Raw genomic sequence first — 144,179 nt, forward strand, 5'->3', positions numbered from 1 at the left:
AGATATATACACTACTCAAGTATGAACAAGAGATATTATTTACGCAAGTGCAGAAATGAGAACAAAAAGCATGGGATGCTTAAGAAACGAATCTCTACTCTAACGATGCACACAACTTGACTTTACTTTTAGGCTCAACTTGTTCATCAATATTCATGTATATGCATATGACATGGATTCAAACACATAAGCAAGTTCGACGGGATACACGACTCTTCCATATTAACACAATTGAGCATAATTAAAGTATCTAACATACGAAATCACTTCCAACAAGGGAAGATTGCACAAAAATTTTGAAAATTTATCAAAAGCAGAAAAATGAGATAAGTCTCATAACATATATATGGCACATATATAACCCTCCCCCCAACTTAAACGATGCTATGTCCTCATAGCATGAAGACAAAAGTATTAGAGAGGGGAGAACAAAAATTGTACCTCCGGGGGGAATGTCAACCCCCTTATACCTCGACCAAGTTTGAGGCTTTCTTGTCATTGCTTCCCTTCATCATTGGAACCGCTTTCAAGGCTCACTCTTTCGGCTCCTTCATCGGAACCATAGCTAGTCACACAAGGTCATCGCCGGGGCTTTCTTGGTCTTACAACTGCGACACGTAATCGCACTCATGCTTAGGGCTCTTGAATGCCTCACTCACCCTAGCTTTCAGACCTAAACCACCAGCTTTCAGACCTAAACCACCAAGGCTGGTGTGGTAGCATGCTTACCCTGCAAAAGACTTAAGAACCAACTACCTACTAAAAAGCAAATGACATTAGTACCGCCCGACTCGTGTTATTCGGGCGCCAAACAAACATATATACGAAGGAAACATTAAAAACACCACTCGATCTTCACGCAATCTTACGAGTCATACTTTTCTTCCCATGTCGCACCAGAGAGGTAAGACACGAGTGGCTATACTAGACCGTCAAAAGAGAAAAAGAAAAAAAAAAGTTTATGTATGTGCAGCCAAACGCGGGCTCCTAACATTTATTATGCCAACGAGAGCTAATAAAATGAACATAGTACTCCACTCCACATTCTGCTTCAAAAATTGAATCCGACCATGCCACAAAAATAGATACTTTGAGTAGCACATTTGCCGAATTCGTTTAAGACATTTAAGTTCAACCAAGTGCGCATTCCAAACTAGATTGATTTTCAACGAGTTGACAAAATCCACAATGCAAGGATGATAAACTAAATCAAATTCATCAACACCAACAAAATCAATCGATTCGACTTTTAAAAGCTCTTGCACTGGTGGAGACTCGGTACGAATGGTGGCATCATCTAGAGCCGAGAGTATTGGATGATTTAAAATTTCAATGGAAGGTATCTCCTCAAAGGAAGGAGACAAACGCTCAGGTCTAGACACATTCTTTCCATTCTGCTCATTCAGTAGAGCATACAAAAAGTCTACCTCCACATTTGTTTTCTCAACAATGAGAAATTTCTCCCTCGGATCGTCACACAGAAAGGGATCCACAGGGGGAGAACACTGGACATCAGGCTCAACATCTTGCACATCAATCCATTCAGACTCTGAGGAGCTGTCACAATCTAAACTAACATCCTCAACAGAGATAAGCGGGTCAATGTCCTCTTCCATAGCATTTGAATTGGACTCTTGACAATGTTTAACAAAAACCCTAGATTGCAAAATTGTAGCCAAACGATCAAAGAAATCTAAAGCTTGAGCGGGTTCTTTTTCAAAAAGTTTTCCATCACACATCATGTCTAAGAACCGTTGACTTTTTGGAGAAAGTCCATCATAAAAATAGTTAGCAATTTGGAAGTTTTCAAAGCCATGATTCCGGACCGCAATGAGCAAATCTTTGTATCTTCCCCAACATGCATAAAAGGACTCAGGCACTCTCTCGGCAAAAGTTTGAATTTGGTTCTTGAGATCAAACCAATTGGTAATGGTCATATGACTTTTAAAAACATTGGCGTCATGAGGGGCTATGCAAGAAGGCGTGAAAATTTGATTGGGACAAAGATAATCCCGCAAAGTCTTGTGCGGTGTGATGATTTGATTAGGACAAAGGTAATCCCGCAAAGTCTTGTGGGGTGTTTCCCAATTTGCTGCCGCCATTCTAGTAGATAAATAAGACAAAAAGTAAACAGGCTAGAGGGGCTATGCCGCCACCTCTTTTCTCAAAACAGTTCTGTGGGGTTATGCCACCGCCACGGTTATATAGATAAAATGCAGTGAAAAGGCAATTGATGCTCAATCTAGCTTCGTTACACCTTAAGTCGAATTGGTGGCTCGGTTAGAGGTATCCGCTAAATCGAGTTCAAATTACACAAAGAAAAAAATAAAATAAAATAAACGGAATACTTACAGTGGTTTGTCGAACCTCCAAATAAGCTATATTAAGAATTCCCCGGCAACGGCGCCAAAAATGCTTAGCCTCCGAACCTCGCCTTCCAATAAGGTTGAAACACCCCAAGCGTAGGGCTAGGTCATCGATAGCATAATATCCGGAAGTCCGGGATCGTACCCACAGAGAATCGAAATATAGCTAGTTTGGATTGTAGGTTTATATGGTAGAGTGCGGCGTTCAAGACAGCCAACTTGATTTTTCTTATAATCGGTGAAAATCGCCCGGGCAAAAGACTAGGAAAAAGCTTAATTAACTTAAAAGAGGCAAGTCTAGGGATCGTCCATCCCTTGACAAAGGCCGCTACCGGTTCTCGATTATAACTCAAGCAAGAGTCACGACCGCGTGCTCGCGCCCGGAAGATTTAACTTTAATGACTACGTTTATCAAAAGATGTGATTAAACGGAACTAAACAAACCTATTTTTGCTAATGTATCTAACACGTAGGAGGCCACGAGCCCTCGAAATGTCGCTTGCCAAGACCGCTTGACTAAACTTCATACCAAGGAGTTAACACCCCTCGCTTAGACCAAAATGGCTAAGTTAATCCAATTCCGAAAACCATGATTTTAAACCCGAAGTTTCGAGAACCAAATAACCGCCTAAGTCATTAGGAAAGATTAGCCCAAGACTTAGCCAAAAGACTACTCACACATAGCTAAAAGACTAGACATGGTAAGAAAATGGAGCGAAAGATTTAACTGAAGAAAACGAAAATAAACTTGATTTTAGCAAAGATCTAACAAGTAGCTACAATATTAACAAGCGAGAAAATAACATATGACAATTACTTACTTGAGTTCTTGAAGGAAATTACTAGAAAAACTTGAAGAACAACAATGGAGTTCTCTAAGAAAAAAGAAAGACTTAGGCCTAAATCTAACTAAAATGGCCATCCCTTCCATATATGGCATATAAGCCTATTTATAGGGCCCTAAAGTTAAGTTACAAAGGATTAAAAAGTCCCAAAAATATCCCAAAAATATTCCATAAGTGGAAACTTTCCATAAATGGAAGGTTGAAAAAGTAGCAAAAACGTGAATATTTCTCCAGTATGAACCGGTACTGGGATTTGCCCAGTACCGGTACAAGGCCTTCAAACGGGCTGGAAAAATTGAACTCTGGACTCTATGAACCGGTACTGGGCAATCCCCAGTACCGGTACAAGATTGACAGATTTTTTGGGCAACTTCGCAGGCTCGCTCCGGACACTCCCGAACTCGGATTTAGGCGTTCTTTGAACCGTTGGAAAGCTCGTCGAGTCTACTTTCTAACCCAAGTGGTTTGGATCAAAAGTAATTTGTACATCAAAAGTTATGACAATTCTACCCTCAGCACGTCGGAAGATGAGTAGCTTTAGTAAAATCCTCACTTCTTCTTCAATTCCCTTGACCCTTGGGCGACCTGAGCAACTTCTAAACCATCTTTCGAGCACCACAATGGGGTGGCACATACCCTTGAGTACTTGGTTGCACCCGGAGCATTCCTTGACGATCAAACGCACCTTATTTATATAAATTGCCTGAAATACACAAAAACACACCTTATGTGCAATATCGCATAAAAACGACAACATATATGTACAAACACAACATACTAGAGGACTTAAGCACCAATAATATGCATTATTGGGTGCTTATCAGGAAGCAAAATGATGACTTATGACTTGTCTAGTCAAAGTTATATATACATTGGCAAGTCAAATGTCCTATTGTCCAAGGGATAGAAATTTTCCTAGCAAATATTATCCAATGGGTAAAGGAATATTGATGATGACTAAGGTTGAAATGACTAGACATGGAGTATAATGATTACTACTAGAGGTCTAAGGGTTTAATTAAGGGTGGGAAGGGTTCATAAGGCTCAAAGACGATCAAAATGGTCCATCTAGGGTTAGAAAATTGTAACTAGGTGGATTGGTAGTTCAGTTTCTCCAACTAATTGGTTAGAAACTAACCCTACTTGCCGTGTAGGATTTCTAGTCAAGAAATATAATTTTAAAGGACTAAAATCTAATTATAACGGATTATTAGAAATTAAAACGAAATTTTAAAAGTAATACCAAGTATTTAAAATAAAATTCAAATACTTAACGAAATTTTTATTTACCAAAAATCAAGGTCGTTACAGGAAAAGTACGAGCACGACACTAAATTGATGTATCATTTCGATGGAAAATGAGATTGACCAATTAAATTTGATTGCATGGAACTAAAGTTTGTTCTTTCTATTATCATCACAAGTATATGATCGATTCAATATGCACAATTTTAGAATAATACAATAAAAGTACAAAATAATGACGATATATACACAAAATATGGGTACGTCATAGTATATTATACTGGTTCTATACTTCTATGCATTTGACAACTCTTTGTTTTCCATGCTAAAATAAATATTTGGCAGTTTTTGTTGTATTTTTGTATTCGTAGTTTTACGTAGTCCATACAGGCATAGACATGATACAGGTAAGAGATAGACAACACACGGCACATATTATGGCGTGCTTGTGGGTCAGGTTAAGCCTCTAGTATTCTTATATGACAAGATACAATTACTAAATAAGTCAGGCTAGATATGACATAAAACTCCTTAGACCCAAAAATAAATAGAAGGCACGACACACGGTCAATTTGGCACTTGTTAAAGCATTCGCATCAGATTCTTTAAATTTCAGACCAAGTTGGTCCTGAAAAGCTACTTTTTTTACTTTAACTAGTCACCTTTTACAATGTCTACTTCTAACTTTGTCTATTAGTATATTATTTCATTCTTCTTCTAATGTAATACTGAATTTTTTTTTTCAATTGTCAATATTTTTTCTTTATTCTTCTACTTTTATGGAGTATTAAATATTTTTGTACGATTCGTTTAAGCATGGTTATATTGCTTTCGCTTTGTTTCTAAAAGCTTTCTACATGTAATTTTATTCTATTAACATGCTTCATCTTATTCTCTCTCTTTTTACTGAAATACAAATTCTTTTCCATAAAACACAGCATTTTATCAAATAAAGTTAATTGACAACATGAAAAACTTCAAAAAAATGACAGCCTAGCTTTCTATCACACCCGGTAGGAACAGCACAAAAAATAGAAAAATACTCTTTAACTTATGAATAGTGGTTCGTTAAGAAAGACGAGAAACTAATCATTTTCCAAATATTAATTGGAGAGGCACAAATGAGTCTGGTGTTGGGCAATTTTTGGAATTTAGCTTGCCACCTTTGCGAAAAGTGGTGAATAACGAGTTTGGTGTGGATGCTCTCAGACCACCTCTCTAACTTTGTTTACTTTATGGGAGACTAGCGATTCTACTTAGCTTTCTCTTGTACTGGGCTCCGAGCCGCCTCCGGCCCATCTGGTGTTTAACCCATTAGGTGTTTTGGGTTTCAACCCTTTTTCTTGGTTGGCAGCTTGCTAATCTCGGTTTCTTCCCTCTTTTAGGTCTTAGATTGATACATGATTGTTCTTAGGCCTTGTTTATGGATATGATGCCGTTTAAATCCTCGGTCCTTTTAGTCTATATAATATTTCAAAGATTAATAAAATTTTCTTTGCCTTTAAAATAAAGCTTTCTATTGTTTTTGCTTCTGCATCGGTTGAGTTGCAGAAAATATTCCCACTAACAAGGTCAATATTCTTCTATTGTAAGAGCATCCACATTGTAATAAGCAAATTGGTATGGATAAGCAAAGTTACAAGTCTTTTAGCAAATAATCAAATTCCACCCATTCCATAACCAAACTTAACAACTTTTACCAATAACCAAAACTCAATAATCAAACCCAATAACCAAATTCAAAACTAAAAAACTAAAAAACACCCCACATTAGAATCGTCTCATCGAGAAGAATAATTTGGTGTGGTCGGGTGCGTGATTAGAACTTGTATGTAATTGGACATAGGTGCATTGAGTATTGTGGGTTTTTTTTTATAGGGATGCAAAAATAATCAATGTGGAGGTAAATTTTGTTAAGTTTGATTATGAACTAAATGGATAATCAAATGCTGACGTGACACATTTTGGTTATTAATTTTGATTATTCCCATTGCGGATGCTCTAAGCAGGGTTGAAATTGTTTAATTAACTTGCAATTCTCAATTTGTTTTTCAAACTGCATTGATGGCGGCGTTCCCACTTTACCCTTCTCTAGGAAAACTGGAGAATTTTTTATAGAATTAGTTTTTTTTTTCTAATAAAAATCTTGATGTAGGAGTACCATAATAGAGTGTCAGATTTGGCTGTCATCTAACCCATGTAAACTGTTGTCAATGAATTCTTATTTTTCATATTCCAAGATCAAGACAATTGGCAGGTCTTTCCTTTACCTATTATCTGGTCATTCCCCCGTATACGGAATCGGAGATGCTGTAGGGCGCTTCTCTGTAGTGCACCCTTCAAGGCAGTTCAAATCGTCTATGTCCGTAACCAATGATTCAGATATGTTTGTTGAACAAACATCAATAAAAGTTAACTTTGAACAATAAGAGTGTTTCGACGAATCTCAACTTTTGATTGTCGAGATGGACGGTCCGGATCTGCCCTACAAGGTACACTCTATACAGAATACTGTTTAATTTTTCAGTTGGTTTACCAACTATTCGATTTGAACCAAACTACTACCATCAACTACCTAATACCTAATACCGATGGGAAAAACAAAAAAAATTAAAGCTGATGTCTTTAATTTTACTAATCTAATTAATTTATTTTTCATGCAATGGGCTTATTATGGATGTCGAATTTGGATATGTATTTGATCGTCGATGTGTTTTTCTTTTTTCAAGTTATAAATTGCTTTTGTCAGCTACTACCATAGGACCTGTGCAAACACCGTAACGTATTTGTTTAAGGCAAAGGACTAGCTATCTTTTTCTAAGAAAACTTCTTGGGTGGTTGTTTTAGAGTCTAAGAATTGAGCACACAAGGATTTAGTAGACAAGAGGCGAAGGTAGGGAATGGAAGTACAATGCAAATTGGTACCATTGCTCGACGATCTTTTTTAGCTTTTTCAAAGGCCAAATAAGGTTTCTTTTGCTTCCATTTTCTAAATTCTCAATAATTTGCTTTACTATAAAAGTTTAGGTTATGGAGATGTTAGAGCAAGGATTGTACCAAGGCCATTGTCCTATTTTTGTCATTGTTTTGTTATAGGCTTCTTGATCTGATTGGATTCAAAATTAAAATTAGTCATAAGGACGATAAAAAGGTTTTTTTTAGGGGAAGGATGCCAGCAAAATAGTTTTCAGCGGAGATCCTTCAACTTTTTGAGTTTTTTAGTTATAAGGCCAAAACATGTTTAGACACTTTCATAGGATTTTAGTGGTTTAGATACTTTCATAGGGTACCCTAGGACTTTAGACACTTTCATATATAGGGTACCCTAAGATTTTAGGCACATTTGGTAGCACTTCCCCAGATTGGGGAGTCTTGGGGTATGCTCCAAAGTGGAATTTAGTTTTATAGGATTTTAGTGGTTTAGATACTTTCATAGGGTACCCTAGGACTTTAGACACTTTCATATATAGGGTACCCTAAGATTTTAGGCACATTTGGTAGCACTTCCCCAGATTGGGGAGTCTTGGGGTATGCTCCAAAGTGGAATTTAGTTTTATAGGATTTTAGTGGTTTAGATACTTTCATAGGGTACCCTAGGACTTTAGACACTTTCATATATAGGGTACCCTAAGATTTTAGGCACATTTGGTAGCACTTCCCCAGATTGGGGAGTCTTGGGGTATGCTCCAAAGTGGAATTTAGTTTTATAGGATTTTAGTGGTTTAGATACTTTCATAGGGTACCCTAGGACTTTAGACACTTTCATATATAGGGTACCCTAAGATTTTAGGCACATTTGGTAGCACTTCCCCAGATTGGGGAGTCTTGGGGTATGCTCCAAAGTGGAATTTAGTTTTATGTTGGGGCTTTTATTCAAAACTAGAAGCACCTGCAGATGCTGATTTGTGTATATCATGAAGTTGCTGATGGTGGAGATCATAGGCTTTTGATGCTTCCTAAAATTGGGAGTAATTTTGTAGCCACAGAAAAGTGGAAGACTCATTTTGGAGAACGTTGATGCTGCATAGTATAGAGATCAATGCTTTCCTTGGATTGAAGATAGGCCAACTGGTGGTGCTGGCTGATATGATTTATCAATTGATGCTACAACTACTTTTATTTTGAGGACTTCTCTTTTGGCTTAGGTTTGCAACAGAAGAGCAAGGATTGAGGCGATAGGACAAACTTTGGTTGTAAATTGTGTTCTCAGTTTTCAGACAGGCCCTGTTTGATTGGAGGGATTGGAAAATGAGGGATAAGCTAATACCATGGGATTAGCTAATACTAGGGGGTCCATATGTTTTTTTTTTTTTTTATCTCAAGAGGATAAGCTAATACCATGGGATTAGCTATACTGTATTTGGTTGAAAGAGAATAAAAGATGAGATAAAATTTTGAGTAGTAATATCGGCCGTTAGATCGAAGTAGCAAGATTATCCGAAGGTAGGTTAGTCTTGGGATTATTAATCTCCGGGGGGAGGTGAGATACAATAGTGAGCCATATAAGGGATTATTGACCTCATTTAGTCCCAACCATAATTCAATCCCACCCCACTCGTTTATTTACCCACGGGATTAGAGGACAATCTCTTACAAGGTAGGCCCTATGTGTTTTCTACTAATCCAATCACATCCTCAATCCTCCCAATCAAACATGAATGTACATACATGTAAATTATAAAGGTTGTGTTTGGTTGAGAGTTTAGTTTAGTTTAGTTTTGGTAGTGGGTGGAGAGAGAAATAGAGTAATGATTGAAGATAGGGGTAATGATTGGAGAGAGATAGAGAGAGATGGGAAAGTAATAATTGAAAAAATAGGGTAATGATTGGAGAAAGAAATAGGGTAATGATTGAAAACAAAACTAAAACTAAAACTAAACCATGAAACGAACAAAGCAAACCCACTTGTTTTCAAAGGCTTGTTAATTTCAAACTCCACAACGGACATGATCCTTGTGCAGAGCACGAGTCCGCCCACCTAGTAGTTGTATAACTAAATTGAGCATGACTACGACACCACAGATATAAACATTAAATAATGTTTGTTAAAAAAAATCTCACACTCTCATATAGAGTTTTAGAGTATGGTTTGGAGATGCTCTTATTGGACTCCAAGATCATTCTAAATTTTACTATATACATTGTGTGATCGTTTGGTTACCTCTAATTGTCTTATTGCTTTATGTCTAAATTAGGACACATTTGCGTCCAGATTCACGCACAAAATTAATAAAATGCAGGCCCTCAATCTACCATTGAATTTAAAAAATAAGATAATCAAATGGGCCTTACCCAATGCTGGCTCCGATATTTTGGTATCCCAAACCCTACTCAAGCTTGGTTGTATATTCACTATTAAGTCATAAAATATAAAAAGAAATAAAAGTCAAAAGAAAAAAAATCAAGGTTACATTGTACTTTTAGTTTGAATAACATTTAAGTATTGATTTCAATGACGACACCGTTTTATAAGTGTCATCATAAATTAAAAATTATTTAGATACATCCAAGGCCGGTTTTGAGATTTTCGAAGTTTCATGTGAACTTCAAAGCAAGATTTTGTATTTTCGTCTTACATGATGGGTACTAATTTCAAAATTTGGGCTAATATAACGGGTACCAAAAAAGTTTGAGTCAAAATGTTTACACACGGATACCTTTTGATCCTTAGCTCATGGCTAGGTCGAGATACAATTGAATCATTTTTTACAATCTGGATACCTTTTGATCCTTAGCTCTTGGCTAGGTCGGGATACTATTGAATCATTTTTTACAGTCTAGAACGTAAAACCTGGTATTTGTAAATTCTCTGATATTTCTAAGAGAATAAAAGTTGAAAGATTGGTTGGTTACCAAAATAATGGAAAAATGGGTAGTGAATACCTTGCTAACCACTTTCAGCATATAAAAACAAGAAATACTAAAAGCCATGGTTTAGGAGGATCTGGGGGTGTTGTACTGCATCCCCATATAGTGCATGTATAGGGCGGTACATAGCCGTCGATTTCATCAATCAACGGTACACATTAAAAATCAATTATAACCGGTAATAAATGATTCTTACCGGTTATAATTAAAAATCATATCTCAACCATTCATTGCAAGATCGATGGCCCGTGTGCGCCCTACAGGGTGCCTTGCAAGGCTTTGCACTGCAGGATTTCTCAATTCGGTTTGGGATATGTAAAACATGTTGCTTCCTACCAAAACTGTGAATCATTTTTACACTGAGGATGTGATATAAATGAAAGTATCATTTTATATGGTACTCCGCATTAATTTGGATTTTGTTTAGAAATTTGCTAACTCGAGTACTTCTTCTAATAAGTCAATATTGGGTGTAAACTCTGAATATCTCTAGTTTTCCTTGTTGAATCTATAGTTTTTTTATTGCCCCATGATGGGGGTTGCTTGAGCCTGGAGTTTTGTGAGGCTTACCACTCAGTTTGGATAGCAAGAATTTTGAAGAAGAATGAGAATGTGACATTATACTTTTATAATTTTTGGAAGGAACGAGAGTAGAAATGTGATGCCACATTCTCAGAATTTTCATGTTTGGGAGAGTTATTGCCCCATGATGGGGGTTGCTTGAGCCTGGAGTTTTGTGAGGCTTACCGCTCAGTTTGGATAGCAAGAATCTTAAGGAGGAATGAGAATGTAACACCATACTTTTATAATTTTTGAAAGGAACGAGAATAGGAATGTAACGCCACACTCTCAGAATTTTCATGTGTTAGGAGAGACATGAATAAAATTATGGTTCCTGACGACACATCCGACCAGAAATCACATTATCATGTTTGGGAGAGACATGAATTTGATTTATAGTAATCACATTCCTATTTCTGCTGAAGATTTCGGTCATCCAAATTGAGCCGGGGGCTCAGGCCATACCTAGTATTGCCTAGAATATTTATGGGAGTTTTTAAAAAAAATTGGTTCGACAGGGCTCGTTTGGTTTGTCAATTTATCTTGTTTATTTGGCTATACAATTTAAACAAATAGGCAAGTCAAATGATATAAACCAATAAGGTGCCAGGGGATCTTATTAATCTTATCTGAGAGAAAAAAAGAAAAAAAGAAAAAAAGAAAAGTGATCTCAGCCAAACCAATTTTTAAATGCCCTATTGGATTACTATATTTATTTGAATTTCTCTTTCCCACTTGCACCCCACACGCTGTTTCACTCGTCATCAATATCCGTTTCTCCGTTACAAGACAAAACATCCAACGTCGCCGTTCCGACCCCATACGACACCGTCCTGACGCCTAGGAGTCGCCACACGACAAACGTTTTTCCCTCGTCAACATCTCCTTCCCCACCTCCCCAGTCCCCATTCCACAGATACACGGTGACAGATATTAATCCGTCGCCGACCATAAAAAAATCTCGCTTCTCTCTCCTCCGCAGTCCAAACAATCCAAATATCTAGAGAGAGAAAGTTCAACAACAGAATCAAACCGCCTTTGCACGCCTAGTTTGAACGAAACCGCGGCACCTCCAGAGCAAAACCACCGGCGATTCGACGCCTCTCTCTCTCTCTCTCTCTCTCTCTCTCTCTCTTTCTTTAGTTCGCTCGTAGCTTCTAAGGCACGTAGTGATCCGACGCCGCTGTTGTTCCACTGTCTAATGTGATTTGAAGCTTCCAAAATGGAGCGGGCGCCGATCATAGCTGGCCCCGGCGCGGATTTGCCGATCATGCACGACAGCGACCGCTACGACCTGGTCCGGGACATCGGCTCGGGAAACTTCGGCGTGGCTAGACTCATGAGGGATAGACACACCAGAGAGCTCGTCGCCGTCAAGTACATCGAGCGAGGCGACAAGGTCAGTTTTAACGAATTCGATCGAGTTGATTATTATTATTATTATTTGGCTATTCGAGTGTTTGTTTAGTTGCCCTAGGTCAGTTTTGGTTGCAAGTGTTGTGCTTTGGTTAATAAAGCACTTCTTTTTTTCTTTTTCTTTTTTTAATTCTGTGGTGATTTGGATTGTGGTGTTAATTTGTAAAATTTGTTTGTGATTGGGATTCTTTCGAAATACGTCGAGTCTCTTGAGTTTTCTTTTCTTCTGGGGTGTCTTTTCAGTTGTTTCGGTAATTGTTATTTCCACTGAAGAATTCTGATTTATTTACCAAATTATTGAATGAATATTTTGGTAAATATAACACATTAGCCTTTTACTCGTCTTGGTGGTAAGAAATAGTTGAAAGATTCTGCTTTTGTTAGAAGTTATCAGAAAGAATAGGAGGCAGAAAAGAAATAATATAGACGTGTACCTTTATTCCATCGAAATAAGGTGTTCCATGTTGTAGCAATGATTTTGAGTGTTAATGTTGTTGTTTCAATTTTAATTTAGCTCAAATAGATTGTTATGCCTTGTCATTTTAAGGTGTTCTTACCAAGAGTTGTTTTCTAATGACATGACTTTTGTGAAAAGATACACTGAGTTGTATAATTATAGTAATTCCCACTAGTTCACCGCATGAGTTTCATATATCTTGAATGTCTCTTGCCGTCCACATTATTTTCTTTTATCATTCTGGATAATTTGAGAGAGACATGGCACTCTCATCTTTTGCCAATCGTGTAACATGAAAATTTTGTGGGATTTCTGAGTTGTATCTTGGAGTAGTATTCGATTGTCAAGACCTACATGAATGGGGGCAAATATGGCTTTAGGACAACAACTTATTGTGCCTTCAGTCGATCTCAGACTTATGTTCTCCAACTCATATTTGCAATACTATCGATTTTGTTCTCTCTTATTTATTACTACTTCAAGTGTTATGAGATAGTTTGATACTTCGATGTCTACTATATTTGAGGTTTAAATCCCCCACAAATGTTATATCACATCAACTGATGATTGGCATCCATTTTAACTTATGATCAGCTATACCTCATTAATCAATAATCAATAATCAATAATCATTGCATGTATTAGCTTACAAGCAGTTAACTTGACCGAGATAATATGCAATGCGGTGTGGGCTGTGTGGCTTAACTATCCTAGAAAATTTGGTGACCCAGTAGATGTTTTACACGAAATTTCTAGGTAGGAAATTACTATCTTAATTGAAGTGTCACAGGGGAATGTTGGCTGGCAAATAATTACATTATGAGTCTGGAATCATGTCATTTTCAAGGACACCCATCCATTCAAAAAGAAAGAAAGAAAGAAAGGACACCTAGAAATGATCAGATGCGAAATATGGTGGGATCCCGTACTCAATGAGCGAGAGGTTCACGCGTGCACCGTATCCCTAGTACAAGGAGAAAAATGCTGGGATTATGCCATCATGCATTGCATGTAAAGATACTTATGAATAAGTTTCAAGTTCTTTTTTTTTTTTTCTTCTGTGTTTTTTTTTTTTTGAAGAGGCATTAAGTTTCAAGTTTAAACATCAAAAAGTGGTTTTATGGTATGAGAGTTCAACATTATACAATCAGACACTGTACACACTTTTGCAACCACATTTCATCCTCGGAAATCAATTTTCAGAATCAGAGATGCTTGGTCTGCCATTTCTTGCTTCTGAGTCACATTTACTGTGTTACAGATAGATGAAAATGTCCAAAGGGAAATCATAAATCATAGGTCTTTGAGGCACCCCAACATTGTTCGGTTTAAAGAGGTTTGCTCTCCCTCTCTCTCTCTCTCTCTCTCTCTCTCTCTCTCTCTCTCTCTCTCTCTCTCTCTCAAAAGGTGGTCTTGTTTGATTGGTTAGTACTAATATTTGTACTCTAGGTCATACTCACACCAACACATCTGGCTATTGTAATGGAGTATGCAGCTGGAGGAGAGCTTTTTGATCGAATTTCCAATGCAGGGCGCTTCAGTGAGGATGAGGTTATTAATTCGTTATTCATACTTACAATTTTTCTCCAGTTCATCCATTTTCTTATGGTTATCCTGGTGTCTGCTTCAGGCTCGCTTCTTCTTTCAACAACTGATATCTGGAGTCAGCTATTGTCATACAATGGTATCTAAATCTTCTACACTTAGGAAAGTTCCATTTCTAATTACTTTCTATTCTATTTACTTGTCATGGATGAAATGAGATAATTTTTTTGGCTATTTGCACCTTGTTTGTTGATGAAGCAAGTATGTCACCGTGATTTGAAGTTGGAAAACACGTTATTGGATGGCAGCCTTGCTCCTCGTTTGAAGATATGTGACTTTGGGTACTCCAAGGTACTACTGTGTCTCTGAGTCATTTTCCTTTTTGTAGCTCGCGGATGTGATCCTCAATGGGACATACATATTATCTGACACGTATCATTTTTGAGTATCTGAATTTTTTTTACTTTCCCTTTGTCAAGGAATTTGTGTGTGTGGAGCAAAGATACATCTACCAGTCTTGACAGACACAACACGTCACTCTCTGTTCGTACACTGTTATTCATACCAAAATATGTCTGTTGTTTATACCTAAAGTACTACCAATCGGGCACATTTGAGACAGTCTATTACGCATTGGTACACTTAAGGATACATTAGGATGTGAACTGAAAGTTTTAAAAGTTGGCCAAGAGTCAAAATTTTGATGGATGATTAGTTCATGATTACTTATATAATAACTGTTGTATCTTTATCTTATGATGTGAATTCCTAAGTCGCATTATGGAATTAAGAAATTTTATATTCAACGTGTCCCTAACGTGTTTGTTTCCTAGTTATTGGATAAAAGATGTGTCCTCATATCCTTGTCGTCTCTGTGTTATGTGTTCACATCTGTGCTTCTTAGCTCTCTCTCTCTCTCTCTGGTAATCTTCTTCCAGTGGTTTTGATGGATATGTATTTGTTGATATCACATAATCTCAACTCAAAGTCACATTTCTTTTTGTTTGTGCAATTTTATCAGTTAGTATATGTTTTCAGCTGACCATGGACAGTTTTTTCTCAGTCTTCTGTGTTGCATTCACAACCAAAATCAACCGTAGGGACTCCTGCTTACATTGCTCCAGAAGTGTTACTTACTCAAGAATATGATGGCAAGGTAAAACCAATTATCGTTTTTCCATACATACATCCTGTAGATTTTTGTTGCGTTGCTTGATAAGATCCCACAATTAGCTGGTGCAGCTTTAGGTTCTTTGTGCGAAATACGAGAGTGCCTAATATTGGAACAACTCAATACTTAATGTATGCACAAGTTGGTTAACTCTTTTATCTGCTTGTTTCTTGCTCTTCTTGGCGCAAAATATGCATGTCTTTTCGTTGTCCTTCTTCATGGTTTGGGGTTTAGAAATGTCTATGTGTGTATTTCTCATTCATTGTATTTTCTCGCATTTTCATCCAAATGATGAAATATCTTCATTTGTTAAATGCCTTTGTGTTCAAATTGCAACTAATCAAACATATAATACTACATCCTTTCATAAACATTTTTGGCCATGTCTGCTAGCATAAAGGATCTAAGCTGCTAGTTTTGATGATTAGAACTATTGAGGGTTCTCTGGATCTACTACCATGTCAGCTACCAAATTGACACACATGATTCCCCTCATTTAGAGGATGCTCGGTGCATTTCTACGTTGGAAGATCTAGTCGGTCCATTTCTCTAGGCCAATAGCAAGCTTAAACCTTATTTCTTTGATACGCTATAATTTTCCTAATATTTTTGTAAATCTCTCTGCAAATCCATGATTCAAACTCAAGCTTAGCTTCAATGATCAACTTGGAAGAGAGTTTTCTCAAGGCATGTTTTGGAGTAGATAGAAGAAACTTAGCAGTGGGAAGACACTCTAGGTGTCTTATACAGTGAACTTGTTTGGGTCAAAGTAGGAATCATTAATCTTACCGCTTGCATTTTTGTAGAACCTATTCTTTGATCTTGAGAGATCGGATATCTGGAATTTCCATTCATAGTAAGCCTCTGTTTGAAAGATTTTGATGCATTTTTGGGAATGGTGTATCCCTTTTGCTTGTAAGGCTCATAGGTGAGATATGGCCCTCCTTTTCCTTTTCAGACGAAGTTGTTTGACCGCTGCTGTAATTTGTTTTCCATGACACCTATGTTTGTGCAATAGGGTTCAGGGAAGTCTCAACTTTTTATGGACAAAACCTTATCTTGCATCATCCTAGGGCAGTAGGATAGAATGAGCCTTCATGGCCAATATGGTTGAATGCTTTTGATTATGTAATCTTTCATCCCCTCAACGTCGTCAAATAATTTTTTGGGGCCTGGCCCGTTTGGGAGTGTTTGGATTTTGTCCAAACAATTTTTTCTCTTTTCATCCAACCCTTGGTTGGATTTCCCTTCCCCTTCCCCTTCCCCCATCTTGATGTACCCTTTGTCAAGATTTCTGAATAAAATTTTTTGCCTATCCAAAAAAAAAAAAAAAAAAAGGGTCTTCAAATAATTGGGGTGACCAACAGTATTGTTAGGCATCAGGTGATGATTGCATGTTTAAATTAGAGCCTAGGCTCTGCCTCAGTGTTTTGAGCTGTGGATTTCTTCTTTTAAGTTGACTTTGATACATGTCAATTGTTTTTCTGCTTTAGAAATATGTATCTAAGAAATTCAAGATGGTACCCACCTTAACTATCGGTCTCATACACTCTTGCAATTTCAGATTGCAGATGTGTGGTCCTGTGGCGTAACATTGTATGTAATGCTTGTTGGTGCATATCCTTTTGAGGACCCTGATGGACCAAGGGACTTCCGGAAGACAATTCATGTATTTGCTTTTACCTTTATGGCATCATTATCTACTTATGAGTTTTTTTTTTTATCAAGGGTTAGAAATTTTCACTCACTTCTCTGCAGAGAGTTCTTCAAGTCCAGTACTCAATTCCAGAGAATGTTAAAATATCTCCTGAGTGTCGCCACCTAATCTCAAGGATTTTTGTTGGAGACCCTGCTCAGGTTCGAAATTTATTTTGATATTAAACCTGGTTTGTTTTGCTAGTGTTCAATTCAGTCAGGCTAGCAGCTTGGAATATTGGTTACTGTATGACCTTTAAGATTTCAGTAGGTACTTGATGTCCTTGTTAGCTTTTTCTTCAACGTACAATCATTAGGTACTTGTTCTCTTCCTTGAAAATGGGTTTTGGAGCTTGGTGTTTTGGGTACATTTGAATTTTGGTTTTTAGATAACCATTGCTAAGCACAAACTTTACTTCTCTCCGATATACCTGGATTTCTTCATAGCTAGGAAGTAAAATTACTCAGTGGCCTCTAGGATCTCTAAATCAAACCAAAGTAAGCCTTGGGTCACCAATCAGTTGGGTTCTGCTACATGTATCCCAAGTTAATATAGGCCTTCCTTTCCCGGTTGCATTTCCCTTAATTGTCATCTTATCTCTTTTCTTAACTGTTGCATCTATGGGTGTATGTTGTATATGGCCAAACCACCTTTGGATCTCTACAACTTTTTCCCTTTACAAAAAAGGATTGGAAACATTCGAGGCCAAGAGTAGCTTTAGGCTGTATTTAGATTAAAGGATTTGGGTACAGAAAATAAAAATGGAAATGAAAAAGTTGAAGGATCTAATGTGAGACATAAGATCCTTTAACTTTTTTTATTTTCTCTAACCTAAATCCTTGAACTCGAACCAAATACAGCCTCGATGAATACTTCTTAAACTTAAAGGGACTCTTTCCTTAAGCTGGTGCCTGGTGTTATCCATGTGTCATACTTGTTGGTGCTGACATTGAACAGATTTGTTGAACTGGATGATGAGAGAGGAAAAGTGGTCACTAGCTGGGTTTGGATTTTTCTTAGAAGCTCTTCGGAGTTCATCACCTAATTGACTTCCCTATTCACCTCAATGCTATGCTTATTTGCTTCCCTACTCTTCTGCCGTTTGGTTTGCACATGAAACAGAGGATTACCATGGCCGAGATAAGTAACCATGAGTGGTTTCTGAAGAACCTGCCAGCAGACTTCACGGACGAGAAGATGACGAGCAACCAGTATGAAGAACCTGATCAACCGATGCAAAGCATTGATGAAATCATGCATATAATATCTGAAGCCACCATACCGCCGGTTGGTCTGTATGACTTTGACCTAGATGATGACGACATGGACGATCTGGACTCCAATCCTGATTTTGATATTGATGTCGACAGTAGTGGAGAGATCATCTATGCTGTATGATTGCAATTCCTTTCTCGGTTTCCCGCATTCACTTTCCTCAGGTATTGGGAGCACCTTCTCGTCTCATGGCGTGATATAGTTATTAAGCTTTCCTATCCTTTTGGATGGTGAGAAATGACAAGACAAGAAATGAAATGAGAATCCCGTGAAGTTTGTTTGGAAGTATAAAAGAGGTGAGGAATGGTATTGGTGCATTTTTTGGCTTGCTCTTTTGTCACACCCTTTTCTCACCATCCAAAGGGGCCTTTAGTGGGCGTATGAATTTTGGATCATCCTACTAATCAGTGCATAAAAATTGTAATCGGTCAGCTGTTCAAGGTAACTGCCTAACTTGAAGCCCTAGTTAATATGCTTTTGCAGGGAATTAAGTTGAGTTTTCTGCTTCGATCCCCCCTCCTTTCGATGATGCCTTGTTTGTGGAAAATGATGAGCTTGTAGAATTTTTAGACAAAAAAAGAAGAAATTGTCAAGAATGATGTGCCAGTTAGTGATACCTCTGTAGTTATGGAAAACAGTGGTGTCCAGTATATGGACTTTCTATGTACGGCTTCCGATTGTATAGCATTCCTTGTTATATTTATCATTTTTTGCATGACGCGGTGTTCCTTGTTTGTGGATTTTTCGACTTCTGGACGCCAGTGCTATGTGTATTTATTAACCGTTTTAACAGCTCCTGTTTGTTGCTCTCCTCCTTGTGCTGTACAAAAATGTAACGGGTACGTTGTCTGTTTGTTGCTCTCCACCTTGTGCTGTACAAAAATGCTTTGGAGTTTGGCCACATTGTGTCCCTGACAATCTGATGTGGGCTCCACTCTTATTGTGTGGGCTCCATGTGCATCGGATAGTTTCAAACACGTCTGGATGTGTTGACGAATATATGGTCTATAGCGTCTCTCTCTCTCTCGTGCGCGCACACAAACACACGCAAAATGCTCCATTTTCCAACTGCTTCGGGTACTGTCACTTCCTGTCTTTCAAGAACAAAACAAATCATTCTCCTTCACATTCCTGTAAATGGCAGTGATGAATTTGGTTTGTCAAAAAAAAAAAAAAAAAAATCCTTTGCCTCATACTAATGATAGGGAAAATGAGGAAACTAGAGAGAAGCATGGAATTTCGGACACATGGATTCAATAGGCTTGATATTTTTGTGTTGCTTACTGAGCTCCTCCAATCACTATAATTTTGGCACATACCAGGTGAATTTTCTCTGCCAAAGGATGAGAAAACAACAAAATAATAGCCGAGTGCTCACGATCGGATAACTAAGTGCAGTTGAGTACACAAAAATATGAGGTAGGGGGCCAAAAAAAGCAGCATAACTTAAGTGCTCTAGTCAACCTTCCAATCAGGAACTCTCAAGAAGATGATCTCTCAAGGAGATCGAGCAACAGCATCTCTAGTGGGAAAGTAAAAATTTGTTTGTTAAAGCGTACACCTAAGCACATGTGGACCTTATTTTATGTGTTATAAAAACTTTGTTAGCTAGCAAAGAAGAGTGTATTTTTAATCGAAAATCCTATACGTACCGACCAAAATGTAGGGAAATCGTACCGACGGCCGCGCGCGGCTGTCTCCGGCCACCGGACGGCCGATCCGAACCGTCCAAAAAAATTTTAAAAAAAAACCGAGGGGCCCAACGCGGGAATCAACGGCATCCGATGTGTGTAGAGTGCTTGATCTAAACACCCTATTTTTCGTGTATATGCACCACTCATTTTTAATGAGCTACATCTATGTTGGTTAACTTGAAGAGAAATAGTATTTTTTAATGGAATGGGACCCACTAATTTTTGTACCCAACGGCTACTTCTTCTTACAAACATGAATACATTAAAAATATGTCACGGCTAAATAAAAGCGACATTTAGGCCCCCTTTGTACATTCCTTCACTCCTCCTTTGTACGAAAGTTGACTACTGATACATGCATAGTTAACCAAACAGTTAGTTTTGGTTAGAGTTAGCCAAGTGTTTAGCAAACCAACTAGAAAGACAAAAATGACTTTATTAGCCAAGTATAGTCTATGAATAAGTGAAAAGCCAAGGATAGATTAAGCATAAAAGTTGGTTGAGAAACCAAACATACCCCAGCATGTTGCAGAACAGCAGTTGGAGATTACCACGAAACTTTTAATGTTACCAAGAGGCTCGAAGACTTGTCAAATTGAGTTTGTTATTCTACGTCATGACTTTGATGGTAGCGAATCGCCCTATTGAGTAGGCCTGTTATGTTTGGTTATGTACTAGTTTTTGGTACCTACCCGTTTGAACTTTTATGTACTAGTTAAGTCAGTACTTTTCTGACTTAATACACCTCTTAACTCATGCAATAAGCTGCTGCTGGCAAGATTCTATAAGCCATTTTAGCTTTCCTTTTGGTACTAGTCTTCGTCTCTGCGAGGCTATTTGAAAAGGTTCTGCTCCCTAAAACTGACCATCAGAGAGAGAGAAAAAGCATCAGGTTGATTCCCATATAAAAGATTGACGTCGCATCATTGCTTGTACTCAACATCAGACTCAAAACATGTTCACATGCAATCCTGTACAGGATGCCTTGTTGGCCATTCCTCTAGGTGTTGTTGAATTGGAACACATAGGCATGTTCAAATGCTTCTCTGCAGATGTTGAAGCCGTGTGGATGCTATCGCCTATTCCACGGCATGGAATTGGTAACGAACTTGTTCCAGACACCACTTCCGGAGATGCAATCTTAATTAGGCGTGTCGATAAGGAAATTCAGCCAGAAACATAACACCTCAACGACACCAGGTTTGCCCCTATCCCCTCTTGCTGGAACACAGTGAGTGAGCAAGTAATGGAATCAAAACAACTGCTCTTATGCAGCAAGAAGCTATGTGGAGCAAGGCAGTTTATCAGAGATTTGATAAACTGGGTCATGCCAACATGGCATCTTGCTTTGAAAACTATCCCAAGGAGAGGGGCTAGTAAAGGAATCGGGAACCAAGGGGAAGGCAACCACGTACGAGGCCTGCATATTATCATGTTTGATATCTTTTCTCATATGGAAAGGGAGAACACGGTGAACACCAATTAGCGAACAAATTTTGGAAGCTGTCACAAAAGTGATTTCCAATATTGTCCTAATAAAAAGCTCAATTTTACAACTGCTCTTATTATAACATTTGTTAACCCTAAGGACAAACTAGTAAAAATCACTCGAACTCGACCACCCGCTAGTAAAAATAAGTAGTGGAGAGAAAAGCAGTAACAGATCGATGGAGCACATGCAATATCAATTTCAATGACAATCTGGTGGAAGGATTCGCTCTTGTTCCTGGAGTTTGTTTTCTGCGGAAACAAACATCCTGTTTCTTGGCATTTTGGAAAACCACAGGGTAACGGGCTTGATATCATGTGTGCAAGAGCAGTCACAGATCAGATTGAATTCCAACTTCATTATATCCTGGAGGCATATGGGTTTCAGTGCATCCCAAATTCGTGAGAATTGATTCGAGGCGACTGGACTTAGCAGACTTTTTGAAATCCGCATTGGAGCATTCTACCATCTATTTTTTCCCGACAGATTCTGCACCAACACAAACTTCCTTTGAAAGGAAGATGGGGACCTTAATGACATGATAATCTGGAAATTTGGGGCCACATCCCTATTTGGTGCAAAACACAAACCCCAGACAATATTGGAGGAGCATAGTCAGTGAATTGTGCTTATCGCCACAGATCCTCTTTGAAATGTATCTAGGTGGCTGCAATTCCATGAGAAAATTGCAGCAATGAAGATTGTACCTTCGAAACTTAAGTTGTCATATGACAAGCCAACTGAGGGAGACCAAATGAAACTGCTGCTTTTCTGTTGCCTCTAATAGCAACCGTCTCTCTGTTGGACGCATATGACCAGAAGAACCCTTAGAGAGACCAAACCTCGTCCAACCCTAGGAAAAAGGATAATGAAGATCAAAAAGCATACTGAAGGGTTGTCCACCATTTTCCCAAACTATGATTTCTCAAGGCCTAAATATCATGCAACCTGTTGTTTGAGAGAAAGTGATTACGGTGTCAGTTCACCCGAACTCAAATATAGAATTGATATTTAGTGTCAGAGTACAAGATACACAAAGACCAAGATGCCCCCACTCACTAACACATTACATATATCTCTTAATACAGCCAATCTAAGTTGACATCTTCTTTATGCACATGTATCTCTAAATCGTCGAGATAATCCTTAAACTGCTGCCACAGACAGCCAGTTTCTTCATCACATGTCACATTCTTCAGTTTCTCAAGACCCTTTACAGACAATGGCAACTCAGACAATCCCTGACAACCTCTCATGTGGATATTTCTTAGACCACATAAATCACCAATTCGTCCTGGCAATTTGCTCATGCTTATACAGTCAGCTATATCAAGAAAGACCAGTTTCTTGAGGCTTCCAATCGTCTCTGGCACCTCTAACAGTTTTGTACAGGCATGAAGCCTTAGCACTTTTAAATTTTCTAACTTCTCAAATTCTTCAGCAATTGTAACTAGCTCATGGCAGTTAGTGATGCTGAGCTCCTTAAGAGATCGGATTTCACAGAGACAAGCTGGAAATTCAACTAAATCATTACAGTAGTCAATAACAATCTCGGAAAGATATGGCAACATATCTGGGATCTGGATGGTACATTTGCGAAAAGCCTCAGAAATTTCACACATGATAAAGGATATCTTCTGCAAGTTTCTCAGTTTTAGTATGGAATCACTGATGGAAGAGATGAAAACATGCTCAAGTCTGATTCTCTTCAGGCTGGATAAATAACCAAGTAGAGGAATGTTCTGTATCTCAGAAGAGGAAAAACCGTAGTTGGAGATAATTAAAACCTTCAGTTGGTCCATTTTCTCCATGAACTGGGGCAAAGTGTAGTTCCTTGTTTGGATGTTCAGCACTAGAACTTCAGCCTCCGGTAGATGCATGTCATGCCAGTTTGAGGAGAACCTTTCATCTGTAATTAAATGTTATGCAAATAGGGAATTTCAGAAAACGGAGAAGCAAACAGCTAACACTGCAAATTACGTGTAATTTCCAATACACAAGTAAACCTGTGGATATGGACACGAGGCGGGGACAAATGGAATGCTGCCCTTGCTCAATCCACCACCTGGGGAAATCATTGCCTTCTATTTCAATTATCAATCTTTTCCTGTTCTCTATGAGCTCTTGGCTACACTGATGGATAGCTAGCTCTCTAAGTAGATCATGCTGGGTCGCAAAATGCTCATTATAATAGCCACTGATCTCACTTGCATCTTTCCTGTGATCACTTGCATCTTTCCTGTGAGTGAGAACAAAATTAGTTGATCTTGGCGTAATCAGTTCATTTGCCTAGAAGTAAATATCTAATGCCATTGACTAATCCACTGCATTGGAAGGAAAAACAATATGCATTTCAGGCATCCATTCGACAGAGCAACAAGAACATTTACTTGAATAGTTCAAACTTCCCAATTACCCCATACCATTCACTTTTCTTTGGAATTCAACCTCCTCTTTGCAAGTCGACAAAATCCACCAAACAATTGATACGTTGGCTGTCGGAGACTTGGGTGAACTATAGAATATTATAACTTGGAATTAAAAACACATTGAACTATAAAAGGCAACACAATGAGGACCTTGGCAATGACAATGGGCAAAACCTCGGGGTCACCTGAAAAAACCCTATTTTACCATTCATAGCTTAATATGGCCAGATATGAATTAAAAACTGGGTTCGTTTCACGCCATGTAGATTCACAATTTCACGTTCTATTTGCAATCCCTCTCGCCCTTGCGTTCTTAGAATGCTACATTCTTTGATCATAGTAGTCATTTTTGTCATCTTCGTGTTGTAAGTCATCTCTATGATGCCCAGAGGCCTTTGGCCCAACGGCATCAAAAGTGCACTTAGGTATTGAGAGAAAGAAGGTTAGGAGTTCAACTAATCTTTTTCAAGGTGCTAATCAAACTATTTTAACAATACCGACTTTAGCTGATCAGAAAAAAGGTCATCTCTATGATTTTTACTCGTCTTGCCCTCAACAAGAGTGACCTCTGCTTTATCAAATAGGTATCTATCCATTATTCATTTTCTAAGCATTACCGATACCGGATTAAGCTTATTTTTTGTAGGGACCATAAGCAAAGTATTTTAAACAAAATGAGCGACTCCGATCATTTTTTTGAGACCCAAAATGGGACAAAAAAGGGGTTTGTACCCACTGGTACAGATTTTTTGTCTGTACCAGTAGCACAGTTCTACCTTGTAACGACTTGGTCAACCAGACTCCGCAAGGACAGTTCATGGAGAATGGCAATGGCCTCCTCATCATCTTCATCTAGGTTATACAGGCCCACCCACATGTCTATAAGTGCCATGGCAGGGATCCTTCGATCTTCAGGAAATGAAGCCAGGTCCAGGTAACACTCCTTGGACATTTCATCCAAGGAATTTAAGCTGGTTTGGAGACGGATTAAAATTTCATTGTTAGACTCCGAAGAAAAAATAGATTTTTCAGACCACTGCTTCAGCGTCCGCTTCCAGATCTCCTTAGGTTTTCCATAGAGCGACCGACCAACCACTTCAAGAACAAGTGGGAATCCTCCACAGCCTCTCACTATCTGCAATTCGGTGCGACTATATTCAATCAGCTAAGTGTTAACCATAGCAAAGCAAAATACTTCAAAATATGTTAACAAAGGTTCCACTTTTGAATCTTGTCAAAATGTATTTAACATCTGCAGTAGTAGGGCATAGACTTGATAAGAAGGTTAACCATCGCATTGAGATGAATTGGCTCTCAGTACTATGTTAACACAGTTCAGCAAGTCACTATTTAAAAATTCAGCGAATGCAGCTTAATATTTCAAGATCAATTTTGGATGACTATTGGTGAAATTATAGTAAAACAGGCAAAGCATAAATGCATGTGAAGGAAGACATCATTTTAAGTAATGGAGCACGATGACATAAATCCATGGGCTAATAGAGCACGCTGACATGAATGCACGGAATGTAAAGTTGTTTAGTTGACATCATGAGCTTCGATCAAGCAGAATAGCAAAACAAACAATACTCTGGAAGTTGACCACAAGTATTTTAGAGAAGGCTTTGTTAAGTTCAGTTGAGACAAATAAAGATCATGATAATTTTTATAAATACAGGAGTGTGCATGTATATGTTACCTTGTCCACAAGATCATCAGGTATGGATGACCTCCCATCTTTTGGAAATGCTGAATGACGGAAAAGAGCCATGGCATCTTTATCGCCAAGCAGTTTCAGTTTATAAGTAGACTCGAATCTTGGAAAAACAAATCGGGATGTGACCAAAATCTTAATTTCTGGGATTTGAGTCGTCAAATCCTCAATAAGTGATTCCCATCCAGACCATACATCATCCAAGACCAACAATATATGATAAGGTCCAATCTGCTTCAGCATGCGTTCTAATTGATAGCGTTCTAATTGATAGACTGCGTCTTCATCCGTCTGGAACTCAGGCACCTGAACACCACTATGTTCAAACAGGCTCTCAATTACGACCTTGAGGCTTGGTGCCTTCGGAGCAGTGACAAAGAAGATGTTATCCTTGAACATCCCTGTCAGAACATGGTACGGTCAAATGCAGTGTAAATGAACACAACACGTACATTCATTACTAATTTAAAAGCATTCAACACGTACGTTCATTACTAATTTGAGCATTTTTTAATTGAACCGTTCATCAAATCTAAGCTAAAAACTGCACAGATCAAACCCTTCTCAGTCTTTTTTTTTTTGCTCACTTCTCGCGGGTACCCTTAAAATCACATTCTGATCACATTGAGCGGCTCAAATCATTAAAATTTGATCGGAAACTATGAGGTGTTTTTTTAGGTGTCTAATTAGTTGTCTATGGAACCGACCCGTATATATATATACACACACACCTGCGGCAAGTACCCAATTCATTGCTCCTCTTACTCTACTCTCTCCCCCTTTCTCTTATTCTTTACTTTTAATGACTTTCGAAAACAGTACTTATTTGTTTTCTAAGAGATAGGGATGCGGTTAACTTTTGTTTTCTTCGTTTGTATTTTGATACGTAATCTCGGTATTTCAGAGTACCCAACCAATCGAACATGTATTTCCCACCAATTCTCACCTGTCTTTTGTCAGAAACAATCTCATAGTCTGATAACCTGATTCAAGCCGTTGTACAGATAAAGTTATAAGTAAATTCAACAAGCAATCTCATAATTAATTTTTGACTTTACAGCTTTCGTTAATTAGTCCTAAGGAAGTGGTAGAACCAAATATCTTTTAGAGCTAACTAACGAGAGTTCTAGAGCCAAAAATTAAGGGAAAATGATGGTCACGGACATGTTTTGATAATTAATACCCGCTAAGTATATTTTCAGCATTAACAATTGTTCTTAGCATGTCCTTGGAGTGTAGTAATTATCAAAACACGTTATGGGCTGTCATTTTCCCAAAAATTAATTATGATCTTTTTAGGATAAAATGATCAGTGAAATAAGATCTTCGCACTGATTTAAATGAATTGAAAATTAGAGCACTTAATTTTTTTCCTTTTTTTTACAGATCATGTGACATGCACCTGCCCCTTTGACAATTTTTTGGATCCCAGACTACTGGCAGGCCTTATGTGTTAAGAATTGGAAGATAGAGGGGTAGGTTGTAGCGTTCTATATAGTAAGAGGGGGTAAAGTGAAAAACATATATAGATAAAGGGGTTAACAAATAATTAACCCTAAATTCAACAAGCAATCTCATAATCTGATTCAAATTAGCACCACCTAATAAGCATAGATGAGAACACGGACACGAAACACTGTAATTATGAATAAACGGGGAGATGGACTCAGAGGGCGACACGGAAAAAACTGCTAGTGCATATATTAGGATAGATATTTAGTTGTTATTCAGTTGAAATTACATTCGGAATCAGCCATAACTAATATTTACAATTCTCGTTGTTTCAGACTTTCAGCCAAACGAGGGTTCTATTTGCCGAGAAATAAATTTATTCGTACTTTTCTCCTTTTATTATATATTCAGAATATCATAACTCCGAAATAATCTATTAACTAATCCGGTGTACCCTACTTAAAAATAACTACATTTATTGGACATTCCACATGCAATGTTCATACATTCGTGTGACCTCCCAAGTGTCCCAGATGATACGGCAAGCAATTAGGAGTGTTCGTGTTCCTCAAAGAGCACCACTACGTTCACCAATCCGCAAAAACAACAACAAAACGTACCTTTAATTTCCTCGTCGTGACCCACCATCTTCGCCAGCGTAGTCTTCCCACACCCTCCCGGCGCCGAAACCACCACCACCTGCTGCTCTCCACCACTCATCAGCAACGCCTTCACTTCCCTAACCGGCTCCTCAAACCCCACCACAAACCCCCCAACTTTCGGAACCAAACAGCACCCAACAAACCCATTAGTATTACTTTTACAAACCCCTCCGCTTCCCCCCACCCTCGTCTCGATCCTCTCCAACCTCCCATCAATCACATTCACCGTCTCCTGAATCTTCCTACTATCCCTCGAAATCTGCGCCGTCACGTCGATATTAAACAACCTCTCCAGCGACTTGTCGAACGCGATCAGCTTATTGGCGTAGAAGGTCTTGGCGCAGAGGTTCCACCGGCGCACCTTGGCGCACTTTTGCACGAGGCGTTTGCCTTCCTCTAGCTTGTCGGCGAGCATCTTGGTCTCGATCGGGGGCCGGTCGAGGACCCGGTCCAGCTTCTCGATGTCCTCGATGATTGGGGCGATTTGGTTTAGGGTCAATTGGAGTCGTTTCAAGTGGGGCTTGAATTCTATGGATTTGATTGTTACTTCCTCGACGATTTTCAGTACTTGGCCGAATACGGCTCCGAGAAAAGCTCCTCCGACGTCTGCAGGCGTCATGGATGGCATTTTCGGAATGCTTTGTTTGGAACTTGAAGAAAATGGGAGAGAAGAGGAGAAAGGAAAATGGAGAAAAATGAAAGGGAAATTGTACTGTGCACAATCCTAGATTTTTTAATTTTCTCTCATCTTTCTCTCCAAAGTCCAAACCAAACAATTGGAGAGAATTTTTTCAAAATTTTCCTTCCTTTCCACAAGTTGTAGGGTTTTGGTTGTGGAGTGTTGGAAGTGTGGAAATTACTTGGGTGGAGGAGAGAGAGAGACTGAGATCAAAGGAATTCTTTTCACATGTATTTTTTGATCGGCAGATTCTTTTTTATATTATATTATCAAAAGTGAAAGGAACTGGATTGAGACCCATTCCATTCTCAAGGAAACTTCCCCGTTCCCGCGGGCATTAAACTCCTTGTCTTCGTTGGTAAGGAAGAAACAAGACTTCCAAGTCTACGAGCCGACAAATTTTTTCACGGCAGGATGGACACGGTCACGTGGTGGCCGTGCGTGTATCTCTACGGCCCAGATTTGCTTGAAATTTTTTTAGTGCAAAATTATTAAAATACTTCCTCAAATCCAAACAAATTCAGGCAGCCGAGATGCGCTCACGGGTACCATATGGCTGTGTCCACTAGGCACTGAAAAATTTCTTGAGCTGAGCCTGAAACTTGAGCTCAAGGCGAAGCTCGATATGGTCCTGAACGAGCAGAGTCCGATTCATTCATTAAACGAGTCGTGTCTACACAAGCGAGCCGAACTTTTTTGAACTAAGTCGAATTTAGAGTATTGAGCACGGCTCGTTTAGTGCCGCGAGCTTGGAACTTAAGTTCGAGATGGACTCGATTGCAAAATGAGTCGAGACAAGTCGAGCATTAAGCTACTCGCAAGCAGCTTGGTTCTTTTGCAATCATACCCCGGACCAAGCCTATGGATATATGAAGGGAACAACTTGGTATTTGTTGGGCGGTTCAAAAAAAAAAAAAAAACTTGGTATTTGTTGGCAAACGACGACTGAGGATGAGAAAGTTCTCACTCACTTTTCTGCAGAGAGTTGTTCAAGTCCGGTATTCAAGTCCGGAGAATGTTAAAATATCTCCCGAGTGTCGCCACCTAATCCCGAGGATTTTCGTTGGAGACCCTACTCAGGTTCGCAATTTCTCTCGACAATAAACCTGGTTTGTTTGTTTTTGCTAGTGTTCAATCCAGTCAGGCTAGCAGCTTGGAGTATTGGTTACTCTATCACCTTTCATATTTCAGTAGGTTCGGATGGGGATTTGGTTTTGGAACTCTAATTGGAGTATTACCCTACTTCAAAATTCACTCATTATTCTTATTTTCAACTATTACTTTCATTTTTATCTCCATCTATTTTCAATCATTACCCCAATTATTATCATATCTCCCTACTTTATACTTTGTTTGGTTTGTGTTTTAAATTTTTTTTTGAAAAGTAGTAGGGATAATAAATGAGAGAGATAAAGAAAAAAATGTTAGAAGTAGGAAGAATCTAGGGGTTCTTTTTGAAAAAGGAAAAGAACAAGGCATAATCATTGCAAATTTAGATTTAAAATCCAAAATTCCTAAAACGAACAAGCCTTGATGTCTTGGAACCATCCTTATAAACAGGGATGGAGGTAAAGCGGGGGGGGGGGGGGGGGGGGGGGGTGTGTGTTTGTTGTAGCGTAGGCCACCCCTAGTTTAAAAGTAAAAGTAACTTACAATAATTAAATTCAATTTGGCGCTTAATAGTATTCAAACAAATTGATTTTTTTACACTAGTGATTAAAAATAGCGATTTACAAACTCAACAATTTGGATCATGGAAACAATGCCTCCGTGGCTTTCATTTAAGGACCATAATAGGAATAATTTTTTTTCACAAAACCATAATAGAGTTGAATTGAGCCTTTATTAGTTGTTTTATAGAAAATAAAAGACCCGGACAAAAACGGACTTTCACTTGAATACGTATATATTTTAATATTTTGATGTACAATATACAAGTAGACACCCATCAAACAGTGCAACCTCCCCATAAAAAACTTGGCTCTGACGGGGCTTACAAACATCATACAACTCTTCCCAATAGATATCCCAGTAGAACATCTTCTACACCTCCAAACCAGCAAATAACTTCATTGGATAAACCCTAACTTCATTGGCTACTATCCGAAATCCATCTTTTTCTCTTTTGAGAATGAAAGTCATTTCCGAACATTCAAGAGTTATAAATAACCCGAGCAAATAACATTACAATGGTGACTTTGATCTCAAGAGGTTCGAATCCTCCCGTCCCAAAGCATAATCGAACAGAGAGAGAGAGAGAGAGAGAGAGAGAGAGAGAGAGAGAGAGAGATTTTGTACTCTATATGTCTATCCCCTTTTATTTGAGTGATGGAGTTAATAAACAATTAATTTGAACAAAAAAAAGTGCCAAGAAAACAGTGAATTCTTTATATTTATTCGAAGCAAGGCGCAAGGTAGTTTATCAAGGGTTTGAACACCCCACTAATCAGACATTCCAGTGCAAGAAGAATGGTTGATTATTAAATAGGTCATGCCGACATGGCATCTTGCTTAGACAGCTATAGCAAAGCAAGGGGCTGGCAAAGGATCCGGAACCAAGGGGAGGGGAAGCCACATAAAGAGGCTTGCGTATGAACATGTTTGATACGGAGAGAAAAGCAGTACAAGATGGAGAAGATGCAATATCAATTTCAATGAAGCAATCTGTTGGAAGACTTTGCTCTTGTTCCTAGAGTTTGTTTTCTGCAAAAACAAACATCCTGCTTCTTGGCATTGTGGAAAACTATTGGGTAATTCGGGTTTGATATTGTGTGTGCAACTGCAGTCACAGATTAGATTGAATTCTGAAATTCATTATATCTTAGAGGTGTGTTGGGTTTCCAATGTATCCCGAATTCGTGAGAATTCATTGAGGCAAATAGTCTCCGAGGAAAGCAACTTTTTGAAATGTGCATTGAAGCATTCTACCATCTTCTTTTTCCAACATATTCAAAACTCCATTTGAAAAGAAGATGGGGATCTTCATGACATGATACTCCGGAAATTTGAGGCCACGTCCCTCTTTGGTGCAAAACACGACCCTTAGACAACATTGGAGGAGCATAATCAGTTTATTGTGCTTACCGCCAGAGATCCTGCTTTGAAATGTATCCAGGGGGCTGTGATTCCATGGGAAGATTGTGGCCAGGACGAGCATTGAAGATTGTACCTTCAACACCGAAGTTGTCATACACGAAGCAGACGGAAGGAGAACAAACGAAATTGCAGATTTTTGTTGCCTCTAATAGTGACAGCCCCGTCTCTCTGTCGGACGCATATGACCCGAAGAACAGTTAGAGGGAACAAACCTCATCCAATCCTGCGAAAAAGGATAGCGATGATCAAATAGCAATGAAGCACCGATACTCCAAAACTAGTCGCATACGCGTATCGGGTACCAATATGCCCCTATTGGATATGCCAAATAAGTATCATATATTTATTTAAATATTTCTAATTACGAAAACATATTTTTATACGCGCGGATACTTGGGGATACTTTTGGAATACAACGAGGGTTAAATGAAATTCTTTTAAAGGGGCAAACTGTAAATATAATATATGCATATAAAACTCTTCGCAGGATCTCTCTCTCTCTCTCTCTCTCTCTCTCTCTCTCTCTCTCTAAAAAATGCAGTCACACAGTAACACCGAAAAAGACAAGACATATCTCGATTGTCACTACATATAGTATAAACATCATACCTTGTATTTAACTCCTTTTTACTATATTTTACCTATTACATGCATATATATACTGAACCAATGACGAATAAATGTATACAGTACATCTACATATATTTTTGTCTATTTACGCGTAGAAGAGGACTACTAATTATAAAAATAAATAACCTAGACAGATGTATGCCCAACGTATCCATATCCTATTTTTTGAGTTTTGCCGTATCACCGTACCCATATGGTGTCGTATCTGTATCCCGTATCCATATCTATGCTTCATAGTCAAAAAGCATAACAAAGGGATGTCCACCATTTTCCCAAACTATGATTTCTCAAGGCCTAATTATCATGCAGCCAATCTAAGTTGACATCTTCTTTATGCACATGTATCTCCAAATCGTCAAGATAATCCTCAAAATCCTGCCACAGACAGGCAGTTTCTTCATCACACGTGACACTCTTCAATTTCTCAAGACCCTTCACAGACAACGGCAACTCAGACAATCCCCAACAACCAGTCATGTGGATCTTTCTTAGACCACATAAATCACCCATTTGTCCAGGCAATTTACTCATGCCTATACAGTCAGAAATATCAAGGAAGTCCAGTTTCTCAAGGCTTCCAATCGTCTCTGGCAGCTCTAACAGTTTTGTACAGGCATGAAGCCTTAGCACTTTTAAATTTTCTAACTTCTCAAATTCTTCAGCAATTGTAACTAGCTCATGGCAGTTAGTGATGCTGAGCTCCTTAAGAGATCGGATTTCACAGAGACAAGCTGGAAATTCAACTAAATCGTTACAGTAGTCAATAACAATCTCGGAAAGATATGGCAACATATCTGGGATCTGGATGGTACATTTGCGAAAAGCCTCAGAAATTTCGCACATGATAAAGGATATCTTCTGCAAGTTTCTCAGTTTTAGTATGGAATCACTGATGGAAGAGATGAAAACATGCTCAAATCTGATTCTCTTCAGGCTGGATAAATAACGAAGCAGAGGAATGTTCTGTATCTCAGAAGAGGAAAAACCGTAGTTGGTGATAATTAAAACCTTCAGTTGGTCCATTTTCTCCATGAACTGGGGCAAAGTGTAGTTCCTTGTCTTGATGTTCAGCACTAGAACTTCAGCCTCCGGTAGATGCATGTCATGCCAGTTTGAGGAGAACCTTTCATCTGTAATTAAATGTTATGCAAATAGGGAATTTCAGAAAACGGAGAAGCAAACAGCTAACGCTGCAGATTACGTGTAATTTCCAATACACAAGTAAACCTGTTGATATAGACACGAGGCGGGGACAAATGGAATGCTGCCCTTGCTCAATCCACCACCAGGGGAAATCATTGCCTTCTATTTCAATTATCAATCTTTTCCTCTTCTCTACGAGCTCTTGGCTACACTGATGGATAGCTAGCTCTCTAAGTAGATCATGCTGGGTCGCAAAATGCTCATTATAATAGCCACTGATCTCACTTGCATCTTTCCTGTGAGTGAGAACAAAATTAGTTGATCTTGGCGCAATCAGTTCATTTCCCTAAGAATAGTAAATATCTAATGCCATTGACTAATACATTGCAATGGAAGAAACAACAATATAATGCCTACAGGCATCCACCAAACAGAGCAACATGAACAGTAGCTTGAATAGTTCAAACTTCCCAATTACACCATACCATTCACTTTTCTTTGGATTTCAACCTCCTCTATGCAATTTGACCAAATCCACCAAACAGCTGATATGTTGGCTGTTGGAGATTTTGGTGAACTATAGAATATTATAACATGGTATTAGACATGTATGAACTATAAAATGCAACACAAGGAATGGCGATAACAATCGACAAAACCCCAACCCCTCGGGGACTGCTGGAAACCCCCCCTATCTTTCCCTTGATAGCTGAATATGTACAGACCTTAAATTAAAAAATGGTTATATATTCTTTTCACGCTACGAAGATTTACAATTTCACAATTGATTTGCAATCCCTCTCGCCTTGCGTAAGAATACTAGTTTCTTGGATCATAGTAGTCATTTTCATAATCTTCCCGTTGTAAGTCATCTCAATGATTTTCACTCCTCTTTCCCTCAACCAGTGTGACATCTGCTTTATCAAATAAACATCTATCTAGTATGCATCTTCTAAGCAAATGCATAAGATTACATATGAGACAAGCCTTGTTGACAAAGAATTGGTCAGTTTAGAGATCAAGAACCACGAATACCTCGTAAAGACTTCGCCAATCAAACTCCGCATGGACAGTTCTTGGAGAATGGCAATGGCCTCACCATCTTCATCTAGGTTATACAGTCCCACCCACATATCTATAAGTGCTGTGGCAGGGATCCTTTGATCTTCAGGAAATGAAGCCAGGTCCAGGTAACACTCCTTGTACATTTCATCCAATGAATTTACGCTGCTTAGGAGACGGATTAAAATTTCTTTGTTAGAATCTGAAGAAAAAATAGATTTTCCTTCAGACCACTGCTTCAGCGTTCGCTTCCAGATCTCCTTAGGTTGGCCACGGAGGGATCGGCCAACCACTTCAAGGGCTAGTGGGAATCCACCACAGTCTCTCACTATCTGCAATCAGGTGCCACTATATTCAATCAGTCAAGTCTAAACCTCAGCAAAGCAAAATATTTCTAGATATGTCAACAGAGCTCCATTTTTGAATCATGCAAAATGCATTTAAAATGTGCAGTTGTAGGGTGTAGACTTGGTAAGAAAGTTTAACCATCACACATAGATGAATTGACTCTCAGTATTAGGTATAACACAGTTCAGCAAGTCACCATTTCAAAATTCAGAGAATGCAGTTTAATATTTCAAGATTAATTTTTGGACGACTATTGGTGAAATAATTGTAACACAGGCAAGCATAAATGCATATGAAGGAAGACATCGTTTTAAGTAATGGAGCATGATGACATAAATGCATGGGCTAATAGAGCACGATGACATGAATGCATAGAATGTAAAGTCGTTTAGTTGACATCATGAGCTTTGATCAAGCAGAAAAGCAAAACAAGACTCTGGTAGCCGACCACGAGTATTTTAGAGAAGGCTTTGTTAAGTTCCGTTGAGACAAATAAAAATCATGCTAATATTTATATATACAGGAGTGTGTAAACATGTTACCTTATGCACAAGATCATCAGGTACAGAAGATCTTCCATCCTGTGGAAATGCTGAATGACGGAAAAGAGCCATGGCATCTTTATCGCTTAGCAGTTCCAGTCTATAAGTAGACTCGAATCTTCGAAAAACAAATCGGGATGTGACCAAAATCTTAATTTCTGGGATTTGAGTTGTCAAATCCTCAATAAGTGATTCCCACCCAGACCATACATCATCCAAGACCAACAATAGAGGATTAGGTCCAAACTGCTTCAGCGTGCGTTCTAATTGGTAGATTGCTTCTTCATCCGTCTGGAACTCAGGCACCCGAAAACCCCTATGCTCAAATAGGGTCTCAATTACGACCTTGAGGCTGGGTACCTTTGGAGCAGTGACAAAGAAGATGTTATCCTTGAACATCCCTGTCCGAACACGGTCCGGTCAAATAAAGTGCAAAGGAACACGATATAAACGTTCATTACTAATTCAAAAACATTCAATAGGCTAAAATGCAAAACTAAGTGATAAAAGAGCTAGAAGACATTCATCTGTTTGTTGGTTAGTTATCCTCATCAGCATGGGTGATTAGAGTTGGTTACACAGTTTGTTAAGGACTGAGCTTGATAAGGAGAACACACACACACATATGTGTGTATACGTATTGTTGTTAATCCCTCTTGATACACGCAGCAAGTATCCAATTCATTGCTCACCTTACTCTACTCTCTCCCCCTTTCTCTTATTCTATACTTCTAATGACTTTCAGAAATAGTAATTATTAGTTTTCTTCATTTGTATTCTAAGAGATAGGGATGCGGTTAACTTTTGTTTTCTTCATTTGATTTTGATGTGTAATCTCAGTACAAATACCCAACCAATCGAACATGAATTTCTCACCAATTCTCACCTTTCTTTTGGCAGAAACAAACTGGTTAAATAAGAAACTTCTCCTTCTCTCAATCTCTTGCCAACTCTCACATCATTTCTACTCCACACATGAGGGAAAATTCCTTTTTCTAGTTTTTGTCATCTATCTCCGCATTGCTCACTATACGGCTATGATGCACCGACACGGACACGGACACCGAAACCGACACCGGGACACGGGAATTCTAAAAAAATGGCGACACGGACACGGCGGGGGACACGCCACGTGTATATTTATTTATTTATTTATATATATAAATAAATAAATGATTATAGTTTGGCACCCAAAAATTTTAAAAATATTATAATTTGGCCCCAATTTTTTTAAAAAAATTACAGTTTAACCCCCAATTTTTTCAAAAATTACAGTTTGGCCCCCAATTTTTTTTTTAAAATTGCAGTTTGGCCCCTGCCGTGTCCCCATCGGTGTCCCCAGCCGTGTCCCCGCGGTGTCCCCGTGAAAAATTCAAATTAAATTATGGGACACACCACGTGGCGTGTCCCGTACGTGTCCCCGCGGTGTTCCCGTGTCCGACACTGCGATACCTCGACCTCTAGAGGTGTCGGTGCTTCATAGCTATACGGGCTGTTGATTAACACAATCAAATGCTAGACAATCTTAAAGAGCTGATATCTCAAGTCTTATTGACAAATTTAACAAGCAATCTCATAGTCTGATTCAAATTAGCACCACCTAATAAGCATGGATGTGGACACGGACACGGAACATAGTAATTATGAATAAACGCGGAGACAGACTAGGTGGGCAACAAGGAAAAAAATGCAAGTACATATATTAGGATAGATATTTAGTTGTTATTCATATGAAAATTACATCCGAAATCAGCCATATCTAAAAGTATTTTTACAATTCTTATTGTTTCAGATTTCAGTCAAGCGACGGTTCTATTTGCTCAAAAATAAATTTATTCCTACTTTCCCCCTTACATTTTCAAGATATCGTAACTCCGAAATAATCTTCCAAAATTATAACCCATCCCTGTCATTTTTCATCCGTGTTCAAGTTGAGATAGGGGTGTCTCTGAAGCGTCGCCAGTGTATCCCCGCTTAAAAATAATTATATTTATTGGACACGCCACGTGGGGTGTCCCCCACGGCAACTAGGAGTGTCCGTCCTCCACAAATAGCACCACTATGTTGGAAAATATTTGAGGATTTAATATTTTCTTTTAAGTGAACGTAAATTGTCTCTTTTTGGAGTTGTGTCTTTTCAAGGGCACCTGTTCACTATGGACGGATGCGTTTTTTATGAACAAAGATGTCCCTTTCCCTAGTGACCATTCTTAGTCACAAGTTGGTCTATAAATATAAGTTCTCTTATTCTTTCTTAGGGGATTTGGAAAGTTGTTTTTGTCCATAGATTCATTTAGTCAGAGTCATTTATTTTGAGAGACTAAAAAACACTAGAAGATTCGACAGACCCAAGGGGCGTTCAATCAAGTAGTGCTGGGACATAGATGTCCATGCAAACTGCAAGCACCATAGTGGGGACGGATCTGTCTGAAGTACAAACTGTCCCACTCGCCTTGATCACTAATTTGTTATCATCGTTTTCCTGGTTCTGAGGACTAATTTTATCAGCATTCTAATGTTAATGATTTCGTAAACATATTTACCAACACACCACATTCACCAATCAGCAAAAACAACAACAGAACGTACCTCTAATTTCTTCATCATGACACACCATCTTCGCCAACGTAGTCTTCCCACACCCTCCCGGCGCCGAAACCATCACCACCTGCTCACCACCACTCACCACCATCACCTTCACTTCCCTAACCGGCTCCTCAAGCCCCACCACAAACCCCCTAACCCTCGGCACCAAACAGCACCCAACAAACCGATTATTATCACAAACCCCTCCCCCGACCGTCGTCCCAACCATCGTCCCGATCCTTTCCACCTTCCCGTCAATCCTATTCACCGTTTCCAGAATCTTCTTACTATCCCTCGAAATCTGTGCCGTCACGTCGATCTGAAAGAACCTCACGAGCGAATTATCGAACGCGATCAGCCTCTTGGCGTGCAAGGGTTTCGCGTAGAGGTTCCACCAGCGCACCCCGGCGCACTTTAGCACGAGGCGTTTGCCTTCCTTCAACTTGTCGGTGAACATCTCGGTCTCGATGTTCGGTCGGTCGAGGACCCGGTTCAGCTTCTCGATGTCCTCGATTATTGGGGTGATTTGGTTCAGGGTCGATTTGAGTCGGTTCAAGAGGGGTTTGAATTCTACGGTTTTGATGGTTACTTCCTCGACGGCTTTCAGTAGCTCGCCGAATACGGCTCCGAGAAGAGCTCCTCCGACGAACGCAGCCGCCATTGATGGCTTGCGGTAGTGGGGTTTGGGGAACGGAGATTTTGAAGTGAAGGAGTGCGGTAGTGAGGAAATTGCTCGGGAGTTTTCGGAGGAATTTAATAATTGGAGTAGAGGAGAAAAGGATAAGTATGAAAGGAACTTTTGCAGATATGTTTTCAAGAGTGAAAGGAATTGGATTCCGATTTTTATTATAGTGGAGGAATTTTGAATTGGTGGGTGTTGGGGTTTTGGAGCGAGAGCTTGATCAGCTGAAACTTCGCCGTTCCCGCGTGCATTGACTAGACATTTTCGTTGGTGAGGAAGAAGACAACAGAAGACTACCAAGTCTACTGGCTGCAGGACCGTCGTCAAATTCGTTTTGAACAAGTTTATCAATACTTAGTTAAAAAAACTTGTGAATAGTATATATTTTTTATTTTGTCTACTCATATTTTTTTTAATATTACACCAACACTATCTATTTAACCTATGGACCTTGCTACTGGTACAGCAAATTTTACACAGACAACGCATACAGCGCGCGTTTGGGCCCATCTCGGGTCCAACAAAGATAATCGGAGCCGCTCATTTTGTTTAATATATTTTTCTTAAGGTCCTTGTAAAAAATCAGCTTCATCCGAAAATGATAAGGGCATTTGCGAAGCGTCCAAAATCCCTGTAAAAGAATTCTAAAGCGATTTTGGACCCTTCGCAAATGCTCTTATCGTTTTCGGATGAAGCTGATTTTTTACAGGGACCTTAAGAAAAATATATTGAACAAAATGAGCGGCTCCAATTATCTTTTTTGGACCTGAGACGGGCCCAAACGCGCGCTGTACGCGCTATCTGTGTAAAACCTGCTGTACAAGCAGCATTTCTGTTAACCTATTCTCTATTAAAATACATATTTCTTCAACCTTTTCTTTTATTCTATTATTATAATATGAGAGAGAGGGAGAAAGGGAAAGGGAGAGAGAGAGAGAGAGAATTAAATAATCACACAAAATTGGATTCTTGATGACCAGATGAACAGTGGTTCTCTATTAATACCTAACCAATTTTTGAAAGCTATTTTAGCTCCTTTTTTACCTCTTTTACTACAGCCTGTTTTTTCTGTTCTCCTTAGGTAAAATAGCTAAAATAGTCATTTTACATTATCTGATAAACTTGCTCTTAGACCCAAAATTTATGTGTGCAAAAACTAGCCTGAAACTCGAGCCCAAATTCGAACTCGAGCATGTTTAAACAAATTGTGTGTCCAGCTCGTTAATAAAACGAGCAGAGCTTTTTTAGCCGAGTCGAGTTTTGAAATGCTGAGCTTGACTTGTATGCTCCATGAAGTACAGATACTTTATTTTTGTCTCCCTATCACGTATTTTACACGTATCGAATATGGATATGCTTGGATACGTGTCCGATACGCTTTTTAGAGTATCTTGTTTCTGAAATTATTTTTTGGCGTCCGAATATATTTCGGATACACTCGAATATGTTTTGAATACGCGCGGGGTAAAAATATTATTACCTAAAATATATGAGTCAAACTGTAATTAGAACTATATAAAAACATAACAAAGAACATTCTCCCTTGATATTCTAAGGAGCCAGGCTATTTGCAACTGCGAATTTATTATATGTAGCCAATTCATAAGAAAGAATCCAAAAATTTCCTTTTATGAACTGACTACATGAAGCAAATTCGCAGTTGTATTTAACGGCACCCATTCTAAATTATCTCTTTAAACAAAAATACCACCACAAGTATTATCTTGTATTATTGGGGGTAGAAAATTGGAGCTAATGATTTTATATGAATATTATTATTTATGTCAATCCTTACAAATGCGTGGTAAAATAAATTTGATTTGCATGTAAACCGTAAAAAGGAAGCTGTCAAGACTTAAACTCAAACCTAAAGTGAGAAAACAAAGCATTATACTGTTGGCTATCTCTACTTAACTGTCATTTATGCGAAATGACGGCTCAGGAGCATTAACAAATATTTTCAGCATGTCTTTGACGAATATTAATTATCAAAACACGTCAATAACAATCATTTTTCCTATATTTAATAATTATTGGGGCCCTTAGCAATGACCTCTTGGGCCTTACCGTAGGGCCTGCTGGGCGATGGGAAGAACTAGGAGAGTAAGTTATTTGAGAGTAATTGCTGGAAAATGATATTGGCACTCCAAAAATTGATGCAGGCACCCCAAAATCATGTTTTTCCTCTCTATGTTGCTGAACCATGTTTCAATTGAATTTGGCTTGTAAAATCTGAACCGTTAAATGCAAAAATAAACGGTTGCGATGCAACTGCATAGACTCTTTGCAGTTGAACTGCAGAGAAGCCACGTCATTTCAATTTCCAAATTACCAACTTGATAGAAATGGTATCATACTCACCAACTTGATAACAATAACAAACTGATAAAAACAAAGCTTACAACACATTTTAAGCGCTACAAAGATTACACCAAAGCGAAAAGAGAGATTTATACAGAAACGCAATTCTAGTTATGAAGAAACGATAGTTACTCAATCTTCTTCATCCTAACCTCCGCCTTCCTCTCTCCCGCGACCTTATTCCTAATTTTGCTCAATACCTTTTGATCAACCATCTCATAGTACTTTTTGACCTGCATCCTTAATCGTTCCCCAAACCCCTTGATCTTGTCCTCGTACTTCACGTAGATTGGAGGCACGGTCATACCCAACACAATTCCTGCACGCACGCACACATCCACAAGAACATGGTATCATATATACTTACTCGCCTGTGCGATTTGCAATTTGATTGTTCAATCCACTATGAGTTCCAACCAATTCGGGGTTAGATTTAAATGAAGGATCTTACCCTTCAATTTGTGTTCACATCAAACGCTACATTCATGTGATTCTGCACGATTGACTACGATTTGATTTTGCACATTTGTCTAGGATTCAATTTTGTTTCTATCTTGGTTGCATAATGCATAAAACAATTTCAGTTGCACCTTTTTAGTGAAGAAAGAAGGAGAGAAATCAACTATAATTGTATTGACTTTATTTTGTTGAGGAAAACACGAAGTTAAAAGGTTAACAGTTGCATGGCCTTTTCCCGTCACTAATACTAATAATATGAAACGACATTATAACACGGATAAACAGGTCGAGTTAGGGTCAAACCCCAATATTATTAATAGAAATTGTGCTGTTGATTTTTTTTCCCCGAATAAGGGGTTGCAGGAGTAAACTTGAAGGCATACGTAACTTCTTCCAACTAAATAAGAATTCATGTAAAAACTACTTTAGGGCTAATATAGTCTTTTGCCTCATCTACGAAGTTAATGTGACCAGTGACCACCCCTCTTCTTTTTCTTTTTTTTGATCCGCACCACCCCCCTTTTAGTCAACTTAATAGTAAGAGAGGAGTTCTATTAGAGTACAAGTTACAAAATAAGAATCACTCATGACATAAAAATACACCGTTATAAACATTTTTATTACAAACTTCATATCTATCAAGGATTAGTTTGATGAAATTCTTTTTGCTGTTCAAAAAAAAAAAGAAAGTTTGATGAAATTTAACTTTTTGGAGACCACAAACTATAACAATGTTTCCATATACTTGATACTTTTACTATAGATACAACTCTTTTTTGGCCATGACACGGCAACACGACATGGTCGAGATGGACCGGACACGGACCAAAATGACATGACGCGAATAAGCACGAAAAATAAATGGGTCGTCGGGTAAGGTTGCATGGGAGAATCCTAAAACGAACCTGATATATATGGAGTACATGACACGAACACGTACGCGACTCAACACCTATAAACACTTCACTTATTTAAGTTGATATATTCTTCTATTACACACTATTTGTACGTTATATGCACATATATAGAAACAAGACATAGTATTAAAATGTGATTAATCCACGAATCACAATTGCAACAAATTTATTCACCATTCGATTTGAAACTTGACAAAAAAGTGCATGGTAATTAAATCTACAGAGGAAGGGAGAGAGACATTGACCTGTGCAGAGAAGTGTGAGTAGATCAAAGTGACTTCCCAATTCGGAAACAACCCACAAAGCAGCTATTGTTCCAGCAAAGGTAAAACAATCGCCCTCTACAGCCACCCTAAGCATCCACCGGATAATTCCTTCTTCAATCCCTGACTTGAATTTACGGGCCATCTCCACTACTCTCTGTTCTGAAATTTCTAGCCCTGACAAGTCCGGTGGTTCTCTGAAATCAAACTCATCGATTAACATGGTTCTTAGAGCCGGAGCTAGCTGGCGTACGTATTTTAGTGTCTTTGCTATTTTACCACTGAAAGAGGGCATTAAATATTAGATTAGCGTCATTTGGAATGTCTAAAATGCATGATAACGAATTTTCTTGGGACGAATCTTTGTCGCTTGACCCGATTAAAGCAAGGCAAAGACCGGCCCCTTAATTTCTATTAGTACAATTGGAGTATTATTTTTTATTAAAACTGGTTTCTTGTCTTTTTAGCGACAAACCTAGGAAAAATAAAAAAAAGCTAACTTGTAACTGAAACAATCCTGTACACAAAATGTCTAAATACTCTCCAAAATGCTTGGTTTCTATAACTAGATATCCTTCATGTGGTGATGAATTGTGCACCAGAAGAGTGCATTATCGCGTACGTGAAACTAACGGATTGCCCATTCCTGCTGGAGGCAAATGCAACTAAAAACTCAACCAGCCATATAGTATTGCTCCCACTGTTGGCATTACTATTTGAACTTCGACAATTTTGCATCATTTTCAGCGACCACAAAATGCCATTTCCAGAGCTTCTCGATTCAAAATAACATTAATCCAAATCATGATTAACTATTGTTTGAGCGAATTTATTTCTCACGGTAAGGGTGTGTTTGCGATAGCTGTAGATACAGATTTTAGATTTTTAACTTCAATTCTGCTGCAGATTTTAGATTCCGGATTTTAGTAGATATTGAGAAACCTATTGGCCGGTTGCACTTGTGAGATTATGCAAATTTTATTCTTCTAAGTTGCAAAAATCCCAAAAGCTACCCAATCTCACTTTTGAATTTTGAAAATTTCTAATTCCTTTTCCAGGTTCTCACATATTCTAAAAATCAGTTATGTAGATTTTCTTTGGAAAACATTTTAAACTGTTTTTTAGAAGCTAGAATCTGAAAATCTGTAAAAATAACTTTTTGCAAACACCCAATAACTATTTTAGCACTAATGCAAAGAAGTCCAATATAGGGACCTATAATACAATATTCCATCCAAGGTCTTAAATATGATTGCAATGAAATCCATGATAATTCAAATTCGGATTAGTAACTGCTCTATTTCCTCACTCCAGAGAGAGGATTGATCGAGCAGATACCGGCTACCGCGCACAATGCGACGGTGTCGGAGGATTTAAAAACCATTGCGATAGCTACACTATTTCAAACATTCGACACAATCACAATCATACCATTATGTACACAACCAACCATCGATTCCCTTTTTTCGTTCGAAAAACGAAGAAATTCTATGCACACATATATGGATTGGTACGTTTATGTAGTGCGAATTAGGGAAAGGAGTTTTACTTGTTCAAGAGCCTAAGAATGTTGCCCCACAAGAATGCCGAAGTAACGACCACCATCCCCGCCCAAGAGATCAGAGTGAGAAAGTTGAACTCATAGACATCCAGCAATACCCATATCGCGGTTGCCACCAAAAGAACACTTGTACTCATCAGCTTCTTCCTCCTCCACAGCACCACATCTCTCACTATATTGCAGTCATCAGCATCTCTCACAACCACACCTGTGACAACTAACACGACATGGGTTAGAAAAGAGAAGAGGTGATTCGGTCACAGAGACCAGTGAGTCATTGCTACAAATTAGCTATAGATAGGTTCATGAGCTCCAAATTGACTATAGATTCATGAGATCGAAGACTTTTTTGGCCCAACGGCATCAAGAGCACTCAGTCCCTCAGGATAGAAAAAGTCGGAGTTCAACTATTCTTTTAAGGTGCTAATATAACTATTGAAGGTGCTAATATAACTATTGAGACAGTACTGATTTTGCCGATAAAAAATTGAAAAAAAGAAAAGAAAAGTAAAAAGAACATACCTTCCGGCTGAGAAGACTGGGATTCTTTAGACATACTGAAAACGAATACTAATAAGATGGTAGGAAATAGAAGTGAGGACAGAGAGATTGGTGGTCAGTTTATTGAGCTAGTGTGCTTTGTAATGGCAGCTGATTCGGTGAGGTTAATTTGAGTTTGGGAATTGAAGTGATTTTGGCTTCACACGTGGAAAGGGAAGGGCGGAAACGTGGAAGCCATGCAGGCCCTCTTTCTCCTAGCTGGCACTGTCCATATTTGTATCTTACTCATCTCGTACTCGCAAATGTCTTCAGGATAAAATTCATGGTTGCCAGGTTTGTCCTGTTTGGTGGATTTGATCCCCATACACGATCATCAGGATTCGATTATTCAAATCAAGTCGCAAAAAAGTAATTTTTTTGTGAATTTCTTTATTTTAACACGGTATGGCTTGTTTTTTACCGGATCGAGAAGAAAATTAATTGAGGTGTGCACAGACTGAACTGGACACCTTTAAACGTCAAAAAAAAGATTAGGTAATTTCACGTTAAAAAAAGTAACAAGGATAAAAACATTATTTTAATTACCAAAAACAGAAATTGGAAATTACAAGCGCAAGAACAGTAGCCTCCATCGAATCAGAAGCTATGAAAAATCAAGATACTTCCACCAACGTCGAGAGATGAAGGTAACTCATGATGAATCGGGAGTTAGAGCCTTAGACCATGGCAGGAAGAGAGAAGGGACTCTTGTACGCTTTCTTTTTTGCTGAGGTGGACATAACACCCGATTCTGCTTAATTTCACCATGACATAAAATCCGGTTTTGTTTTTAACCTCTTTGTTGTATGCCCCAATTGTGCTTTCACCATGACACTAATTAGAAAGAACTTGAGTAGCAAACTGAGAGGTCTCGTAATTTGATTCGAGTATATCTCCCTTTGAAATCGAAAACGGTCAGATCCCTACTATAAAAATGATGTTGATACTAACCAAACACCATAAAATATAAAGAAAGGAGACACGAAAAAAGGCGACCACTGTAGACGGAAACAAAGCGAAACGATCTAAGCAAACACCGAGAAAGAATATGTGCGGACAGTTGTAACGGATATATATCTAGAATGCAATGAACAATTTTGTTACATGCTTTATTCCTATAACACAATAATTAATCGTGCGGTTGATCCAAATGAAACGGGATTTTTATTGTAATTTTTTTTTCCCCCGATTGGGAAGGCAGTGTAGGGTGTCTAAAAATAAGGCAATTCCGACAAAAAGTCCACCATATTTTGAGCATTCCAGCAAGGTACGTACTCAGCTCGTGATGGGCTTGGGTTTGGCAAAGGAGGCTCATCCATTTTCAACTGGGCAAACAAAACCAACCTCCTATGAAGCCCAAGCACGTCTCAGAAATTGGCTAAAAAATACTTTCCTGTAATAGCCATGCAGCTATCAACGTTATGCCCCAAAACTCGTGCTATCCAAGTATCCAACGAAATCCAATTTGTCAAAAGAAAAAGGAAGGGAAAATGACAGCTAATGACGTGTTAAAACGAAATCCAACGAAATAGTAGTGACACCACCACCGAGGTGGGCCCATGTGATGCTCCAGGGACATACATTTTGCTTTGATTGGAGGCATTTTCACTGATCAATAAGTTATGATCAGGATCAGTCTGGGGTCCACAAGACCGTGGGCTTGAGCAACCCCGAGCTAGGGCAACTAAAAAATATATTCATGTTAATGTATATGTTTATATTTTAACAAATATATAGCTCAAAGGGTGTAGCTAGTTTGTTGGTCAACAACATGCATTTAAGATCCCACAAGGAAGGTCATAGGTTTAATACTTGTTCCCACTATCCCCTCTCTCTCTCTCTCTTCACTAAAGCTAACAAGAGAGTAAGAGATACATTTATGAAAATTGTCACTTTATTTTAATGACATCTTCTGATAACAATTTTTTTTTGTCACTAATGTACTTAAGTGCCAATTTTTGCATGCAATGAGAATGTGTTTACTTTGAATCGGATCGTGTTAATCATAAAACACTATAATCAAGGTTATATTTTAATTTGAATTTTTCGATGTAATTCAAACTAGAAGCACAATGTAACGTTGATTTTGTTTTTTTGACTTGTATGTATTTTTATTTCTTATAACTTCATAATAATAGTAAGCAGACAACCAAGTTTGGAGTCGGGTTTGGGCAATCTAAACGTCGGGGCCGGTCCTAGTTATGATTTACAACTTTTGATTTTTTATTTATCAAAAAAATTCATATTTGTTAATTTTGCGCGAAACTTTTTCGATTCCTCTCGTCGAAACGGAACTCATAATACATAAAAGTTTGGCGCAAAACTAACAAACGTGAAAAACATTTGATTAAGGACAAAATTAAATAATTGTGGTCCATAACTTGTTGATTAGTGGAAACGGCCACACGGGATAATTTTGCGGGGTGGCGGGAGAAAGTAACGGGCAAGGTTTTAACGCTAAACATGATTAGCGCATTTTTTAAAAACGGTCATGTTTGGTTTACTTGTCAAAAAACCAAAGGGAATACTATTTCCGTCCACGATTCTCAGAACTATTTTTTTTCTTAGGCTTCGTTTTGTTTCGATGTACAATGTTTTATAATATAAAATATTTTTCATGTAAAATATTTTTTCAGAAAACAAACTTCAAAATTTTATTTTTCGGTGTTTGGTTGGCACTTGAAAAATATTTTCAGAAATCAACAAAATAGTATATAGAGGGGGGGGGGGGGGGGGGGGGGGGAGGTGGTGGGTTGTGGAGAGATCTAAAAATTATTGAAATTGAATGTGAGTAAGCACTAATGATCGAGAAAACTGAACAGTGAGAATTAATTGTAGTAAAAGGCAGCGGGTTCATTTCGGAAAACAACTTACGAACATTTAAGGATAGTCATTTTCATCCAATTAATGAAAGGTGTTTTACATGTAAAATATTATTTTCTCAATTTTTTACACAACCAAACACCGAAAAATAGGTAAAACATTTTACGGAAAAACATTTTACACCCAAACAAACGGAACCTAAATGTCTTGCAAATTACTATACTAGTTTAATTGGGAGTGGAAAATTCGTTCAACTCCACATGGTTCTTTAGCTCTTTTGGAAGCTTGCGTGCAGGAGCCATGGGTGGAAAACGTTTAGATGCCGAAGAAGCTAGCCCTCTTTGGAAATTCAGTAAGTATAGCGTTGTGGCCTTAAAGTATGATCTTGTGACCATAAGATCAAAGTTCGCGGCTCATAGTTAAAGTTTGTGGCAATGACGTTGAAATTCACGGCCAAAAGGATAAAGTCTGGGGCCATGACGTTGAAGTTCGCAGCCACCAGGACGAAAGTTTGCATCCATGACATTGAAATTTGCGGTGACAAGAATACAAGATTAAAGTTTGCGGTCACATTGTTGAAGTTTGCGGTCACAAGATAGAACCTTTGTAATCTGCCCATGGCTCAATTTGATCCGAAACGAGTTTCATTATGAGCTAAATTTTTTGATCCTCATGGCTCAATTTACAAAACTCAACGAGTAAATCATTCGTGCAAAAATCTATATCTATCGAATGTCAAAAACTCAAGTTATCGAAGAACATTGTTGTCTGAAAAAAAAGAAACCGAAAACTTGCTTTTGAAAATGCACTTCAAAGTAAATTTGATTTGATTGGGTAGTCACTCACGGATTTCTTAAGTAGATTCTTGTTGACTTGAACAATTTTCATTTGGATTCATGACTACAACAAAAAAAAAAAATCTTGTTGTATTATTCTAATGCTAGGAGCAAAATAAGAGGAATTCAATATATCTCGAAAAAGGTCCATGGCAAGCAACCTATTCGCATCAATTTTCCGCCAAAAAAGATAGTAGAGAAATAGTCTACCAGTTTAATCTTTCTTAGCTGATAATATGAGAACTCGTGACAACAATTCTTTTTTTTTTTTTTATCGCACCGTAGATAATATATGAGATCTTGTGGATAATAAATGGGTAACAGAACTAGTTGAATCGAAGTGATTTTTCAACACCTTCCTGTAAAATCCAGAAACCGCCACGGCTTGCGTGCATGTCATGGGTGTTTGCATGCAAAAGTCGAACGTTCTTCCAATTAATCAACATACTCATGAGTATAAGGGAGGTGACTCGAAAGTGGAGTAATTAGTGTAAAGCATGTCGGTTTAGGCATCAGCATATGTAGATTACTTTTTTCATTGCTTAAGATCGAGGCACCATCTGTAGATAGTTCCGGTTTTATCGATCGCGGCAAATTTCTGGAGAAGGTAGCTTGAAGCAAGCATTTGAATAAGTACCAGGTTTTACTTTCCGAAGCATGCACCGAAAGAAGAATAATTTTAGGAGTATTTGTTTATAAACACAGTCGTACGTAGGTGTCGTTCTGCTTAGTTAATGTATTGTGAGACAATGTGCAATTTATATACTTTTTTTGTTCCAATTTGTTGGTCCAACCTCAGGCTTTCAACTTTTTAAGGTTACCAAATGATTGCTATAAATTGTAATAGATTTCCAAAAATACCCTCCATCATTTTTGGAATTCAAGTTTGGCAGTAGACTTAAGGAAAAGTTTTGTCTGATTTGAAATCTTCTAGATAACTCTAGTCTCTAGGTCTAGGAGAAGGGCCTTAAAATACAATAAGTTTGTTTACACAGACAATTTGTGCACAGATTGTGCACATATTTTGTTGTGAGGTTCACCATAAGTTTCACACAAATGATCCAAATCGTATATTAAAAGTAAAATATTTTTTCAAGGGCCTTCCGCGGTAAATCAGCTCAATTTAATACCTATATGTGCTCGATTCAATCATCTAACATTTCATTATCCGAAAACCTAAATGAAAATTTTGATGATTGCATCGAGCACCGATAAGTATTAGATTGAGCTATTTTTTTAGTGGGCACTCTTGAAAAAAAAATTTACATTTAATGAACGACTCGAATTATTTATGTGGGATCTATGGTAGGCCCCACAACAAAATCTATACACAGATTCTGTGAGGTTAGCAGCGTTGTTAAAGTACTGTAGTTCCAAAAAAAAAAATGGCGTTACACTGGTCCAATAGTTGCTGCCCATCAACTTTAAAAGAAAAGGAGAAAGGGCATAAAAGGAAATTTGTATTTACATGTCTGTATAGAAAAATATACAGTATATATACTCTGCAGTAAAACGCGGGAGAGTGAATGCGGGTGGTGCCCACAACTTACCTACCCACTGAACCGACACCTCACATGCATGGATGAATCTTTCTTCCCAACTTTCCTGCCTCCCTCTGCAAATCTCTCAAAGAATAAAATAAAATACAACTTCTGCCTCTAGATTAAATAAATTCATCCAATAATGAACTTCAATTGTTTTCAGTTGTCCGGGCTAATTTTAAGCGCACATTAATTGATCCTATCGTCCACTCTCGGAGGGTAAGCTTCCATATTTTTGAGACGTGCATGTCTGAAAAAATTATGTAATGTTGAAGTACTGTTTTTCAAGTTTCAGTAAAGTGTTAATTATATCTTTCACTCTAAGAATAATGATTTCACAATAATACCTCATTGCTCCCAAATGTAATTGTACAGCCCTTCGAATAACTGTCTAAATTTAAAATAGTAGTAATCTTCTTCAATTGGATAACCAATATTTTGCCGTATAATAAAAGCCAACAATATTAGTCATATAGCGCTCCTGGTAGGCCCAGAATCCAGTTCATGCAACAATTTTCCATGCTTTGGTTTGGGCCACGGTGTTGTTTTTCTTAATTACTTGCTTTTTTCCACTCTGGGTCCCACACACCCTACCTTTTTTGCTTTACTGTTTACTTTTCTTTTCCAATTTACTCCGTATCTCTCTTTCTTTTTGTATTTTTAAAAACTACATTACCCATGTGTGCCGCAAATGTGGTTAAGTTGAGCTAGTTATATTTTAGATTGTATATTGTAAAATTTTGAATTATACTGAGAATATCGAAAGGTTTTTTTAAGTAATAGTAATGTGCAAAACAAATTTGCAGTTAGCTAGTGGGTGAATTTCTATTGGGACTCCGAAGAAGCTCATTTTCAAAGGTGATTTTTGAATTCTCCATTCTTTAATTTATCATTTTGTTAATGCATTTAAAAGAATCCATTTTAGAATTGGTTCTCAAGTAGATCAACATCCCCTCTATAAAAGATGAATCTATAATCTCGCTACACCTAGATACAACTCTAAGCGTTAAAGCTCCGTTCTGTTAAGATTCTTATTTTTTAAGTATTTATTTTCTGTTTTACGAGATATGTCATTTTCTCACAACACATTACTTTTAATTAAAAAAATAAGTACTTAATTATTTGAGAAATAAGTAAGTACTTATTTTAGTTAACGGAACACACCGGTTAACTATGCAAACAAAAGCGTATCTTGATTATGAATTCTTAATTCCTGATTGGTAGTTAACTACCAATAACGGCTCCACGGTGATCTTGTGTGGGTGCATACAGAGTTCCACAAAGCTTTATTTGTCCATAGGGATACTACTGTACAAGATAGATACTGAGGAGAAAATAGATATATATATATTTTTTTAGCACAATCAATTCATTTCAATAACAAAGCCCGAAGGCAATACAGATTTCATCAAAAAAATACAAGAATGAGCCAAAACTATCCAGACTTCGACACAGGCACGCCTTGTAGAAACAAGACCGGCGAAATCGTCAGATGAAAACCAATCTAGGCCGGTCTAGATACTAAAGAATCCCAAACGGACCGGACCCCAACTCAAATCTTGGGGAAACCTAGACCGGTAACAGACCGGACTAGGCCGGTAAACAGGCCGGACTGAAACCAGCCGGAAAAGAACGAAACAAACAAAAAAATCCCAAGCCCAACCGCACATCTTATTAACTCACTAAAGGCCCAAGAAGACCAGATCTGAAGACGCCGGGCAGGAGACAAGCCAAGGGAGCCACCAAAAGCCGGCCACGCCGGCGCGGGGTCCTCGCCGTACTACAAGACCGCCGCCCCAAAGCTAGGGCTTGGAGGCACAGACGGTGAGAGGAGAGAGAAGTGAGGAGGGACGAGGGGGAAGAGTAGAATGGGGGAGGAGGCGGCGGCCTCCCCCGCCGTCCTACATCATTTTTGGTTGAATGAATCAGAACCTAGACCGTATTGTAGTGCTCCTAGGAGAAAATAGATTGATGTGTGTATTTTGACAACAATGATTTTCTCCTTAGCATACACGACTATAAGAATATTGATGTGTGAGTTGGGGAGTACCGGTGCCGGTGGTTGGTGGGGGGTGGAGGACCTGGAGGTGGTACTGGACCAATACACCCTGGCGGTTTCACTCTAATCTTTGTCTCATGATGCGCATGCACCATTTACTTTATCTTTTTCCTTTTTGGATCCGCCACCGTTTTAGTTTATTGAGTTCATAATACACTACGCAACGCTCAGTCTGAATGACATGAATGTTGAAGAGGAATGAGAATGTGACATCATACTTTCATGATTCTGACGTTTGAAAAGAATGACTATAGAAATATGATGCCATACTTTCAAGATTTCCACATTTGGGAGACAAAAATAGGACAGTGATTTCTAATGAAACATCCAACCAAAAATCACATTACCAGATTGAGTGAGAATCTTATCCCTCCAATCTTTAGATTCTTGGCTCAACCAATGCAAAAGGAAATGCTGACTTCGGTAAATTTCCAAAATAATTGATTCCAAAATAAGATTACTAAATTAATCCAAATACCGGAACGAAATTACTTCAGGTGGTACTGTATTCCAAGAAATTTACTTCCTACTAATCATATTCTTATTCCTACTCAATAAAATTCTCGAAAATTTGATTCCTAATAATCCTATTCATACTCCTACTGAAAATTTCGATCATCAAAACATAGTCCAACTGTAAAAATTTAATTTGAGTAGGAGTTGATAATCAAGATAGATTTTTCTTACCTTTCATTTTCTAAATCATGCTGACCATCTATATTTTAAGTAATAACGAGCATTATCCAAAATTACAAATGATTTTTGACCAATATTCCAAATTTTTTTTCATGGACGATCTACTTAGGGAACTTTGTAAACTAAACTGTTTAGCTAATGAACATGAAATTTTGGTCAAATTTACCGAGTGCACTAATCACCATACCCGGTAATGCATTTTTGGAGGACTACTTTCCCGGTGGATGTAGGAGTAATTTCGTAAAAGTATTTACTTCAAGATCCTAATTGAGATTTTAAAACCTCGTCGATTTATTAACTGAGAAATTATTAATTATTTTTAGAGCACAGTCTTGTGGTGCTTAAAAGGCCTCCTCCAACATAGATTCACGCAGGATCCAAGACTTCTCGTTTTGGCTCAATAAGTTAAGTGATTTTTTGTTGTTGTCTTTATTCAATTTTTTTCACACTTATTTGTTTTGTGTTAAAACTTTTGTGACTTACTGATTCTTCTCTACGAGAGAAGAATCGGAAAAGTAAAAAATTATGATTGAAACTCATAATTTTTCGAATAAAAACAAAAATAAGCCAAAAAGACACTAGTATTTTTGACTTAATGTATTCAAAAAATTGTGAGTTTTGATCATAATTTTTTTTACTTTTTCGATTCCTCTCGACGAAACAAATTAACAAGTCACAAAAATTTGATGCGAATTTTTTAAAATAAAGAAAAAAAATGTCAGTTTAACTTATTGAGCCAAAACAAGCCTTAAAATATGAGTTTCACCTCAAATGTGTGATGGTGATGCCTGGAGTGCGAGGAGCACCAAATAATCACACTTATTAAAACTTCTTGCTCTAAGAGCATCCACATTGTAATAAGCAAATTAATATAGATAAGTAAATTTAACAACAATGTTAAAAAAATACCTCACATTGTAATAAGCAAAATTACAAGTCTTTTAACAAATAATCAAATTCCACTCATTCCATAACTGAACTTAACAATTTTTACCAATAACCAAAACTCAATAACCAAACCCAATAACCAAACTTAAAACTAAAAAACACCCCACATTAAAATCATCTCATCGAAACGAATAATTTGGTTTGGTCGGGGGCGTGATTAGAACCTGTTTGCAATTAAACATAGGTGCATTGCGTATTGTGGGGTTTTTTTTTATAGGGATGCAAAAATAACCAATGTGGAAGTAAGCTTGTTAAGTTTGATTATAAACTAAATGAATAATCAAATACTGACGTGACACATTTTGATTATTGATTTTGATTATTGCCATTGCGGATGCTCTAAGCTCGTACTACTCCACTATTATTATCCGTAAGCAACGGCGAGATTCAAGGGATGCACGTTTCCGACGTCCGACAGTTAATTCCTTCACCTTCACTCTTTCCCCCAAAAAGAAAAGAAAAGAAAAGACTAATCAGTAGCAGTAGTATGAACATGAACGTGGGTTAGTTATTACGCGGTAACGCGTCAAACCCTCCCTCCAAAGTATGAGCTCACTGCCAGCTAACACCCACAACCCCTTTGGATTCCCATAATTTTTTTTTTACTAATTTAACCCTCACCGCTCAACATTCATATATACCCATAAATGTGTATATATTATGCAGAGATGTAGACTCATGTCGACTGTGAACTAGTCAACAGGGAGAGATACAGTTTAGACATACATATAGAGAGAGAGAGAGAGAGAGAGGGAGGGAGTGTATTTTTTCTTCTCATCGTTCTTTCCATTTTTGTGGAATAGAGAAACTTGTCCTCGGTACGTTCCCATTTCTCCTCTCATTTTGTTTTCTTTTTTCGTTTTGGATCTGGTGATGATTTTGCCCTGCTTTTTGTACTTGTCAGTCTTTTGAAATCTATCCAAGAATCCAAGCATTCCCATGCGGGTTTTTTTTTCTTTTTCGGTCAAACGAATTTTTTTTCCCATGTGGGTTTGCTTGTGTATGCATAATGCCTTCTTTCTTATGTGAAAACATGCTTGCTCGACAATGGGTATCGCCTAGTTACTCGTTTGGAGATCTGGATTTTCCATTTTTGAATTTTGGTTCTAGGTGTCCCGTGTCCACTATGGGTACAGTCTCATTTTTGGTTTGTGCATATGCAAAAGATTTGGCCTTTTGGGATCAATTCCTCTCCATGCTCCATCTCTCCCTACTCTCTTCTCCTTAATGGCTCCCATTCTTGAGAATGCGAGTTCAACAAGATGTACAGTTCCGATTCTCGGTGTCAGCTCGGGAGTGTGAGCCATAAGGAGAGTATGGAGAGCTGGGATACGGAGAGGAATTGATTCCTTGGCTTTTTCTCTCGCTGCTGCGACAATGGGGAAAGCACTCTTACTACATTTACCTATCTGGGTTTGGTTCTGTTTATCAAAGGCCATTTGCATTTAGAGAAGTTAATTTTGCTTTTGAAGATCTGGTCTTGCTATACTTGCGTCTGGGTTTTTTAATGTCTTGTGTGGATGTGTTCTCATTTTGTCTTTAGATTCAAGAGCTTTGGTGTTACTTCTGCTGCTTCAAATGGGAAGGACAGTTTTACTCCGTTCAATCTTTGTTGCTCTTGCTCTCTTTAGTGTTTGTATGGTAAAAGCGGAAGATCCTTATTTCTTCTACACATGGACTGTCACTTACGGAACAGCTTCACCTCTGGGTGTTCCTCAACAGGTCGGCTTCGTGACGAACTTCTTCTTCAATTCCCTGATGAATTGTCATGATATAGTTATGCTCCTCAAGTAGTTACGTAATGAAAAATGCTAGTAACAACCCAATGGGCTGTGTCAAAAGGCAAGGGAAAAACAAAAAAATACAATTTTCTATTTGTAAAAAGAACCTCGAAAAGTGTTTAAAATGAATTAAAAATTGTGTTTTTTTTCCTGTATTCTTCTTGATTTATTGACAACTCAGTGGGCTGTCAATAGCATAGCTGTTACATAATTTCTGAAGTTGTAGTCTTTAATGTTTGAAGGTCATCCTTATAAATGGGCAATTCCCTGGACCTAGACTAGATGCTGTCACTAACAACAACCTTATCATCAATGTCATCAATAATCTGGATGACCCTTTTCTCTTGACATGGTAAGTCCCTCTCACTTTGCAAGTCCATCTTTTGTTTTAGGCTGCATTTTCTTTAAGTTTCATTATGGTATTCATATGGTTGATTAACTGATAGAATTCCCTTTTTCATATTTGAACTTGGAACTCATAAGCACTTGTTACATATTTTCCTAACTGAATCCATTATCTGTTATACTTCTACCCCTAAGCTTACAAAGTTGGCACAAACTTACAACTTCCATACTTTTCCCAGCTGTTTCATAAGTCATTCCAACTATTTGCTTGTTCTGATATGCACAAATTGCAAAATGGCAAATGATTTGTTGACAAGGGCAAAACAGCAGCATTATCTGGGATTTGTTGGTGACCATGGGAATATTAACGGCCTCCACGAGTGTAATGTTTTTGATGATCTGAAAGTTTAGAAACCAAACCTTGACAGAATTATAGTGGAACAAATTTACAATAATTGATGATAAATTTGGGAAAAAATAGATTAAGGTTATAAACCGGTGGTGAATAGTAAAGAAAAGCCACAAAATATAGTTGGCATGAAAATTCAACCTAAGTTTCTATCTTTCACCATTATGTCCTTGAATTTGGGATGAGCGTACCATTAAGTTGCTGAATATGCTGCTTTAAAAATGTAAAACAATAGGAATATCCTAATTTGTGAGAAAAATGATAGTGCTAAACATTACTTAGCTAATTTAATGTACTTTTTGATCCATTAATTCCTGTTCATGTCGGTGGCATTTAGAATCTTACAATAGTACTCGTGCATTTCTAGGAATGGAATCAAGCAGAGGAAGAACTCGTGGCAAGATGGTGTGTTAGGGACTAATTGCCCTATCCCTCCTAACTCGAACTACACTTACAAGTTCCAAACTAAAGATCAGATTGGAACCTACTCATACTTTCCATCAACTCTAATGCACAAAGCTGCTGGAGGGTTTGGAGGACTAAATGTATATGCAAGATCTGTTATCCCTGTACCATACCCGAAGCCTGCTCAGGATTTTACTCTTCTTATTGGTGATTGGTTTAAGACCAGCCATAAGGTGAGGAATATCTATAGTTGATGCGTATATAGGATGAACTTTTGCATCTTTTAGTTCACATGGCCACTTTTTATCTGGTCTAGTTTGTTGTTCTTGCGTTTGTGAAACTTTACGATGGAGCTAGTTAAATGACCTTAATCCCAATCTGGTATTGCGCTATCATTGATGTTGTCTCAGAAAGCCGCTATTGTCTGCTTTACAATTCATAGCGTACACTTATTCCTTTTTAGAATCCAGTTGTGAATGGTTATACGTGCTCCAAATGTGTACTTGGTATTTATCCTATAAATAATCACGATGCCAGAGATCCATCATCTTTTACAATATTAGTCAAGTCCACTAATATTTGGTTCTAGATATAACCATAATATTGATGCTCGGATGGATTAGCATGTAGTATTCATCATTTATCAATAACATGTCTGGAAATTGGCAGGTATTGCAGCAGCAATATTTGGACTTGGGCAAATCTCTTCCCTTTCCTGATGGCATCCTTATAAATGGGCAGACTCAATCTACCTTCAGCGGTGATCCAGGTCAGCCCATCACCTGCCTTTTGTTGTCCGAAATCCAAATGGTGTTTTAATTATAGAACAATTATTTGATCATGTAGAACTTCATTTTATTTAAAAATGTTCATTTTCTTTTGCTTTGCAGGAACCACCTACATGTTCAGAATTTCAAACGTGGGCTTGTCAACCTCTTTTAATTTTAGGATTCAGGGCCACAAAATGAAGCTGGTTGAAGTGGAGGGATCTAATGTTGTTCAGAACATGTATGATTCTCTTGACGTGCATGTTGGCCAATCAATGTCTGTTCTAGTGACTTTGGATCAGCCTCCGAAGGACTACTATGTTGTTGCATCTACAAGGTTTACACAGAGTATTCTCACGGCTACATCTGTCCTACACTATACAAACTCCCAGTCTGCAGTTTCAGGACCTTTGCCTGCTGGTCCGACTAGCGAAATAGACTGGTCTATGCAGCAAGCCAGATCTCTCAGGTATGTATGAGCAAAATACAAAATGTGGTCCTAAGAGAGTAGTCCAGTTGCTACTCTCTTTTGAAGGAAAGTGCACACCTGAGATTTAGACTTGTTCGACAGTTGCGAACTGCAGATTATATCTGATTGCCGCTTTTGAAGTTAAAAACTCATCGTAATTTGAAATAAGAAAATCGAACCTATAACAACCTTTGAAGCGCACACACCTTGGCGGAGGTCATGCTGCCCAACACGTGGTGGAAACCTACACCATCCGAATATGTGTTTGGATCAGTCCCACTCTCAAACCAGGGGTGTCCTATTTTTTTGTTCCAATGTTTTTCATTTGTGGATATTCCATGGTACTAGTTTTGACAGATCTATATGGAGAAAAGCTGGACTCCAATAGCATTGATATGCAAAAATATAGTTGCTGATTGTATTTTTCACCAGAACAAAAACACTATACAATCTCTTATTGTAGCTTCCATTAGAACAATGTAGCCTTGACAAGCCAAAAAGAATCAGGAAAAATGTATCCCATGGTTACTCTATTGTTGCTGCAGTTTACCAACTAAACTGATGTTTTATGCATGTAAACTAATTCTTCTCTCCTGTCTCTCTTGAAGGTGGAACTTGACAGCAAATGCAGCCCGTCCAAATCCGCAAGGGTCATTTCATTACGGAAAGATCACCACAACGAGGACCTTTGTATTTGCCAACTCAGCACCTCTTATCAATGGCAATCTGCGATATGCTGTTAACAGGATCTCCTATATTGATTCTGATACCCCTCTCAAGCTTGCCGATTATTTCAACATCTCCGGAGTCTTTGATATGAATTCGATCCAAAGTGTTCCCTCTGAAGGCCCTGCATCCCTAGCTACATCCGTTGTACCTGTCTCTCTCCATGATTTCATTGAAGTTGTTTTCCAAAACAACGAAAACGCAATCCAATCGTGGCATCTTGACGGTTATGATTTCTGGGTTGTTGGGTGAGTTACTAGTCTTTGCTTGTCAGTCATGATTTTGGCGGAAAACCAGTTGTACAAAACAACAGAAATAAGTGGAGAATCACATTCATTTTACGTCACTATATTTAATTTGCTGATTAATTGGCCTTTCCAGATATGGTTCCGGACAGTGGTCAGATGCCAGTAGGAAAACATACAATCTAGTCGATGCTCTTACGAGACACACTGCTCAGGTAACCTAATTATTTGCCCATCAAAACGGGTTATCTTCAGTGTTTTGGTCCATGTCCTGATTTTCCCATTCATATCACCTCATATTGATCCGATTAAGTTTGTTACGCAGGTGTATCCTAATTCTTGGACCACCATATTGGTCTCTCTGGACAACCAAGGCATGTGGAATATGAGGTCTGCAATATGGGAAAGGCGGTACTTAGGGCAGCAATTCTATCTCAGAGTGTTCACCCCAATTCACAACCTTGCAAATGAATATGACATTCCTTCTAATGTCCTTCTTTGTGGCCAAGCCGTTGGACACCACCCATGATTTACTTGATCATATGTACCCAGCATTCTGTTTTTTCGGTCATGAGGGTTTGACTGCAGAGAAGACATGTTTTCTATACATTCAGGCGGCTTGGTTTGTAAAATTGCGAAAATTGTAGGCTGATCATTTAGTTTTTGGCTAAGCTAGCTATAGGTCAATATTATTTTTATGGAATGATTATGAGATCATTTTCAAGGATTTATATTGGAAAATTAATTTAATTGATGGCTTCTTATTCAGTTGTATGGCTACGTTTTTATTGTGTGTTTAAATAATTGTTGCGTCCATTGAAAACCTGTAAAGTTTTGCAAAAGCAGGTCAGAAAGAGATCCAGAATCTAGCCTCAAGGGAGATGGCACCTTTAACAGGTTTCCCTACAAATAAGCTGTTGGAGTCCTGGCTCTGGTATTAATGTGAGGCGATCGAAGAAGGTTTTTGTTTTTCTATTTTTGTTGGGTTCAACAGCAAACGGTGTCCGGACTAGCGTATGAGCACCTCGACTAACTCCCTCCGTGGTTGGGTGAAATCAAAAGGTGTTTTATGCCTCTTCATAGCTGGCATTTTAATTAGTAGCTGAGCTTCCAACCCAATAATCTAGTACTCCTACAACTTAAAATGAGTGGTTGAAGATTCTGGATTCCAAGTTGATGAACATGTGCACCTTTTGCCAACAACGACAAAAAATCAGGAGCTGGAACTTTAATGAGTTGGTTAGTTAAATTAAATGGGTACAGGGTACCAGCTGAAGCTGCTGAACATAGTTTATGCCTTTATGGTGAACTCTAGCGCTACTACGGGAAAAAAAACAAGGGCTTAATTGTGCAATAGGTGTGGAAAAAAGGAATATAAGGAATAAGGTAATGATTGAAAAACTAAACTAAAACTAAACTAAAATGGTAACCAAACAAGGTGTAAGATTTTTTTTTTTTGAAAACAGTCAGTTCATTCATTCATTCATACCCGAGGCAAACGATTACATCGTAATATAGAAATGCACCAAACTACCTAATCCGAGAACGAGTTGCTGCACAAAATCCTCTTTTCATTATATGCTTAAAATCTAGGAATAACAGTCCCAATTAATTGAGTTTTCTTCCGTGAAAATTGTAAAATTTTAGAAAGTAGTAGTAATATTTTCTTGTTTTTTGCGGTCATTAGAGAACATGAGAGAGAGAGAGAGAGAGAGAGAGAGAGAGAGAGAGTTTGGTAAATTGGAGAAATTAAGAAACAAAGCTAGTACCGGTGTTGGAAGAAAGGAGACTAATATGAGGTCTTTTTGATTGATCACGATCGTGTTGGAATGAGTAATGGGCTTTCTTTATACAGCCCAGCCCAGCCCAGCCCAACCAAAATACTTGATGCATGGTCTAAACTCAGTACCTTTAATTGGACCTGATCCAATTTATACTTCATGCATGGGTATTTTTCTTTTGAATGGAGACATGGTTTGACCTGGTCTGATCCAAAAGTTGATTACGTCTATTTTGGCCTACTACCAAAACTCAAAATAAGCCCTTATTTTTTAAGAAGGCAATTTTAAGTTAAAAAATGAGGGACTTATTGAAATTTAAAAATATGCACTATGAATCTTGTTTGAAAGATCTCGTTGAGATTTTTTATACGATGCAAAAAAAAAATTGAAAATTTATTTTTCATTTACATTATTTTTGAGTTTAAAAATGTGAAATAAACTGCTTATTTTTTAAGAAGGTTTCTGGAACGGGGCCTAATAGCTTCTCTCTCTCTCTCTCTCTCTCTCTCTCTCTCTCTCTCTCTCTCTCTCTCTCTCTCTCTCTCTCTCTCTCTCTCTCTCTCGTTCTTATGTAATTAAATTTCGGTCTTGCTATTGTCAGCCCAGTGGGCTGACGATAAGCACATTAAAAGATAAAAAAAACACATATTTCTGTTTACTTTTTACACCCTTTAATATACATTCACACACTTACTATTGTCAATCCATTGGGCTGATTTTAGAATTTTCCATTAAATTTTTGCATTTGTTAGTTTTTCGTCAATTTTTTTTATGGATTATTATTTTTTCATAATGAGAGGAATTTAAAAAGTAAAAATTTACGATCAAAACCCAATTTTTATTTTGAATAAAGATAAAAATATATGCCAATAAGCTAATTTTTTCATCTTTATTCAAAAAAATTACGATCATAATTTGGGATAGAATCGTAATTTTTATTTTTTTTTAGATTTCTATTGTCATCACGAAGCAATAATTCACAAAAAAAATCGACACAAACTAACAAATGATAAAAAAAAAATTGAATAAGGACAAAAAATAAGCCTGACTTATTTATTTGGCCAAACAACCCCTAAATTATATATCTCACTCAAATTTGGTACGTAAAAACAAATTACGTTTGTGTATAATATTATTTATTGTTTTTGAACATAAGGCTACCACGAGAGAACAACCTCAGGTAATTGAAAGAAAGAAGTTCCCCATTATCCTTTTATACACTCTTATACGTACACACCCCTAAACTGTCCATGTGTGAAATGAGTTCCATGTCACAGGCCCAAGAGACTTGCCAACCCATAAGAGGGGGGACATCATGACATGTCAGGAATGCCCCCACATAGCTTGCCTCGAGCTAGTGAATTTTTCAACATAAGCTGGGACTCCATGGGAAAATTACATCTAGGCATTGGCTATCTAAAGAGATTCTCCATCGTTGCAAGGAGCCTTGAGGACAATTCTACATCTAAAATTATATTGATCACATTTGGATATCGTCTGATGAGCTACCTTATGTCACCTAATCGTGTGCGATACTTTGGCACTAGAGAGAGAGAGAGAGATGATCTTGCGGTGTAGGAGGAAGGGTTTTGAACCGTTCGTTTTAGCCAATTTTTAAGGTATTTTACCACAAAACTGATTTTGGCTATATATCAAAGTTTCAGTATCAATGAGACAAGAAAAATGGCAAGTCTTTAAGTTAATGAGAGACTTACCAAGAATAACAAGAGTACAGAGAAGAAACCACCCGACTTAATAAATGAACCAAAGGGGCTAGCGTGCGTGCAAACTGACTCGAAAAACCTTGCATTGCAAAATTGAGCTACCACTCAAGTTTCGTGTACGGTAAAATTATGGTAAGAGCAACTCCAACCAAGCACTATATCTCCAAAATGGAGAACAAATGTGACATATTAAAAGGAGATTTTATAACTTATTCTCTTTTCTTTATTGTTTTGTACTTTATGGGAAATTTTGGAAGGATGCACCCATCGTCATTTTTAGAGATTTGATTTTCAAAATGGAGGTACAATCTCCATTTTTGAAAACCCAAAAGTTAATTTAAAGACCGAAATCTCTCTAAAGGATGTTGGTTCTATCTAATATTCTCTCGTAAAGTACAAAAAATTGAAGAAAATAAAAATAATTACAAAATTCCTCCTCAATGTGTTACATTTATTCTTCATTTTGGAATTATAATTATAAAGCTTGGTTGGAGTTGCTCTAAAAAGGAATATATACGGAGTCAGATCCTTAATTAATTCCAGACATGGCTGCAGGGGTAGAGACACAGGTCTCTAATTTTTATTTTTATCGACAAAGGTTGCAGAGGTAGAGACACAGATCTCTCTCTCTCTCTCTGATCCAAAAAAAAAGAAAGATTTAATTAATTTTTGAGGGAGAAAAAAAAATTAAAAAGATCCCGAACATACCAGCATACGTCACCCGAGGCCCACACCCAAAGAAAACCAAGAAGTCAACCAAAATATGACACCCGAAAAAGACCGAAAAAACGCCAAATAGAACACCAACGTAACATCAAAAACAAACCAAGACGTACCACCACCTAAGCCCCAAATAGTACAAAACATGGAATTAAAAATTAAGGGATAAAGATTCATGATCCACAAAGTCCTCGTCATTTTTCTCATTCCACGACTTTCTCCAAATCGTCTAAAGCACTGATCTTATCCCAGCCTCCTCCATTTCAACAAGTGTCAATTGGATATGGCATGCATCAGGTGGCCCGGCCAGGAGGGAATGAATCCTTGAAGAAGCAATCAAATTGCTGTCGGTGAAGGAAATGAATTATTAATTAACTAAGTAGGAGTAGTAGTATTTCCTCAGGCTAGCTGCTTTAATTTAACCCTTCAGTATTCACGCTAGCTAGCTTTTTCTCAGAGAGCTAGCTAGTCATGGAAAAACAACGCAAACGAACGAATCTTGATCTGCCACCCACCATTCCATCAGTAGTTGTCCGAAATCCCCACCTGGCCTTGTGAACATGGACGTACTTACTATGTCTGGGTATATGTAGAAACTTTTAGTTAACCAAGAAGATATACTATTTTGTTCTTCTAAATCTTCAGATTTCATTGATATGTGTTCAGGTAGCTAGCTAGACGATTTGTTCGTAGAATAGTACTGTGTCAGAGGTGAATCTTATTCTGTCGGAGGATTATATACTAATCAATCAAGATGGCATGCTATATTTTTAAATCTACATGCGAAGCAATTAAGGTTTTAAAAAACGATTTCGGGACACGTTGTTGTAACGATCGATTGTTGTGTAAAAATATCGGGAGCATCGCGCCATATGCAACGGAAATTGGTTGTAGCGGACGGGTTTAAGAAATCATTTTCGATCAATCGGAAAATTTTAATTGCTTAAATCATCTGTGTTGGTCGAATATCGGCTATAACGGCTATGAATCGGTCCGTGAATCAGAAACGGCCCAATAAATAACGAGAAACGAAAAATATGCGTACAATTTTTCACCTCCCCGATATATATATATATATCAAGGGTGTAATGGTATTGAACGGCGGATACGTTATTTAACCAAATTAAGCTCATACATGAACAAAAACTTCTATGACTGTACTAGTAAGAATTTCTGGAGCTGCCAATGACTCTGGCCTATGTTGAAAATTAAAAGTTCAGCCCATTGTTTAAGGCCGTTGATCAAACTAATGAAATTCTATGCAATGCAAATGCAATCTACAAAGAGCAATGTTACACAAACTTTTAAAATACAACTCCGGGTACAATTGCATTAAAAATTGTTCGATGCACGCGATCCTTGTGCATCATGTTCAATGCACATGATCCATATGCGATAAACTAACATAATACATAGCTATCTTCGGAATTGTGTTTTAAAGGCGTATAAGTAGACTTTGTGATTCGCGAACATTACAATCACCCAAAATGAACTTAAACTTTATCCATTTGAAAACACTTCTCAGTCTGGGTATAATACACCACCACTACACCTCACAAGACCAAACACACCTTAATTAAAGCACACACATACTTGATTGAAGAAAGGCTACTGCAGAAAACAAAGGAGGGAAACGAAAAAAAAAGAAAAAAGAAAAAAAACCCTGATTCTACAAGCCTTTAGGTGACCAGTATACCACTGTTACCACACCAAACCCCTAGCATATGAAGTACTCCCTCCGTTCCATAATGTTTGTTCGGTCCGCAAAACGAAAATGTAAAAATAATACAATTTTTGTAAGAAAAAATCAAAATTTTTTCAACAATTCACTAGATATCGATGAGTTCTTTTAATTTATGAAAAAAGTTTGAATTTTTTCTTGAAATAAGTGCATTATTTTTGAGTCATCGTTTTGCGAACCGGACAAACAATTTGGAACGGAGGGAGTAAGAAAAACACAAATCAAAGACACAAAACAGGAATTAATTAAGGATATGCACCATTAGTAGTTGGTTGTAGATCAGACCAGGTAAGCGTGGGATTCCAGTAACCCATTTCATGAGCTGCTGCAGCAGAAACCGGAGCCGACTCCAAAACCGCGGCGGAAGAAGATGAGGAAGCAGTGAAAAGCAGTGGTGATGAGTGATCATGAGGATAATAGTTGGCTGTTGATCTGAGCCTTTGGTATATTTCATGAATCCCATTGTTTTGAACTTCACCTGCTAGTACCAACCCAATCTGTTGCTGTTGTTGATGATTTTGGTGCGCTTGTTGGGCTTGGTTTTGGTTGTTTCTCCAGAAAGAACTGCATAGGACACACGGCCGGAAAGGACCCAGGTTAATGTTTCTGATTTTTTGGTAGGTGCGTGTCGGATTTTCGTTTGTCTTGACTAGCGAAATTTATTTATTTTTTAAACGGAAAAAAAAATTTTGATTAATTTTTGAAATTGTTACAAAGACTAAAAGGAACAAGGAGCATCATATCTCTAAGCAAAGCTAACAACAATTCTGTGCCAATTTGAGATTGTTACAAATACTTGTGAAATTTCATTAGTTTTTTTTTTTGAAAGGCAAAAAATTTATTAATCTTTAGAAAATCTTTGAAATTTAATTAGTTGACAGCTAGCCATGGCCAGCCAAAATTATTTTCTATAGATGAAAATAGAAAAAAGGAGGTAGTTTCACCTTTTTATCTGCGTCTTTTCAATTTTGGTCCTTATTATTATTATTGTTATATTATTTTTATGTATTTCAATTCCTATGAATGATTAATCTCATTTTTTTTAATGAAAAACTAAAAAAATATTCACTAAACACCACAAATAGCAACTGTTTGTCAAAATAATGAATTATTCATCTTATTTTCATGCCAGGTAATTTACAAAGGCAATTTTTATACAAAGAATTCATCACAACGATGTGATAGTAGAATTATTCATCATAGTGACTCCTAATTTTTGTATAAGTTTCGTTCGTTAAGAACACATTAGTTTGAGTCCATTTTTCAAATCCATTTTCTTGCGCATGCTTTCAATTTGTAATCGGTTGATGACTTCCCATTTCAGAAAAAAAAAAAATGATTCATCAAAAATGTTAACTGCTTTTATCACCATAATTCGAACATTATTAACGCTCGAATTCGTTAGACTGATGATTCACAAAACTTTTTTTTTTTTATCCGCAAAAAAAGAAAGAAAGAATATTTTATAAATATTTAAAAAAGATTACAAAGATTAAAAGAATACCGAACACATCGACGGCACCCGAGACTCACATCCGAAGGAAAACAAGAAGCCAACCATGATTATATATGATGATAAAACTTGCTTTCATATTTTTCTTTACACGAGTACCATTTCAGTAGAAATGATTCATTAAAAATGTTACAAACTCCTTTTTATCTTTTAAACACAAAACATTTAAAGAGGATGACACGAAACTCATACTGAACCCATACCTTATAGCTTCTGTTGCCCCCATGGACCCAATAAAATTCGACAACGGACTAGGGTTAGGGTTTGGGCTCTGGGTTGCTCTCAGTAAAGCCAGCAGATGAGAGTTCTGTGCCGGCGAGGCCCACAAAGCCGGGTTCACCGGAATCTCTTGCTCAAACCCGCCACCGAAGACCGGTTTTCCCCCCTCAGACGACACCGTCTTGATAAACCTTCCCCCGCCGCTCGACTTCCCGTTCGCGGCCGACGTTACGCTGACGACACTCTTGTTTTTCCTGCAACCGCCGCCGATGGGTACGTTACGGAGGGCCCCGCCCTTGGTCCAGTACCGGCGGCACGTCTTGCAGAAGTGCCGCGGCTGGGTGAGGTTGTAGTTGTTGTAGTAACAGAACTTCGTGTTGGACGAATCACACCGGGGGCACCGGAGGTTCTGGTTCTCCACCCCCGGCGGTGCCGAGGTGGCAGGGGTGGTTGGGGTGGCGGTGGCGGCGGAGGAAGAAGGGGAAGGAGAAGGGGAGGGAGAAGGAGACGGGGAGGGCTCAAAAGGGTTAGAGAGAGAGGGTTTTCTCTCTCCTCCAATGAGTGAATTAGCACCTCCCAGCAGTTCTTGAAACATTTTTTTTCCCCCCCTTTCTTTTGTTTCTTTGTAGATCTTTGCACACAACAATCCAAAAGCAAGAGAATAAAGGGATGGTCTTCGTCTTTTTTAGGAGCGGAAAAGATGATGAAAGTAGGGTTTTTTTGGGGGTTGATGAGAGAGAGAGAGAGAGAGAGAGAGAGAGAGAGAGGAATGAGATAGAGACTTTGCTGTTGGGTTGGTCTTTGGGGGTGTAAAAGAATAGAGGACTGTGGGGGGTAGACAAAGCTTTAATATAGGGAGGAAAGGAGTGAGAAACCACTTTGATTAAGCTTTTGAAAATGTTTTGCTAGTCGTTTTAGATTTGGTTGGTAGTGGTTGTTTTTGGAAGGAGGTGTGGACCTTTCTTCTTTTCCCAATCTACCCTTCTGATCATATACATACTTTTTCTCTCTCATCAGAAACGTAGATAATTACGAAATTACAAGTTGTTAATTACACTCATGATTCAGACGATATCAGAAAGAAATACTATTAACTTAATAAGTTGTGGGTAAGGCTGCAAACGAGTCGAGCCGAATTTTAGAGTATTCGAGCTCGGCTCGTCAAAAACTTATTGCTCAAATACAAAACCTATTGTTCGATACCTCAGAAGACTGCAAGGAGTTATACTAAGCCTAAATGGTTTCTATAGAGATGTTTGGTTCCCACCACAGGAGTATGGAGTCCACACAAACGTTTGTTAGAAATAGGAATTAGGGTACCATGTGTCCCTACTCTTGGGGCACTGACTAATCTCTCTGAGCTATAATATATGAAGTTCGGAAATAAAGACATATCGATATATGTTGTCCTCTTCAAAATATCCCCCGGCCCGGTTAATATCTAAAATCGATAACTTGAGTTCGTAGGTTTGACTCATACTAAAAATAAATAAAAATTGTTGGAGTATTTTAATTTGAAGCTACAAAGGTTTGCCTGCTGAATAACTCTAGAGTCTCAAAAGTGGTTGATAATAGGGTAAAAGATCAAAAATTGATCCTCTAGCTCGAACCGGAAAAACTACATGGGAGTATATTATTTCGACGTGGCACGTGCCATGCACCATTAGTTTCTAGTATTAAAAAAAGATAAACATAGATATATAGAGGTGTACCAAGTGAAGCAAGGAATCTAAGTAGGTGTTTTAGTGGAATTAAGTAGGGTCGTAAAACATTTGAGTGATTTGATTTGATTTTTTTTTTTTGGGGCAAAAGAAATTTAATAATCTTAATTTGAAAAAGATATACAAAGATTAAACAGACCAAAAACACAAATGGCGACTGCCACCCGAGATCCAAAGAAGGAAGGCAAGGCGCCCACCAAAATAGAAAGAACCACCAGAAAGAAACGCCCGAATTAACTCATCGTCATCCAACTCAACAAAAGCATGGTCCTCCATCTCAACATATTTGAGTGATGTTATTATAAGAAGAGCTAACAATTAAAGTGGTTAAGTGGGGAGAAGAGCTAACAATTACTACTTAATAATAATAACATCATGCTTGGAATCAAGTTCAAGGGTTGGGCTTAATCTAGCTATTAATTTTTTTTTAAGGCCAATATAGATTTTTTGTTTTTAGAGCAAAAAATATTTTATTAATCTTTGAAAATAAATTATAAACATTAAAAGAATTCTAAGCACGATGCATCACAACGGGACAAATAGATAACCACAAAATGGCAACCCCTCACATCAATGATCAAATGCTGCCATAACCCAAATTGAAAATAATAATCTGAGATTGGCAATGTGTCAACTAAGATATAACACCCATAAAAAAACGCCCACAAAAAGTATCATAAACGAACTCTTCAAATCAGAAAATATTAATCCGAAGCTAACATAGCTCTATAACGCTTCTCATCTAGCCTTAATGAATAGAGATTTGTGATTCTTTAATCCTTCATGGAAGATGATTATGCCGTTCAAAGCAATCATTACATGTTCAGGGGAGAGGCTTAATCACGTGGAAATACGTGGTAAAGCATATGTCCCCACAGACCACCAACTTCAAAAAGTTACTGCCCCGAGACTTCTGGCTTGAATTTTGGCTTCCACAAATTCGATCACATTCTATCAAAGCTCAATGCTACGAATACAATTGTACGTATACAAATTTCATGTAGGTATGTTTGAGATCGTCCAATTTATGTCATTCACATGCATGATGCGTGTGAAATTTACGCACGTAAAACAATTCGGAATACATTTGTATCTGAACATATGGGTTTGATGCGTTTTTCATAATACTCTCTCCGTCCCAAATTGTTGGTTCTGTTTCACTTTTTGTGTTGTTCATACAATTGTCTATATGTACCAATCTATAATGTTTTTTTATAATTTTAAAAATTTTGTATAGTAAAATTAAGTGAAATCTATCAAACATGATCTATATTTGATAAAAAAAATATTATCAATTAAAAGATATAGCCAATTTTTTGAGAGATCCCAAATAGCAGGATCAACAATTTGGGAAGGAGGGATTAATAATTAGACCTAAATCTTGTGTAAAAAAAAAAGAAGAAGAAGAAAAAGACCTAAGTCTCAAAATTGATTGCCCATGGTGTGCAACACATTTGTTGAAGCCCAAACCCAAATAATCCGCACGAGTGGAATAATTGTTGTGAAGCTTCAAGCTTTGTCACAGCTGTAAGATTTAGTTGTGTTTTTCTTTTGACTTCATAATTAAGGGTTGTTTGATAATTTAATTAAACACTTAAAATTGAATATATTAAGCGATTATTAACTCATCGTGATAGTTGATCCTTAGGCCATTCACAGTGGTATAATAAAAAATGGATAACCAAAAGTTGACACATCAGCTTTTGATTATTCACTTAAGAGATTGCTAAGTTTAACAATGTTGAGGTTCATAATGGTCACTTCTAACCCATAACCAAAATAAAGAGTCCACTATAATTTCACACAATCTCTCTCTCCTCTTTTGTTTCCTGCCATTCACTTCCCTCCATTACTTTTTTTTTTTTGGAAAAAATATATCGAATATATGATGTTTTTCCTAGAGTTATCTATCAAAACAACACCGATTTTTTTTTCTTCCTATTCTTATAGCCTATATCACAAATCCACTACTCTCTTAATCTTTCAAAAAAAAAAATCAGATGTGTTCTTAATATGGGAAAAGAATGCAAGGTTCTTCCTCTTTTTTTTTTTTTTTTGCAAGGTTCTTTGTTTACTCAACCATAGGGGGAGGAACAAAAAAATGAATAACCACTTTTTAGTCGAAAAAATCAATTTTTTTTTGCTAAAAAGTGATTATTTATCAAAATACTTGGGTAAAAGTAAAAAAAAAATAAAAAATACTTTTCCCGATTCCTCTCGTTGAGACGAATCAATAACCTATAAAAGTTTGGCGCAAAACTAAAAAATGCGAAAAAAATTCAAATAAAGACAATTTTCAGATTTAAGTTAAGTTTAAGTTAAATTCATAAGAATGCAGCCTAAAATAGAAACGTAAAAGAAAAGTAAAATACCTTAATCCAGCAACGATGAGTTAAATTATAGATGATCGAGAAATATGAGCTTCACTTTTGAAGGAAAAGAAAGAGAAACAGTTTATGGTTGAAGTGAAGAAGATACAGAGCAAGTGAAGAAGAGAAGAATAAAATAGTAGTTGAAATACGTGTATATATAAATTTTGAAACTAGTTAACTTATGTAGTGTGGGGTTCACAAATTTTGATTATTGAAAAAGGTTGCTAGTTTTGGTTATCCAAAGCCTAAAATTTGATTATTTCTAAGGATGTTGCTAAGTTTGATTATACCGTTGTGAGCCATTTTTTGCACAAATATTGTTAACTTTAACAACTATTGTCTTTTGGTTATACCACTGTGGATGGCCTTAGTCTTTTCGGGAGTGGTGGTTCATAGAATGGTTATTTTGCCTTGATTGGGTTTTGGTGATATTCCTTTTGGGGTATGCCTTGGTTGGCTTCTTGTAAACTTGGGGAGTTTTTTTTATTCCTTTTGAATCATGGCAGCATATGATGGTCAATTTGAGGGGTGCCTTTTTTTGTAGGTATGCTCTTGCTTCGTCTTGATGTCTTCTGCTTAATTAAGATCTTTTTAATTTTTGTAATATGTGTTTTCAAAGATTATAAAATATATCTTCGCTATTAACAAAATAAAATAAATGTAGGTATATTTTAAATTATACATAATTTTAAGAACCGCTTAAAAATGTAGACTTAAAGACTTATAAAAATCGGTTTTCAAAAAAGACTTATAAAAATCTAATAACCTAGTGGTTACTTAAGTTTGACCGAATTTATCCTTATTTTTATGCCACCTACTTCCTCCACCATCATCGCCACCTACAACCTTAATCATCACCACCACTACACTACCGTCACCACAACTACCATCACCATCACCACCACCTCAACTATCGTTATATCACTACCTCAACTCCCTTACCACTACCACTATCACCACCCCACCCTATTCCAACGCCGCTACCACAACCACTACTACACCACACTCATTAATGTCATCACTAGGCCCGACCCCAACCCCAACCATTGCCACCTGATCTCCACCATCACCTCCTTTGCCATCCTTACACCACTAACATCTCTGCTACAACCAACCATACCACCGCCTACCACTGCGACCACCATGATCAACACTATCTTCCAACTACATGTAGTCACCACCTCTCCAACACCATTCCTCCTCCATCGCCACACCATACATGTATGTCGGCTATTAGTATCTCTTTAAAACAAAATTACAAGTAATACATTGAAAATTTATTTATAACTATATCAAGTTAATTGTTATAATTCAGCTCTTAATGTTTTTATCATACATCTTTTTGACTTAAAATCTTCAATATATTCAATAAAACTGGCTGGTTATTTTAAATCTGCTTTGCCAAAAAAAAAAAACATTGTTAGAAATTTTGCTGGCCACTCCATCACCCTTTTGGTTGTTGAAAAGGTTGTAAGCTTGTAATACAACTTCTCCTAATTTCCAACATTATTTCTGCGTCTGGTGAGTGATACATGTGGCCAGTACTTTTCACAATTAATAACCTATCATGGGCGGCTAAACCAGTAATCCTGCATCTCTTAAAAAGTTCATTTTGCTTATTAATTATGTACTATGTGGCATTTGCATTATTGAGCCTGATTTACGTATACATTTATTATGACTTCATGATCATGAGATAGACTTTTTCACGGCCGCTTCGTGAATAGGGTGTTTACGGAGCGGCGCAATTTCAGTTGTCCATTCGCTCAATTAATGGTTGAGATTTGTTTTCAATTATGACCGGTTACAATTAACTTTTTCCCCAAAATTTTTTATTAAAATCTGGACCGTCCAAAAATACTTTTGGATGGCAGCGATTCACTTCCATAAAGAAGTTTTTCTCCATGATCATATGAGTCACTCCCGTTAACCGGAGGGAAAACATAACTTTTATTGGACCTCTGGACAAAACTATCGCGCTAAATTCTACTCCAGTTCACACTTTTAATTGAGATGAATTTGGGAGTGCAACTTCATTGAAAAGGAAATTTACTAAATACTTTCCAAATAGATATTTTGAACCTGATACGTACTAATGTGTCTGCAACCAGTTGATGTGTAGGTTTCACATGCATTGTGTGGAATCTACGTGCATCTCAAAATTATTGACACGTCTGTATTTGAACTTTTGTCGGGATGTTGTCGGTGTCCATATCATATCTCTATTGGAAAAATAGGAAGAAAAACCCAAGAACAATACTAATAGCTACAACGGCCGGTATAAATTTAGTAATTTTTCTATGGAGTAGCTTTCATAAAAAAAAATTTGGGATGGATTATTCTTCTCGACGAGAGGAATAAAACAAGTATATGAACTTGGATCGAGAATCCGAGATTGAGAAAAGATTAGAGAAGACGATGATAAAGATATTAAAGACACATGTCTCCAAGGACGGATCCACATGGGGGCACGTGCCCCCACTCGAACGCGTGCCCCCACTCAAAATTAAAATATTTTTTAAAAATAATTTTGTATAAATTAGCATAATTATGAAAGTTTGCTAAAAAATAAATATACACACTTGTATATATCTTAAAAATACACATATATAATTAGTTTTATACCTGAATTTCATCACATGGTGCATTTATATTTGTTACTTTACGAGTTGTTTGTCTATTTGGAGCTACTCTTTCTTGATTCTCTTTATTTTTAAACGTTTGGGAGAAATACTTTAAAATAAATGCATTAATAAAACTAGCTCGATCATTTTAAAATTTGTTGATGTTCATTGAAAACGTACCTTAAATATTGTCTGAGATTTTGTGCTCATTTTTACCTAATTTAACTTAAAAATACGCATTATAATTTTTTGTAATTAGTAATGCATGCATGCTTTAATTTTTGTGCGATCTCACTATGGTTGATTAAAAAAAATGAACATTCACCATTTTGATTAAGAGGTGCCCCCACTAGCATATATTCCGCGATCCATCCCTGCATGTCTCGGACATTTTTCATCTTTAGCGAACTCTTTTTTATTTCAGTTACACAATTTTTATTTTTATTTTTATTTTTAGATTTCGCTCATCAAAACGTGTAATGAATAGAATTTCTTTTTGTCGAGAATCGATCGGATATGAACTCAGATATATAGGACGAGGATCTAAAAAACAATAGCTTAAATTTAGGCTAAATGCAACCTTATAGTTGTAATCTTTAGTCTACCAGTCTAACTGGCCCTGAATTTAATTATTGAAATTGCTAAGTAGTTGTCAGATATTCTATCCAAAACAATGCGCTAATGTGACAATAAATCAACAAGGATAGTGACACAACTTGGTGTGTGAACATGGACCACAAGGTGCTAGCTCTTCATGTACTATTTGTGATTGTGAAAGCTTTGAAGCACCAAAGATGGGAGATCAGCAACATGTGAAAATGACAGACCGTGTGAGAGAGAGAGAGAGAGAGAGAGAGAGAGAGAGAGGACATGGCTAATCATGTACTTTTGGTCAATTATAGAGATCAGAGTTTTCCTCTTTGGCTTTTCATAGGAAAATAAAGCTTTTGGAGGTACAATCTCTTTTTTTTTTTTTTAATTCGTGTACAATTTCCTCTATTCCAAAAATTTCTGTGCGTCTCGGTCGAGGAATTTTTCAATAGTTGAATTGTATGAAATTTCTTTACTATTTTTAATTCAACGACTGAATAATCTCTTGGCGATACAGAAACATGACATGAATTTTTGGCGAAGAGAATCCTAGCTGGCTCGCTTTGGGATGGTGCCCTATTGTATTGTAGCGAGATGTAATATAGTACCAGTCATCCGTTGTTTTGGTAAAAGACTGCACCTGATCGCGCGTGCCGTCCGGAGAGGCCTTCGTTTCAGAGGGTTTCAGGATAAAAACAAAGACCCGACATATTCTTCTCCTGACCATATTATATATATACTACTTTATATTTATTCATATACTTATCCCCTTTAATTAGGTTCATGTGCATGGTGGAGTCCATTTTACTGTATATCGCAGAGATATAGCAGCTGAAAATGACAGGATCTCTCATCTCTCTATCTCTCTCTCTCTGCCATGCACTCGCTTGTGACATGATACCCGCCATGGACTTAGGACAGTTTGGTCAGTGTGGGCAGATAATCTGGTCAAGCTTTTAAATAACGAATTAAATTGGAATACGTAACCGTAACGGTTGTGGTGTAATGGTATCAAGAGTATTGAACGGTACGTAACGAGAATTAAGTTGCATTGGTTGTGAATGTCAAAAATAATGTTTAACAAAAGAAAATAATTGCTCAAATACATATAACATGTAACGGTCGAGTATCAGCAGTGCGTAAACCGATCTGTTTGAATCGAAAATGAATCAATACGTTCGACGGAACTAACCGATACACATCCGAACAGAGTATTCAGAAGTTCAATGCAAATTTAAAGATACTTCCCACCCGCGACCACTAGGGACTATTGAAAGTGGGATATTAAATTATAAATAATTACTGTAAAATTAGTAAATTACACTTACAATCTTGCGGAAAAAAGAACTCTTCCCTACCTAACAGAGAATATTTTCTTTCATTAGAGCATCGCTTGGTTCTTGTGTTGCCTATTATCTCACCACTTATCTTATTGTCTTGTATTTTTTTATTTGCATAGGGCTTAAAAATTACTGTAGTTATTAGTATATTTTGCTTTACTTTTTGTCTTGTTTTTTTTAATTTGCATAGGTTTCCGGTCAAGTTTTTTGGATTACTAATCATCTTGATGAGAAAAAAAAATTTTAAATTAGGATCAAAATTTAATAAAAGTTCACTGAACACAAATATGCTATATTCTAAAGATAGGGATTTTGGGGTACTTTGTATATTTTTTTGATTTTTTGTATAAGTTTTGGCCGTAATTTCTATTGTTCTGATGAAAATTTGAGCCGTTCATTACTGAAATGGACGGCCTCATCGACCGCACTACACGGTGTAGTGCCGAGGGTGCACTATAGCACCTCTGGGTTCATATTGCTATGTGCTGACCCTTCCTCTCCACCCCAAAGGCTCTTCTCTACGAAGCAAAAACCCTAGGCTGTTTCGTCCCTTCCTTCCCCTCCTCCTTATCTAGTATTTTCACGACGCTTCTCCCTCTCTAGTATTTTCACGACCCTTTTACGGTGGCGAAGGGGAGCACTTTACCCTTGATAAATGGGTTTTTTTCTCTCTCTCGATCTCGGATATGAGAAGTTCGCCTTTCCCTTTATCTTTTACCATGCAAATGCATGGTGTGAAATCAACCGTGCTATGGAAACCGACCGGAGGTTCCGACGGCCATGCATGGCCCACTCTGAATCCCTCATGAATAATCTGAGGATTCAAAATCTGAATGAAAAATAAATAAAATATTAAATTGAACACCTACATATATCGAATTGAGTTAATTCTTAACTAGGCCCACTCATCTCTTTTTTTTTAAAAAACAAATTATTAAACGACTTGAATTATCCGTACGGGACCTGAAATAACCCTCCGTGACAGTCGGTACCTCCGATCAGTTTCTATGTCATTTTCGGTGTGAAAATGGGGCTGCACAATTCAATTCAATTCAATCCATCGAAATCGGAATCCAATTCAAATTCCCACATTCTGTGTGAACCCGTCCTCATGTCTCCCCTTGGGGAGGCAGCTCAGCTTTTACATTGGGTCCCCTACCTAATTGATACACACACAGTCACACACATTTTTTTTTCTTTTTCTTTGTGGTAAGTGGAGGATGATGGAGTACGTACTCCTACTAGTTCCAGTTCCAATAATTCGCTAGCTGTAATTTAGTAATTTTTGTTTGTTTGTTTGTTTGTTTGAATGCATGCATATATATATAGTGTTCCAGTTGTGAATCATCGATCAGTTTCTATCGCTGTCTTTTTTAGCTAGCGCGCAGACGGACGTACGCACGCAGTTAACCTAAAATAGGTCTCCTAGCTTTATTTACGTTTGGTGTCTGTTTTTGTTTGTCCTCACGAATACAGATACAGTACTACTCTCTGAGTTGCTGCGACTGTGCTTAGAGTCCCCGTGAATGAATGATTCTTTCTTTCTTTCTTTTGAATTCGGTAAAACCTCTGTTGTATTGTTCTCCGTACTACCTTCTCATACTAAAATACCCCTCCCCTCTTCTTCTTCTTCTTCTTCTTTTTTTTTTATTTTTATTTTAAATTTTCTTATTTTAAGAGCAACCCCTACTCCATCCACTTGCATTGTTTCATGCTGCTGCTCCTCATGACTGCACAATCATGGCAAAAGAATTTATCACACGTATATATGAGCCCCGCTATAGCTACCGACCTATATGGTATTTATGAGATGTATAGTCCTATGGGGCCCACTTCTGGGTTGCAAACAGATAATCTGAATTGTTCATTAATTTTTAAATAATTTTGCATTAAATCAGGTCAAAGCCCAACAACACCCTAAAGTCCGGGCTTCAAAAAATACAACCCAAAGACCACAAGGGCTTGGTCCAAACCAAGAGCCCAAAACAATCCCTAAACCTACAAGCTACAGAAACCGCCAACACCAACGAGGTTTGCCACTGCAACCACCTCCAACCACCTTAAGGTTTTGATTTGGTTATGGTTCATCTAATCTTTCAAGTTCATGTAGATGACCCCAATTCATTGGAATACAATACTTGATTTAGTTTGAAGAGATTTATCAAAGAAATACGTACATTCCTCTTCTTCACATACTCCCTCGGTCCCAATTTACTTGTCTCAGTTCTATTCTAACTGGATTAAAAAACTAGTTATATCTTTAAATTGGTAATGAATTTTATATCCAATATGTATCTTGTTTGATAGATCTCGATTTGTTCTATAATACAATATTTTCAAAATCACCTAAAACATTATAAATTACAAGATATAATCAATTGAAAAGTGGCACGAACTCCAAAAAGTGACAACTAAATTGGGACGGAGGGAGTATTATTTTCTTCTGATCTACATTTTCTTTCTCTCTTTGGCTCTATAGGCACCTCAACAATTTGTATTCAAGTACAATGTAGGTCTTGATGGTTGATGTCGGACCATTTTTCCACATTCTCTCCTAAAATCAATTGATTTTAGCGAGGATTTCAATTAAGTCTTTTATATATGGTACTCTACATCGCACCCGCAAATCTATTTTGAAGCAGTTGCAAAAAATGAGAGCTTTTCAGAGGCTCCTCCAACATATAAAGGAGTTCTCCTCATTTGTTTTTAGACACCGAAAATGAGAGCTCCTCCATCGATTTGCTGAGATCCTTCTTCCTTCAAAAGACAGTGCAAACACGAGTTCATTCAACGGGTAGTTAAAGACGGTGCTCCTACGGCCGAGTGAAATCGAGTCAACCTTGAAAGACAAATACCGACACAACCTCCAGCACCGGTTAACTCTAGGCTCAAAAGTTGAAATCAATCATGCAAACAAACAAAACAAATGTGTCTCTTCTTATCACTTTAACTTGTAGTGATGTGTTTGGCATAGGACAAGCAGACGTGTTTTGCGTTGTTGAGGCCAAAGTATTCTCCCTTAGGATTCTCCTCTATATAGTTTCATGTAAACTAGAGTTTCCAAAGGTCACTTTACAGTACTCCCCATTTTGTAAGCATTCATTGAAATATGAAGGGAAAAAGGGAGTTCGTAAATGAAAATGAAAGGAGATATATGGATATATATACAGCTCTTAACTCTGCATATTCAGAGGGACGTACCCTACCTTGAAGAATATATGACCCAATTATTATATAGCTAGGGCACTAGGTGGACCCATCGATGGGAAAACCAATGGGAATTTCATGCCGACAAAAGCTTGCTAGGATGGACAAGATCCTTCCTTCAGGAATACCCATAGATCATGTCTTCTCAGGGGGCAAAGCATAATTGGCATGTGGATTGATATTTATTGGATGGAGGGAGGGAGGGAGATATCTTGGATGTTTGATTTTGAACTTCCGGAATCCCTTGTTTAATTTACTGACAAACTTAAGGTTTCCCAGGCCAATATTCCCTTTTCGATCCAAATATTTCCTGTTACCAAGATTAGATTTTGTTCTCTCTCTTTGGAAGTTAACAATTTTTGCAGGCTTTGGCTGAAAACTAATAATATGTCTTATCACATGGTTATAAGTTATAGTAATACTTGGGTTGGGTTAGGTTAGGATCCACATATATATATATATATGTATATATATATATATATGTATGCATGTGGATTAAATAACATATTCCACATATCTACTTTGAAGATCCCAACCCCTATGCCACATGCATGGGAAACCATGAGTGCCTTAATTAATTAGATTACTTAAAACTATATATACTTATGGTATAGATCGTATGAGCTCGTAAACTGTGAAAGTTGCACCTTAGTTGTGCTTTTTCTCGGTTCAATCTCTACCATATGATGATGGTACTCTGATCTGAACTATAAATAAAGGCTTGGTCTATCTCTTCTTAATGTTGCAAAGAGCTGGAATTAGGCATTGTAGGCTGTTTCCGGCAGTGAAAATTTTGTAGATTTTTATTTGCGGTTGGAAAGTTGTTAAGTGTTTCTAGCAGTGAATAAGTTGTTAAGAAATGTCAAGTTGTTTTCGGTAGTGAATAAGTTTTTACCGGGTATGTGAGTGAAAAAGTTGTTGAGTACGTTGGTAAAAACTTTTTTGTTAGTAGAAACTAGCTGGTAAAATGCGTTAAGTTTTTAGTGTTTTTTGTTAGTGGAAACGAGATGGTAAAATGCATTTACGTTTTTGTGTGGTTTTTATTAGTGGAAACGGGAATCATGTTATTGACAAAAATGGTTTTGTGATGCTCTATTTTTTTTTATTCGAATATACAAAATACTTACGAAAGGAAGCATGTAGTGAATTCAAACAAGGGTCCTTTTATTGATAGCTGTCAATAAATAAAGAACATGGCAAACAAAATAGTCCGGCAGGCCACTGCAATTTTTACACTTTTTAATACACTCACATTTTTATACTCTTTTACTCCTTGCGTCCCATTATTTTTGTTCTTCTACCCTTTATTGCTATCTCAAAATTCTTGTCCATGTCGACTAGTCAAGGAGAAAAAATGTCATTGCCTTTTTCGCCTGTCATCCATATATTCAAACTCAAAGACAAAAGCGTAGTAAAAAATGAATTGAATGGTAAAATGTAATCGTTGCACTTAAAAAAATGAGGATTTTTTTTTTCTTGGGAGTTTAGTAATATATTTTGAAGAGTAATGATTGTGTCGTCTTAAAAAGTTGAATTTCCAAAGAGCTAGGGACCAAAATTTTGAGTCTGGATGGAATATTTGAAGACACTTTTTAAACCCTAACAATGGACTGCTTATAGCATTTTATTTCAAGAAACTAGAATAACATTAAACAGAAGTTGCAATTTTTATGAGAGTTTTCTCGTTTGCTAGCTCGTTATTCGTTAAGATGGGAACAAAAGTTGGAATTAATAACCGACCAAGGAAATTAACGATGTATGATGGCCTTGTTGGTTAATTTAACACAAATTAATGATTTTCGTGAATTATTGGTGCATCATTGGTATAAGCAAACAATAAGGGCCCGTTTGGTAAAGAAGAGTTAATGAGCATGTCTTAAGAAGTAATTACTTAGTCGTGAACCCCACCACATAGTGTTTCGGATTTTATGTGGAGTCCATACATTAGTCGTGAATTCCACAAGAATTTGTAATCTTGAAGTGGTCCAGAGCACTACGTAACGGTGCTCCCAGACTATTGGCCGAGCATATCGAAGTTTCAGTTTGATGTGACTGCTAATGAGTGTGAAACGAATCATTTTACTTTCCCTTGCTTTTCTTTCCTTAAAAATTAATTCAAGTTGGGGAAAATGAAAGGAAAATTCGACCAACAAACAAAACTCAGTTCAACGAGGGATTCACCAAAAGTAAAAATGTGGAAAAGACGTACTACTTGATACTAAAAGTGGAATATGATCCAAATTGTATCTAAATTAACCTCACCCTGATCAGGATTAATTCCTATGGAAAGCAGGCCGACTACATAGAACAGAAAGGAAAATTTCGGGGAGGCCATGGAAGCCGAATTAAGATGGGATATACTGTTTTCTTTTTAATAAGTATACATATCGGTCTATTTCTCCTAAGGACCACCACATTTTAAGCTAAAATGCAAATTACCGTTCTGGCCATTGGATTGTGTTTTGAATGGTCAGGATTTGCGGACAATCTATTCGCATAAATATTCGCACGAATAGATTGTCCGCAAATCCTGAACATTCAAAACACAATCCAACGGCAGCTGAATAGTCCGCATTTTAGCTTAAAATGTGGTGGTCCTCATGTGAAATACTCCGCGCGCGCGCGCGTGTATGTATGTATATATATATATATATATATATATATATATATATATCTGGAGACACCTAAAAAAATATCTAAAAAAAACTCCTCAAATCTTAATCTAATAGTTTTCGATCAAATTTTGATGATCCGAGCCGCTCAATGTGTTCAGAACATAATTTTAAGAATACCCGCGAGAAATCAGCAAAAAAAATGACCAAGAAAAGCTTGATTTGAGCAAATTTTTATTGAACTATTCAATTGATCACGTACACCGCCTCGATTAATTTCTAGGAGATATATCTCACTGTCCACTGTCGGAAGACCCAACTAATGCTTCTAATACAAGATCTCGCAAGAGTTGATAACACTTGTGATTTTGATCCTGATGCACTAATTTTTTTTTCTCCACGCGCGGGGCAATGTCTTGGGTTGATTTGGATATGCTAGATGAGAAGGGAAAGGAATTATCTTCATTGAAACATGATGTGAAACCTGAGCATAACCACGACGGCAGGGACGAGATTTTTGCACCTCTTGAATTTTTCTATTTTTTTGTGTAACGGAGAAACAGTCCTACAGTTAAGCCACTAAATGAATCAGATTGCGCAACTCGCATCTCTTGAATTGCTTTTAAACTCACACTCCTAAAGTTTTAATTTGCATATACATTCATAATTTTCATATTGAATATCATTACATTTGCTTAAAAATCATGACACTTGCTTAGAAATTCATAAAGCGTCACAATAATAATTCATAGCATACAAATGTCGTGAATTGAAAAATTAATGTTATGAAACTTTATGCAAAGGCATGAATCAATTCAAGATTAATATTTTGAATTCAATTCGATTTAAGGGTTCATAGGGTACTCACCAAAATTGTAATTATGATGTTGCTGCATTTTCTTATCTTTATACTCCATCTGTCCTAATTTAATTGTTCTTTTTAGGAGTTCGTATCACTTTTTAATTGATTATATCTTATAATTTATAATGTTTTAGGTGATTTTGAAAACATTATATTATAGAACAAATCGAGATTTATTAAACAAAATCCATATTGGATATAAAATTCATTACCAATTTAAAGATATAACAAATTTTTTTATCTAGTTAAAATAGAATTGAGACAAGTAAATTAGGATGGAGGGAGTATATACTTGCCACACTTTAACCAACTAGAGCTGGCTCTATTTGCCAGAACTCTTGCATCTCACTAGAGGAAATCAGGAGTTCGAATCTCTCTAACTGCGTATTGGTGTTTTTGCCTTAACGGGGTTTTTCCTTTCTTTATTTCTACCCTATAATGAGTTTATTGTGTTTTTGCCTTAACGGGGTTTTTCCTTTCTTTATTTGTACCCTATAATGAGTTTATTTTGTATCGGTTGGATTGTTGGGGGCTTGGTTGTCTTGTGAACTTTCACAATTGATGTTGTATCTCTTAAATCAGTTTGTATTTTGTACTTTATATATATATATATATATATATATATATATAATGTTTCGATCTCTTCTCAATTGAAAAAAACAATTACTTTGTAGAAATTTTATATCAATCTCAAAACTAATTAGCAATGAGTGGAGAGATTCCAAATGTTATTAAGTGATCACTCATTCCATACCCAAGCAATGTAGGATTCTATTTTCTTAACATCCCCCTCAAGTGCAGTCGCGTTTGAGGTCTGTCACGTGTAGCCACTTTTGGGTTCTATCATCGTGCAGCTTTTTTGCTTGTCTATCATCGTAGAGTGTGGATTGTAAATTTTTAAAATGTAAGATAGAACGGGTCCCGCTTTGATACCATGTAAATACTTATATCCATCTCACGATGACAGACCAGCAAAAAAGTTGCACGACGAGAAGGTACGACCTCAACCGAATTATATGGACAAATCCAAGTGGTGGTGGGCTATGACATGTATCCTGAAATTAACTTTTTCCAAAAGAAAAAACAAATGGGCTCCATTTGAATGGATATGTCATGGGACCAGATAATTATTACCATAATATCCCATAGAGGACTACTATTTCTCCTTGACCTAACTACCTGGATACGCCGGATCAAAAAAAAAAAAAAAAAACTACCTGGATACGCCAATGAGCTACTGACATAACCCATTGTCTTTCTTAGTAGAGGGGCCAGAATTCGAGTCCCGTGAGGGACAATTGGTTGGAATTCAGGGCTATAGATAGTATTTGAATTTTTTATGGACTAACTTACTAATTTTTCGTTGACTCCCGCTGAGGTAATACAATATTGAAAAAAAAAAAAAAAAAAAAAAACTACATGGATTCATGGGAGTACTATAAAAATCATTCGATTGCGTGATGGATTTTGCTTATGAACTGAGCTTTCCGTCGATGATTAGATGCACCCAACAAACTTTGACACTGAAATCTCATGCAAGCATCTGAAAATGAAATCTCATGTTTTATATTTCCACCACACAATCATAATTTCGGAGTATCCAATTGTATATAATCTGTACATATGTATATAATATACAATCCGTGCTTGTTAGGCGGCGGATGCAAGTTGGGCGGCTATGGAGTTTGGGGACTTCAGCGGTGCAGCAGGTGGCGGGAGTATGGGATCTGAGGTTGCTGACGTCTCTCGGGGCGTTTTTGGGATTCGCGACATACGGTGGGCTTACATCAATCCTCGTGACAACTGTAGTGCTTTGGTTTCCATCTTCGGTGGGATGGCGGTTTGGGCAGGAGTTTTTTCAGGTGTGGTGACAGATAAAGAGACAGACGACATTTCGGGTTTGGGGGTATTTTAGAAATTGGTTGGTTTTTGACTAGCGCTTGCGTCTCGAGTACCTAAGGAGATGAAGTAATTTTAATTTTCTTGTGCCCTTGTCCTTTTAATCTCTGTAATTTTCTAATTTGGTGATTAATGAAAAATTTTGTTGATAAAAAAAAACTATGGAGGGGACCAAGATGGAACCAGGTAAGCGTGTGACTTTGGCCAGCCCGGCCCACAAATCATCTAGCTTGGGCTAGTCCGGGCTAAGCCCATCAGGCTTCTAAAATTTAGACCTGGGCCAAGCCCACCTATTTCACAATATCTAGTCCCGGACCTAGTCCATGACCTTTACATATTCTGCTATGGGCTTGGGCTCTTGCTATATAGGACCATTTCTTTAGAATTTTCTTTTGTAGGAGTAAACTATAATTTCAATCTCTTAATAATTATTACTTTTTTATTACTAAAAGAAGAAATGTAGAGGACTCCATGGTATATATTGGCTAATATCAAAGAGCTAACAAAAACTGAAAATAATGAAGTCCCAAACCAGCTTAGTGGTATGATTTCTCTGTGTGTATAACCATTGTATCATTGTGTAGTTTTTCTACAGTGATATCCAAGATACTTATCTATGTAGTGTAGTTTGCCACCACTTGTCTCCCCTAGGCTCCATAGAGGTAGCACCAACAGAGATAAAATGAGAGACAACAGATTAAAGTGGTTTGGAAATGTCTATCATAGATCGATAGAAGTAGTAGTTACGAGTAATGCTATCGTTATGGTACAGGGCATCATTAAGGGGAGAGGTAAACAAAAACTTTAATAGGGTCAGGTAAAAATGTTACTATAACTTTGTTGGATATAATAGAACACGATATCCTTAATAAAGCTTAATGGAAAAATCGAATTAGTGTACTCGACTCCATTGATTGGAACTTAAGCCTCGATTTGTTTTGATTTGATTTTGTTTGTTTGGATCAGGTATTTTGATTTGGCCCCCATTTTGCAAAGAGAGAAGAGTTATAAATCATGCTCTCCACAACAATAAAAAGGCGAGGGAAAAGGGGTGAAAATGTTTGGTTATGGTGCATGGTGAAAGAATAAATGTCCATCTTATTTACTTTTGGGTCATGAGAAGTATCGATACCCGGTGAAGATACAACACAATTTCGATTTGTATCTCTCTGTCATGAAGATTGGAACTGAATTAGGCCTTGATCTTTCTTTTTTTTTTTTGATTAAGTCAAAGCCCGAAGGCAATACAAATTTCATCAAATAATACAAGAATGAACCAAAACTGCCAAGACTTCGACACATGCACCCCCTGAAAAAGAAAGACCAACGAAACTCCTAGATTATGAGCCAATCTAGATCCAAGTAGTAGAGAATCCTAACGGACCCCAAATCAAACCCACAGTAAACAATAAGCATACCTGAAATCTGAAAATCACAACTTCAACTAAGAAACAACTAAAGAAAAAGTATATCTCTTCGGCTGGAGTAAACACCGGCTAATTGATTCACCCATGGCTCTCGAAGGTCTACACACCTCCTGTGTTAGATCGAGTCGTTGAAGCCGAACACACGAAGAACAAGGACCTGAGCTGTTACCAGAACACCCAACAATGACGCCACTGTTACCTGTAGAGACCCGTATTTTTGAGGTAGTATTTTTTCTTTTATAAACGTACGGCCCGTCGAAATAGACAGTACGAATATTCGGTGTGACGTGTTCGTAGAATGATATAAAGGTAATTATGTGAGAGGTGCACGTGTGAGTGTGTGGTGCGACAAGCGGGGGATTGCTCCCCACTTCTATAATTCTTCCCAAGAGAATTATTTCTCCTCCCTATTCTCTCATTCTCTCACGGCTGTCTCTCTCTCCTCTCCTCCGAAGCTCTCTCTCCTCTCTTCTCTCTTCGATTTCATTCACCTAAGGTGAGATTCCGGACAAAGCCCGAGTATTAAAGTTGCTATTCGGAGTACGAGCTTTCCGAATATCCAAGAAAAATCATGATCGGACCTCGTGGAGCTACGATTGACTGGGTCAAAGGGTCGGGTTTTACTCAAAACCCTTGAGGTAGGGATTTCTCATTTCTATTATGTGTGTATGTGTTGATTTGGTGTTTGAATCGTGCCTTAGATCGTTGTTTTCGTTGTTAGAAATGTTCTGGTGGAGTTTGAAAATCGTGCACTGAAAATCCAGGTCCTACCGGTAGGAGTTTTGGTCCTACCGGTAGAAAAGCTGTCCAGTAATGTCATTTTCGTGAAATCGTGGTCTCCTACCAGTAGGAAACTGTGTCCTATCGGTAGGAAATGAAAAATTCAACATTTTGGCAAAACTTCGAACGGGCATAACTTTTTCATCCGAACTCTGTTTTGGGCAAATTTTATATCGAAATTCAAGTACCGGAAATGTACTTTCCAATGGTGGTGGTCTTATTTCCCAATTCTTAACCGATAAGATTTGACTGCCAAAATAAGATAGATATGTTCGTATACGTTGGGAAATCCTTTTTCCTTAGAATCGTTTGGGTGAAACATGGGTGTTCTTAGGTTCCCCTGAGTACTAGTTGAATGGTTTGACGAGGCTAGTGGTATACTTAACGCTTGGTAGTGGTTGTTGGGTTCCGTATGAGTCGTTTGACACCGAAACGAGGGTTTAGAGAATATAAGGAGTATAGGTGGCCGAAGGTTGTATGTGTTGACATGCGAAGTGAAAAACGAACACATAGAACACTTCTTTGAGTTAAACAATGCTAGGCATGGATACATGAGACATTTCCTTGTGTTTGATATGTGGTACACCTCTTGCGTAACTTATACGATTTTGCGAGTTGCAAGGTGGAAATCTATGAACTCGTTGTGAGAGTTTATCTTTTGATGTGTGAGTGCTTGTATGGTGATGAGAAACTACTAACGTAACGATTGCGAGTTGATTGAGATGAAATTATCTGTACTACTTCTATGTGAATAAGTTTTCGTTGTGAATTCATTATATGTGACTGAGATGAATGGCTAAATTGTAAAGTGTATCGAAGGAATTGTGGTATGGTGACCTTTGGTGTGTGACTTGAATTAGCTCCATCAGTGAGGACGGAACTAGTGGGGAGTATCGAGATTTCTTAATTGGCTCGACAGGAGCTTTTGCTCATGATACAGAATGATGAAGAAATTGTGACACGATGTGAATGGAAATGGGCTATCGTTGTGAAAGTGTAAGTGATACGAAAGACATTAATGTTGCGATTCTTTGATTACGATAGTTTCATAAGTCAAGATATCGGATTGGTGATTCGAAGTAATATGAGGGACAGTGGCAGTCATGAGAAAATCATATAGATAGTAAGTCCTCGTGGTTGAATTAGAGTTTTGGTGTGTAGTCAAGGTATTTCATTTATGTCTTTGACCTTGGAAAAATTACTAGTTGTGTTTCGTTTCATCATTTGAGATACCGTACCTTGCTTTTGTTATTCATTCCACCTGTCATCCCATTCGTATATAATAGTTGTGTAGATTTCTCTACTGGGCACGTGTTTACTCAACCTACCATTTCAGGTTCATTGCAGGTCATGGTCATGGAGTACTTGGAGTGCATGCTGACATTATCGATTAAAGCTATTTTGGAGAGTACTTTATTATTCTTGTATAACAAACGACTTTGTTATGAAATTCCTACTTTGAAAGATTGTATTTGTAGACCAATTTATGGAATCGAAAACTGTATTGTATTTTGGGGTATTGTACGTACGATTGTGAGGACTTTGTATTTCAAATGGTATTGTTAATTTATGTTGAAAATCGTGGGCGTGATATTACCACTGCCAGAAACCCCCAAGAAGTAGCACCGACACAGCCATCAACCTCCGCAGTCTTCACTCCAACCACCCACCAAACCAATAACCAAACACAGCAACTAAAACAATTGAATTATTTACCACCTCCACTACCCACCAGAAGAAACCTGTCGGGAAAAACTCCACACCGGAAGAAATTAACTGAAAAAAAGAAAACAAAACTAGCTCCAAACCAACACAATGCCCTACTTATTACCATCCAACTGGAGACGATCAGAGCAAAGCTGCTTCCGACCACCATGATCCAGCTCGAGAATGCTGAGGAAGACACCACAACGAATGGGCCGTCGAGGCTGAGCTGCGCCGCCAGGGTTGCCAGAGCAGAGGCAACGAAGCTGGAGAGGGCGTGGAATAGCAGAAATGCGTCCTACGACACCAAAAGGAGAAGAGTGAGGGATTGTGGAAAGAGGGGGGGGGGGGGGGGGGGGGGGGGGGGGGGGGGAGAGGAGGTGGCAGTCCCATGCACCCTCCCAATCAAAACCCTAGTTTTGAAAGATATAGAGAAAGAAAGTAGAGACAAGGAGGAGAGTATAGGCAATTAGGTCTTGATGGCCACATAAAACACCCATCTATATGTCTTACAAAATGTTATCTCTATTCATGCAAGAAACAAATTACTATCATATTGAAAATAAGTCCACAATCTCTATAGTCCCAACACAAGTGATTGCCTATTAAAGAGGGAAATAATCCTAATAAAAGCAAGGGGAATTAAACCACAAGCATCTGAAAAAGACTCCAAACCTTTTAGTGAGATAAAAAATCCTAACCAACCGAACAAGTCCAGTTGATTTTGTTACTTCTTTTTTTTTTAAGACAAACGCAATCCAATCCCAGTCACAATGTGTTCCAATCATATGGTCTTGATTTTCTTGTCACTTGTACTCTTCGTTATAAGTATGGATAGTTTGCCCAATATGGAGTTCAGAGAAAAATTATTACGTGGTCCTATGGCCAGCTGCTGTTAGGGCTGCAAACGAATCGAGCCGCTCGCGAGCGGCTCCTAACTCGGTTCGTTAGTGGCTCATTCAAGCTCGGCTCGGAAGTTAAAAGAACGAGTTCGAGCCGATTTTTTCAGCTCGTTTTGTAAACGAGGCGAGCTCGAGCTAAGATAAGCTCAGCTCGAGTCGGCTCGCGAGCCGGGGTATATATACTTTAAGTTTAGGATTTTTATTGTTATTTCATAATTTGTTCTTTCTGTTTTCACTTTCTAGTCAACCAAGGGAAGCAAGAACACATGCACATCAGTACACCCCTGCTCTATAGGAAAATAAAGGATATATACCTTCACAATCAAAATATTTTTGGTTGTATTAGGCCTATGCGAGTATATATATACATTTTTCATTGGTTCATTAAGGCTCGTGAACAAGTTCGAGCTCGAGTCAAGCCAAGGCCTGCTCGGCTCGAGCTCGATTCGTTAAGTTTTCACTGAGTTCGAGCTCAAACTCGTGTTCATTAAAAATTTAATAAACAAGCTTGAACACCGTAAAGCTCGGCTCGACTCGTTTGCAGCCCTAGCTGCTGCCAAACCTCCTTCGCTATCACAAATTCATGTGGGATTGGTATGGAGAAGAGTGTTGCCCCAGTACACTAAGGCCCCGTTTGATAACGGGTTTGGGGGTTGGAATTGGAGTAATAATCCCATGGGACTATTAATATTCTGTTTGGTAACAAAAAAAAGGTTCGGACTATTAGTCTGTTGGGATATCGGATATCCAATCCGGCCTTTAGGGGGTATTAGCAATACCCCGTGGGACTTGGTATTCGTAGTCCCATCCCAACTCATTCTCATTACTAATTCCTTCTCATTACCAATTTCTTCTATCAATCCAATCCCATCATCTAATCCCATCTCAAACAAACATGATATTAATAATTCCATCATCTAATTCCATCCCAAATAAACATACTCATTATCAATCCCTTCTCATTACCAATTTCAATCCTAATCCTATTTCCTTGCGAATTCTATCCATCTATCACTGTTATCAAACGGGGCCTGAATGATTACTAGTAAGATGAACAATTGTATTTATCGGGTTAGGCCCGTACTAGGACTCACAGAGCCCAACAGGTCCAATCAACCATGCGAAAGAAGCCCAGTCGTAAATCGGTCTCTAATTGGTTTAACCCGTAATACCGAATGTGGTTCGGATTTTCGGGTCTTGCTCGATATAGGAGTATTTTCATTTACTTCCCCGAAGCTCACACAAGGGAAGCTTAACGAGTTTTTTCAGTTCCTTCCGATCATCTCTCTGTCTCTCTCTAAATTGATCGCTGTGCCGTTCAACTGGTATCATGAATTGTGAAGTCTGTCCGCTTAAAGAATTGGTAAACCTCTCTTCACATATCCACTTACTTGATCGGTATACTAATTTGGTTTTCGTTTCAAAATTTGATCTCTGTGATAATCACTGCCTCCGTTGTCGATTGTACTGGTTTCGTATACTGTTTCTAGACTTTTTCATTCTTTATGTTTGCAGGAATTGGAGAACTTTGAGGTTCGGGAAGTTTTGCGATGTAAGTTAGCGTCTACGATTAGTGAACTTTTTCCTTTTCCCTTTTCTAAATTGACCGAATGGAGTGAGTTTTGTTTCTCTCTTTTTGATTCTTCCGGCGCATTTTTGCTTTGGATATTCAATTTCACGGGTGGTAGCTCATTGAGGATTTTTAGTGAAAAGAATTAGCCATATGGTCAGAGCTCTAGGCTTATGATGCTATCGACCACTGTTGGATTCTTAGAATTCGGAGGGGGCACTTATAAACGATAAGTGTGAAATTATATTTTTTCGCAAGTTAGCACAATATACTACTATTTTTAGTGCAAGTTTCATTGGCTTTAGAACAGATTTTCTTATTAAATTCAAAAGCACTGATTTTCACATGCAATTATGCATTGATTTGAAGAAACTAGATGTCCTAACATTCACTTTGTGCATGTATTGCCAAAGGTTAGGTTGTCTCGAGTCCTCCCGGATGCATACCCTCATTGAGTAGGAATTACATTGGTATGGGTACTGTTATTGCTGTTGTTGTAGAAGTCCTAAAATGAAAAGCCTTGCAATTAAATTATGAATCAGGAGTCCCATGCTTTAGCCCCGCCATGGAGTTTTGTCGGTTCTGCTCAATATTTTCAAAGGTGAGTTTTGGGCTGAGAACCACGGAGGCATTTGCCCATCCATTTTCATGCCTTTTTCACCCAGATGATGAAAGCATACGCCTCAAAAGTGTCGGTCCTTTTTTTAGGTGAAGAGTCGGTTCATTATGAATTGTTCAGGCGAAGATGAATGGTTTTCACATATTTGCAAAACGATTTAGAGTGCTTTTAAAAAGTTTGATCTATTTCTGCACTATGTTTTTTATGCCTTAACATTCATTTTTTTATTTTTTATAATAAATTATGTATACTATTTTGTTATTTTTTCTGAGGCACTTTTGTATAGCACAAACACTATCCTGTATTTTTATGGTCTTTTAAATTAATTCTAGAGTTTATAAATGAAAAGTAAAAAACTCCAAAGGTTCATGCCTCAACGCCTTGGGACTTACACCTCGCCTCATGAGAGGTCAACAACATCGCCTTGTGCCTTTGCCTTTGAAAACTTTGGTTCTGCTTATTTCTCTATATGAGGGCATGAAACATGGCTTTCTTTGGCCAAGGTTATAGCATGATGAAGACAATGCAAAAGGCGGCAGTTTTTTTTTCCCCCTTAAATGTCTTTTTCCATTGTTGGTAGTGCACCTGGAAGAGGGTTTTTCTGAAATGATGGGCAAGTCTTTCATTTTTGTAAGAATTTAGTTTGTAATGAGAAGTTTAAATAGTTCGCTAATTTTCTAGGGTCATTGTTGTTAATAGTACTTATCTATTTTAAGGATCTCCTCCTGTCATTTATTTGATTGTTCTTTTCGTCTCAACACTATGCTGGTTGTCTTGTATTGCTCTTGCTTTGGCACTAATCAATATATTCTCACAAGTTTCTGTCTGGACATTTAACTTAGGTGAATGTATGTGCAGGCGTTCTACACACAATATTCTTTCATAGGGCTTTAGGTCTTGTGCGTCCCAAAGATGTTGATTTGGAACTCTTCGACATTACATACGTAAGTGATCTGTAGCGGATGGGAAGTTATTAGCCTTATTGGGTACATATTGGTTTGCCGTGACAACATTTCTAGTGGAGAATTTAACTTTTCTGTCTTCAATAGATGATTTCCTTTCTCTAAATAACCGGAAATGGTCTTTAGAATACTTGTATAGATTTCCATAGAATTTGTTGTTCGAATTCAAGTTCTTGGGTTACATTTGTTTGAGGGAATCAGCCTTGGATTTGGATGGGGACCCCAAATACCAAACTTGTGCTGGGAGGAGCCTCTTGTAGGTTGCAGTTTGACAGATGCAAGTCTGATTATACACACAAATTCACAACGAAACTCCTGTTGCCACTTCTTCCAGATGTAAGGTTGCCACCATCACTGCCATCAAGATTACCTTGCTATCTTTACACCTATCACCGACTCTCTTGAGACATCTAACCTTGTCATCTAATGTCATCGCTTCACCACATCTTCCACGTATCTGCCCTAAGTCTCTGGCTCACGCTGTGCAACTACGTTCTATTCTCATTGAAAAGTTGAAGCCTGAAAAAGCAGTCTACCGTTGCTCATCCAGCAGTTACACCAAAAGTGTTTCTACTTACATCACTCTCTTTTAGTTACTTTCTTTGATTCCTCCCCCACTTTTTGTAGAGGCCCATGTTTCTGTTGATTTACACACTGCAACTAGGTCCTATTCTTGTTGAAAATTGAAACCGGAAACAGCAGTGTATTAGTGCTCATCCAGCAATTACATTTCCACTTCCACCACTCTCTATTAAGTACTTGCTTTGATTCTTCCCACTTTTGTATAGAAGCCTATGTTTCAATTGAATTTTACCGCCTAATCACTGCTTAACTTGAGTTTCCAGGGGTAGACTGCCCAGTTGTGAACTTGCGAGGATGGGCTTAGGTCTGATACTTAGTAAATTTGTTCTCCTCGTTAATGTTAGTGACTCTGACACTCTGTACATACTTGTTTTGCTAGGCAATCTTCGGCTTTGTATAATAAATTTCCAACAGTCATGTTGGGTGCCCTTACGTCTGTCAACCCCGTTTGATAACGGGTTTCGTGGTTGGGATTGGAGCAGTAATCCCATGGGACTATTAATACTCTGTTTGGTAACAAAAAAGGTCTGGACTATTAGTCCATTGGGATGTCCAATATGGCCTTTAGGGGGTATTAGCAATACCCCGTGGGACTTGGTATTCGTAGTCCCATCCTAACCCATTTTCATTACTAATCCCTTCTCATTACCAATTTCTTCTATCAATCCCATCATCTAATCCCATCTCAAACAAACATGATATTAATAATCCCATCATCTAATCCCATCCCAAACAAACATACTCATTATCAATCCCTTCTCATTAACAATCTCTTCTCATTACCAATCCCAATCCTAATCCTATCTCCTTACGAATCCCATCCATCTATCACTGTTATCAAACGGGGCCTAAGTGTTTAAATATAGTGACTCGGCAATCCCAATGAATATTTCTGAAAGACCAAATTTCTTTGTATCTGTAACCTTGCTGCTTTGTACGTTCATGTATTGAGATGGGATGGTTGCTTGTTTCTGCTCCATTCGGTAATTCGTAGAAGGGGCAGGGAGAGTAAAACTCCTTGACTCCTTGTCTAGTTCACTGCTTCTGTGGTGTATAGTTGTATCATAGAAACCTTGAAACCACAACTTCTATGGTTTCTAGATTTTTCTGACCTCCCATGATGGATGCCACATGGCCCTTGAACTGGTCAAGGGTAGAAGTTTTTCCTATTTTTGAGGGCCTCCCTTGATTTTCCTTATCCGTTAACCACATTCAGCTGAGATGTCTTATCTAAGCGCCAAGTGGCATTACTGACCTGGTTTTCTTGTATTTGAGTGTTGCAATGGCTATATGGTACTTGAATGCCAAGAATCTAAAGAATATTCCCTTGGGATACCTTGAAAGTCTGCGAGAACATGATATCTGTCCCTGATAATATGGTACGTTACAACCAGTTTTGTCAGCCATTCGATATCTTGAAGCCCAGACTCAGTCGTGTTTGCCTCCACAGTAATCCAAATTCCAGGCCCACATGCCTCATATCATTTTATCATTGATTTTGCAAAATATGTCAAAAATAGGTGTAAACAAGGTGTCATGCATAATGTTCAACGGGTGATAAGATTTGTACCTCGAATTAATAAACTGGTAGCAACAACTCTCTTTCCTTATTTCTAAGATTTATATCTTCCATGTGCGAAGTGATTGTGCAAAATAAAAAACAAAAGCATTGGCCTCTTCTTTATGGTTGGTGGCAAGTGTTGGGGGTAATCTTGGCAGCTACTTGTAAGAAGTGTATTATGGCATCGCCGAAAACTGTGAAGACGATTAATGGAATGGAGTATCTGCGTAGTAGTTTCTAAAGTAATGGTCCTAAGGGAGGCCAAAGTAGTTTCTGAAATTAGAAGGGGAAAGAGGGAGGGAGGGGCTGAGGGGTTGTCAGTATATTTGTTAGAAACCTCATGGATTTCAGTGTATTTCGCTCGAACTACATTTGTCTAGATCTTGGTTTGGCATTGTGGTTCGAGGATTACTTTTTATGTTAACCAAATAGGCTATGTTATTTGTTAACTAATGTTTTCTGCATGAATTTTGGCTTCTGCTTAGATTGGAGTTTATTGAGGAACATTATGCATAGACTTTCTAAATTTGGAAACATGTTTTGAAAATGATTTTCTTACTCCTGACTTGGTAAGTTTCAAATTTATGTTTTTCTCTATTCTTAAGCCATGATCCAGTTTGTGTTGCATTATGTTGAAGTGGAACTGTATTATGTTATGCAACTGCCTACATGTTACCAAATTTGCTATGTGAAGCATATACCATCTGTTGGTGGAATCTTAGCTAGAAGAGTGATTGGATGAAGCAAGGAAGATATATGTTCCTCGTGTCTTACGATTTGTAATTGTTCATGTTGAAAATCTATGAAGAGTTTTGATTTGATTGCACTTCATCCATGGACTATGGAGTGATTGAAGCTGATATCTAAAAGTTTTAGACAATATATTCTCGATCATGTAATGGAGGAAATTTTTACTACTTAGGTGCAATGTGGCGACTTGGACCTTGAGAAGAAAATAGAGGAGAAGATTGACCAGTTCATTGATAGGGCGGAGAAACACCCGAACAAGAAATATCAGGTTCTTTCTTTGCTGCATTTCTCTTGGTTTTATCTTTATCAGGTCCTGATGTCATTGTTAGCACCATTGTAATGTGCAACAGCAATGTGACCTGTGAAATATTGTTGTCTTGTATATCATCGCTCATGGGAGCTGGTGACCAACAGGATCCCTACTTTCAGTGCAGCATAGATTTCATGGTTTCAATGATTGATATCAATTAACTCCTGCCTGTGTTTCTTTTTAGGTTTCTTTTTTTATTTCATTAGTACAGTGTTACATATCTTGAAATAAGGCTGAAGAAATTGCGAAACAGAGTGCAAGAAGAGATTGTGGATTCAATGTTGAGGGCCGTGAAACGGTGTCATGGATTGTGGATTCAGGGTCGTCGAGGTTAGGGTTCAGTCGGTTGGTGTTTTCGGATCGAGGTTAGGGTTTCATGGCTGATCTGCGATCTGATGAGTGTTAAGGTTTCAGAGTTAGTGTTTTACAGTCGGTGAGAACTGGGCTTGGCTTGGTTACGGGATTGATGACGGTGGTGAGGTTGATGGTGGAGGCGGCGGTGATGGTGGTGGCGGTGGTAGGGTTGTGTGCATTTAGGGTGGATTATGGTTAGGCTCTGATACCATGTTGTTAGAGAGAGAAATAATAGGGTTTAGGGTGTTAAATTAACCCTAACACACATAAGGTTAATATATATACCATAAGAAGTACGGAAAGGGATAAAAAGCAGTGCTTCTATCAAATTACGAGCAATACTACAAAGATAAAAAGCAATGGTCATGTACATGAACTATACATCTGTGGAAATTTTCACTCTGGGCCGAGTTTAGAAATATATTTAATTTTTTAATATGTCTTTAGCATGTTCCAAGAGTGTCGCCAACCTGTCCTAGAGCATCCACATTGTGTCTGAGTAAAAGAAATACAATAAAAAAATTGGACAAGTATTTAGGCATGTCCGACACGTGTCCTTAGAGTGTCACCAACGTGTCCTAGAGCATCCACAATCTGTCTGAGTGAAAGTAATAATAAAAATATTGGAGGAGTATTTAGGCATGTCCGACACAGCGACACGTGTCCGGAGCATGTGGTGTCGTGTTCGTGACTGTGTGCTTCTTAGTATATATTGAGAGAATTACATGATATGAAAGACTAAACTACCCTTGCGCAATATTAATTAACTCACAGTCAAACTCCTAGCAGTACATCCTACTTAAATTGTGGGAATGGAATATAATAATCTCGTATTACAAACCGACTTGTCAGATTCACTTTTTTTTTATCTTCCGTTTCTAGCGTGAAACTAATAATGGAGAAAAATAGACAATTTTTAAGAATTTTCTATTGAGTGGGATGTACAAGTTGGATGGATCAAGTGGCGAGTCTTTAGGAGAGTTGTGCAACTATCAGATACTTACAAAGTTATTGGTGAAATTCCACCGTACTGCTATTAAGGCTTGCCATGTTATATGACAAGGAGTGTTGGGCTTCTAAGAAACAATATACAAGTGAGATGAATGTAGTTAAAATGAGAATGTTGAGATTGATGCATGATAAGACTTCTTGCGAGATAGAATTAGAAAATGAAAATCTTCGTAGTATGGTAGGGGTAGCACTGAGAGAAGATTAGTTAAAGTGGTTTGGACATGTCTATAGTAGATCGTTCGATGCGGTAGTTAGGAGGAGCGATAGGGTGACAAGAGAGGGTAGCACTAAGAGGAGGGGATATTGAAAATGACTTTAGAGGTGGTAGTTCAAAAAGATCTAGGTTTTCCAAAGATCACAGGGCACGATGCCCTCTAAAGAGCTTAATTGAGAAAAAGGAATTCATGTTGCCGTCCCCAGTTGATTGAGACTTGGCCCTGTTTAGTTTGGTTTTGTTTAACTAAGTTCATTATTGATGTTTTCATATTTATGTCGTATGATGCATTTAGTTTCAGAGATGGTTTACTCAGCATCATCTTTCCTTGTTGAAGTTCTTGTTTCATCACACGATAAAGTTCTTTGCCATAACCATCAGAAAACTTAGCTATGCGTATAATTATCACACCGGTTAACGGGGTTCCTAATGATGCAGATGTGTTTATCTTTCTATGAAGTGAAAAACAAACCGGGAACGTGGTTCCCGAAGAAACTTGAGCGCCTATACTGGGAACAGTGGGAGATTAATTTGAATGTGGTGCAACAACCGAAAGCACATTCTAGCAAATCGCGTCATTCCAAAGTAGTAGTGGATCCAGGAGGTACAAACGGATTCTGTGTATTGATTTTTGTTTTCTTTTTCCTTTTTCAAATTCTTCACTGATCATCATATACTTGTGTGGTTCGCCCACCTTTCAATGATTGATGTCAGAGAGTGCGGAGGAGGAGATAAGTATTCGTCGGGCAGCACTAGAAGCATCTCTTCGTGAGGTTTTGTTTCAGATAATAAAATTCGTGAATGAGAAAAAGGATCATGTTCCGCCGATACCGAATCTTGATGGCATCTCCTTTCCCTATGAAATCACGATCCCAGGGTGAGCTTGTTTTCCTCCTAAGGTCTGTTTAATTTTTCAATTGCCGGTTGCTGCAATATTTAGAGAATCTTATTTGGAAGCAGTTGCTTCATGTCCTTTGGAAAATCTTACGTGTTTCTTCTGTTGCTTGCTTCCTGTTGATTTTTTTACATTTTTATTTACATCTGTTGGGATTGCTTTGAAATGCTATGACATTTAGTTCTATTTATAGAACGGAATTCCTTATTACTTCAGGTTGTATTTGAATAGTGTAATGTATTTCACAACGTAAAATGAAAATGATAGGAATACTGAATATATATATATATATATATATATATATATATATATATATATATATATATATATATATATGTACACACTATGGATCAAGTGAGGGATCCCTCACTTTGTTAAAATGCGGGACTTTCATTTCTCAATCAAATTTTGAAAATCAGAACCGTTCAATGTGTGCAGAACGTGATTTTAAGGGTCCCCGCGAGAAATCAGCAAAAAAAATGACCGGGAAGGGCTTCATTCGAGCAGTTTTTTTTGAACCGTTCAATGAAAACTGCTCGGATGAAGCCCTTTTCGGTCATTTTTTTTGCTGATTTCTTGAGGGGACCCTTAAAATCACGTTCTGACTTTTGATCACTTTGAGCGGCTCGGATCATCGAAATTCAATCGGGAAGGAGAGTCCCGCATTTTAATAAAATGCGGGATCCCTCACCGGAACCTGATTGATATATATATATATATATATATTTGAGTATCATCTTTGTTGTATTATATTTTTCATTTCTCTCCAAAAATTACTTCGCAATCCCGGATCCACTTCAGATCGTACATGGCAGGGATAATGGTCATATCTGAAGTTGCAAACCACTCCAACCCGTAGTTCAAAATCCAATTGGTGTATGTAATTTTCAATATAACTACCCTGGAAAAAAAAGATCCTCTTGTTTTTTATTCTATATGCATCTAGAACCTTCTCTCATATTGAAAGGTTTCTATATAGTTGCTTTGGAGTTATATGTTGACGACGTTGCATCGGTTGTGATATCCTACATATTGAGAAAGAAAAGGTAGTGTGTTAACTGTTATGTAAGAATCAAAATTAAGAGGTGTATATAAGTAGATTAGTACTAGTAACTTGGGTGTCTTCGTGTGTCAGGAGCGAGTCCAACTGAGACTATTCCAACTGAGTCCAACTTGGGTCTCTTCGTGTGTTGACACCGGCAAAGTGTTAGTGCTTCATATACTGAATTATTAATGCTATGTTGGATTGGTATTTGAAATTTTTTTTGAAAAATAGTAAGGGTAATAAGTGGAGAGAGATAGAGAGAGAAATGTTGAAAGTATGGGGAATTTTTTGAAATTTTTTTTTTGAATTGTAAAGAGAACAAGGCATTAGCTACTTGGGGCTTGAAAAATGCTGTCAAAGCCAGCCCTGATTCTGTGAAGGGTTCCTTGGCTGTGTGGTACTGGAGTAACTTGAGTAACGGCTCCAAAGAGGGGGTTATAGGCCCGGGGTATTGTACTCTGTGCCGCTGCTTTCGGGTCGCTTATGACTGGGTAACATAATGAGGAGATCATGTAACTGGGTATGGGGTATCATGATATCCCACGTTAACTGAGGAAAGATCCAAATAGATGAGTACAAGTAACTTTGGTAGGCTCTTCATTTGAGCTACTGAGCCAACAGCTACTTGGGTCGTGACACCTGTTTCTATTCACTGGAGTACTGTTCCACTAGTGTTATCTGTCAAAAACATGAGATGGTAGGCTATGAAGTTGTTTGTAGGTAACTCTTGATCAGTGGCAGATCTTCTGTCCAAGGCAACAGTTTTTGTGCTTGTGGTCATGCCTATTTACTCAGTATGCACAGAGTATAGGGTCGAGATTGCTTGCATCCAGACCCTGATTTTCCGTACATTGCTTATGGAAAAAATGTGCCATGTCCATTGATTTGTTTTGCCATTGTTTTTGCTCAATCACAATTCTTCACGTGGCTGCTTGGAACATATTTGAAGCTAGTTGATTGGGATACGAGTTGATAGTAAGTTTATTTTCTGAATTGGAGTTGATAGAAGTTAGAATGCTTCATGTTGTAGTTCTTCAGATTCCGCATTTGGGATGGACATGTTTAAGAGGATGCTTCAAACTGGACATCCTACCATGCTTAGCTGATGCGGATCTCTCCTGATGAATTGATTCTTCCTCGTCTCCTCAGGTATAATAAATGTTTCTTGTTTCTCATGGAGTCTCATGTGTATATGGCAGCTTTATATACACCTCCTTTTAGGATAGCTATTTGAGATGAACATGGGTAAACTTATCTGTACAATTTGCGGACGGATTTGTACATATTAAATTGCTTTATCTTTGAAGGGTTTCGTTCTTTTTCCTCTTCTTTTTCGTTACAATTTTGTTTTTCAGTACATCTGTTGCATTGCATGACATTGCTTAGCGATCTGGACCATCATTGTTGTGCTTAATATTCTGGGAATATTAGAGCTTTTCAACTTCCAAGGGAATATTAGAGCTTTTCTCGTAGTCCAAAAACATGCGGGTTGTCTCGATGGCTCAAGTTAAGGTATCACCTTTTAGTCTCATAGTTTTGAATGGTCTACCTGGCCAAAAGGAGGCATGATTGGCAATCACTTCCGGACCGATGGTTAACCGAACCGATCGGGACGGTTTTTAATTTATTTTTTTAGCTGCGGTTATGATTTTTAATCTGAAAAAAACAGGTCAGTTCGGTATTGATTATACCAGATATCTGCATCAAAATTGATTCGTAATCAGAACCGAACTAGAACATGATTATGAAAATACCCTTGTATCTTTATATATAACCTCACTTCCTTAATCCTCTATGCCTCTCACTTCTCTCGCTCTTCTGTCTCTCTTTCCCTCCCGTCTCGTTTGTCTTTGTCGTTCATCATATTATAATTCAGTTGAATGAAGATTTTGTGCAAGTTGTGCCATCTTCGTGAACATTTAGCGCAATTCGGTTGGCTCACCGTGGTCTCATCAAACTTATTATTTACTCTCTCCCTCTTTTTAAGAGTTCAATGTTTTATTTGGGTTCTCTTAATAAAATGTCCAGTTGGATAAAGTAAGAGGGTAAAAATTTGTACATTTTTTATTTTGCCCTTTAAAGTATATTTAATTTTGAAAAGTTTTTGGATAAAAATGTAATAATGATATCTGCATATAATGTAATGATGAAAAGTAATAACTTTTAATACTTAATGATGGTGTGTCCATAAAAAGTTGAATTTACGAAGTAAGACACAGGAGGACGAAGAGAATACATTGTTCTTAGTTTTTATGTTGGCCCTTTCGTCTGGTTTATTAAGGTTGGGTGATTAAAAATACTGATCACCGAATTCAGTGAAAAACCGAACCAATAAGCAACGGTTTTGGTTATGGTTTAGATAAAAAGAAAACATTTGGTATTGGATATGTTTCGGTTTCGGTTTTAGTTTTGTTTTTACCAATATCCCAACCGACCCGTTGCCATCCCTAGTTTCTATTGAATATGAACAGGTAGTTGATTCTCTCCTTTTGGTAAAAAAACGGCACGCCTTGAACGCCAGAACAACAAGAACGAAAAACCAGCAAAGGCGCTAACCTAACCTCGCAACAATACAAAGCCACCACAATAGACTACAGCTCTCCATGAACCACAAGCCCTGGCTCAATCCTTTTAGGTTCCTATGAAATTTTAAGGCAACTCTCTACTAACTAAACCTCTGGTTCGCAGCACTTACACGAACATTGTTTCAAGCACGCAAACAAGCTGTAAAAAATCCTTTACTATTCATCTAGAGAAAAACTATTTCACGGAGGTTTCCGTGAATAGTAGTTTACAGAGGTGAATTGCACCTATCCAAAGTATATTGGACGGTCCGGATTACTCTTCCTCAGAAAATTTTTATTAAAATCCGGACCGTCCAATGCCGAAATGGATGGCTGAGATCAAGCGGTTTCATAAATTACCTCTTTACACAGGCTCGAAGGCTCCTTCGCCCAAATATGGTTCAAAGATGTTCACAGGGCTAGCTTCAAAACAAGAGCAATGTTTTTTTTTTTTTGATCCGCAAACAACAGCAATGTTAAGCCTGAATCGATAGTTGCCGAGCCGATATTTACCCAAACCAAACTGTTTTGAAATTTAATTCAAGAAAACAGGTCAGTTTGGTTTCATCATCTAAAATCACTAAAGTCAAATATTAAGAGGGAAGCTGTCGAAACCTAAATTTTACTACAGTTTATTTTGAAAATGAGAATTTGAAATCATCAAAAGAGAGGTTTCTTATAATCAGGTTTTAAATAGCTTTGAAAGTTATTTATCCAAAGTCGAAGCATAGATTATGTAAAAAACACGAGCAAAAGTATAGTTGCGAAAAACGCACCGGTATTTTCAGGCATGAACATTTGGAATTGTCCCAGTCTAAAAAGATGCCCTCAAGTAATGTTCATTACTTTTTTTTTTTTTGGTGTTACAAATTTAACATATGTTAAAGCCATGTTGGCCTTATTATTAGTAAAGGAAAAAATGGAACAAAAACCACATTGATGAGGAAGCAGAAGCAAGAAAACCAGTAATCGTGGTTTCGCCGCATTACATACGTATTCACCGAATACAAGAAAATTCAAACTGTCACACATGGAATGGGACAACACGGAGGGGCTGAGCCTTTTGTACAGTAATGCCAAACTTGTCGTCCATGTCCAACTCCTCTGGCTTAATTCCACCTTCAAGCTTCCAATCAAACGAGTTTATGAGCGAACCTAACATCAGCGGGACAACCCTTATGGCTAGAGATAATCCGGGGCAAATTCTTCTTCCTGCTCCAAAAGGAATCAGCTCAAAGTCTCTCCCTCGGATATCGATGTCCGAGTCCAAGAACCTCTCAGGCATAAATGACGTCGGGTTTGCCCATACACTTGGGTCATGGCCAATAGCCCACGCATTAACTAGCACTTGCGCTCCCTGTGGGACAGTGTAGCCGTAAACTTCAACGTCTGTCTCAACCGTGCGAGGGATTAGCAATGGAACAGGTGGGTGTAACCTCATCGTCTCTTTCACGATTGCTTGCAAGTAAGGAAGTCGTGGAATGTCCGATTCCTCTATCGGTTTTCCTTTGCCAATAGTTTGTTCAAGCTCGGCTTTTGCTCTCTGTAATGGCTCAGGAGTGCGCAATAGCTCCGCCATTGCCCACTCAACTGAGCTCGATGTTGTATCAGTCCCAGCTCCAAATATGTCCTACAACAGAATTGGTGTGTATAACAGATATGTTCAAACTTCAAAATGCTATATTGAACACCAAGAAATGTCATAGAACAGAATTTGCTTGCTTAGGGCATGTACATCAATGTTATATGTGATAAATTTGGTAAAATACCTTACTAAACCGACAAAAATCAATTGCAGCAGAATTGCAAAACTGGAAGGCAAAATACCTTTGGTGGAATTGCTTGGGAAAACTACCGAGGAACTGTTCATAGCCATACATTAATTTATTATTATTTTTCTCTCTCCCCCTCAGTCTCTCTTTCTTCCTCTCTAGTTTACTGTTCATAGGATACTTTATAGTATTATTTTATACATTTTGTTGGTGTACATGCTCTTATAACTGGTTTCTATAGAGCCCAGTACAGTCTTGAATACCATATTTGTATAAACCGTATTCGTACAGAAGTGAATAGTTTAATTGAGTTCTCATGATAGTTTTAGACAGATGGTTTATGGACATATGCCTTTGGGAATTGCTAAAATGAAATGAATTAATAATGGAATTAGTGGAAGGAGGAAAGGGTAGAAAACAAACCAAGCACAGATGCTCAATGTGAGTTCTGTTGATCTCTCCATTCCCTTCACTGATATTGAGCAGAATATCTATCACATCGTTCTCTGCACCATTCTTACCCGATCTTCTCAACTTCAACCGTTCATCAATAAGCCGACCAAACATCTCAAAAGTATCCCCAAAATGACTCTTCAACCGGCGTCTTATTCCCTGTGGATCAATTTTCTTAAGTATTGAAAAGTAATCCACCAAATTGGGCTTACCAAGCTCTACCATAATCTGCCAAATCAAATGCCTGAATTGTTGCACTGAATCTTGAGTTGGGTCGGCCATATTGATCGAAAATATGGTATTGGATAACAAATTAAGGGATGTTTTGAAGGCTGCGCTGCCTATGTCCACTGCGACGCCCTCTTGGCAACATTTCCCGACGTACTCAATGAGCTCTTGCACCTTTTGCCGCCGTAAATTTTGACTAGCATCAAGTCTGTTACCTGAAATGTGATGGGAAAGATTGACAAACATATTTTGACTAGGCTCGCTTCGTTCAAATCTTTTTCATATCCATTAGAAGACATGCTATCTTCGAAAAAAGAAGCAGCTTACGTGTCATTTTCTACCTTGTTTAGCTTAGTTAATGTGGCAGAGCTACGTTGGGGCCGGGCCCCAACATAGCTACTTATAATCTTAATAATTTAAATATTATATATACTTGAATTTAAATATTATTGATAGTTGTTTGTGTATAACTACTTATAATCTTAATAATTTTGGTTTGGTTTGATAAAAAATTGATTATTTTACATTCTCATTTTTCAATTTCTTTCATAAGTAAAAAATAAGTACATAACAGTTGAAATAGCCTAAAAAAAAGAATGATTGGTATACTTTAACTGTATTAGGCTATAATAATTTCTATTTATAAATGTAATGTATTAGAAAGCAAAAATCTCATAATAGGTATGTGTTCCGATAAAAAATATATGTTTATTAAGCTGGCCCCCTTCGGGTTCAAAATCCTAGCTCCGCCACGGGGCGCAGACAACACTCAGGAACACTCTATAAGTAAGAGTCATTAAGGTGTTCTGTTAGTTAGTTTATCTGTTGTAATCTGTTTTAGTGAGTGTAAGTGTGTTTAGCACATGATGAGCTGTCTAAGTTGGTGAAGTCAGGTTTGTGTATAAAAGGAGATTGGGGTTTCTCTTTGTATTCAGTTCAGAAAACAGAACTCAATCAATGAAACACAAGATTCTTTCATTCTATCTGCAATTTTGTTAGGGTTTTTATTATTCCATATGGTATCAGAGCTTTATGACGGAAGTCCTTCGATCCTGTGATGCTTTCCTCATCAATTTGTGGTTAGATCTCGCATCAGATCGTGATTTCGTTTCTCGTTCTTGATTTTTCGTCTCTGGAATTCTCGAACAAATATTCTCATGGCTACCGCAGAGGTTGCGCTTCCACTATCTCTGGTGTTTCTTGTGTCTAATTTCCATTCGTTTGTCACGATTAAGCTCGATGGAACAAACTATTTGTTGTGGAGGATTCAGATTAAGAATGTTATGCGTGCAAATGGCTTCTATAAGAATCTTGATGGTTCTATTTCCTGTCCACCTGCTGAAACTTGTACTACTGAGGGCAATTCTATTCCTAATCCTAGGTTTGCTTTATGGAAGCTTATTGATATACAGTTGCTCATGTGTTTGACTGCATCGTTATCTCAAACCACTCTGCCATATATTCTAGGGCTACATCATACTTATCAAGTTTGGGAGTCTTTGTCAAATAGATATAACTCTCTATCTAGAAGTCATGTTCATGAAATTGAAGGCAAATTGTATACAGTCACAAAGACTTCAACTATAGAACATTATGTTGACACTATTAAAGAGTATGCTCAAAAGTTAGTTGCGGCTGGAAATCCGGTGGATGAAGATGATCTGATTTTTCACACTCTTCGAGGTCTTCCTCTTGTGTCCAATGGTTTTAAAAACTATTGTTAGAGCTATGAGACTCAGGGGTGAAATTTCCTTTAATGAAGTAGTGAATATGCTTAATGGAGAAGATATTCAGCTTCTTCAAGAATCATCTGCAGATGTTGCTAGCAGTTCTGGTTTAGTGTTAGTTGCTACATGGCTCCCAAGCAGGTCAAGGACAGACTTCTACTAATGCATCTTCTGTATCTACGCCATTGTTACCTTCAATGTCTGTTTCTGGTGGTTCAAATCAAACTGTAGGACAGTTTGGGGCATCTCAGTCTGTTGGACAGTTTGTGACTCCTCAATTTGCTTCTTCTGGTTATTATGGAATGCTTCAGTTTCCTCCACAGTCTGTACTTGGACCTCCTCCCATACCTCAAACTGGAGATACCTCTCACTCTCAGTATATTCCACCACAGTTCCTTCCTACATCCTTTAGAGGTTTTACCAGAGGCAGGGGACGAAGCCTTAGACCACCATGTGACATATGTGGTTGTAGTAATCACATCACCAACTATCGTTACTACAAGTCTTCCTATCCACAATTCTATCAACAACCATTCCCAATGTTTCACCAGCATGCTCAACCCTTTCAACAGACATCTCAATCTTTTCAACAAACATCTCAACCCTTCCACGGTTCACCGTGGAGACCACCTCATCAGCCCCAAGGTTCCCAACCTTGGATGAATAACTCTACTCCTTGGCCGAATTCCAACCCAACCAATGTTCCCATTTTTCAATCTCAACACATACAACCAACCCGGCCTTCTGTTTTTCCCTCACAATCCTCTACTTTTAATGAATCTGTTGTTCCACATACACAGGCCAACTTTGTTGGATATACAGATGGTTTAAATGTTGCATCTTTGCCTTCTTTCATTAGAATGGTCTCGGGGGGATCTTGATAGGCGCGTAAATGTTCACATTAGCGCCTCCTAATTTATCTTTGTTACGTCTCATTTATATTATTATTTAGAGTTTAATGCTTAATTTGTGTATTGTAGGTATTTGGAGGATTTAGTGCAAGAAGTGCGAAATTAAAATATTATATGGTGATTGAAGGTGGTCCGTTTGAAGGTCAATACAGAGTCAAGAATTTTGCTATGAACTTAAGTAGTCCATGGGCATGACTACATAGGATAATAATGGCTTTTGGATCAATTGGGAATTAGGTCGGTCAGTAGAAGTGTGGCCCCGACTGGGAATTAGAATTAAAAAAGGAGAGAAGGGTTTTTGGCTTAATATATATATATATACACATGCCCACAGATGAAACGAGAGGATTTGGGGGCTGCCGAAATCAAAGAACAAGGCGGCGGAAAAGAATGAAGAACGGGACTGCCGAGTGCTATTTTCTTTGGTTAGGATTTTATTTTGGCAGCCTTTAGATGTTCGTTTTTCTTTCCAGAATTTTTCTTTTGAAGTTTTCTTCGTTTGTTTAAATACTCGCACTTCGATAACTCGTATTAATTTTCGTCATTCATTAAAGTTGTTTGTTGGAACTTATATAATCTATTTATTCTGTTTATTTCGAATTCGGAAGCATGTTTCAATCTAGGGTTTCTTTCATTTTTTTATTTGATGTTGAGTGAGTAGTCGTAAAGGTAGGGTCGCGGGATGATTAGCACACCGTGGCTAGGTCGGATACGTTCTGCTTCTGTTTTGGAATAAAAATGCAAAAGCAATTTTAGGTTATTAAAGAACATTCGTTAGACGAATCCGGGCATTGTCGGAGCCTATGTAAACGGGGGAATGGGGGTCCAAAACTCATTCTCTGCTGCGCATGGGTAAATGACGACCACAAAGGTTCGCATCTTTCGGGGTAGCTTTTTCTCTCTAAAATCAAATATTTTTAAGAACACCGAACAGAACAGATAAGTCCGAAACTGGTTGCGAGTGTTATGAACCCTACGACCGTACCTCCTTTTAATTATCTGAAAAGTATAATCAATTTCTAGATTTTAGTTAATTTCAGCATCAAACTACAAGGGGTGGCTACCTAAAAGCCCATTTAAATTATAACAACCCGAGTTTTTAGTCAGCATACATCACCGTCCTTGTGGATTCGACTCCGGTCTTACCGAATATTATGCTGCGTCGGTTTCAGCCCTACGCTTGGGGCAACCCATTATTTTAGGTCTAGAAAATCGTCAAGCAGATCTCAACCAGGTGGTGGTTCTTTAGTTCCTTCTTCAGTTGCTAGTACTTCTGTTCAGCCGTGGTATTTTGATAGTGGAGCAACCAACCATATTACCCATAACTTTCAGAATCTGACCAATCCTCAACCTGCAACTGTTCATGATGGTATTATGGTTGGGAATGGTTCTTAGGTCCAAGCCTCACACACTGGTACAGGTGTGTTACCCACTTCTGCATTCAATTTTAAGCTTTCTCATGCTCTTCATACACCACAAATTACTCATAATCTGATTTCTGTTTTCCAATTTGCCAAGGATAATCATTGTTCTCTTATATTTGATTCTTCTGGTCTTGAAATTCAGGACAAGCTTACTCATCAAATCTTGTACAAGGGTCCCTGTCACAAGGGCTTATATCCCATTCTGACCTTCTCTGAGAACTCTTCAGCTCCTTTTTTCATCTACTGCTCTTGTTAGCTCTCCTACTGCTTCAGCTATGCTTTGGCATCAAAAGCTTGGACATCCTAGTCTTCCTTTGTTTCTTTAATAAAACAGCATGGCTTACCTGTTACTAAGCCTTCTTTGCTTGATTGTAAATGCTGTAACATGGCCAAAAGTCATAAGCTTCAGTTTCCTAGGTCTGAAACTCATACAACTGCTCCATTTCAATTAGTTCACATGGTTGTATGGGGACCATCTCCTATTCCTTCTCATAAAGGTTTCAGATATTACTTGTTAATCATGGATGATTTTTCTAGATTTACTTGGTTGTTTCCTCTTCATTACAAGTCTGAAGTCAAACATGTTGTTACTCAATTCAAAGCTTATGTATCTATTCAATTTCATACCACCATTCAAACTCTCAGGAGTGACAATGGGGGTGAATTCATAAACCATTTTCTTCTTAATTTCTTTTTAACCAATGGCATGATTCAGCAAACATCATGCCCTCATACACCTGAACAGAATGGTATTGCCGAAAGGAAACATAGGCATCTCATAGAGACTACTATCACTCTTCTTCTTCAGGCTAATCTTCCTACTAGTTTTTGGTTTGAGGCTTTGACCAAAGCAGTCTATCTTCTTAATCGATTGCCTCATACTAGTCTGCAGTTTCAGATTCCATATACTTTGTTGTTTCATACATCTCCTGACTATAATCTCTTAAAACCTTTTGGATGTTGTTGCTTTCCTTGGTTAAAACCTTATACTTCTCATAAACTGATGCCTAAATCTTCCCCATGTGTTTTTCTGGGCTATTGTGATCATACTAAAGGCTATAGGTGTTATGATCCTAGCATAAACAAAGTTTATGTGTCTAGGCATGTGAAGTTTGTGGAAACTGAATTCCCCGTTCCTGTATTGAGTACTTCTTCTGTTTCTCAATCCCCTCCATCTACTTCATTCAGTATTCCTTTAGCTACTTTTGAAGATATTATAATACCTGTTTCTTATCCTATATCTTCTTCTGGTGATTCTGTTTCTGATTCTGCAGTTTCTACTAGTAGTACCTGTTAGTCCTATTGTCACTTGTACTTCCATATCTGAGTCGATTTCTCATTCAGCCTCACCCTCTTTACATTCTCATCCTTTTGTATCTGCTTCTTCTTCTTTTCTTTCAAATACTTCTCCTAACTCACTTTCTGCTCAAGAGAATCCTATTGTTTCTTCTGCACCTGTAGAAACATTTGTTCCTATTATCCCTTCTTCTACTTCTATTCCTACCTCTTCTCCTTATCACTCTATGACCACAAGGTCCAAGAATGGCATCTTTAAACCTAAAGCTATTTTTAGTTTGAATGCAATTGAGGCTAGCATATCTGTACCACAAACTGAACCTTTATACTTTTCTGAGACCATTAAGCACTCTGTTTGGCAACAGGCCATGAGTGAAGAATATAAAGCTCTGGTAAACCAAGGAACTTGGTCTTTTGTTCCCCCTCCAGTAGATGCTAACATAATTGGCTGTCAGTGGATATTCAAAATTAAAAGGAATTTTGATGGAACTGTTGCTAGATATAAAGCTCGATTGGTTGTTAATGGTAATCAACAAACTGAAGGTGTAGACTGTACAGAAACTTTTAGTCCTGTTATTAAACAAACCTACTGTCAGAGTAATTCTTAGTTTAGCTGTTCATCATGCTTGGCCTATCAAGCAACTAGATGTTTCAAATGCATTTTTGCATGGTGTACTTGATGAAGCTGTATATATGAGACAACCTCTGGGGTATAAGGATCCTGATCGTCCCACTCATGTGTGTAAGCTTTCAAAAGCTTTATATGAGTTAAGGCAAGCTCCAAGAGCATGGTACTCTTGTGTTTTCTAGTTTTCTCATTCAACAAGGCTTTCGTTAGAGCAAGGCTGATCCTTCTTTGTTCATCAAACAAACATCTGAAGGCATTACTTTGATTTTGATATATGTGGATGATATTTTGATTACTGGAAGTCTGTCCTCCTATATTACAGAGCTGATTTCTACTTTTAAGTTCCAAGTTTGTGATGAAAGATCTTGGTTCACTTAGCTATTTTCTTGGGCTTGAAGTTCTATATCATGGTTCTAACATTCTCTTGTCTCAAACTAAGTATGCTGCTGACCTTTTGACCAAGGCAGGAATGTTGGAATGTAAACCTAGTCCATCACCTTCTTCCTCTAAACCTGCCATATATGATCCTGATCCTGATTTTATTGATTGGTTTCGAACCATTGTGGGTTCTCTTCAATACCTGACCCTTACCAAACGTGAGATTTCTTTTGCCATTAACCTTGCATGCCAGCACATGTATAGCCCCAAATATAGCCACTTTGTGGCTGTCAAACGCATTCTTAGGTATATTAAAGGATCTATTCATCAAGGCTTGCTTTATACACCTGGACCTTTGTCTTTAACTGCCTTATCAGATGCAGATTGGGCAGGTGACAGAACAGATAGGCGATCTACCACTGGGTATTGCTTATTTTTGGGTTCAAATCTAGTCTCTTGGTGAGCCAAGAAATAGCATACGGTCGCAAGGTCATCAACGGAGGCTGAGTATCGGGCATTAGCTCAGACTGCATCCGATGTTACATGGATTCAGAGTTTGCTGTTGGAACTTGCTATAACGGTTGCTATTCCTCCTACTATTTGGTGTGACAATATGTCTGCAATAGCTTTGGCAGCTAATCCCATTTCATTCGAGAGAAGGTTTTATCCAAGCAATTGCAGGTTCATCATGTGTGCACAGAAGACCAAGTCGCTGACATCTTTACTAAATCTTTGTCTACAGCTCGTTTTCTTTTTCTGAGACACAAACTGATGGTTGTTGACGCACCCATCAGTTTGCAGGGGCATGTAAGTAAGAGTCATTAAGGTGTTCTGTTAGTTAGTTAATCTATTGTAATCTGTTTTAGTGAGTGCAAGTGTGTTTAGCACATGATGAGCTGTCTAAGTCGGTGAAGTCAGGTTTGTGTATAAAAGGAGATTGGGGTTTCTCTTTGTATTCAGTTGAGAAAACAGAACTCAATCAATGAAACACAAAAAGGGGATACCATGGCTCGAACCTAGAAAGTGACTTATGGCACCCCCGAGCTTGGTATGTTGGTGTTTTGTTTGGCTTCTTTCCTCTATGACTCAAAGGCCTCCTACTGGTTGCCTACCTGGCCGGTAGGAAGGGAAAAAGTACCAGAGATTTGGTTATCTATCTTTTAAGATTCTGTCAGCTGTATTGGAAGAGGAGGAATGATATAGTAGCGGTTGCTTGCTCTCGAGCAAAAGTCAAAGTATCAGATAGAGAAGTGAAAGACTATTGACATCAGATCAGTAGGAAATGGTTATTGTGTAAAAAGTGCATTGATATTTGTGAAAGGCGTATAGATATCTGAAAAAGGTCCATTAACATCTATGGAAAGTATGTTGGAACTCTTGCGTTTTTGGGATTTAGCGTGGATTATTCACTGCATAATAGGCTGATGTTAGCAAAACCGCTATTTGTTTAATTGATGTTTTCTAAGTACAGATCGTTTATAGTCAAAATAAACGTCTAGTTCATCTAGTCAGGATTAGAAGGGTAAACCTTTTCGATCAGAATAAGACAAAGTTACTCTAGTTGTAAACTACAAAATGTTTTGCATTACCTGAAAATATGTTGGAGTTTAGGGCTTTTCTGAGGCTCCGCCACTGATCTGCCACCGGCAACCAAACTGTAGAGTATTTGTGGTGGCCGTGGGCATGGACAGCGTTGGGAATGGATCTGGTAGAGAAGGCTAGATCTTGCTTCTGGAGTATTTCTTTCGCCAAAGCTGGTGAAGAAATGACCACTACGGTTTTTTGGCCCAGTTTCAAGCTCATAATTGGGCCATATATCTTGGCTAACACGGCCAGGGATTTGTGGGGCTTGTCACCTAGTTTTAGAAGGCTTCCGATGACCGGAAGAGGCACCGGCCCTGGTGGAAGTTTCGGGCCTGGTTTGCTCGTTCTTAATAGTGAAAGGAAGGCTCGGACCAAAGTGATGGTTAGCAAGATATACAGAATCAAGAACAATAACTCCATGGTTCCCAACCAAATTTTTGTGAGATGAGGATAGTCTCTTGGTTTTTGCTTCTTATTAAAACAGAGAGAAGGTTATCGTTTGAACCAAGTCGTTGACTTTCTTGGCGGATTTTGTCGGTTTTTCTGACAATTTTCCCTGCCTTATCGCTCTGCCGTCTCGTTTGTTATGAGTATTTTTTGGGTAAAGCTGTCTGCTCTTTTATATAGAATATATCCTGTAAGGTATGCATTAATTTATAAGGGATTAACGCAAAGATGAACTAATCTAATATTACTTTTTGCTATGTGTAATTAATGTCAACAAAGATGACATTCATCCTGAGGTCAGCTATGTATTGACTATTGACCAAGATGGCATCCATATTGAGATGGGTACTTGTGAAACAATTGGCAGGCTAAAACACTCATATTTCAAGCCTTCTGTCAAGTTCGGTGTTTCTGAAATATCTAAATGTCGTACCACATTGTTGGGATATTAATGGTAGCTTCGTGAACCGAGACAATTGGCCTGATGGTTGCGTGGTTGCGCATTGTGCAGTGAGGTTGTAGGTTCAACTTCGATGGAGTGGAAGTTGATGCCATTTGTTATGTTCAGATTCGGGTAATGCAATATAAGCTCTTCTAACATGTGGCAAAAAACATAATGGGAACATTTGATTAGCCTTTAAATTAATACTGTACTAGGTTTATCATCTTTTTTAGGCACTTTTAAATATTGAAAAGAAAGATAGTGTTGAAAATTTTCTAATTACTCACTAAACACACTTTCTTGACACCAAAAACGGATTATATTAATCTTTGAATAAAAAATTCATGTTTTTAAGGTTTGGCTTATCTTGGAAAACAGGAGAGAGAGAGATTTGAGGTAGTCTCACGGATATGTTAGTAGATCAATAAGGCAGATTGTGTTATGATTCGAGAGCCGAATAAGCCTCCATACTCTTGTTTCAAGGAATCTATTATGGGTTTTGTAGTTTTGCTGGTTGGTGTTTGGGCGTTGCTGGTTTCTATCAAGTTTCAATGATTCAATGGTTTTGCAGTTTTGTAGGGTTGGTGTTTGGGTGTTGTGGGTTTTTTAAATCCTGGTGGAGCTTTGTGCGGATTTTTTAGGAGTTGAGTTTGGGTACGTAGCTTTATGGATTTTTTGGGATCCGGGGTGGCATATGACTTAGTGCAGTGAGGATATTGCCGCTGCCGCCGACCGGAATAATATCCCCTTCTGCTTTCGTTTTCTATTCTTCTTACCCATTTTGAATTTTTTTTTTCTCCGCAAACGAACGATATGATTTTATAAATCGCGAAGGAGTACATTGAGGAAAGTTCTTAGCTCAAAGAGCCAAGAAACTGTTGGAATTAAAAGCGGAAGCACCCAAGAACCGAGATTCGAAACACAACCACAATCACAACCAATAGAGGTACGATGAAAAATAAAATAAAGAGAGACACGCAAGAATTACGTGGTTCGGCAAAACACGCCTACTCCACGGTGAGAATCCCGTTCTTTCACTATGAGAGAATTAGTACAAGAGAACACCCGAGTTTGAAAACCCAAACCCAACCCCTTATACACCCACTCTCACCAAGAACCCACTCTCACACCAAGCACAAGACTTGACACTTGCACTCACTGTTTTTCATCTCACCTCGCTCTCTCTTTGCCGAAAAGGAATTCCCTCATGACATTATATATACATCTATTGACCCATGCATTAAAAGCATAATACATGTTCCCATGAGTGAACGGAAGGTCACACGGCAAAATGAGCCAGCTAGCACAACAGCTAGCACTCTGGGAAAAACAGAAACTGAACCATGTGCAAGACTTTGAGAATTTTCATTTATTGGGAATTTGAACCAACCCAACAAATCTCCACCTTGGTGAAAATTTCACGCATCACCGCGCCACCACCAAGCCTTGAAAGAATTACGTGGTTCGGCAAAACACGCCTACTCCATGGAGAGGATCCCGTTCTTTCACTATGAGAGAATTAGTACAAGAGAACACCCGAGTTTGAAAACCCAAACCCAACCCCTTATACACCCACTCTCACCAAGAACCCACTCTCACACCAAGCACAAGACTTGACACTTGCACTCACTGTTTTTCACCTCACCTCGCTCTCTCTCTGCCGAAAAGGAATTCCCTCATGACATTATATATACATCTATTGACCCATGCATTAAAAGCATAATACATGTTCCCATGAGTGAATGGAAGGTCACACAGCAAAATGAGCCAGCTAGCACAACAGCTAGCACTCTGGGAAAAACAGAAACTGAACCATGTGCAAGACTTTGAGAATTTTCATTTATTGGGAATTTGAACCAACTCAACAGAAACAACAGAACAAACATAACCAACATACAAAACAACACATCCAACCAATGGTTGAATGATGCACTTAAGGGATAAGTTACAACTTTACTTTCCGAATAACATCTAGGAACACCTTATATAAAATCCTCCATCGTGTACACTTTGATATCAAATTTTACCTTCATCCACGTTGCGACCCTTGTTTTAATTAGATCCCCCACCTCCCAAGCCTGAGTTGATGCGTTGTTGAACACGTATTGATGCGTTGTTGAACACGTAATCGTTTCGAACAAGCCAAATGGATCACAAAGTAGCATAAAAGCATGCTTCCCATATATACCTCTCCAGATTGTGGAATTGATAGGCGCGTAAATGTTCACATACGTATCCCCTAATTTATCCTTACTAAATCCGTTTATATTGTTACTTCAGAACTTAATGCTTGATTTTTGTATTGTAGGTAATTTGGAGAATATATTGGAATACATTCCTAGTCATGGTTAGAGCTACAAGGATTGGGCCTTAAAAATATTTTTACTGTGCATGTGATCGTAGAGGCGTTATTGGTAGCAGAACAATACAAGTTATACATATTTGGCCCAAAGGGCTACTATTCATTACTTCATATTCTGACTTAGTCTTGGACCAAGCAAGAGAATTAGACCTAATGAGCATGGCCCATAGCTTTGACTAGAGAATGAAAATAGGGGTTTTCTGAAGCATTACAGCAGCATCTTATAAAAGAGAGCCGATCACTATTCGAAAGAATGGACGAATGACGGGATATCTCCACGGACGAAATTGAAGAACGACGATCACTTCTGTTCCAAGAGTTTTTCTTTTGAGATTCTTTTCCTTTCAAGTTTTGAAGATTTGTTCAATTATTCGCACTCTGACAACTCATTTTAATTTCTGTTCTTAATAAAAGTTATTCGCTGGTATTTTATTAATTTATATTTCTTGTTTATTTTCCATCTCGTGTAATAGAATGATGTTTTCAAATTACGGTTTCTTTTGTTTCTTGCTTGATAATGAGTGAGTAGATGATTAGCACGCCGTGACCAGTTCAGACATTGTTCCTATTTTCAAACAGTAAATAAAATGCAATTTTAGGTTAGTAAAGAACATTCGTTAGACAAACCCGGGTATTGTCGGAGCCCATGTGAATGGGGGACCAAAACTTATTCTCTATTGCACATGGGTAAACGGCGACCTTAAGATTTCGCATCTTTCGGGGCATCTTTTTCAATCTAAAATTGAACGTTTTTAAAAACACCGAATGGAGCAGATGAGTCCGAGCCGGTTGCAAACGCTATGAACCCTACAACCATACATTTCTTTTAATTATTTGAAAAGTATAATTAATTGCTATGTTTTAGGTAATCTCAGCATCAATCGACAAATGGTGGCTACCTAAGAGCCCGTTTAATCAATAACAACCCGAGTTTTAGTCAGCACACATCACCGTCTCAGTGGATTCTACTCCGGTCTTACCAGATATTGTGCTACGTCGGTTTTAGTTCTACGCTTGGGGCAATCCATAAATTTCGAATTAGAAAATCGTTAAGCATTTTTGGCGCCGTTGCCGGGGACGGTAATATGTGTTAAGAATTTGGGTAGTTATTTTTTTTATTTTTATATTTTTTTTAGTTCTTTGTTTTGAGTCATAATAGGTAGAGGTAGGCAATCCTCCATCTTAGAAAAACAATCTCCTCTAGCCTATTTTTTTTACTATTGAAAAGAAAAAAAAAGGGCCAATTTTGCAAGGTACGTGCTATGGAGGTTATGCACAATAATTTGATTGTTCTGTGTCACTTCTTATATTTTATGGTTTGGCATCAGAAAATTCTTTTTCGCATATTGCTAACCTTGAGAAAGCTTTGCTATCGATGAAGTGGCTCTTTTGCATATATTCCAAGCATCTTTGCGTCGTAGTGCTCAAGATTGGTTTAATTTTTTGAGTCTATGATCGACATGGAGTGAGATTGTAATACAATTTTTCAAAACTTTCAATCCCTCATATGAGACTCATATGCTTTTACAAGAACTATTAGATTTCTATCAACAAGATGATGAGTCTTTTTCGCAGTGTTGGGAGCGATTTAAAATTTTCGTATTCTCTTGGTCGAGTTTTAATTGTGAACTTGACAGTCTTCTGGCTACCTTTTGCCATGGTTTAAATCCTAAGACATGCCAGGTAGATTTTAGATCCACTGACGAAATCCTAGATGAATTACCTAGATCCACTGAAGAGGCTTGGGATTACCTAGAAGAATTAGCACAAAAGCTCCAATTTTGTGAGTTGACTGAAAGTTCTGAGGATATCAATTCTGATGTGAGGGAAAAAGAGGAAATAGAGCTGCTTGTCATTAGTGAAGGCTGTATGCCTTGAGGAGTCATTGCCAATAGTTACACTGAATAATCAAATACTCTCGGCTCTAGATGGTACCACCCATCCTACTAAGTCTCCACTTTCGCAAGCGTTTTTAAATGTGGAATTGATTGATTTTCTAGGTGTTGATGAATTTAATTTAGTTTATCATCCCTATCTTGTGGAATTTATCAACAATTTAAAAATTAATCTAGTTTGGGCTGTACACTTGCTAGAACTTAAATGTCTAAAACGAATTCGGCAAATGCGCTACTCGAAATATCTTATCTTGTGGCATGGCCGAGTATTTTTGATAAAAGGTGTAGGATGGAGTGGTATGTTCATTGTCTTAGCTCTCGTACGTTGGCATGATAAATGTTCAGTACCTGCGTTTGGCTGCTCGTACATAAACTCTTTTTTTTTTTTTTTTGGTCTGGTATAGCCACCCGTTTCTCTCTTGAGAAATGGGGAGAAAAGTAGTACCCACGTCTTTCGCGTGTAGAAAGTGGATGTTTTTTTTGTCTTTTATTTTATTTCTTGCCTTATTTATTTCTTTTAGTTATTTTTCTTGCTGTCTTGGAGGGTAACATTTTGTAGGTTGTTCGATCCAAGCTGGGGGGGTCTCCCTCTTGCTATATTCGTCTGCTATGTTCCTCCTTTTCAAGGTGATACCTTTCCTCTCTTTTACGTTTTTGTCCTATCTTTTTATTTTTATGCTTTCAATCTGGACATTAAATAGTTCAAGTTTGGGGGAGGGATCACTTTGTTCTTTATTTTGTCAGATTCAATAAAAAAAAAAAGGAAAAAAATTTGAAAAATAAAAAAAATGGTGAAATTCTTTTTGCATGAGACTTGAAGGCTGATGAAATTGGCTCTTAGTTGATTGAGTTCAAGATGTGATAGTCATTGTTTTGATATTGTGGTGGCATAGTACTTCTTTTTGCTAACTTGTCGCAAAGCATTGGTCATGACATTTATTTCTAGCACTTTTACACTTCACGCTTATTTGGGCTTTGGTTGCTTGTGAGTTGTGACTTGATTATTCTCGATTGCTAGTTTAGTAGAGACTTATGCCCATGTGAGTTTAGAACCTTATTTTTTCTTGTAATGGTGTCAAATAAACTCTTGTTGTCACAAAAGAACAAATTCATTGTCAATCTCATTATTTTTGTCGTCGAGTGTTGGGAATGTTTTAAATTACCTACTTATCTCTTGGGTTTGGAAAGTTGCATATTTGTATTACCCGTTGGAGAGGATTATAGGCCATTTTTGCTATTTTGAGTCGGTTCGTTTCTTTGTTTTATACTATATTTATCTCTTGTGAGCCCATTTGAGTCTCTCGCATGATACCTTTTTCTTGTTGAGCTCTTCTATCTATATTGTGTCTCGAGAAAACTTAGATAATTGTGTGAAAGTATATTATTCAAAAGAGAAAGAGTAAATGAGAATTGAGCTTTATTGATTGGTGATATTTTCCATAGAAAAAAAAAACATCAAAAAAATAAAGGAAAAAAAAAGCAAAAAGGAAAGACACCAAATCATTGTGAAAAGGAGAAAATATTTGTTCTTATATGGGATTGTATTAAAGAGTTAGGAAGAGAGATGTGGTGAAGTTGAAAATAGAAAACGGGAAAAAGAAAGGGCACACATTATTATATTTGCACATTGCTGTAAGCCTATTCTCGGACACTTGAAAATTTTACCCTAACCTTGAAACGCTTTCCCTTGCCTAACGTTATCACCGAAATTGTAATCCTATTTGATCTTAGGGGCAATAGGTTGTGGATTGATGGATATAGAAGGTTTCCAACACTTGGTATTTTTTTCATGAGATCGTGTGTCCACTTTATCGAGCTTTCTTTTCGTGTCATTATGTGCGGAAGTATTTTGCTTTCATTTACATAACATCCGCGCACACAGATTGAGAGTAATATGTCCCTTGTTTTGAGTGATTTTCTTTGTTGAGTGCATGACATGGTGAGATTTGAAGTCAAGACTCGGTCCGAAGAGAACTTTTGGTTATTTTTCACTTGTGACCGAAGCCCTTGTTTACACATGCTAAGTATAGGTGCCATAACCTATTTTTCTGACTTGATAGTATTTAGAACTGCTTATGCCAATTATCTCTTTACGATGGTTACATGTTCTTTGTTTGAGGTATCATTGAGCTGTCTTACAATTTTTCGGGTTTCATGTGAAGAGGATTCATGGTGTTTTGCAAGTGATCACTGCTGAAAACCCTCATGAGACTTCACTCGTTCTACCGGGGCCGCCTAGGTGTTTAAAAGGCATTTTGTTTTCTTTGCTCAGGACTAGCAAAGTGTATATAAGTTGGGGGGTGTGATAGACGCGTAAATGTTCACATACGCGCTCCTAATTTATCATTGCTAAGTTCGTTTATATTGTTACCCCGGAATTTAATGCTTGATTTTTGTATTGTAGGTATTTTGGAGAACATATTGAAATACATTCCTAATCATGGTTAGAGCTACAAGGATTGGACCTTAAAAATATTTTTACTGTATACGTGATCGTGGAGGCGTTATTGGTAACAGAACAATACAAGTTATACATATTTTTGGTGGGCCCAAAGGGCTACTATTCATTACTTCATATTCTGACTTCTTGGACCAAGCAAGAGAATTAGGCCTAATATATGGGCATGGCCCACAGCTTTGACTAGAGAATGAAAAGGGGGTTTTTTTTTAGGCATTACAGCAGCAGCTTATAAACAGAAATGCTATCAGCTACGACCAGAATCCCGATTTCCATCCCGATCTTACGTGTAAAGTAGTATAAAAATCACACTTTAGTCCAAATCTCATTAGATATCCAAAACTAATTACAGTACCTTTTATAGAAGATTACCAGAATTTCTAGACATTTATAGTTAAGACCTCTTTAGAGTTCTTTATTTCCGCATTCTACTGTTCATATTTCTGCAGTTTATTTTACACAGTACCCCAGCATAAAATTGGTATCAGAGCCTACAGTACTATTTGTTAATTCAAGTAGCCAGATTATCGATCATTATTATTGTTTAGTTTAATTCATGAGTTTGTTTAGTTTAGATTAATTTAGTTTTATGATTGAAGAACTTTTAAAAGCAATTAGTCCTAGTTTAAGTGAAATTAGATCTCAACAGTCTAGACAGTACACTCAAATCAAAACAGGTTTTCAGTTAGTAGAACAACTTAGTTGTAGTTTAGATAAGAAATTCAGCTTAGAAGTAAAAAGAAATATTGTAACCAGAGACCAGTTTGAAGAGTTTTCAGTAAGATCTCTTGAACAGACCACTCAGATTTTGGACATAATTAGTAGATCTAGATCTTGCAAGCAGTTAGAAAATTTAGATTATTTCAAGGAATTACATTCAGAAATACTCAGAAGAATTAGTAAATTAGAAGAAAAACAGCTAGCGACATCAGACAGATTACCCTGCAAACAGGATATCATAGATCTGACCAGTAAGATAGATATTACTCAACCAAAAGATATTGAAACAGAAACTAAAAATTTAGTTGAAAGTCTTAAGATAGAAGTAGATAAGATTAAGCAAAATTCAATCCAGATCAAGACAGAATTAGATAGTAAACTCCAGAAAATAAAGATTCTTTTGGAGGAAGTTAAGAAATTAGCTAATGGGGAATGAATAGTTGTAACAGTCTATTTTATAAGATAGCATTAGAAAATTCGGGGAAAGTTCAACCAGATCCTATCGGATTATCCAGCTTTAAGCCAACAGGAAAGACAGACGAGACTATTATTAAGCAGAATAATACAATTATTGAACTTTTAATCAGCCTTAGTCATAGACTAGCAGAAACATCAGATAAGATAGATCAATTGTCTATTAGAGTTGATAAACTCCAGGAAGGAAAAGCTTTAGAAGCTTTAACCTCCAAGATAAACCAGATCAGTATTTCAGCATCAACTGGATATCTAGAACCCAAAAGATCCAATAGATCTTTGCAGAATCATACCTTTTATTATAACATATTTGGTACCCCAGATCCAAACAAAGGAAAGAAAGAAGAAATTCCTCAGTCTTCAGAAACTCAGTAATGGCATCTAGCAGTAAGACCAAAGTTAGTAGAATTCCTTTATTCAATAGAGTATTTGGAAAACAACCAGTTGAAGAGAATAGAATAGAAGGAATCATAGATCCAGAAATACAGCTAGATAAATTCAGAAATCACAATCTAGAAATGATAGACCCAGAAATATTATACAAATCACAAAATTTCTTCAACAGAGGAGAAAGGACTTATACCAGTTATCAAGAAAAGCCAATCAGTGTGATAACTGAAGATCAGACAGAAGTTTTAGAAATAATCACGCAGGAGAGCTTCAACAAGCTCAAGAAGTTAGGATTAGGTCTTATACACCTAGGATTAATTACCATAGGAATCAAAGGATTAGCTATACAAGATTTAGGAACCAAAGTATTGGTTATGATCTTTGACAATAGGTTTACAAACCAAGAGCAAGCCTTGATAGGAAGTATGGAATTAGATATGAATAATAATTGCCAGATAGTTTATTGCACACCAGGTTTCCAAGTGACATTAGATGAATTTTACCAGCATATAAGAATAGGGATTAAAGCGAGAGGATATCATATGATCCCTAATGCACAAAACCTTTTAGCATGTATAAGTTTTATAGGAAAATTAAGCAATCACAGTAGCACCAAATACAAGCTCAGAATAGATCAGTATTTGAAAGCTTTAGGCACTAGAGGAATTCAAGTCATAGAAGCCAAAAAACGAGACTCAAAAATGTTAGCAGGACTTGAATGGAAAGTCACAAATTTAGTTCCCAAGCAGCAGCTTAAGCCCAGTAATAACAGTTTTTACACCAATAGCTCAGGAGAAGTTAATCTTAGATTCAGTAATTACGTTTCAGCAGGAAAACATTCAGATGTAAGCAGTTCTATTCAGTCGGATATAGAAACAGAGCATATCTATATGGCATATGAACAGCCTCAGTTTACCTTAGATCAATTGTTTAAATTCAGTGAATCCGACATAATCAGGTTAAAAGAACTTTTAGAACCAGTTTACAGACCAAATTTAGATTATTATGATTACCAAATTTTTGAGGGATACTATACCCAGAAACTTGAGTATGAGCATCCAGAATTAGATGATAGTTCTCAGAGACAATATTTAATACAAAAAATATATTTGTCTTAGAAGAAAAATTCTTAGAATATGATACCAGTAGGAAAAACAATCTTTCAGTTGAAGATATGTTTTGCCATTCAGACCTTAGATCCAGATATTACCAACCACCAGTAGAAAACACAGAAAGTCATATGGTAGAAGTTAAAATGGAGACATATGATAGTACTCCACCAGTACTCCCAAATCAAGTATATGAGATGGAAAACATTCCAATTAGTAGGTCCAGAATTGAGCCATCGGCTCAAGAATTAGAATTCAGAACCTATGGGAAGAGGTTACCAGTAGATAGAGATATAACTCTTATGGCACAAGCAGGTACAGGATTAATGCTAGACATTGCAGCATTTGATCCTCAGTTTCACAAAGCAGTAATAGACAGATGGGAACAAGCCCTAGTTAGAAAACTTTTAGAAATGACCAATTGGCACTCTTCAGCAGAGATGTGGACATATTGTGAATCATTTTTAGGAGATACAGCAAAGGGAATTATAGAAGCCTACAAAAGAGATTTTGAAACCCAATATGCGGCTTTAATAGCCCAAGGACCAAATGTCTACAATTTCACCAGTTTAGTTAAAACACTGATCATAGGAGCAGATCCTAATAGAGGAAATACAACGTACCAGAATGTAGCTATGAGACAGTTAGAACAGCTTAAGTTACATAAATGGAAATATATAGTCAGTTTTTGTAATGATTTCATAGCCCTTGCATCCCAAACAGGAAGAGCATTAGACGCAGAAATCAGTAACAAATTCTTTAGGAAACTTCCAGGACCATTAGGAGAAGAAATATGGGAAAAATGGAAGGTTACTAATAAAAATGAAAACCAGCATCTAGGAATAGGTCCTAGAATTCAGTTTGTTTTTGCAGTACTTAGAGACAAGTGCACAACACTTGAAATCCAGAAAGGCATAAAGAAAAACAAGTTAAACTTTTGTAGCCAGGTCATATATACTCCACAACAATATGGATATGACAAAGAAAAGAAAAAGAAAAAGAAAGATAAATTTTATAAATACCAAAAGAAAGCTAGTAAATACAATAGAAAGATTACTCAGAAAAAAGAAAAATATAACTATGGTTATCAGAAACATGGTTATTATCCCAGAAAGAGATATAGGAAGAGTCAATCCTATAAGCAGACATCCAGTAAACAACAGTTTAGGCCAGAACCTAGAAAGCATTTTAGGAAAAGAGTCCACCCGACTCAAAACCGAAAGTGTAAATGCTTTATATGCGATTCAGAAGACCATTTAGCCAACAAATGCCCTAATAAAGGAAAGAACCAGAAAAATATAGAGAAAGCAAATCTTATAACCGAATTAGAAGATTTTGATAACATTGAATTTATAGAAATGAGGTTAGAGGATAGTGATACTGATACAATATATAGCTTGATCAGTACAGAGCCAGAGGAGATAAATTTCTTAAAAGATAATGATAGCAGTAGCAGCAGTAGTTCAGAAGATGAACTTCCCAGATATCTACCAGAATATACTTTTATGATTAAAAGTAGTACAGAATGTGTACACCAGTGGCAACATAATATAGGCCAAGATAGTGAACCTTGCTCGGAATGCAATGGTTATCCTTTTAGATTATTTAGAAGCATCTGTGAACATTGTAAGAAAAATGTTTGCAAATTTTGTCTCAAAAGGAACCATCAAATAGATAGAGATTTGATAGATTTAAGTGGTAGCATACAGCAACCAGTAATAAACCAGAACTCAAAATTGGCACTCCAGGAAGCCAAGTTAGAAGCAGCCACAATTAGGTTAGAATTAGACAGAACTAAATTCCAGTTAGAAAAGAAAGTGGGAGAGCTAGAAAAGAAAATAGAAATTTTATCTATAGAATTAGAAACATATAAAATAGAAAATGGTAGACTAAGAAACCAGTTACATGAGAAAAACCAGCCCTCAAAATCAGTCGAAGTATTAGAAGATCATTGCAACATTGTTGAGTCAATCAACAGAATAGGCGAAAATAGTCTTATAGAAATAAATTGCGAGATTTTATTACCAGCTAAAGGAAAGAATCCAGGAAAGATTATAGAAACCAAAGCCATGGTGGATACAGGAGCCAGTAAAAGCCATATTAGTCGCGATCTTATTCCAGTAGAATATTTTACTAAACCAGGATATATAGCTCGCGCAGATCTTATGAATAACACCAGTATTATTTACAATACATGTCTTATGAATAGCAGTATTAGGTTTACCAATAGACTCCAGCAGCAGCATACCTACCCATTACCCATGGTATGGATAGGAGACATCAATCACAGCTATAAGTTTATCTTAGGATTAAACTTTATAGATAGCATGAATGGCAGTATCACCTTTAGTAAACACTTTGTGACGTTCCATAAACGTAGTTTACAGATGGAACCATAGACAAAACAGAAAAAATAGCAAAAATAGCAGAAGAAAATAGGATAGTAAAGGAGAAAAAGGCTGAAGCCTTAACACCATTTCCAGATATACATCTAGATTTATACGAAGAAACCATAAATGATACTGTCGAAACAGAATCTGAATGGTTAATGGAAGAACAGTTAATCCAGATAGACCAAGATATAATAGATTTTTGTCAAATAGAACATTCTCTATCGGTTCTTGATCGCAAAAAGAGAAAAAGAACAGATAAAGATCTGTTAGACGAATTAATCAGGTTAGCAGATGAAACCCAGATCTTAGGAGAAAATCCAATCAAACATTGGGATAAAACTAAGACTTTAGCACACTTAGAAATCATTAATCCAGACTTTAAGATCAGTACCCAGAAAATAGTATATAGTCCTTTAGATATAGAGGAATTTGAAAAACAGATTAATGAATTATTAGATCTTAAGGTAATCACGAAAAGTATTAGTCCTCACAGAAGTGCAGCTTTTATGGTAAGAAATCATGCAGAAGTCAAAAGAGGAAAAGCGCGAATGGTCATAAACTATAAGCGCCTTAATGATAATATTCAGATAGATAGTTATGATATACCCAGTAAAGAACAGCTTATCAATAGTATTCAGGATACCTTAATTTTTAGTAAATTTGATTGTAAATCAGGATTTTGGCAGATTATGTTAGATCAGCCCAGTAGACCATGGACAGCATTCACATGTCCTCAAGGATGTTATGAATGGATTGTCATGCCATTTGGTTTAAAAACAGCTCCCAGTATTTTTCAAAGAAAAATGGATAGCATATTTAAAAATTATAATTCTTTTATTCTTGTTCATATTGATGACATTCTCGTTTTCAGTAAAACACAGGATGAACATTATAGGCACCTTAGGATAGCCTTCCAGTTATTCATTGATAATGGTTTAATTATTAGCAAAAAGAAAATGGAATTGAATAAGGAATTTATAGAATATTTAGGAGTAAGGATAGGAAAAGGAAAAATCCAGTTACAACCACACATAGCACAAAAGATTTTAGAATTTCCAGATAAAATAGAAGACAAGAAAAAACTCCAGTCATTCTTAGGAACCTTAAATTATGCTAGACCTTATATAAAGGACCTTAGTAAAATCATAGGACCCTTGTACAGTAAAACGACCCCAACCGGTCAGAAATACTTCAACCAGCAAGATATTGATCTTGTCAGAAAAATCAAGGAAATTTGTAGAAACCTACCAGAACTAGATTTACCATTAGAATCAGATTATATAGTAATAGAGGTAGATGCAAGCGATAAAGGATGGGGAGCTATACTCCTTAGTAAACCTACCAAGTATTCAGTAAAATCTACAGAAAAAATTTGCAGATACTCCAGTGGAAAATACAAAGAAAAAGGAAATTTAGCTAGTATAGATTGTGAAATATTAGGAGTTATTAACGCTATTAATAGCTTTAAGTTATGGTTATTTAAACCATTTACAGTCAGGACAGATTGTGAAGCAATTGTTAAATTCTATAAGCTTCTCAACGAGAAAAAGATTAGCACTCGTAGATGGCTTAATTTTGTTGATACGATAACAGGTAATGGTTATACAGTAGAATTTGAACATATTAAAGGAAAAGAAAATACTTTAGCAGATTATTTGTCCAGAGAAATAAATGCTAACATTCTCAATTTTTCAGATGGCATCTTCCAGCAATATAACCAGTTCTACCAGAACAGATCAGAAGTTCTTAACCTTTGGGAGTGTGACTCTCAGAGTCTTTCCTGAACAATCCAGATCCAAATTCAGGTACCTCATCCACAATAACAGTGAGGAACAGAAGTGTCTTTTAGATAATCTCTGGGACTCTCACAAAGAGGTTCCTAGGTTTTTAGGTTGTCTAAACGCTTTAAATATTTTCTTTAACCAACAAAATGGGTCGAACCCAACAAAAAGATTTTCATTTTATTGCGTAGCCATAGGACGTGTCCCGGGAATTTATTCTTACTGGCCAGAGGTTTTAAAACAGGTAGACGGAATCCCTTCCTCAACATGGAAAGATTTTCATACCTTTGCAGAAGCAAATCAGTGGGCAAATCGCACCATTGGAAATAATTTTTACATTTCTGAGTCTTCTAGAAGATTGAATACTCAGGCAGCCATTGAAACTGCAGGTTTTGAAAACAATCAAGTTTTTAACCAATCATCTTCTAACCAGCCGTTTTCTCAGCAAATAAAATTTTGCGGTTATTGCGAAACAATGACAAAAAATTTCAGACTTTTAAATAGAAGAAATCAAGATTTTGAACAGGCAAATCAACAGTTGATCAATAATCAACAGATGCTTGAAGAAGAAATAACAACTCTCAAAAAGAAGTTGTTAGAATCAGAAAAAGAGCTCAAGAAAATTAGAAGCCCCTTTACCCCACTGGTAAAAGTGAGAAAGCAGTCTTTCCCACTGGAAGATGAAGAAAAGAATGAGTGGAGCAAGGAATATGATCCAATAGAGCTTTTGCAAACAAAAGCAAATACTTTTCTTTCAAGATTTCCCCCAGATGTTATCCATCATATTCAGCACTTAGCCAGACAGGATAGAGCTCATTTCCAAGAATTTTTATTCTCAGAACTGATCAAAATCAACCAGAATGAAGGATGTATTCCAGGACTCACTATTTCCTGGAAAACTCTTTATTTACAAGAAAAGGATGTTGTTCCATGTCCAAAGATCAAACCAACCTGTATTCAGACCCCTTTGGAAAGGATGACCTGTACATGTCAACTCGTTTACAGCATCCCTATGGCCAACATAGACATGAAGCAGTTTAATCCTTTTTATCTTAATTTCAACGATAAAAGGGTAGAAATCACAGAGGCAACTCTTTTGGATTTTGGATATGTTCAACAAATTATATTCCATGATCCAGAAGATACTAACAGATTTGGAAGAAAAGTTGCAGCTTGCGTTCTCAATTCCATGGCAGATCAAGGTACAGCAGTTGAAATTGTGGTGGAATCAAAACTTCCAGAATGGACAACCACAGGACAACTTATCCCTGCCTACCACAATATTCACGTTAATACCAATCCAGCAAATACAATCCCCAGAAGAATCTATCATTGCGATAACGATGCTCCATGGGTTTGCGAAACAAACTCTATAAGAAAACAGATCAGACATGCCATTGCCTTCACTATTGCAGAAGGTTTTCACTACGACAGTCTATATGACTATGGAAAGGCGCCATTAGTATGTGAAGACTTATTTCAGAAGATTAGGTCCAATGATCATATCCCAGAATTAAAATTTCATTTTGAAACAGGATATGATAAACTAGTCAGATATTATTTAGAGCAGAAGGATCAGCAGAGAGCAATGTTGACAGGAGAAAATTTATCCAATCCATCTGATCATGAAGGAGACGAAGATTATGATTTTGATGATGAAGCCATCCATAATCTCAACAATACCATGGAAGGATAAAAGCATAGTCAAAAGTATCCCACCATGACAGACAGCAATCCTGTTATCACATGGGTCGATACTTTAAGTAATTTGGAAGCATTCGCCGAAAGCAAAATTATTGGTCACCTTTCACTGTTTCAACCACTCTACACCAGCCAACCAACCACTCTTACTGTCTCTCCAGCCAGATAATAATTACTTTAGACATCGGTCTTTGTAATAATGATAGATGGTCTTCTTTTTCAAAGGAAAGTTGAAAGATGTGATGATGCGGGTCAGATATCACGCGGCATCTACTATTCTCTTTGGAAAACCGGATCACTTTTCTTAATAGGTTGCCAGTCATGTAACTTTAGAATAGTCTATAAATTGAATCGAGTCTTTCATTTGTAGGTACGACTCTCCTAGCACTTGAACACTTGCTATCTGTAAGCATTTGTTGCATTTGTAATTGGTCGAGTCAATCTTCAGCAATTGAGTCTTTGTAATCAGCAGTTTGCAGTAATAAAAGTGTAAGTTTCTCTTCAGTTCTTTATTGTTCTTTAGGGACTCCCGAAAGGGAACACCCCTATGATCATAAATAAAATGAATACTGTATGAATTATATGTCTGTATTACCCAAAGAATTTTAATCCAGTTTTTATATCATCAATACCTTAGAATTTCAAAAATTTTAAAGGAAAAATAACTTCAGGCCTTTAAACCGTAAAGCCTTCTTGAGTCTTGTACCCGTTTTGCCAAGGATGGCGTTGAGGGAGTAGTATTCGAAGGTAGGTTAAGAAGGAAAATAAGAAATTTTTCTGAATAAAATTTTTTTGAACACTTAAGAGGTAAATGATAATAAAAAGAAAGATTAGTCAATGGGTAATATGATGTATAATTTTATACAGTTCTCAGTTTGTTTTAAACAGTTTATCTGGATCATGTGGTGGTAAGTACCGAGTAGGATTTACAAATATTTGATCATAAGTCTTTGTATACATGAACAAGAAAGAACTTATTTTAATTCATATTAATAGAGTAAAAGAAGAAATAAATCTCCAGAATTTCTTAATAAGTACACTTTTAAGAACACCCATATACACTCACAGACCTAGATATAGCGTCACTCTTACCAGATTTATAAGAAAAGAACAGGATAAGCTTGAAGAATTAGAAAACCAGTTAGCAGAAGCAAAACTTCAGTATCACAGAGCAAGACCATTCCAGAATTAAAACTAAACTATAATAGTAGATAAAATAAAGTATAAAAGTGTAATTAGTTAGATTTGTCTCTACCAGGATCTCTACCAGCGTCTCTACTCATAGCAGAATTCGCTTATAAAAGAGAGCCGATCACTATTCGAAAGGATGGACGAATGACGGGATTTCTCCACGGATGAAATTGAAGAACGACGGTCACTTCTATTCCAAGAGTTTTCCTTTTGAGTTTCTTTTCCTTTTAAATTTTGAAGATTTGTTAAATTACTTGTACTTCGGTAACTCGTTTTAATTTCTGTTCTTAATAAAAGTTATTCGTTGGTATTTAATTATTTTATATTTCTTGTTTATTTTCCATCTCGCGTAATAGAAAGATGTTTCAAATTAGGGTTTCTTTTGTTTCTTGCTTGATAATGAGTGAGTAGTCGTATAGATAGGGTCGTGGGGTGATTAGCATACCATGACCAGTTCGGGTACTGCTCCTATTTTCAAACAGTAAAGAAAAGGCAATTTTAGGTTAGTAAAGAATATTTGTTAGATGAACCCGGGCATTGTTGGAGCCCATGTGAACGAGGGAATGGGGGACCAAAACTTATTTTCCATTGCGCATAGGTAAACGGCAACCCTAAGGTTTTGCATCTTTCGGGGTATCTTTTTCAATCTAAAATTAAAAGTTTTTAAAAACATCGAATGGAGCAGATGAGTCCGGGCCGGTTGCAAGTGCTATGAACCCTACAACCGTACCTTTCTTTTAATTATTTGAAAAGTACAATCAATTTCTAGATTTTAGTTAATCTCAGCATCAATCGATAAGGGGTGGCTATCTAAGCGCCCGTTTAATCAATAACAACCCGAGTTTTTAGTCAGCATACATCACCGTCTCTATGGATTCGACTTCGATTTTACCGGATATTGTGCTATATCGATTTCAGCTCTACGCTTGGGGCAACCCATAAATTTAGGACTAGGAAATCGTTAAACAGAAATCCATGAGCAAACCACCATGTAGCTAAGTTTACAACCGTATATGGACACACCCATTTGACATTCTACCACTCCAAAATTACTGACTACACAACCCAAGAAAATCTGCGGTGAATAAACAAGTGTTGATTTGTTTCAAGGTGCTCGGAGCAGAAAGGACAGAGGGCTTGTTGGATTTCGCTTATCAAATTTATGCTTAGAAGTAGGGATCTGGACGCCTTTTTCTCCTTAATAGCCATCCACACAAATATTTCGACCTTTGGGGGACTTAGGTTCTTCCAAAGAGAACCTAAGAGAGCATGGTTTGAATGGGAGGTGAGTTCCCATTGTTCGTATGTTGATTTCACAGAAAAATTCCCGTCCACTGCCCATCTCCATTGTAAGAGGTCAGGTTTGGTTGGGTTTAGAATCACACCGTAAAGTCTCCGTGTCAAATTCTCCATTTCTAGCTTCTCCCTCCCAAATGGCTGTCTCCTAAAGAGCAGTTCCCAACATCCCCCATTCACATCTCCCCACATATTACTAACCTTCGCCTCCCATTGAATAGATAAGGAGGATAATCTAGGGTACTCCTTTTTGAATGAAGTTTCTCCCAATCAGGGATGTTCCCAAAAAACAGTGGCATTACCAGTGGCATTACCCGAGTTCGCTTGAATTCTAAAACTGTCTCGAATAGAGTAGCCCAAGTGAGATGATGGATTCTTACCCCTTTTGATTAATTACCCGAAGTCTCCTAAAACATACTCAACCGACATCACCTTCCTCTCTTTCTCCCATCTCTTAATTGTTTGATTAATCCTATATATCATGCTCTCAGAGGACTGGACTGGGTCAGGTTCATTGGCCCAAACTGGGTTTTGAATTATTTGAACTCACTAAACCCGTTAATCAAGAAACTCCTACCGAATATGAAAGTCATGTTGCTAAGGAATCGCACGTGCAGATATACTAGTGTCTCAGAGTATGTGTATGGCGAAAATATGAACGTAGTTTTAAAGCCATGTTGGCCTTACTATTAAAAGGAAAAAGATTCGATCATAAACCAGACAAAATGAGCAAGAAAACCATTATTTGTGGTTTCACCACATTACAGTGTTGGATAACAAATTAGGGGATGTTTTGAAGGCTCCGCTGCCTATGTCCACCACAATGCCTTCTCAACAACATTTTCCCGCATACTCAGTGAGTTCATAAAACAAGAAAAATCAAAATGTCACACAGGGAATGGAACAACACGAAGGGGCTGAGCCTTTTGTAAAGTAATGCCAAACTCGTCGTCCATGTCCAACTCCTCTGGCTTTATTCGTCCTTCAAGCTTCCAATCAAACGAGTTTATGATCGAACCCAACATCAGCGGAACCACCCTTATGGCTAGAGATAACCCAGGGCAAATTCTTCGTCCTGCTCCGAAAGGAATCAGCTCAAAGTCCCTACCTCGGACATCAACATCCAAGTCCAAGAACCTCTCAGGCATAAATGATGTTGGGTTTTCCCATACGCTTGGGTCACGGCCAATAGCCCATGCATTAACTAGCACTTGGGCTCCCTGTGGGACAGTGTAGCCGTAAACTTCAACGTCCGTCTCGACTGTGCGAGGGAGTAGCAATGGAACAGGCGGGTGTAGCCTCATGCTCTCTTTCACGATTGCTTGCAAGTAAGGAAGTTGTGGAATGTCCGTTTCTTCTATCGGTTTCCCTTTGCCAATAGTTTGTTCAATCTCAGCTTTGGCTTTCTCTAAAGTCTCGGGATTGCGTAATAGCTCCGCCATTGCCCACTCAACTGAGCTTGATGTTGTATCCGTCCCGGCTGCAAATATGTCCTACAACAAAATTGGTGTGAATAAGAGATATGGTCAAACTTCAAAATGCTGTTAAGTAGTATGTATCTGTTTTTCACTAAATCATACTAGTGAACACCAATAAACTGTCGACAACGAAATTTGAATGCTTCTAACTGGTTTTTACAAAATCCAACAATACCATATGAGCAAAACATAATGTACAAAAATTTGAACTTTTTAATTGAGTTCTTATAGTAACTTTAGTCAATTGGTTCATGGACATATGTCTTGTGAATTGCTAAGATGAAATCAATGAGGAAGGACGGAAGGGAAGAAGACAAACCAAGCACAGATGCTCGATGTGATTTCTGTTAATCTCTCCATTCTCTTCAATGATATTGAGCAAAATATCTATCACATCGCTCTCTGCACGAGTCTTGCCCAATCCTCTCAACTCCAACCGTTCATCAATAAGCCGACCAATCAGCTGAAATGTATCCCCAAAATGACTCTTCAACCGGCGTCTTATGCCCTGTGGATCAATTTTCTCAAGAATCGGAAAGTAATCCACCAAATTGGGCTTACCGATCTCTACCATAATCTGCCAAATCAAATGCCGGAATTGTTGCACTGAATCTTGAGTTGGGTCAGCCATATCGATGGAAAATACGGTGTTAGATAACAAATTAAGGGATGTTTTGAAGGCTGCGGTTCCTATGTCCACCGCAACGCCTTCTCGGCAACATTTTCCCGCATACTCAATGAGTTCCTGCACCTTTTGCTGCCGTAAATTTTGACTAGCATCGATTCTGTTACCTGAAAATGGTGGGCCAATGATTGACAAACAAAATTTTGTGTTGATAGAAGATAGTATAATTATGAATGCTCTATTTTAAAATTGGGCCCGCTTTTTCTAAAACGTGCTTTATATCTAGTAGGAAATTTTTGGTTTTCAGAACAAAGATATAATTTTTGTTTAGCGTTCTTTACTGGTTGCCTTGGTAGCTTAGGCCCCGTTTGATAACTCTTGTAGATTTGGTGGAACTGATAATGAAGAGGAATTAGGATTAGAATTAGAATTAGGATTTGGATTCGTAGTGAGTAGTATTACTAGTGAGGTTGTTCCATATTTTTATTCACATGGGAGATTAGATGATGGAATTGTTAATATCTTTTTTGTTTCGCACTAGTAGCATAGGATTGAAACATTAAATTTCAAACTTTACTTGACATAAAAGGTTTTCCTTCACCAATTTCTTTATATATATGTATGTACGTTACACATACGTATGTGTGTGTAGTACATATGCATACTTATGTTGTTGGGTGCAAAATATTTAGTTGAATTTTGAGTGAATGACAGTGAATTCTTGAAGGAAGTGGATCCTCTTCAGTTCAAAACTTAGACTGGAACAGACAGTTGAAATCTGGACCGTCCAATGCTGCAGTTAATAGTTCGAATCTACTCAGAAAAATGAAAAATTGATTTCTTCTTGTAAAGAGTATGGCACGCAGATCTCAACCATTGATTTTCTAAATATGCGGTTCAGATTAGAACTATTTCCTTCTGTTCAAGTTTTAGAGTGAGGGTCCGATCTCACTGCTATAGGAAAAGGAGGCTAAAGGAAACAAGATCACTAATTTTATTTTTTATTTTTTTTAACAAAACAAGATAAGTAATTGCTAAAGAGGGAAAGGAGTGCACGAGAGAGAGAGAGAGACTACATAAAAAAGGAAGGACTGTTTTTTGTCCTTTTCAATCACAAAAAGCCACCAAACTAGAAAATGACTTTTCAACTTTGTTGTTGCTCCAATTTGAAATCAGGACCTCCAAATTCGAAACTACCACTCCCACTACTAAGCCACTTGATGTTTTGTTGAAAATATTGCAAAATCGTACATATTACTATATTGTCGGTAATTTTCAAAGTGATCTATGTATAATATATATTGATGTAGATTATTTATTTTAAAACATATGACCTTGTTGAAAATGAAGAACTAATTAGTCATACATTAATTTGGCGACGAAATATGGGTTTCCTCACCAAAAAGTACCATTTGGCGACGAAATTCGATTTCCTCATTAAATAGGTCAAATTTGGCGACGAAATTGAATTTCGTCATTAAATTTCGTCGCCAAAAGTCTTCTTTCTTGTAGTGTCTATCAGCATGGAAAATTTCGTCATAGGGCTGAAGGGACCCGAGACATGATTACTAGTACCTAGGGCTGAAGGGATCCCAGACATGATTACTAGTACCTAGTTCTGGCGCGACAAGAATCTTTCTTGCACTTGTAAAGAAAAACGGGTCTTGCACACCAGCTGGAAAAGTCCTTTCCCTTTTCAATACCAACGAATAAGATAAGCTTCATAGCTCTATCAATTACGTGGGATTCATATTCTCGATGGTTCTCATAGTTCCATGCTCATTTGCAAAATCAAAGATTAGGGCCTATGGGCTAGCTAATTCAATCATATGGCTTAAGAGTCTAAGCACGTATAAACTATCGACTTCCATTACTTACCTGAAAATATGTTAGAGTTGAGGGCTTTGCGGAGGCTCCGCCATTGATCTGCAACCGGCAACCAAGCCACGGAGTATTTGTTGTGGCCGTGGGCATGGACAGCGTTGGGGACGGATCTAGTGGAGAAGGCGAGATCCTGCTTTTGGAGGACCTCTCTCGCTAAGGCTGGTGAAGAAACAACCACAACGGTTTTTCGGCCCAGTTTCAAACTCATGATTGGGCCATATAGCTTGGCTAACTCAGCCAGTGATTTATGGGGCTTGCCACCCAGGTTTAGAAGACTTCCTATGACCGGAAGTGGCACCGGCCCTGGTGGAAGTTTTGGGCTTGGTTTGCTGCTTCTTAATATCGAAAGGAGGGCTCTGATCAAGGTGGTAGCTAACAAGATATACAGAATTAAGATCAATGACTCCATTGTTCCCAACCAAATGGTGTTAGAGATGATGAGTACTACAGCCAGGGTATAGGAAGAAGGAGTGTTTGCCCTCTATGCTCTTGGTTTTCCTGACTAAGTTTCCTCGTTTATTATTATTTTCTTTGGTAACGTACTCCTCATATATATATATATATATATATATATATATATATATATATATATATATATATATATACATACAGTCAGTCTCAAATGAGGGAGTCCTTATTTTAGTTAAAATGCGGACCTCCTCATTTCTCCCATTTTCCGATCGAATTTCGATGATCCGAGCAACCCAATGTGTTCAAAACGTGATTTTAAGGGTACTCGCCTGAAATCGGCAAAAAAAAATGACCGGGAAGGGCTTCATTCAAGCAGTTTTTGTTTGAACCGTTCGATAAAAAACAAACAAAAACCGCTCGGATAAAGCCCTTCCCGGTCATTTTTTTTGTTGATTTCTCGCAAGTACCCTTAAAATCACGTTCTGAACATATTGAGCGGCTCGGATCATCGAAATTCAATCGGAAAAGGAAGGTCCGCATTTTATTAAAATTAGGTGGTCCTTACGGGAGACGGACTATATATATATATATATATATATATATATATATATATATACACACACACACACATACCACGTACTATAAAATGTACATTAATCAATATGAGATCGATGAAGGAATACCACATAGGTGACAAATTATTGGCCCTCAGTATATAAGGTTCCAAAAGAAGGGACCCATTAATGCCTAACAAGTTATCATTATTTTGGCCAAGTCCTTTAAAAAAATGAGAAGTCTACTTTGGCAGGCGAAGGACAATATATTCAAGGAGCTCTTTATTTTTTTTGATATTTTAGTACCAGCTCATTTTGAAACCAAAAGTTTAGGAACACGATATCTTTAATGCACAATTTCGGACACGATTGGGTCAGCAACTGTTAGATACATGTGAATCCATGTGATAAGTGCCAAAATATACATATTTTAGCCCTCCAAACTATATTTGTTAGTCATTTATTTTGGTTAATTGATTTTTATTTTGTTCTTTTGTTGTTTATAGGTTGTTCGAGCCCGTTGTCTGAGACTTTGAATAAAAAGAAGATTTTAAAGAAGTTTGGGGTTAAAATGCGAAATGATCCAAAATCGAGTGGTTCATTTATTATTTCTTGAAGTTCAAGGGCCTTTGTGTGATTAAGGTTTTCAATTCTTATATAAACACTTTATCCAATTGACTTTAGGTTGTTCTGGCACCTGCCGTGGAAAAGGAAAAGAAAAGGACGGGGCTGCCGAGCCGAGTTTGGTTCTGAATTTCTTTCTCCTTTCAATTTTTGTTAGAAGTTTTGTTCAATTACTCTTACTTCGGTAACTAGTTTTAATTTCTGTTTTTAATTAAAGTTGTTCGTTTATTTTTATTTGATTTGGATCTCTTATTTATTGTTCATCTCAAGTAATAGAAGCATGTTTCAAGTTAGGGTTTCTTGTTCAATGCATAGTGAGTAGTCGTATAAGTAGGGTCGCGGGGTGATTAGCACATCGTGGCTAGTCCGGGTACTACTCTTATTTTCAAACAATGAATCAGACAATTTTAGATTGGTAAAATACTTCCCACAAACGAACACAGGCACTGTCGGAGCCCATGTGAACGGGAGAATGGGGGTCCAAAACTCATTTTCCGCTACGCATGAGTAAACGGCGACCATGAGGTTTTGCATCTTGCGGGGTATCTTTTCCAAATTAAAGTTGAATGTTTTTAAGAACACCGAATGGAGCAGGTTAATCCGGACTGGTTACGAGTGTTACGAACCCTACGGCCAGACCTTCTTTTAATTATCTAAAAAGTTCAATCAATTTCTTAGTTTTTATTAATCTCAACAATCAACAATGGGTGGCTACTTAAGAGCCTGTTTAATTAGTAACAACCCGAATTTTTAGTCAGCACACATCACCGTCTCTATGGATTCGACTCCGGACTTACCGGATATTGTGCTACGTCGATTTTCACCCTACGCTTGGAGCAACCCATTATTTTTGGTCTAGGAAATCGTCAAGCATTTTTGGCGCCGTTGCTGGGGACGGTAACGTGTGTTAAAGAATTCGGGTAGTTAGTTTTATTTTTATTTTATTTTTAGTTTCTTTAGTTGTTTTAAGTTAACATAGGTAGAGGTAAGCAATCTTCCATCGTAGGAAAGCAATCACCTCTAAAGCTTAAGTAGTACCGAGACAATACCAGGCGTCTCGTAGCCATTGAGAGAGAGCCGAGAGTAATCGTGGAGGGAGAGTCTTTTAGTGGTGATTCTTTTCATATCGGTGGCCTTTTCGTTGATTTAATAATTGAGCTACCAATAGTAGAGCCACCGATGTCGATGCATGCACACATGCATCCTGAGAGGACCACTCCTCTCGGTCCAATAGTTCTACCGACCGAGACGGTGGAAGCACCTAATGCTTTCACCATAAAATCTGGTACGCATAATGCCCTTCCCTTGTTTTATGGGAAGGAGAATGAGGATCCGTATGAGCACGTCCGTCATTTCGAGGGGTTGGTGCACACCCTGGCCACCACTACTCAGTGGGAGAATGCTTGCCTTAAGCTTTTCCCAGCATCGCTCAGGGACAATGCAGATAAGTGGCTGCAGATGCAGAAGCCACAGTCTCTCAGGACGTGGGCTGCTGTCCGAGATTTATTTTACAAGAAATATTTCTAGAAAAGTAAATCGAAGTACCTAACACTACAAAAAAAATTCAATTGGGTGACGAATGAAAATCGTCACAAATTGCATGTTTTTCGTCACAAATAATATAGGTGACGAAAAAAAATTTGTCGACTAAAGGTTGTCGAGGATTCCTACCTGGTGACGAAATTTATTTTTCGTCACCTATAGTGCCTTTTGATGACGATATATTTCGTCACCAAAAAGTGAATAATTGGTGACGAAATTTTTTCCCTCACTTATTGTGCTTTTTGACGACGAAAAAATTCGTCACCGATGGGTCACATTGGTGACGAATTTTTTTGTCACTAATATAAGAAATCGGTGACGAAATTTTTCGTTGCGAAAGATGTTTTCATATGGGAAAAGAAATCATCTTTCTTGCTCCTGCTAGGTTTCGAACCCGAGTCCCTTGAGTTTTTCGCGCAAGCTCCAACCAACTGCACTACACATACTTTTCAATAAATATTTGAAATATCTAATATATAACACATATGTTTAACATGAAAATATATTTCGAATATAATTTTGGACCTTTAAACATTAGAATTAGCAATTTTGATAAACATGAAAGTTATAGGCAATTGAGTTATTGTTCAAACCCAATTTGAATTATCTCAATCGGAGATTTTAGTAAAGAGTTATGTCCGAAATATATTTAGTGACAAAGCGCAATTCATAAATTTCGTCACGAAAGGTACCCATTTGACAATGAAATATATTTTTTGTCGTTGAAAGCGTTAAAATGGTGACAAAATTATTTTTCGTCACCAAAGTTAAGCATTTGGTGACGAAAAAAATATTTCGTTACTAAATTGCTCACATTTGGCGACGAAATATATTTTTTGTCACCAAATGATTATCTTTGGCGACGAAAAATAATTTTGTCACCTTTTTTAAGCTTTCGGTGACGAAAAATGTATTTTATTGCCAAATGGGTACCTTTAGTGACGAAAATATTTTTTTCGTCGCTAAACAAGCATAATTGGTGACGAAATTATTTCGTCACGAAAGTTATCAAAATAGTGACGAATTTATTTTTTCGTCGCCAAATATACTCATTTAGTGACAAAATTAAATTTCGTCGCCACTTTTTCGTCACTAATTTTCATTTTTCTTGTAGTGTAACTCGCCAAGTCCAATCGTATAAACAGAAAGAGGGCGAGTCGTTTTTAAGGTGCTGGGAGCGGTTCAAGGACTTGCTGTTGTCCTTACTGCATCATGGTTTCGTGAAACACCAGTTGGTGTCATTTTTCTATTTGGGCTTGAATGTTGCTAAGGTCCAACAAATGGAGTACCTTTGTAAAGAAGAGGATTTTCTAGATAAGTCCCCGGATGATGCGTGGGACTTTCTCGACGAGTTGGCCGAGAAACACCGAAGTTGGGAACCTTCCGACCTCGGTGATAGGGCCATGGCTGCACAGGGACCCAGTGGGTCTGGCATTTTTCCTTCTAGTGTGCGAGAGTACAATGTCCAGTCTCAGCTGGACAAGATGGCTAAACAATTAGAGGACTTGAAGCTTAAGCAAGTCCATCAGGCGAATGAGATGAGAGTCGAAGAGGTGTGTGCGTTATGTGAGTGTCCGGGGCATCTTGTCACTACCTGCCCTGCGTTTCCCATTGTTAAAGACGCATACCATAGTAATCAGGCTGAGGTGAATACGCTTAACCAGCGTTGGGATCCGTATTCAAATACCTACAACCCAGGGTGGGCCCAAAATCCACTTCTCAGTTGGAGGGATCAAAAAGCTCCGGTGCAACCTCAGGCATCACCTCAGCAGCAGCTTCAGCAATTTCGGCCTCCTCAAGGCCAAATGACCCAATTCCGTTACCCACCTCAGCAGCAGTAGCAGGGGTTCGGTCTTTCATCTTTTGGACCATCCCCTGGCATTAACCATCCCCCACGGGATAAGCAGACTGATGAGATGATGAAGGCTCTTATGCGGTCTCAGTTAAGCTTCACTGAGCAAACCAAACAGGCAATTGGTGACATTAGGACCCAATTGACCCAGTTGTCGGCGGTAGTTGGACAAGTCCAGCAGGAGAAGGGAAAGTTTCCTTCTGAACCTCTAGTCCATGCCGCAAGTACTCATTATGTGGGCGATTCTTCTGGCCCGAGCAATTTGAATCCAAGTTTGGAAGAGGCTAAGGCGATCACTCTCAGAAGTGGGAAGGTGATCGACAAGGACTTACCTCCAAAGCAGAAATCGGTGCCACCCCAGGCGCCGGTAGCAATTCCAGCAGTTGTTCCAGACTTGGGAAGTGTCCCTGAGGTAGAGAAAGAGGCGGAGTCTCCTAAAGTGGTGGTGCCTGCTCATGTAGCCCCCACGACTCCAATGCCACCCGTTGCTCCATATCCAAATCGCTTGGTGGCGAAACCTAAGGTCAATGTGAACTTTCAAATGCTTGAATTATTCAAGAAAGTTCAGTTTCCAATCTCTTTGATGGAAGCCATTGACTCAATTCCTCAGTTTGCTAAGGTCTTGAAGGATCTGTGCACGTCGAAGCAGAGAACCAAGAGTCAGGACAAAGTGTTTCTGACGGAGCAAGTGAGCTCCATTCTCCAAACTGAGATCCCCACCAAGTGTAAGGACCCTGGTTGTCCTACCATCCCTATAGCGATCGTAGGCCAAAAGTTCGATAAGGCTTTACTGGATTTAGGAGCGAGTGTCAACCTGTTCCCCTATTCGGTATACTTGAAGCTTGGCTTAGGCGATTTGAAAGCCACACCGGTCACGCTACAGTTGGCTGACCGGAGTGTGAGAATTCCAAAGGGGGTGGTGGAAGATGTTCTAATTCAAGTTAGGTGGATAAATTCAAGTAGTGCTCTGAACAGCACTAGAATGCAGCGGCTTCACGTGCCTCTTGAACGTAACCCTAATTTGTCAATGAAACCCTTATCCTGCAAAACAGACAAGGAGTGAGCGCACCTTTGCCTCTCGTGGCAAAGGCCCTCCGATGCCTTTGTTAGTATCACGTACTAGCAATCAAACCCTAATTATCAGTAGGAAAGCAATGTATTGCGTACCTTTTGCCTCTAGGTTTACCTCATATTTATAGATTTGCATATGCTTGCTGGCCAAGCATCCGTGTTGCCCTAGGATTCCTAACTCGAATAGGAAACCTAGGATATCAAGGATTCTCGTTTCCTTTATCAGTTTATTTCCTTAATCCTTGTAGGACTCTTTCCATAACAAGCCAATCATCCCATACTCGTTGGGTATCTTTCTTAGATCCTATATTCTTGGGATCTCACCCTTTAACGGAATACCGGTGATTCTGGACCCTTCTAGAATGTTCCCTTCAATAGGACTTCTCTCTTTGTTCGGCCATCTCATGGCCGAACAGATGGCCTGGACCAGTTACTTCACATGTAACTGGTCCTTAAGAAACAATGGAGACCATATGCTTTCCTCATTGTTCGGCTCTTTGCCGAACAATATATCTGAACAGTGGCATCACATGTCACTTTCCTTGTATTTTGGTCCAATAACATCTCGTGTTATTGCACCGAGAATCGTGCAACCTCTCTGGACCATTGACTTCTCATGTCACTGGTCCATAGCGTGTTGACCTTTTCTTTGATCGTGCTCGGGCTCATTTTGTACCTGTTCGGGAATACCTCCCTACAATTGCTCCCCAGCTTTACTTGTTATCCTTTACTTAGATGACGTGTGAAGCTCCTTTACCGAGCAAATTCATTCTGCTCCTGCACCTTATATATTGGTGCAATTTATCATCATTTTACCATGGCAAAAACATCTTTTCGTTAGGCCATCACAGGCTTTTAATCCCTAATCTTTACACGTGTCGATCATTGTATTGCTCATATCTAATACAAACAGACATGTTTTGGGAAACGGAACGCTCAAACGGCGTCTGGGGTGACGTTTCACGTACGCCACCAACTTTTAGGGTATTTTTGGGTTTTCGTCCCGTTTTCGAAAAACCCCAATCTCTCTCTTAGATTCCCTTCGCAGAAAGAGACGATTTCAAGTTTTACCCGCCATTGAAGCTCTGTTCATCATTTCAAGACCTCATCCTTTCTGCTCTTAGGGATTCAATCGACTATTTTCGTAAGTCACCATTCCTCTCCTTATGGCTCTTTTTCTCTTGGTGGATTGTTTACAATCTCTAGGTAGGGTTTCGTCGTCCTCTTTCTTTATACTTCAAAGAACCCCAAAAGCTTTTCTGGTAATGGGGAGATTTCGTAGACACTGTAATACTCCTCAAACCATGGCTAGTTTCAGATCTCGATATGGGATTCCTGACAACGTAGCTACTGTTTTGGCTCCTAAGGATGCCATTCGTGAAAGCTTCGATTTTGACACCCTTCACATTCCAGTAGTAGCCGTCGTTGAAGGCGAAGTTAGATTTCCCTTAGCCCCTCTGCTCCGCCAAGTCTTAGCATATTACAGGCTTTCGCCAATGCAGGTTTCTGCTAATTTCTTTCGAGTAGTTATGGGCATAAATACCCTAAACCAAATGTTAGGGACTTCTCTAGGCTTGTACGATATTCACCACCTATACAGTATTTCCAGAACTGGGGACGCCCTCACTTATTATTTAAAAAGTAGGGATTCTAGAAAGAAGCTAGTCCTTGAACTCCCTGACTCTGCTCGAGGGGATGACGATGACTTTCTGATCGTTACGGGCAACTTCGAACCCAGAGATGAGGACGACCAAGTGATTGGTTTCCATGCCCCTCACATTTTCGGGAGCCCACGTTAGTGCTTTCCCCTAATTTCATATGTTTTGTCCTTTTTCATAGGAAAAGCTTTTTCGTGCTTCTAATTGCTTGTGCTTTGTTTCAGCATCAAATATTAACCGTGGTTATAACATCATAACCCCACAAGTTCACGTAGCTGATATCAGACGAGCACTTGCATTCAACGACGAAGGGACATACCTTGCAGGCCGAGCAAGAGCAGCTCAAGTACTTCTCAGCTACAAAGCTTCGTACGGTGGGTTTATTGATCGGCGAACCCGAGCAGCTGACATCCCTTCAATAGCTGGTCCTTCAAGACCAATCCCCGAACAAGAAGAGAGGCGTTCCCGGACTCCTCCAATCTCTGACGAACCTATCCCTCTTGCTGAGGAAGCTTTCAGTTCCACATCCAACTCGTCTTCCAGCGGCCATACCCTCTCAACTTCAGAGATGAACCGGCCAATTGACTTGGGCAGCCTCCTCACCATTCCTGGTCGAGGTCGTGGTCGGGGCCAAAGTATTCAAGGTCGTGGTTGTCGCCCCCAGACTCAAACCGATGCTCCTCTTGGATTTTCTCTACAAGAAATTGAAGCCCTCCACAGAGAAAAACGTCAACGGGTGGAGGAATCCCAAGAAAGACCCCCACCATCCTCCTCATCTCCTGCTCCAGCATGGGCTCCATCTTTCTCTCATGGGAACCGAGCTATCACTGCTCGGGACACTGTTGAAACTGAAGGGACTGCACTTGCATTGTCCCAGGCCTTTCTGTTGCCTGGGGATATGCAAAAAGAAGTTCCAATGTCTCCTGACAACCTTCTTAGCTCTTTCATGTCCCATAATGCCAAGGTAAAGTTTCTTTTTGTAACCATAGCGTATATAGCATTTGATATTTATGTTTATCACAGCTGTTGTTTGATCGTTCCAGGTGATGCAAAAAATGGTGGCCATGGCTCAGAAACTCAGCCAATCTGAGCCCCAACGTGCCAAACTGGTCAGCGAGAACAACAAGCTTCAACGCACCATCATTAGGCTTGAGAGAGAAAGAAACCAAGCCCTGGGAGAAGCTGATGGACTTAAAGGACAACTGAAGGGAGCTGAGGATAGTCTACATCAAACTCTGAAAGAATTGGAAGCGAGCCAGACGGAAGCCAAAGTTGCTTTTGAGAAGGGGTATAACGAAGGAATCAAGGTTGCCACTGAAAGCTACACAAGCCAAATGCCTGGAATTCAGGACCAAGTTTCGGTGGCTTCCTGGACTGCTTGCCTTGCAAAAGCAGAGATTCCTGAATCATCTCACCTTTGGACCAATATGGATTTACCAAGTGCTGCTGCTAGCTGTGAGGAAGATATTGCAGAGGAGAGGGCTGAAGAGCAGGTGGTGAACGTGTCTGAACAACCTGTTACTGAAGTAGAGCCACAGAATGATATGACCAACCCTGGCCAAAAGGAAGTCAGTGGTGGTCCACTTGAAGATGAAAATACCACAGAAGAGCTGGCTGCTCCAGTAGCTCCTACAATTACTCTTGCAGCTGTCCAAGATCTCACAGAAGACGAATAAATTCAATCGTTATGTGCCTTGACAATCTGTTTTGCCACCTGTTTGAATTTGTGGTTTTGTGACGTTAGAATACTTGTGCTAAAAACTCGTTTAGTATTTCGTACTTGTCTGTGATTTGTAAGTTTCCCGTACTTAATCGTTTGAAGGTTTCACGTACTCATGCATATATTCGTATGCTGTGGACTGTTTGTGCATATTCGCGTATGCTCTATGCATGTATTCGTATGCATCAGAGGGGTTTTAAGTTTCTCGTACTTTGAATATTTCGTGGCTAACATATACTTGTTTAATGTTTATGCATGTCTGTCCAAGTTTCTCGTACTTCAATTTCATACAAGTGTTTCTCGTATGTGTTTAAGTTTCACGTACTTAGAACAATTCTCAAGTATTTCGTACTTGCGTTCTCACAAGTGTTTCGTACTTGCGTTTAAGTATTTCGTACTTAAATGTTTGAAGTTTACACAAGTGTTTCGAACTTGTGTTTAAGTGTCACGTACTTAAATGGATATCCTATACCCTGCTCCCCAATACGAATGAGGGAAATTAATTTCGTATGTCGTATTTAAAACAAATACCAAGAAAACAGCAGTTATACTAAAAAAGTAACTTTATTCATAATCTGCAAAACTCAAGAGGGCGTTATTCGTACCCCTTACAGCCAAAAATAACAAAACTAGAACACAAGAGAGTTTTATTCGTAACTCTCACACAATCACGATGTGCATAAAGAAAAATTTATTCATATAAAAAATTTTCTCAGATTA

At 37.9% G+C, this 144,179-nt stretch overlaps 9 protein-coding genes across 15 annotated transcripts; 3 read left to right on the top strand and 6 right to left on the bottom strand.

Annotated features, from left to right (window-relative positions):
• Positions 1–11,867: 11,867 nt before the first annotated feature.
• Positions 11,868–19,237, top strand: LOC131336602 (serine/threonine-protein kinase SRK2I). Of its 3 annotated transcripts, none has more exons than XM_058372506.1 (10): positions 11,868–12,284; positions 14,020–14,094; positions 14,208–14,309; positions 14,389–14,442; positions 14,562–14,654; positions 15,367–15,459; positions 17,039–17,143; positions 17,233–17,331; positions 18,293–18,609; positions 18,912–19,237. In XM_058372506.1, the coding sequence occupies exons 1-9, from the start codon at positions 12,108–12,110 to the stop codon at positions 18,566–18,568; spliced, it is 1,074 nt and encodes a 357-aa protein (XP_058228489.1). In that variant the 5' UTR covers positions 11,868–12,107; the 3' UTR covers positions 18,569–18,609; positions 18,912–19,237. The 3 variants fall into 3 exon arrangements, with proteins under 3 accessions (XP_058228489.1, XP_058228491.1, XP_058228492.1); XM_058372508.1 differs by having other exon boundaries at positions 18,929–19,237; XM_058372509.1 differs by lacking the exon at positions 18,912–19,237 and adding an exon at positions 18,128–18,173 and having other exon boundaries at positions 18,293–18,357.
• Positions 19,238–22,597: 3,360 nt separating this feature from the next.
• Positions 22,598–28,814, bottom strand: LOC131336603 (probable disease resistance protein At5g66900). 2 transcript variants are annotated; one of them, XM_058372510.1, is made up of 5 exons: positions 27,844–28,814; positions 25,757–26,172; positions 24,834–25,192; positions 23,635–23,867; positions 22,598–23,537 (listed from the first exon to the last, which is right to left on the bottom strand). In XM_058372510.1, exons 1-5 carry the CDS (start codon positions 28,511–28,513, stop codon positions 22,708–22,710), a joined length of 2,508 nt encoding a protein of 835 aa, XP_058228493.1. In that variant the 5' UTR covers positions 28,514–28,814; the 3' UTR covers positions 22,598–22,707. The 2 variants fall into 2 exon arrangements, with proteins under 2 accessions (XP_058228493.1, XP_058228494.1); XM_058372511.1 differs by having other exon boundaries at positions 23,635–23,846; positions 27,844–28,809.
• Positions 28,815–30,854: 2,040 nt separating this feature from the next.
• Positions 30,855–38,889, bottom strand: LOC131336604 (probable disease resistance protein At5g66900). Of its 3 annotated transcripts, none has more exons than XR_009202887.1 (6): positions 37,975–38,889; positions 35,386–35,786; positions 34,469–34,827; positions 33,518–33,729; positions 32,480–33,420; positions 31,746–31,883 (listed from the first exon to the last, which is right to left on the bottom strand). XR_009202887.1 is itself a non-coding variant. In XM_058372513.1 (5 exons), exons 1-5 carry the CDS (start codon positions 38,630–38,632, stop codon positions 32,585–32,587), a joined length of 2,466 nt encoding a protein of 821 aa, XP_058228496.1. In that variant the 5' UTR covers positions 38,633–38,889; the 3' UTR covers positions 30,855–32,584. The 3 variants fall into 3 exon arrangements, 1 of the variants encoding a protein (XP_058228496.1); XR_009202888.1 differs by having other exon boundaries at positions 31,752–31,883; positions 32,417–33,420; XM_058372513.1 differs by having other exon boundaries at positions 30,855–33,420.
• Positions 38,890–40,981: 2,092 nt separating this feature from the next.
• Positions 40,982–44,860, bottom strand: LOC131336605 (reticulon-like protein B13). Its single transcript, XM_058372514.1, has 4 exons — positions 44,737–44,860; positions 44,203–44,422; positions 42,636–42,850; positions 40,982–41,333 (listed from the first exon to the last, which is right to left on the bottom strand). The coding sequence occupies exons 1-4, from the start codon at positions 44,768–44,770 to the stop codon at positions 41,143–41,145; spliced, it is 660 nt and encodes a 219-aa protein (XP_058228497.1). The 5' UTR covers positions 44,771–44,860; the 3' UTR covers positions 40,982–41,142.
• Positions 44,861–54,238: 9,378 nt separating this feature from the next.
• Positions 54,239–59,572, top strand: LOC131336606 (L-ascorbate oxidase homolog). The gene is made up of 9 exons (XM_058372515.1): positions 54,239–54,475; positions 55,201–55,379; positions 55,681–55,790; positions 56,560–56,830; positions 57,267–57,366; positions 57,488–57,833; positions 58,442–58,807; positions 58,941–59,019; positions 59,130–59,572. Exons 2-9 carry the CDS (start codon positions 55,236–55,238, stop codon positions 59,331–59,333), a joined length of 1,620 nt encoding a protein of 539 aa, XP_058228498.1. The 5' UTR covers positions 54,239–54,475; positions 55,201–55,235; the 3' UTR covers positions 59,334–59,572.
• A 4,945-nt stretch (positions 59,573–64,517) lies between these two features.
• LOC131336608 (dof zinc finger protein DOF2.4-like) lies at positions 64,518–67,316 on the bottom strand. The gene is made up of 2 exons (XM_058372516.1): positions 66,487–67,316; positions 64,518–65,334 (listed from the first exon to the last, which is right to left on the bottom strand). The coding sequence occupies exons 1-2, from the start codon at positions 67,095–67,097 to the stop codon at positions 65,016–65,018; spliced, it is 930 nt and encodes a 309-aa protein (XP_058228499.1). The 5' UTR covers positions 67,098–67,316; the 3' UTR covers positions 64,518–65,015.
• Positions 67,317–89,756: 22,440 nt separating this feature from the next.
• LOC131336609 (autophagy-related protein 101) lies at positions 89,757–99,733 on the top strand. 2 transcript variants are annotated; one of them, XM_058372518.1, is made up of 7 exons: positions 89,757–89,906; positions 90,059–90,095; positions 91,591–91,676; positions 94,760–94,855; positions 96,915–97,080; positions 97,191–97,353; positions 99,455–99,733. In XM_058372518.1, exons 1-7 carry the CDS (start codon positions 89,874–89,876, stop codon positions 99,480–99,482), a joined length of 609 nt encoding a protein of 202 aa, XP_058228501.1. In that variant the 5' UTR covers positions 89,757–89,873; the 3' UTR covers positions 99,483–99,733. The 2 variants fall into 2 exon arrangements, with proteins under 2 accessions (XP_058228501.1, XP_058228500.1); XM_058372517.1 differs by having other exon boundaries at positions 89,758–89,906; positions 99,447–99,733.
• A 2,051-nt stretch (positions 99,734–101,784) lies between these two features.
• On the bottom strand, positions 101,785–111,970 carry LOC131336611 (geraniol 8-hydroxylase-like). The gene is made up of 3 exons (XM_058372520.1): positions 111,387–111,970; positions 103,176–103,648; positions 101,785–102,610 (listed from the first exon to the last, which is right to left on the bottom strand). Exons 1-3 carry the CDS (start codon positions 111,799–111,801, stop codon positions 102,005–102,007), a joined length of 1,494 nt encoding a protein of 497 aa, XP_058228503.1. The 5' UTR covers positions 111,802–111,970; the 3' UTR covers positions 101,785–102,004.
• An 18,796-nt stretch (positions 111,971–130,766) lies between these two features.
• Positions 130,767–134,559, bottom strand: LOC131336610 (geraniol 8-hydroxylase-like). The gene is made up of 3 exons (XM_058372519.1): positions 134,022–134,559; positions 131,838–132,310; positions 130,767–131,533 (listed from the first exon to the last, which is right to left on the bottom strand). The coding sequence occupies exons 1-3, from the start codon at positions 134,434–134,436 to the stop codon at positions 130,928–130,930; spliced, it is 1,494 nt and encodes a 497-aa protein (XP_058228502.1). The 5' UTR covers positions 134,437–134,559; the 3' UTR covers positions 130,767–130,927.
• Between the last annotated feature and the right edge of the window lie 9,620 nt (positions 134,560–144,179).

Source organism: Rhododendron vialii, chromosome 8a (assembly GCF_030253575.1).
Source record: "Rhododendron vialii isolate Sample 1 chromosome 8a, ASM3025357v1".
In the NCBI taxonomy this organism is placed as follows: Eukaryota; Viridiplantae; Streptophyta; class Magnoliopsida; order Ericales; family Ericaceae; genus Rhododendron; species Rhododendron vialii.

Bases quoted from the DNA above. Each gene is read 5' to 3' on its own strand.
- LOC131336602 (XM_058372506.1), top strand. From the start codon at position 12,108: ATGGAGCGGGCGCCGATCATAGCTGGCCCCGGCGCGGATTTGCCGATC. The intron at 14,310-14,388 runs GTTATTAATTCG...TGTCTGCTTCAG, and splicing joins GGCGCTTCAGTGAGGATGAG to GCTCGCTTCTTCTTTCAACA. The intron at 17,332-18,292 runs GTTCGAAATTTA...CACATGAAACAG, and splicing joins TTGTTGGAGACCCTGCTCAG to AGGATTACCATGGCCGAGAT.
- LOC131336603 (XM_058372510.1), bottom strand. From the start codon at position 28,513: ATGCCATCCATGACGCCTGCAGACGTCGGAGGAGCTTTTCTCGGAGCC. The intron at 26,173-27,843 runs GTACGTTTTGTT...ATGTTCTGACAG, and splicing joins TCACGACGAGGAAATTAAAG to GGATGTTCAAGGATAACATC. The intron at 23,868-24,833 runs GTAGAACTGTGC...TCTCACTCACAG, and splicing joins GTTGACCAAGTCGTTACAAG to GAAAGATGCAAGTGATCACA.
- LOC131336604 (XM_058372513.1), bottom strand. From the start codon at position 38,632: ATGGCGGCTGCGTTCGTCGGAGGAGCTCTTCTCGGAGCCGTATTCGGC. The intron at 35,787-37,974 runs GTACGTTCTGTT...GTGTTCGGACAG, and splicing joins TCATGATGAAGAAATTAGAG to GGATGTTCAAGGATAACATC. The intron at 33,421-33,517 runs GTTTACTTGTGT...ATTTAATTACAG, and splicing joins CCTCGTGTCTATATCAACAG to ATGAAAGGTTCTCCTCAAAC.
- LOC131336605 (XM_058372514.1), bottom strand. From the start codon at position 44,770: ATGTCTAAAGAATCCCAGTCTTCTCAGCCGGAAG. The intron at 44,423-44,736 runs GTATGTTCTTTT...TAGTTGTCACAG, and splicing joins CCAGTCTTCTCAGCCGGAAG to GTGTGGTTGTGAGAGATGCT. The intron at 41,334-42,635 runs GTCAATGTCTCT...GCGTGCGTGCAG, and splicing joins ACTCACACTTCTCTGCACAG to GAATTGTGTTGGGTATGACC.
- LOC131336606 (XM_058372515.1), top strand. From the start codon at position 55,236: ATGGGAAGGACAGTTTTACTCCGTTCAATCTTTGTTGCTCTTGCTCTC. The intron at 55,791-56,559 runs GTAAGTCCCTCT...GTGCATTTCTAG, and splicing joins GACCCTTTTCTCTTGACATG to GAATGGAATCAAGCAGAGGA. The intron at 56,831-57,266 runs GTGAGGAATATC...GGAAATTGGCAG, and splicing joins GGTTTAAGACCAGCCATAAG to GTATTGCAGCAGCAATATTT.
- LOC131336608 (XM_058372516.1), bottom strand. From the start codon at position 67,097: ATGTTTCAAGAACTGCTGGGAGGTGCTAATTCACTCATTGGAGGAGAG. The intron at 65,335-66,486 runs GTATGGGTTCAG...TGTCCTATGCAG, and splicing joins GGGGCAACAGAAGCTATAAG to TTCTTTCTGGAGAAACAACC.
- LOC131336609 (XM_058372517.1), top strand. From the start codon at position 89,874: ATGAATTGTGAAGTCTGTCCGCTTAAAGAATTG. The intron at 91,677-94,759 runs GTAAGTGATCTG...TTTACTACTTAG, and splicing joins AACTCTTCGACATTACATAC to GTGCAATGTGGCGACTTGGA. The intron at 94,856-96,914 runs GTTCTTTCTTTG...CTAATGATGCAG, and splicing joins ACCCGAACAAGAAATATCAG to ATGTGTTTATCTTTCTATGA.
- LOC131336611 (XM_058372520.1), bottom strand. From the start codon at position 111,801: ATGGAGTTATTGTTCTTGATTCTGTATATCTTGCTAACCATCACTTTG. The intron at 103,649-111,386 runs GTAATGCAAAAC...ATCACATTTCAG, and splicing joins AAACTCCAACATATTTTCAG to GTAACAGACTTGATGCTAGT. The intron at 102,611-103,175 runs GTTTGTTTTCTA...ATTCTGTTGTAG, and splicing joins ACATTGAGCATCTGTGCTTG to GACATATTTGGAGCTGGGAC.
- LOC131336610 (XM_058372519.1), bottom strand. From the start codon at position 134,436: ATGGAGTCATTGATCTTAATTCTGTATATCTTGTTAGCTACCACCTTG. The intron at 132,311-134,021 runs GTAAGTAATGGA...CACCATTTTCAG, and splicing joins CAACTCTAACATATTTTCAG to GTAACAGAATCGATGCTAGT. The intron at 131,534-131,837 runs GTTTGTCTTCTT...ATTTTGTTGTAG, and splicing joins ACATCGAGCATCTGTGCTTG to GACATATTTGCAGCCGGGAC.